The following is a 144179-nucleotide window of genomic DNA, read 5'->3' as shown; positions in this document are numbered from 1 at the left end:
AATGCGAATAACTTTATGAGACAAGTATCCGGGGAGCCCAGAACAATTTTTTCTAGAGGATCTGTGATTAATGATCACTTTACAACTCGGTAGCAGAAGCTTCATTGAGGGAAATACAAAAAATTGAGGATATGTTATTGGCCAACCCAGAGGACGAAAATCTAGAAATCAAACCTATAATTCATCCCAAATAAAGGGGTGAGATGTTGTAAATAATAACAATTAATTTTTTTTTTGATTTTTTTTTTATATAAAGAAATTATTAATATATATTTTATTTATAAAAAAAAGTTTTCGATTTTGTAATTTCATTATATATTTTTTTGTGAGATATTTAAAAATAAAAATTATTTGCGTTATTAGTTGTGTCCAATTCTAGCAAAAATTGCAACAATCAATTCCTAAATATAAAAGTCGCAACACTAATGAAATCAATTCTAGATGCCAAAACAGTTCTTTCATTTTTATAAAGTTGTTTTGCAATTTTATATAGATCTACCCATACCACATCATCAATTTTTCTTGGAAACAGTAATTTTTTTTATATCATTTATAATATTTATTCCTCCATAAGCTATAAATAATTTTTTCAAAGTGGCGTCAGTTTGAGAAATATTTTTAACATTCAGCATATATTTGATGTAGTCTATATAGTCGTCGAGAGAACATTCATCTTTTTTGAAATCATTTAATATAATTTTATCCATAATTTTTAAACAGAACAATTATTTTTTTTCTTATAAACAGAAAAAAAATTTACGAGTCTATAAAATATTTAACTTGACCGAAGAGCGAAAACCGCGACTTTTTTATACCTCGTCGCTAAATATTGTATCAATCACGTTTAAAAACAATAATAAATTTTATTTGTAATTCTTTTGTATATACATACAATTATTAAATTTAACTTCTAATAGTATGCAATTTGATTAACCTAGATAATATAATATTAAATGTAGAAAAGTTATAATATTATATAACAAATATAATATTCAAATGATAACCTTTTAAAATATGTAAGGTATTAAAGATATAACAGTTGTTGTGCCGCACACCAAGGTGTTTGAACTAGTTGAACCTGTTAGTGTTTGATTCCTTTGTTTTTTAGTCATAAGTCACCATTTTTATATAAATACCATTTTATGTATATACAATAATAGAATTAAATATAAAATATATTTAATATAATGTCAACCTCTTATTATATCCTAAAATAATCAGACCAAATAAAAACAATATATCCAAAATATAAAAAAAATTAAAAGAATATTAAAATTTAAAAATATAAATGAATGAATGTTTATGTATGCTTTTTTCTTTCTATTTATCACCTCATATATCTTCATATGACACAAAGTATAACAGTGAGCAAAGAAATTAAGCAGTAAGAACTCAATTGCATATCTACGATACCCAATAGAAACTATTACTGAAAATCAACCTAATAACAACGGATGTAAACGATCGTATAGCGACTAACATCGTATGGCCGATAGCGTAAAAGATAAAGGCACAAGATCAAACAGCGAATATGACTGCTATTATGATACGATAAAGAAAAAAAATGAGAGGAGACGATAGAAGGATAAATATTGTATGACATTCTAATATTTTTATAAATTTATTAAAATATTTTATTTAGAAAAAGACAAAATAAATAGGTTTGCCAAGTTAACTATAGCAATTTTACTAATAACTACCTAATTTGCTAATAACCTATCAAAATTTATTACAATGTTATATAAGACCTACCCATTTTATTTTGATATATAGTCGCCTAAGAATTAGCTTATTTTATAACCACTTTTTGTCAAAAATTACTTTTTTATATAAATCAATTTTTTATAATTATACCATTCTATTTATATTTTAAAATCCGAAATATTTTTAATATAACTCAAATTAAATTCGATACAAGGTTAACAATCCCATTAAAAATAATAGAAACTATTTTTTAAATTGCTCTCCTGTAAAATTACAAAAAGTGTAGATAAAAGATCCTAATTCTCAGACGACCATACATCAATGTAATCTAATGGTTGAGTCCAATCTAGTAAATATCAGCCCCCTCCCGGACAGAACCACAAAGTTGATTTCAGAAAAAAGCATGATCCTTGCACACCAATCCAACATCGGATTGGCAGGCGACACTTGTAATAAATTGTATTAAATATTATTTATATATATTTTATAAAAAAGAATGGAACATTCGAATTAAAAATATGATGTGATAATTTTGAAATAATAAGTAGTCGTAGTCGTTTTATTATAACACTCTTATCGACTAGAACACAGATGCTTTCCCAAAATCACAATTTTTAAAATATATATTATATCCATTACCATACCAGTATATATATATATACATCATTGGCCATAATGGGAAAAACGTAGGCATAATTTTAAAAGTAGCTACTTAAATACCTATGCTACATTTAACAAATACCTATAGTTCGCTTGCGCTAATTTTTTGAAAAAGGCTAATTTTGGAAAGTGTTGTATGATACAACTTATGTATTTAAAGTGGTGTTTTCAATTACATTTACGTTTAATATTAATTTTTGACAAATGTTTCATTTAAGACGAAAAGAAGATATATTTAGATTGTAATATATTTTATGTTGTTAATTATATAAAGTGATTGGAAACAATTGATTTACGAGATATATAAAGAATGATTATTTTTGATATATAACAGATAAAAATTTATTCATTTTATTTTCATTCTTGATAAATACGTCAAATAAAGACAAATTACTACTAATTCCAATCAATCTCTGACTTAACAGGCGAATTAAACTTTTACCCTTGTTCAATAGAAAGTAGTTGTAGCTATAGTACCCTCATATATTAAAGAGTTAACAGCATTGAAACATTATATAATTGATATTTAGTGCATCTTATATCACTTATAACCTCTACTCAGTTGCGTCGCTAGGGGGGGGGGCGCAGGGGCTCGAGCCTCCTGAAAAATTTGAATAGCCTCCTGGCAAATTTTTTTTAATGACTCCTTAATATCCCCTTGAACTAAAATAAATTTTTTTAATTGCTCCCTGAACAATTTCTTTTATAATTATATTGAGTAATATATAGATTTAATTTATTATTTAAAAATTAATAAGAATATCTAAATTTTTATTAAATAATACTATTTTAATTATTAGAATAGATTAATATATATAAATTAAATTTTCAATATGTCAGCTTGCGATCAAATTCTGTGTTAAAAATATATCAATATCACTCACTAAATATTAATTTAGCATTAACAGTTGAATCTTAATTGACTTTTATTATTTAAATTATTATATAATTTTAATTAAATTAATATAATCATTTACTAATTGAAAATTAACAAATTTAATTGTAAAGCCGAGTTTAACATCACTAATCAACTATATTATTGATTTTTAAATTTAATTATCATGTCTCTTTCTAAAATTGTTTTCAAGGTCCAAATCCAAATAAGTAAGATTTATTTATAAAAAGTAAGTAGACATATAGTTTATAATCCTCTATTATATATAATTATTTATAAAATATTAGGTAAAATGCCACTTTTGCAGACGTATTTGACAGTTATATAATATATTACAGTTAATATTTTTATAATTTTACTAATCAATGCTTTTGTTAATAAATATAAGTAACAATTTGCATTCAACTAGTTAACGTCATCTATTTATTTAAAATATTAGTAGAATTAAACATCTTATTATTCATCCCACAATGGATGTAATAAATTAGATATCTCTTCTCTTTTTTTACGTGTTTTTAGGAAAGCTATTTTTTTCTTCTTTGAAAAACAGTTTTGAGTTAAATTTTTAATACGAATATATTTTAGATATTATTACAAACTACTATTATTTTAAATATAATACACCAACTAGAGATGGTGCGACAATATAAAATTTTAATTGCTTTCATGATAACACTCAGGTTCTTATTTTATAGTTACAAAATGTTTCATTTATAATATGTCATCCGTGTAAATAACTCAAGGCTTCAATATATTTGCATAATTTCTTCCAAAGATTTTTAGTGATTTGTTTCATCAATTCTAACATCATAATATGGGTTACCATCGTGAGTTTCATGGTTATGACTGTAAATTAACCAGCATCTATTATTTGTATGGCTATGTAATTTAAGATTATTACTACAGTTGCTGAGAGCATATAATTGCATATTTTAGATATGCAATAATGGTCAACTGTATAGTCGTTTGTATATCATTAAAAATGGAAGATAATCTTTTAGAAATTTAATATCCAATAATTTTCTCGATTACTTATCTAACTTCCATCATGTCATCTAAGAGGAATCTCTAACTACCTTATAGTTTTATGATTTGGATTGGTCGTTTATATTCTCTTCTTCAAGAATTGTTAATTTGGTAAGGCCTATAAATTTTTTCTTATTAGTCCATTCCATAAAACATTGTCTAAAATGGTAACAGAGAGTTATATTAGTTTCATGACCTTTTGTCAATGTAAGTTGCTAATAATTATATAGCCTTATGGGGTTTTTAAAAACCATTATCAATTGAGGCATATGTATGAATTAATTAACCTTTTTTATCCCTTGTAATTCTTTAGATGCAAAATTTTTTTATATCAACCATCGAAAATATTTTATACTGTAATAAATAGATTTTGTATTAAAAAATATTATTCTTAAATATGTCTTGTATTGTTTTAATTATTTATATGTTAGTTTATTTTGTATGCAAAATATAAAAAAATGACAAAATATGAAATTCAGAATAATTGTTTAGAGTTAGAAAATTTTAAAAAAGTATAATATATTAATATAAAACTAAGGCCAGGTAAAAGAGAGCCAAAGGCCCGAAAATTGGGGGTATGGGTGGCTTTTTTTAGTTGAGCCCCCCCCTGATATTGTAAAGGCTAGCGACGCCCCTACCTCTACTGTCTTTTATATCTTATCATTGATATCAATATATAATTTAAGCAATATATATATCCTTTTTATAATTAGTTAGTTAAAATAATTATATATTTAAGATGTTAAGTTTGATATAAAGTGTAAATAATAAACGATTATAATATTATTCAAATATGTAACTAAAATAATTAAGTATGTGGCAATCCAAACAAGAAAATAAGAGATGTAGTGTAGAAGGTAGTGTTGTTAAATTGCTGGGTCGGGTCGGCTTGGCCGAAAACCCAGCAAGGTTTGAGCCGAAAAAACGACATTAAACCCGAGTGAACCCATTTAGTCATAGATCTGACCCGACCCGACCCAATGGGCCTCATGAGCCGACCCATTGGGCCGACCCGATGAGTCGGCTTGCTGGGTCGGCTTGTTGGGTCGGCTTGTTGGGTCGGCTTGCGTAAAAATTTGTCATAATCGTCTTTAAGTTTTTTCGAATTTTTTTGAAGCAAATAGGTAAAATTGTAAACATGTTAAATTAAATTTTCAGTGAATATGTACCTTAGAAAAGTGACAATTATCATAATCGTCATTTTTAAGTTTTTTCAAATATTTTTGAAGCAAATAGGTAAAAATATATATTGTAAACATGTTAAATTAAATTTTCAGTGAATATGTACCTTAGAAAAGTGACAATTGTCATAATCGTCATTGTCGAATTTTTTTGAAGAGAATAGGTAAAAATATATATTGTAAACATGTTAAATTAAATTTTCAGTTAATATGTACCTTAGAAAAGTGACAATTCATAATCGTCATCTTTAAGTTTTTTTAAAACTTTCTTTTAATCTTGGTTTTTAATATTATAAAGTTCTAAATTTTATTTTTATAAAGAAATTTCTATTGCCATTTTTTTTAACACCACGCTTGAAATGTAAAAATTAAAACATTTTATTTATGTTTAAAGTCTTGTAAAAAGTTTTGGATATTTAAAGATTTTCTAAAATCATTGGATCTAGTAATAAGGTCTCATTGCAATTATATTTTATTCCGATGAGGAAAATTTTATTTAAAATTCTTTTAAGCCTATTTAAAAAATTTTGATATTGGAAAGATGTTATAAAATATTTGGATTCAGTAAGAAATTTTTTCTTTCATTACTTTTTGACTCCACCCTTAAAAATCTAGAAATATAAAAAAAATTATACTTATTTTCAGACTAGTAAAAAGTTTTTATAATTGGAAAAATATTTCTAAACCTCTAATATTGATACTGCTATTATATTTTATTCTTTTTTTTTAACTTGAACATCATTTGAAACTTTTTAAAGGGGTAGATAATATAGGAAAATACAGGGCAAATTGAGCAAGGAACTCATTTTTAAATTTAAGACATTCAGATACATGTATTTTTCCTAATCTTATAAAAATATTAAGTAATATGTAACTACTATAAATTTTTTATATCAAATTTGATTTGAAACACAAGATTTTAATTATTATTTGAAGATCATGGATATAATTCTTGACAAATTTTAAATTATTTTTCATAATTTCTGAGTTTTACAAATATTTTGTTTACATATCACGATTGTTAAAGCGAGTGTTAGCGGGCCTTGCTAAACCCCCTAAATACTTTCTACCACTAATGCATCATTATAAATTATAATTTTTAATTGATTTTTTTTCTTTGGTAATTGTGTGGATGACTTATGCAAAATCCAAATATTCATACTTAAGAATGAATATCATAGAAAAAATTAGGAAAACATTTAGATCTACAGAGATACTACTAATTAGGAATTAAAAAATTTTTATCTATAAACTCCCCCCGCCCCTTTCTTTTTAGAAATAATAACTATTTAATTTAAAGATATATTTAAAATTATTCATTTTATAAGTAAAAATTTACAAATGTAAAATATATAAGGCACATTATTATATCTATTATTTTCATAAATAAAAAATAAAAATTATATGCATAAATCAAATAACAAATTATACAAAAAATTCGTCACGCAAATTTAAAACATTAACATCCCATGAATTTATACATAGGCATTGTTTTAAGGTTGTGGCTGACATCCTATTCCTCTTCTTAGTAATGGTTGCGCCGGCTCGAGAAAAAATACGTTCGCTTGCTACGGCCGTAGTTTATTCGCATAAGTAATCCTTGGCCATTGACAGCTTTGGAAAACGATTAGCGTTTCGAGACCACCATTCTATAATATCAACAGAGGTTTGAGCAACCGGATCTGTAATATCTTTTTTTTAAAAAAAATATTATTTGTATGATTTATATGGGTCAGGATTTTATGTATCAGTCACTTTAGCTAACTGAAATATAATTTTACCTGAAAATCTTCACCAAATTGAGAATGACTTGAATTTTCAAATGGGGAATCATCCAAAAAAGATAAACTAGATGAAGTGAAAATATCCTGATCCATAATAAAAAGTAAAATTTTTTTTTTTAATTTATAAGAGTAAGAAAAAAATATTTTATTTTAAAAGTAATAAAAATATTATATTTATATTATATTTTAAGTAAAAAAATTATATATTTTAAGTAAAAAAAATTAAGTAAAAAAAATTTAATATTTTGAAAGTATATAAAACATTCTTTTATTATTCGAAAATTGTAGACTTTTATAAGTAGACTACTTAAGATTATTTTTTCCCTTTTTTTTATTCAAGGGTGTACCGAGAATTTATATGACGGCATCTGGCTTGTTTTTTTAAGAATAGAAAAGATTCGAAAATTTTATTATTTTATTTAATATATTATTAAAACATTTTTATTTTTTGATTTCGACGAAATGGAAAGAAATAAAAATCTTAGAAAAAATTCTATCTGTTAAAATTATAAAAATGATTTTTATAAAATATATGGCCCGGCCCGGGAATTTAAAATTTTTTTTTAGCCCAGCCCATGTATTTTTAAAAAATATAATTTTCGGCCCAGGCATTCGAATCAGGTTTAAGGCCAGGCCTGTAGCTCTCTGATCTGATTTTAGTGATTTTTAATTTCCTTGATAAATTTGATTTTATCAGATCTATTCTGAAGAGAATCTACCCTGGGAATTTCATATGATCGCCAAAAAATTTTTATATTTAATAATTTATAATGAAAATCTATATATATTAAAGGATAAACTTTATAAATTTTAGAAGATTTTATATTGAATTTCTTAAAATTTTAATTTACATAAAAATATTTTGAAAAATTATAAAAAAATTATTATAAATTAAAGTCTCTCCATAAGTTTGTATATAATTGTCCGACATTTATAAGTAGTGTTATTAGCTTAAAAATCTACTATACCTAATTAGGCCTAACCGAAAAATCGCCTAAAACTAATTAGACAAAATGTAGGGATTAAGACGTTACACAACACTAAGCCTAGCCTTAATTATTCTATATTATTTATCAAAATTAAATATATATAATTATTTTATATATATTTATTATGTAACGATATATTCAACACTATTTTGTAAATATTTTTTTTAACTTCTGAGAACTTTTCTATTAAAGATACAATAGATATTTTTTGCTCCTTTCTATCTGATGATAATTTTATTTTTTTTTCTCTATCTAATAATAAAATTTCCAGATCATCAATATTGCTATCATTATCATTGTTATCGCTACAACCAGTAGATATTGTCGTAGCTCCAATATATTGTAAATAATAGAGTTTTGGGTATGCCATAAATCCTCAAGATGGTCTATAGCAATTTATTTTTGCTCAATACTTAATAAAACTTGATATCGAGGGTCTAAATATATTGAAGCATATACAACACTATTTTGTAAATATTGTTGATCTCTAATTTTTATATTTTCTAATATTTCATAAGAAAAAGAACTTGTAAAACTTTCTAACTCTAATCGACATCTTATCCATATGCCATAAAAATCCGATAAACATAACTGTTCTGCTTGCAATCTTAATCTAGTTATTTTTAAAGGAACCAACACACTAGTAAGGTCTTTTATTTGATTCCAATCATCTTCTGACAAAATGGCTTCACATGCTCCTATAATAAAATCATTACAGAATTCTTTCAAACTTATTAATCGCTCTAACATCATACAAATAGAGGACCAACTTGTTGTGCAATCTAATATTGACATTTGCCTTTTCATAGATTTTAATATTCTTACAATTGTGAGTTCTTAAATATTTTACAACATCCCTTGCTTTATCAATTATAGTTTTAAATTTATGGTATCAATCTCAAAATAAAATAAAATTAAGTCCAGGAAGAAAAACGAAAGAAAAACGCTAATATAAAATAAATGATTCTACGAAAAAAATTAATAAAATTTATATTTTTCATTATTTTTTAAAATTAAAATCTTTTTTATAATACCATGAACCTTTGAACCCTTCACTTTTTAAAATGCCGGGTTCAGCCAAAATACGAGGGTTCAGGGTTAGGGTCCGGGTTCACATCCCTGAAATAATCATATTTTGTTAAATATATATTTAGGCTTTTTTGAAAAAAGGTATTATAAGATTCTTTAAAATAAAATTTAATAAAAGCTCTATAATAGTTTATGAGGTAGAAGATGAAGTTTTGTGACAGTGTTTTTCTAGCCAGTCAATACATTGTTAACTGGCCATAAATTATTTAAGAATTATATGAAATGATTGCAAAAAACCTATCTTATATATTTCTTCATTTATTAGTCATATAAAAATTTAATAATGCAATTAGTATTAACATCTAAATTTATCAATATTCATTTAATGATTATACTTTATCAATTTATATCTTAATTATCTTTTTATTAAAAATTCTTATTTCAATTAATCACTTATTTTGAATTTATGAATTATTATCTTAACTGTTTTTAAAATTTTATCATTCATCATGTATTAAATTATTTAGGGAATTATTAACAATAATGAAAACCATTTTATTAATCGGTGGGTCTATTTATCGCTCGGCTGAAAATATCGCTCGGCTAGAAAATATTGCTCGGCTAGCCACATAATAAATCATTTATTACTAAATATCGCTCGGCTAGTAAATGTCGCTCGACAAACCACATGATAAATTATTTATTACTAAATATCGCTCGGCTAACCACATAATAAATCATTTATTACTAAATATCGCTCGGCTAGTAAATGTCGCTCGACAAACCACATGATAAATTATTTATTACTAAATATCGCTTGACTTGGAAATATCGCTCGGCTAACCACATAATAAATCATTTATTACTAAATATCGCTCGGCTAGTAAATGTCCCTCGACAAACCACATGATAAATTATTTATTACTAAATATCGCTCGACTGGGAAATATCGCTCGGCTAACCACATAATAAATCATTTATTACTAAATATCGCTCGGCTAGTAAATGTCGCTCGACAAACCACATGATAAATTATTTATTACTAAATATCGCTCGACTGGGAAATATCGCTCGGCTAACCACATAATAAATCATTTATTACTAAATATCGCTCGGCTAGTAAATATCGCTCGATTGGGAAATGTGGCTCGGTTAACCACATAATAAATCATTTATTATTTAAATTACGCTCGGCTAATTACATGATAAATTATTTATTACTAAATATCGCTCGACTGGGAAATATCGCTCGGCTAACCACATAATAAATCATTTATTACTAAATATCGCTCGGCTAGTAAATGTCGCTCGGCTAGTAAATGTCGCTCGACAAACCACATGATAAATTATTTATTACTAAATATCGCTCGGCTAGTAAATGTCCCTCGACAAACCACATGATAAATTATTTATTACTAAATATCGCTCGACTGGGAAATATCGCTCGGCTAACCACATAATAAATCATTTATTACTAAATATCGCTCGACTGGGAAATATCGCTCAATTGGGAAATGTGGCTCGGTTAACCACATAATAAATCATTTATTATTTAAATTACGCTCGGCTAATTACATGATAAATTATTTATTACTAAATATCGCTCGACTGGGAAATATCGCTCGGCTAACCACATAATAAATCATTTATTACTAAATATCGCTCGGCTAGTAAATGTCGCTCGACAAACCACATGATAAATTATTTATTACTAAATATCGCTCGGCTAGTAAATGTCCCTCGACAAACCACATGATAAATTATTTATTACTAAATATCGCTCGACTGGGAAATATCGCTCGGCTAACCACATAATAAATCATTTATTACTAAATATCGCTCGGCTAGTAAATATCGCTCGATTGGGAAATGTGGCTCGGTTAACCACATAATAAATCATTTATTATTTAAATTACGCTCGGCTAATTACATGATAAATTATTTATTACTAAATATCGCTCGACTGGGAAATATCGCTCGGCTAACCACATAATAAATCATTTATTACTAAATATCGCTCGGCTAGTAAATGTCGCTCGACAAACCACATGATAAATTATTTATTACTAAATATCGCTCGACTGGGAAATATCGCTCGGCTAACCACATAATAAATCATTTATTACTAAATATCGCTCGGCTAGTAAATGTCCCTCGACAAACCACATGATAAATTATTTATTACTAAATATCGCTCGACTGGGAAATATCGCTCGGCTAACCACATAATAAATCATTTATTACTAAATATCGCTCGGCTAGTAAATGTCGCTCGACAAACCACATGATAAATTATTTATTACTAAATATCGCTCGACTGGGAAATATCGCTCGGCTAACCACATAATAAATCATTTATTACTAAATATCGCTCGGCTAGTAAATATCGCTCGATTGGGAAATGTGGCTCGGTTAACCACATAATAAATCATTTATTATTTAAATTACGCTCGGCTAATTACATGATAAATTATTTATTACTAAATATCGCTCGACTGGGAAATATCGCTCGGCTAACCACATAATAAATCATTTATTACTAAATATCGCTCGGCTAGTAAATGTCGCTCGACAAACCACATGATAAATTATTTATTACTAAATATCGCTCGGCTAGTAAATGTCCCTCGACAAACCACATGATAAATTATTTATTACTAAATATCGCTCGACTGGGAAATATCGCTCGGCTAACCACATAATAAATCATTTATTACTAAATATCGCTCGACTGGGAAATATCGCTCAATTGGGAAATGTGGCTCGGTTAACCACATAATAAATCATTTATTATTTAAATTACGCTCGGCTAATTACATGATAAATTATTTATTACTAAATATCGCTCGACTGGGAAATATCGCTCGGCTAACCACATAATAAATCATTTATTACTAAATATCGCTCGGCTAGTAAATGTCGCTCGACAAACCACATGATAAATTATTTATTACTAAATATCGCTCGGCTAGTAAATGTCCCTCGACAAACCACATGATAAATTATTTATTACTAAATATCGCTCGACTGGGAAATATCGCTCAATTGGGAAATGTGGCTCGGTTAACCACATAATAAATCATTTATTATTTAAATTACGCTCGGCTAATTACATGATAAATTATTTATTACTAAATATCGCTCGACTGGGAAATATCGCTCGGCTAACCACATAATAAATCATTTATTACTAAATATCGCTCGGCTAGTAAATGTCGCTCGACAAACCACATGATAAATTATTTATTACTAAATATCGCTCGGCTAGTAAATGTCCCTCGACAAACCACATGATAAATTATTTATTACTAAATATCGCTCGACTGGGAAATATCGCTCGGCTAACCACATAATAAATCATTTATTACTAAATATCGCTCGACTGGGAAATATCGCTCAATTGGGAAATGTGGCTCGGTTAACCACATAATAAATCATTTATTATTTAAATTACGCTCAGCTAATTACATAATAAATTTTTTATTACTAAATATCGCTCGGCTTATATTTATGTATTAAATTTCCAAACATTTTCCAGTGGGTTTTCACTTTCCTAATATTAATTGAGAATTAATTAGTTTATAAATAAGATAAAGGTTTGGACAGGTGTAAAAAATTATCTATTAGATATTTTAGCTTCAATACTTTTATAAAATTAAAATTGCTCATAACATTTTTTATTTATTAAAGTAAAAGAAATAATATTCTATCCGCTAGATGGCGTCTTTAAAATTTTTATTATAAAATTTAAAAATAATATTTTTGAATGTGTTTAATAAATTTCGCCATATTCTATTAAATATTTTTAATTTTTTATTATAAATTATAAAAAATTATTTTTGAATGTGTTTAAATTTCGCCATATTCTATTAAATATTTTTAATTTTTTTATTATAAAATATAAAAATAATATTTTTGAATGCGTTTAATAAATTTTGCCTTATTGTATTAAGAAATTATATAGGATAATCATAATTATCCAATATTTCTAGAATATCGAATATATTTCATCAATATATATCAGAGTTGTAAACCCCCCTTCTAAAAAAATGGGTTCGGGTGAGAGTTCAGTGAAAAATCTCTGAATCCGGTTCAGGGTAGTATAGTTAAATAGTCGAGTTTTATTGACCCTGAACTCGAGCCGCAGTCGTAAAAAACGGCTCAGACTAGTGCGGCTCAATAAGCCGTTTGAGCCGATTCTATATTTAAAAATATTTTATATATTATCAAATTTATAAAGAATTATACAAACTATTATTTTATATATATGATCCCCAGAGTTGTTAAAATACACTTTTTAAATGGATCTAGATGCAAATACACCCATTTTTTAAGTTTTAAATTAAATATAGGGGAAAATAAATCCTTGAAAAAAAACCGGAAATAAATTCCCAAATAATTTTTGTTTAAATTTTCAAAAATAATTCTGCCGCTAAAATAACGGAAATATTTCTAAAAAATTATATTCAGTATTTTCTAAAAGTTGAGTATTTATTCTCGACGTTTGAGGATTTTTTTTAGCATTATTTCTGTTTTAATTCTAAGCGATATAGGGCAATCTCAAAATATGGGAATTGATAAATCGGTTGGTAGCTTTGATACTTTATAATTTAGTAGATAACATAAAAAGTATAGATTTGTGACATCTTGGAAAGAAAACATGATAGATTTTTATAGAAATAGATGAAAATTATGATTTCAACTTTTGAAAAAAAAGATGGAAACAAATAATATTTTTATTATTTAATTTCTTTTGGGGAAAAAAAGGAAAGGGAGGGAAATACAATTGAAAGTTATGCTATTATGAGAAAAAAAAATATGTAAAAAACGGAAGTTATCAATATTAAAAAAAATAAAACTCAAATTTTAAGATGCCAGCCAGGCGGCAAAAGGATTCAAAAAGTATTAATAGTTAAAAATTAAAATAACAATCACAATTCACTTCAAAATAATCATTTATTACACATCATAAATTTTTTTTTCGAATTCATATTCACAATCACAATTCACTTCAAAATATAATCATTTATTTATTACATATCATCAATTTTTTTTCGAATTCATATTCACAATGGAGGATGCTATATTAAGGTTAATATTCATTTACTCTTCATATTTTCTTTACCTATGAAATGATTCACAAAATATAGTCAATTATTTTATTATGGTTTTTACTTTTTATTCAAATAAAGATACATAGGTTGTTACATACTGTGACCCTATTAAAAAAGGGTTCGAGTTTATTTGCAAAAAATATCTGAACCAGGTTGGGATTCAGGTTCGGTGCCCAGAAAAAACTTAATTTAGTTAAAATAACAGATACAAATTTTTTATTAAAATTAATCTTATATTTAGTTTAAGAATTCACCGTAAAAATATTTATCATTTGGAGTTCTGGTGACCATCATTTAAAAAAACAATATGGAACTATATAATATCATTCTAGCTAGGGCCATAATTTAATAAAATTTGACAAATCGCTGTTTTTATTAGGAAATTAGACTGGTAGGGTAGTTTTTGAATTGTTTTAAAAAATATTAATATAAATATTAATTTTACCCAATGTTGTGTGCCGACTCTGAATATTCGCACAAGGGTTCAGACAGCACTCACATTTTCATACATCCAAATTTCAAAGATTTTGGCAATTTTATTTGATATCAAGAAATTTTATTTAGTCAATTTTAATAAAACCTTGATATGGTTACATTTTATAAAAATCTTATTTGATTTAGGGTTATCTTCGTTCTTTTTATTTACTCAAGATTCATCACTTGAAAAAAAATTAATTTTTTCTATTTTTGCAGATTAAAAAGAGATCCAGCTATGGCCTTAATAGAAAAAAATAAATTAAGAGAGCCACAACCAATAATGTTAAAGAAAATATCAAAAGATTCTATAAGTGAAAAAATTATACAAATGGTGCAATCTCCAATCTTAGAAAATTATATTCCGCAGGAAATTGAATCTGATGGTAATTGCTTTTACCGGGCGGTTTCAATGTCGTTATATAAACCACAAACACATCATATTTTTTTAAGACTGATAACGGCAATAGAAATAATTATAAATCCTCAATATTATGATAAAAACCATCCTGATTTTTTCCAAAACTATAAAATTAATCCAAATATATGGGTGAATGAGTATTATGAGATACTCGATTCGGCTCTAAATATAAATGTTTGGGCTGAGCAAATTCATATATGCGCATTAAGTGCTGCTCTTGGCAAACCAATGCCCATCAAATTCATTAAAGGCTTTTACCAATATCCTTTATGCAGGGGCGTAAGCCAGAGTTTAAAGCCTCATATTTTAATCATGTGGACATCTACCATATGTCCAAATGATATATTTAATATTAGAATCAATCACTTTGTATCTCTCATACCAAATAATTATATTAATACATTAACAAAAAAACCCCAACTGTCCAACAATATCATAAAAGATTTATCATTTTCGATAGAAAATATTCTAAAAAAACCATGTAGCGAAGATATCCGATTAAAATCTTTACCTTTTTTTTTAAACAATATTATAGCCGAAGGAGGTCATCCAAACTATGGGTTTTTTTTAAACATTGTAAAATCCATAAAAATTTTGCTTTCTCCCAATAATATATTGCACGAAATACCTTTAGGTATAAAATATAATATGTATTTTTTAATTTCTAATAATAATTTTACAAATTATAAGAATAAAAATTTATATATAGATGATTGTGGGCCATGGACAGGCTCAAAATCAAGCTCAAGAAAATTATATTATAATATATATAATGATATTGTTCAAGGTCCGTATATTTTTAAAGATGGCCTATTTAGGCAGGACACTCATCTAGGTGGTTCTAGAATTTTTAAAAAAATAGAACCTCAACCTTTAACCAAAAGTATAATTGTTCTTTATAAATACTATAGTATTTTAAAGAGAAGTAAAGAGTATAAACGCCGAATTTTAAAAATTAATTTTATTGAAAAGCCTAATTACGATTTCAAAGATATATATTTAGTTGAATATATAGGACAATGGCCAGGTCCCGCTTGCCATGGGAATCCAAAAAGATTGTAAATCCTTATGTACGGACTTCAAATCAGTTATTATCAAACATTAGAAATCAAATAAAGGACAATCAAACATGTCGCAATATTTATAATAATTATATATTTCAAAAAGACCCAATTAAACCAAAAAATTTAAAACAAATTTATAACTTAAATTATAAACTTAAAAAAGATACAAAAGTACCTCTAAATTTTGCGATTAATATTTTACAAATTACTAATGATCTACATATTTCGCCATTTATTCAATCAATAATTCACATCAAAGAGAAAACACCATCGATAATTTGTTATATTCATTTTATTATTAAAACTATTAAGTTTTTGTCAAACCAATCTGACTTCTGTATATTAGGCGTTGATAAAACATTTAATTTGGGTGATATACCTAACTGCTATAGTATTTAAACATATAGCAGTTAAGAGATATAAAACAGATGAATCCCCTATATTTTTAGGACCAATATATTTGCATGGAGATTCTGATATGACCACTTATCATACTTTTTTCTCTCATTTGCATTCTGTATTTTTAAAAAATAAAATAAATATTAAAAATATCATATTTGGTAGTGAACAAGAAAAGGCTATAGTAAAACCTATTCAGGAAATATTTAAATTTAATACTCATTTAATATGCACACGTCATTTAAAGGACAATATAAGAAAATATTTGTCGGAAAAACAAGGTGTAAATGCTGTTATGTCTAAAAAAATTATACAGGATATTTTTTCTTTTAATGGGATTTTATTTTCTCGGAATGACCAAATATATAATGAAAAATTAAACGATTTATACAATTATTGTAATAATGAAAATTTAAATATTTTTTTGCTATATATAAAAAATAAATTTCAAAAAGTAATTTATGAACATGTTTACATTCCCCTAAAAAATAAAATAATAAATTGTTTATGGACAAATAACAACTGCGAATCTATGAACCATGTTTTAAAATCATATATAAACTGGAAACAACGTCCTTTAAAAGAATTAATCGAAAAAATTAAGGATATCACAATGTTACAAGAAAAAGAATTTAAAAGATCCTTCTCAGGAAAAGGAGAATATTTTTTAAATAATGAATCGCAATTATTTAATACCCGAATCGATAGATTGTCATGATACATTAAATAATTTACTTAATAGTCAAAGCAAAGATAAATTACATTCATTAGATAAAACTTTATCTGTTTTAAAACCAAAAGGCTCAAAAAAACCACATCAGCGACGTAGAATTAAAGCAGAAAGGACTCGATAAAATATTTTTTATAAATTTTAATTCCTTATTTTTCCCCAATTTTCCCCTGCTCATAATCTATTTCATCAATATATATAATTTTATTATCCTAAATGTATATTTAAATCTTCTCTGCCGAACAAATTATATTTTATGAACGCAATAATTATATTATAATAACATTATATATCAATTTGGTAAAAATAATTATGATTTATATATGAATGAATAAAATGAATTACCATCGTTATTAATTTATCTGATTAATAAAAATTGCAAAATTTAAAAAAGACTACTAATTTTTTACCAAAATATAGATAATGCTATAAAAAAAATCAAAAATATTTTAGCCATCATGATAGAATATGGCGAAATTTATTAAACACATTCAAAAATATTATTTTTAAATTTTATAATAAAAATTTTAAAGACGCCATCTAGCAGATAGAATATTATTTCTTTTACTTTAATAAATAAAAAATGTTATGAGCAATTTTAATTTTATAAAAGTATTGAAGCTAAAATATCTAATAGATAATTTTTTACACCTGTCCAAACCTTTATCTTATTTATAAACTAATTAATTCTCAATTAATATTAGGAAAGTGAAAACCCACTGGAAAATGTTTGGAAATTTAATACATAAATATAAGCCGAGCGATATTTAGTAATAAAAAATTTATTATGTGGTTAACCGAGCCACATTTCCCAATTGAGCGATATTTAGTAATAAATGATTTATTATGTGGTTAGCCGAGCGATATTTCCCAGTCGAGCTATTTAGTAATAAATAATTTATCATGTGGTTTGTCGAGCGACATTTACTAGCCGAGCGATATTTAGTAATAAATGATTTATTATGTGGTTAGCCGAGCGATATTTTCTAGCCAAGCGATATTTTCAGCCGAGCGATAAATAGACCCACCGCTAATAAACTATATAATTTTTTATAGGCTTAAAAAAACAACAAGGGTTGACAGAGTTAAAAATTGCTCAATATAATTCTGGTGAAACACCCTATACCCCCGAGAAAAAAATATCGAAATCTACATGCGAGAATAGTAACAATTGTTTCTGACTTCGAAAATCGATCAAGATTAGATTATCTTAAAGGAATCGCTATTAATATAACATTGAATGTTTAATTTTTTAAATTCTTATCTACAATAATAAAAATTTTGTTTGTTTTTATATAATAGTCTCAAAATTTTTATATTTTCATTATTTTTTTGTGACAAAAATATAGGATTGGTATAAAATTTAGCTGGTTACATAAGACTCATTCATCAAGATACAGATTTTATGAGGGTATTTACAAATTCTTTTATATGTGTGTGACACAGTTTTTCTCTACCACATCAATCCCACGATTAATATTTCAAAAATAACTACCTTTCGTCATGCATTATAAAATTATTTTAAAATTCATATTCCTAGCCCTTGCGTCATATAGTTGTTTCCCCTTACAAATATGATCATTTTTGATGAGTAACATTATTAGAAAAGTACTATTATAAAATAATACTCAAGTATTACACTAAAGGGCAAAGTTTAAAACGAGGATTACATTTTCCTTTTATTTATTAAAGCATATAAATTTATATCGGGGTGTTTTTGTCAGATTTTTTTCCCATGGTTATTTTTAACCAGTGTTTGTTCAAATCAGTGATTCTTTTAAAAATTTACACTTCAGTTATATATTTAACAAACAAACCTATTGGTTTGTTGGCAATGCTCTACTTTTTCCTTCACATATTCAATAAAAAAAAAATCATTTTTTAAAAAACTTTTTATAATGAAATTTATTTTTTAAGGATATTTATTCTATATGTAAATTAGATATAAAAAAATATGACCTAAAGGGATCTATTAAAATAAGATAATACTTGCTAAACCATTTCCTATTTTAACTTAAGAAAAGGACTGCGGAGAATATAATCAGGGGCTTGTATACATATCTATAAATGATATCAACCCTCTCAAAACTTTTAACCTCCTGCCAAATATAAATAATTTAAAAAAAAAATACCTTTCATCCCTTTCCAATTTTTCAAATAATGATAATTATTTCATAACTAACTATCCCCCCTCTAATTTCAATGATGCCCCTCTAATGAGTTCACAGTTCAAGTAACGATATTGACCTTGCTATAAAAATTTGGAAAAAATTGTTTGTATTAATTTTGTTATATAGCTTTAAAATTCCTTAAGGTTATTAATTATTTAAATATTGGAATTTGGTTAACTTTTTTTTAATATACTATATTCTCATTTGATTTGATAACAATGTAAATGAGCTTGGGTGGCTTCATGTCATGTCATGAATAATAAAATTAAAATACATCATTTTTTTTGGTTATATTTTTTTAAAAATTATTTTCTAAATTTTTTTTATTAAGCAATAGCTCAACCTATTCGCGGCTTGATGAAAATAATTAGCTATCCTAATTGTTTTAAATTTTACCATAACCAATCCATCTCATTTTGATATAACATTTTCCAAAGTTGCCGCAAGTTATTGTCGTATTTGTAAATACGTTTACATTTTATATTTTTTTGTTTTACGCGAAATGCCAATCAACCGATTAAAATAAAGTTGATTGGGTATAAAAATGAGATATAATTGCAGTTATAAATATATATAGTGTATATTATAACGGCTATTGTTACTTGCAACTATTGTTGCATTTAAAAAATTATAAAAAAAGTAAAATTTTCATTTTTTAAAGAACGCATGTTGTTTTTTTTTTTATCATTAACAATATTTATTTATTTCAAAATAATTTTTTTTATATTTATAAATAAATATATTTTTTTTCATAAATAAAAATTATTTTATTAAAAATTAGCTCTCCATTTTTTTTTTATAATTAATTAAAGTCAATATTTTTTTATTAAATTTTCTTTTTTTAAGCTATAATTTCGAATAATAGATAACAGCAGAAGAATTCCATGAAAATGACCAAAAAAACAACTCAAAACTTATCTTAATTCTTTTTATACTATAGGCATTACAATAAACTGGATAAATTGAGACTCTTCATAAGCAAATATTTTTATTAAGCTATAAATATGTTTTTTTCCTAAATTAAAATTTTCATGTTTAATCTAATTTTCACAATATATATTTAGTCTACACTAAAAATAGATAATAGCAGAAGAATTCCATGAAAATGACCAAATAAACAACTCAAAACTTAGATAAATAGATTATATCTTAATTCTTTTTATACTATAGGCATTACAATAAACTGGATAAATTGAGTCTCTTCATAAGAATATTTTTATTAAACTATAAATTATAAATATGTTTTTTTTCTAATTAATTAAATTTTTCATGTTTAATCTAATTTTCACTATATTTAGTCTACACTAAAAATAGATAACAGTATAATAATTCCACGAAAAGGACCAAAAAAACAAAATAGATTATATCTTAATTCTTTTTATACTATAGGCATTACAATAAACTGGATAAATTGAGACTCTTCATAAGCAAATATTTTTATTAAGCTATAAATTATAAATATGTTTTTTTTCCTAATTAATTAAATTTTTCATGTTTAATCTAATTTTCACAATATATATTTAGTCTACACTTAAAATAGATAATAGCAGAAGAATTCCATGAAAATGACCAAAAAAACAACTCAAAACTTAGATAAATAGATTATATCTTATTTCTTTTTATACTATAAGCATTACAATAAACTGGATAAATTGAGACTCTTTTTAAGCAAATATTTATTTCTTTTTCATAACATTTGTATTTTAAATATGATTACACTATTTAAATATATTATTATAATAAAAATAGATACAATTATATTAATTTTGAATGCAATTTGTGTAATGACAAGGTTTTAGGTAATTGTAATTGATCCTGTATGGGTAGTTCTATATTCTCTTTGGATAATTGTAGATTTTCTTTGGGTAGTTCTAGATTCTCTTTGGATAATTGTAGATTTTCTTGATTCGTGATATCCTGCATTATAGAAAGATTTCATTATCTATTTCTTTATTTAAAGCTTTTTTTTTGTTAAAAATAGTGTACTGCATTTTTTTCTTTTTTCTATTTATTTTTTCAGGCATTTTTAAATTTTTAACTAATTCTAAGGAATTAGAAGATGATGGTAAACTATTAATATTCTCTTTGTTTTCCAATGTATTTATTCTTTTTTTGCTTTTAAGATATTCTAGGTTACATACCTTTTCACATGTTTCTTTTAATTCCTGAAAGCATATAATCATCAGGTCATTTGGTAGCTCCTTAATAAAGTTGCCAATATTATTTTGAAAATATTCTTGTGTCATTTTATATATTTCTATATCTGTTAATTCACATTTATTTTTAGTATTTTTTGAAATAATTTCTATATCAATATTATCATCCCTTTTCTCTTCATAATTTATACTATTTTCACTTAAATATGGGTATAAATTGTATTCCTTCCACCACCTTAAAGCACATAAGGAATCATCATAGAGGGAGATATTGTTATCTTCCCTGTATCTGAAAATATGTTTACAAGGTAAAAGATACCTTTGCTGGAAACCACAATTATATAAATTTTCACTAACATTGAAATCTTCATAAGTTATATTAAAAGAATATTTTATTTCAAGGTTAACTCTTTTAAAAGCTTTTAAAGACAATAATTTGGAGAATAAAAATTGTGGGGAAGATGGTGGCAGACTTGTATAATTAAGTCTACTATTTGTAAGGATTATATCTTTATTCTTGTCCTCCAAACAATTTAAATATTCATTTAAATTTTTATAAAAAATATGTAAGGAAGAATTCCTCTGCAAGAGTTGTATCTATCTCATAATTTCCAGTAGGGCTTGATTCGATCATAGGAGGGACTAATACCATAAAAAAATATTTGGCTTAAAAAAATATATTTTTTACCGGCAATAGTATCTATTTCACAATTTCCAGTAGGGTTTAATTCGATCATATTTGACTTTAAATAATTATAAAAAAAAATGGAGAGCTAATTTTTAATAAAATAATTTTTATTTATGAAAAAAAATATATTTATTTATAAATAAAAAAAAAATTATTTTGAAATAAATAAATATTGTTAATGGTAAAAAAAAAACAACATGCGTTCTTTAAAAAAATGAAAATTTTACTTTTTTTATAATTTTTTAAATGCAACAATAGTTGTAAGTAACAATAGTCTATTATAACACATCACTCATAATCACGTGGTATTTGTTTTTTATGTTTTCCACCTCCCACCTTTAAAGTAATTAATTTTAAAAGCAGTTCTTGGGTGTAGGCTATTTTTTGGTCCCTCTCTTTTCCTCTAAGCCTATAAACGTTTTAATAACATTTCTTCAGAAATGTTGTGCGTACAAGTACGTGCGGCTTGCCCAACAAACGTGTGGAGGGCTCCTTATATTTTTTCCCCCCTTAAATTAATAAATTTCAATTAGATGGAAATGAGGAAAACCTAGCGTTGCTCTGTTGTATATTCAACGTTAGAGGGCGAATGCGCTATATATCACGTATCACGTATATTGTAGTTATATAATATAGATTTGATATTATATGTGGATTATTATTTTTTTGTGGAATTAATTTAAAAATATGGAAATTATTAATATTGTCTGAAATAAAAAATTATTATTATTGGCTTTCGAGTTATTTAAAATTTTGGATTTTCATTTAGTTCTTCTTGGTTTCTGATTTGTAATTTCGTGTAATCTTTGATAGTTTTTTTTTAGAAGGGTTGGGTTTAGTTTCAGGTATTTGTTTAGGTAGATTTTGTTTAGTTTGTGTTTTTAGGGTTTTTTTAGTTATGTCATCTGTCGGAAAAGTTTCCAAGCTTAATTTTCTTTTGTATAAAATATCGAGTTAGCCTTTTATCTTTATCCTCATATTTTGAAATAAGGAAAAAAGTTGATTTTATAAATAATGATAATTTAATTTAATTTTTTTATTATAATTGCTTTCTTTAGATTCTTTGTTCAATCTAAATTTGATAATTTTTGAAATTCTAATAACTTTTGATTCATACTCAGGGTTGCCAGGTCAAAATTTTCAAATTGAGGGAGATGTGGGAGAAACTTGAAAATTGCGGTAGAAATATAAAAATTGCTAAAAATAATTTTTTGCGGGCGGCCTTCGGCCGGGATTTTGAATTGATTTAATTATCCGCCTATTATTTTTTATAATTAGTTATATAAATACAAAGTCGGTAACTATTTTTCAAAATACAATAAAATCTTGATTTATTAAATTATATTAATTTATAAAAAAAAACCAACGATCTTTTTTTATAAAAAACGATTTTTATATTTTAAGCGAATGTCCCTCAAAACGACCGCAATTGAAAAAAAAAAATTATGATAAGTCTGATATTTATAGGAATAATAAGTATTTATCTCAACGATAAAAATTTTATTTGGAGTTCCTAGTAGGAAAAAGAGATCAACATACTCCATTAATCATTTGAAATCTAGAAAAAAATTAAAATATGAGTAAATCTGATATTTATGGGAATAATAAGTATAAATCTCTACGATAAAATTTTTATTAATGGAGTTCCTATTAGGAAAAGTTAACATATTCCAGTAATCATTTAAATCCTAAAAAAAATTAAAATATATGAGTAAATCTGATATTTATAGGAATATGAAGTATTTATATTAACGATAAAATTTTATTAATGGAGTTCCTAGTAGGAAATAAGATTAACATATTCCCATTAATCATTAGAAATCTAAAAAATTAAAATATGAGCAAATCTGATATTTATAGGAATAATAAGTTTAAATCTCTCCGATAAAGAAATTTTATTAATACAGGTTCTAGTAGGAAAAAAGAGATTAACATATTCCCATTAATCATTAGAAATCTGTCAAGAAATTAAAATATGAGTAAATCTGATATTTATATAAATAATAAGTATTTATCTCAACGATAAAAATTTTATTAAGGGAGTTCCTAATTAGGAAAAGAGATTAACATATTCCAATCATTAGAAATCTTAAAATAAAATTAAATATGGGTAGAATCTGATATTTTATAGGAATAATAAGTATTTATCTCAACGATAAAAATTTTATTGCATGAGTTCTAGTAGGAAAGAGATTAACATATTGCAATCCATTAGAAATCTTAAAATAAAATTAAAATATGAGCAAGTCTGATATTTATGAAATAATATTATAAATCTTAACGATAGAATTTTTAATGGAGTTCCTACGTAGGAAAGATATGTAACATATTCCATTAATCATTCGAAATCTAGAAAAAAATTAAAATATAGATAAATCTGATATTTATAGGAATAATAAATCCTAAATCTACGATTAATTTATTAATAGGAGTTCCTAGTAGGAAAAGAGATCAACATATTCCCATTAATCATTAGAAATCTAAAAAAAAATTAAAATATGAGTAAATCTGATATTTATGGGAATAATAAATATAAATCTCTATGATAAAAATTTTATTAATGGATTCCCTAGTAGGAAAGGAATTAACATATTCTCAATTAATCATTAGAAATCAAAAAAAATTATATATGGTCTTGATATTTATAGGAATGGCAAATTATTTATCTCAACGATAAAAATTTTATTTGGAGTTTCCTAGTAGGAAAAGAGATTAACATATTCCATTAATCATTTGAAATCTAGAAAAATTAAAATATGAGTAAATCTGATATTTATAGGAATAATAAGTATAAATCTCTCTGATAAAATTTTATTAATAAGGTTCCTAAAAAAAAAAAAAAAAAAAAAAAAACCCATTGATCATAGAAATCTAAAAAGAATATAAAATATGAATAAATCTGATATTTATAGGAATAATAAGTATTTATCTTTACGATAAAAATTTTATTAATGGGTTTCCTAGTAGGAAAAGATTAACATATTCCCATTAATCATTAGAAATCTAAAAAAAATTAAATATGAGTAAATCTGATATTTATAGGAATAATAAGTATAAATCTCTACGATAAAAATTTTATTAATAGAGTTCCTAGTAGGAAAGAGATTAACATATTGCCATTAATCATTAGAAATCTAAAAAAAAAATTATGAGTAAGTCTGATATTTATAGGAATAATAAGTATTTATCTCAACGATAAGAATTTTATTTGGAGTTCCTAGTAGGAAAAGAGATCAACATACTCCCATTAATCATTTGAAATCTAGAAAAAAATTAAAATATGAGTAAATCTGATATTTATAGGAATAATAAGTATAAATCTCTACGATAAAAATTTTATTGAAAATGGAGTTCCTAGTAGGAGAAGAGATCAGCATATTCCCATTAATCATTAGAAATCTAAAAAAAAAATTAAAATATGAGTAAATCTGATATTTATAGGAATAATAAGCATTTATCTTAACGATAAAAATTTTATTAATGGAGTTCCTAGTAGGAAAAGAGATTAACATATTCCCATTAATCATTAGAAATCTAAAAAAAAATTAAAATATTACACATTACTAATGATTTACATATTTCGCCATTTATCCAATCAATCATTCATATCAAAGACAAAACACCATCGTGCTATACTCATTTTATTATTAAAACTATAAAGTTTTTGTCAAACCAAACTAACTTCTGTATATTAGGGGTTGATAAAACATTTAATTTGGGTGATCTATATCTTACTGCTATAGTATTTAAACATATAGCAATTAATAGATATAAAACAGACGAATCCCCAATATTTTTAGGACCAATATATTTGCATAGGGATTCTGATATGACCACATATCATACTCTCATTTACATTCTGTATTTTTAAAAAATAAAATTAATATTAAAAATATCATATTTGGTAGTGACCAAGAAAAGGCTATAGTAAACCCGATTCGGGAAATATTTAAATTTAATACTCATTTAATATGCACGCGTCATTTAAAAGACAATATAAGAAAATATTTGTCGGAAAAACATGGTGTAAATGCTGTTATGTCTAAAAAAATTATACAGGATATTTTTTCTTTTAATGGGCTTGTATTTTCTCGAGACGATCAAATATATAATGAAAAATTAAATGATTTATATAATTATTGTAATAATCAAAATTTAAATATATTTTTTACATATATAAAAAATAAATTTCAAAAAGTAATTTATGAACATGTTTACATTCCCCTAAAAAATAAAATAATAAATTGTTTATGGACAAATAACAACTGTGAATCTATGAATCACGTTTTAAAATCATATATAAACTGGAAATAACGTCCTTTAAAAGAATTAATCGAAAAAATTAAAGATATAACAATGTTACAAGAAAAAGAATTTGAAAGATCCTTCTCAGGAAAAGGAGAATATTTTTTAAATAATGAGTATCATAACTATTTAATTCCCGAATCGATAGATTGTCATGATACATTAAATGATTTACTTAATAGTAAAAACAAAGATAAATAACATTCCTTAGATATAACTTTATCTGTTTTAAAACCAAAAGGCTCAAAAAAATTACATCAGCGACGTAGAATTAAAGGAGAAAGGACTTGAAAAAATAATATCAACTAAATTATATTTATCTAAGGGAATTAATGTTCTAGCTTGTACAATGATAACGTTTTATCTTCATATAATTATTAAGTATCTTAACAATCTACTGATTCGGGTATTAGAAATTAGGATAATATTTATTTAATAAATATCTTCTCACTCTCTGGATTTATCTTTCAAATTCATTCTCTTAGATCATTGTAATATCTTTAATTTTGGGGTTTAATTATTTTAAAGGGTTTTTAGTTAATATATTATATATGGCGAAAAATTTTAATTCATTTTTACAATAGTTGCATAAATCACGTAAATTTTTTATTATGGCCATCCATTAAAATAAAAATGTTGTGTAATCTTTTAGACATAATAGCATTTACAATTTTTTTTATTGGAATATTTCTCGAATCGGGTTTACTCGCTTAGGGGTCCTACATTTATATTTTTAATGCTTTATTTCTTATCGTTAATTTATTTTATTATTTCACTTCATTAATATATTTAGAATGCATTTATGAACTCACTACTTAATATTTTTTAAATTTCGCAATTATAAAAATATTTATTATAAATTTTAATTCCCTATTTTTTCCTGATTTTCGCATGCCCTTCGCCCATTAAAGTAACAGATATATTTCATCAATATACATAATTAGGTTTATAATATAGTGAAGTTAACTTGTCCCGACCTTCGCCTGCCCTTTCTTAAATTTCTAGAATAACTAATATTATTTATTTCGTCAATATATATAATTATATTTTCTTAAATATATATTTTAATCCTCTCTTCGCCGATGCCGAATAAATTATATTTTATATAAATAATCACTTATATTATAACAGCATTATTATTATATATATATATCGTGAAATTATGATTTATAATTATGCATCAATAAAAAGAATTACTCGAAATACTCTGATCAATGGAAATGGTAAAATTTAAAAAAGACTACTAATTAATTTACTAAAATATAGAAAAGAATACAATAATAGTGCATCTTGGTAGAATAAGTTAAAATAGACCAGTCCAAAATTTTTGTTTTCTTAATTTGAATTTTAAAATATTTCATCTTGAGGATAGAAAAATATTTTTTTTACTATCATGAATGTAAAAAAATGAGTAAATTTTATTTTATAAATGTATTGAAGCTATAATATCTGAAACAGAATGTGATTATACTTACTATTTCACTTTTGATAGGGAGGAACAGTCTCAAACTTAGTACAGTGGAAGAAGGTTGCGTACATGACGTGGATTGGGTCAAGATACTAAGTGGGTGTGTTGATTTAGGAGGCTAACTTGGTAGTATTTAGACATTTAAAAAAAATTTATTAAATCCATTCATTATTTTTATTTAGAAAAAATTAGTAATATTGACGCCATCTAGCGAATAGAATATTATTTTTATTACTTTTATAAAAAAAGGATTATGGTTAAATTTAATTTTATAAGAGTATTGATGCTTAAATATCATAGAAATTTTTTTATACCTCCAAACACTTATTTTATATATAAAAATTAATAATACTCAATTAATATTAAGAAAATGAAAGCTCACTTAGAATATGATAGTAAATATAATATATAAATAGAGGATTATTTATAGCCGAACTATATTTATCAGCCGGGCGATATTTAGTAATAAATGATTTATATGTCACTAGTTTAGAATTTGATTTATTATGTGGTTAGCCGAGCAACATTTTCCAGCCGAGCGATATTTAGTAATAAATGATTTATTGTGTGGTTAGCCGAGCGACATTTCTCAGCCGAGCGATAATTAGAAATAAATGATTTATTATGCGGTTAGCCGAGTGATATATCCTAGCCGAGCGATAAATAGACCCACCCTACATTTTCATGAAATTTTAATTTAACATGTTTATGTTTACAATCTATATTTTAGCCCATTTGCCTCAAAAAAATTCAAAAAACTGTAAAAATAACGATTATGACAATTTCCCTTATAGATATCTTAATTAAAATTATAATTTAACATGTCAAAAATACATATTTTTGTCCATTGGCGTCAAAAAAATCTAATATATTTTAAAATAACGATTATGATAATTGTCACTTTTATATGGTACATCTTTATTGAATTTATCATCTTTATTTACAATATAAATTATATTTTTACCCTTTTATGTCCAAAAAATTCAAAAATGTTAAAAATAACGAATATGACAAATGTCACAGTTAAATATTATCCTTAAAAGGATCATATAAAATAACATAAAAAAGTTTAATATAATATTATAAAAAAAATATTTATAAAAATCACGTCTTATATATTTAAAAAAATAGATAAAATACACAAAAAATTTTACCTAAAAGATTATTTGTTTATAATAAAATTCACAAAAGATTTCCTCAAAAAAGATTTATTTACAAAAAAAATTTAAAATTCTTATCAAATCAAAAATATGTCAAAAATCTTTTTGAACTACAAAAATATTTTTTGCTTAAAATTTTGGACGTGAAAATTACTAATAAATTGTAACAAAAATAATATTACAATAGCAGCATATCATCTTTTTTTATTATTAAAAGAACATCAAATAAATAAATTCATTTTCATAATATAATATAATCATATTTCATTTCATTTCATTTCATTTCATATTATTTCATTTCATAATATAATAATATAAATATTAAATTATATCATAGGTTTTTTTGTTGATAATAATAAAATATTTTGATATAAATAAAATTAATTATTATAAAATAAATTATTTTACTAAAAATAAATAAATAATAATTAATGCTAGAAATATCTTACAGAACACTGATGGTCGATTAGCCGATGCAGTTGACTAAATAAGTTGCAAGCAGATTTTTAGGCTTAGCCTTAGTTTTTAGGCGATTACGCAACACTAGATATGACCTTCTTTAGAAACGAGAAAATTCCAAAATACACAATGTTAAATTTTAAATGTTCAAAAAGTAATATTTAAAATCACTATATACATCGTTTAAAAACGTATGTATATACAGATACATCTACAAATGTATTTCGATACAGAAACCGAACTAAGAAAATTTTGAGCTGATATCACATCAATATACAAACATAAATATAAAATAATGATTGTTAGATTTTAATAATTCATATACAAATGATTAATTTTTTTTTTTATCATATGCGGGATCTTATCCAAAAAATTAATTACAGATTCTTAAATTTTCGTTTTTCTAAGAATTATTTTTTGATTTGATAACTAGGAAATATTCGTCCTCTAGATTATATCTCGAGTTCATAACTTAAGTTTACGACTTGAGTTATGAAATAAGTTAGTCGACTAACCCGACTTTGAGTCGGAGTCAAATGAACTCTATTCAACAACACTACTGGCTACTTAAGTGGTTAGACGTTAATAAAGCACAAAATATTGGTAAATTTTAAAATTAGTATTTCCAATTGTTCAACTTCAGCTAACTTCAACAAATAGATATAAAAGATAATTACTGAAAAATTAATATTATATAATATTTTTTAGGGAACCGGTTTTAAGCCCCCACCTCCCATGAATAAATCCTGGCTATGCCACTGTCTACAGGTTTACATAATATCATTTTGGCCAAAATCCTAATGGGCCATTTTTAAAAATCGACTTATATCGGGCCTTTTAACAACACTACAATAAAGCCTTCAAAATGATTTTAAATATCAGGATATAATCGTAGGATGTAATGTGCAAAAGTGTTTTGCTACACCCAGGGGCCCCTATAACGGGGGAGGGTCCGAAGCAACTGCTTCAGTAAATTTGAGTGGGGGTACTTATTTTTTTTTAAATAAATTTTTTTTACATTCATCATGATCATGTGATTTCTGGTTTATAAATGTAATAATAAGACCCCCCCCCACCACTTAATATTTAATTTAATATATTGACGGAAATTTTGGTCGATGTTTAGTAAATTTTATTTAATATATCATAACCAAGCCTTCTGGGGGAACAGGCAACAAGAAGGCAATATGATGGCCTTTATTAAGTTTATTGCTGATTCTGAACCTATACTAAAAATGTATACACAGCAAAATGAAGAAAGTAAAAAGGATTAAAAAAATAAGGGATTAAAAACGAAATTACATTCAAACCTATAATAACATAAACATTCTCATTGAAACCATGAAAAATATGGTTATAAAAAAAATTCAAAATGAGATTACATTTAACAGGTGCTTTTCAATCATAGTTGATGGCACATACGATGTTTCGAAATCAGAAGCAATAGCTTTGATAGTAAGATATGTTAAAAATAGTGAGACGCCGAAGCCTGTTGAAAGACTGATTTACATATATTGTACGGGAAATACCACAGGTCTCGATATAAAGCATAATATAATATCCAAACTTGGCTCGATGAATTTACCCCTTGAATATCTAGTTGGGCAAAGTTATGATGGCGCTTCAAACATGAGTGGAAGAATCAATGGCGTGCAAGCCTTGAATAGAGCTGAGGCGCCAAAGGCAGCTTTTATTTGGTGTTATTGTCATCGATTAAATTTAATCGTTGTTCAATTATGTCAATCAATTAAAGAACTTCGAAATGTTCTAGGAATATTAGATGAGATTAATGTCTATTTTAATGGTGTAAAAAGATATGAGGTACTCAAAAAATTTCAGTGTAATGATCTGAAAAAATCGCAACGATTTCTACTCGTCAAGAATACCACTCGGTAATAGTTCTTTATTTATTTAAATTTTAAATGTTTTTTTTATTTAGAAGCTGGCTATCGTCATATAAAGCTATTGTAAATTTTTTTCAACTTTTATGATGCCTTGAGGGCAGCTTTAACATATTTAAAGGATTCTGAAGATCCTGCCACTTCCACTATGGCTAGTGCTATAGTCTTTAGAATAGAAAAATTTGATTTTATCTTATCACTTTGTGTTTTGGATAAAATATTGTTGATAACAAGTTTGGCTTGTACAAAATTGCAAACCATTTCGAAGGATATATGATATGCAATAAATCAAATTCAATTGGCAAAAGATTGCTTGATTAATTTGAGAAGTATAAAATAAATTATTGTCAATTATTTTTTAATCTAATAGATAATAACACTGAATTTTTGGATGTTTTTTCAAAGGCGCAAGATTTTATGAAGGAGAGAAATCTACCTTTTGATTTTGAAAGTTCTAGACTTCAAACATTACAATCTAAGAAGAAGAGGTATATATACTTTCATCATAAAATATAGAAATTTTTTTAGCTTTAAAATAGGTGTGTTTTATGCTGCACTCGATTTAATTATTATGCAGTTTAACGAAAGATTTAATGATGATTCAATGAAATTTTTACATCAAACATCATTTTTTACGCCAAAGGGTGTTGATTGATTTAAATTTGAATATTATTTATTTTATATGTTGATTGATTTAAATTTGAATATTATTTATTTTTGTATTTAAGTTGTTCAATTAACTTTTAAAATTTATATATATATATAATGTTTTTAGATGAAAAAAAGAATAATAAAATAGTTAAAATAAGTCCTTACAATTTTTTATTATTTACATGGTGCCCCGGTTACGGTGGTACGTTTTTCATTTTAAATTAAATTTAAATGATAAAAGTTTTAAAAGAAAAATTTAAAAAATATCCTTACCTTGAATTCTTTTGTTAAAAATAAAAAGTAAACGAAATACTTATCAAATTCGTCGTTCGATATGGGAGATGTTAAAGGACAAAATAAAAATTTTTTGACTTTTCTTTTCGATAGTCAAAATTTTATCCAAATTTACAAATTTATAAAAAGGTAAAAAAAAAATATATATATATATAAAAAAAATAAAAGAGTATATATATACAAATATAAAAAAATATTTTTCATAAAAATAATGTTTTGTTTTAAAACGTATGATATACCTCAACACGTTATTATTGATGATATGTTAAAAGAAATGGGAATATCTAAAGAATTTTCTTATGTACGTGATAATAGGACAAACGAAATTGTTTTTTATTTTAAATCTTTACGTAAAATGATTAATGCATTTATGTGTCTTAATGGCAAACCATATATTCTAGATGACAATAATTTTATTTTTATATTTTGTAAAATTATTGATTATTAAAATTTAAATATCTTTATGCTTTAGATATTTGACATTATATTTATAGAAAATTTTCTCTATAAATTTACGCAATATTTAACTTATAGAATGTCAATAAATTTTTTCTAAAAACTTAGTCACGAATTAGTATTAAATTTTTCAAAGACAAATTATATTGAAGCTTAGTGGATTAAATCCTCTTTACGAATTCGAATTAGAATTTTTATAGATAAACTATTAAAACTTAGTGGACCATATTCTCTTGATTAAAATTAAAATTTTTAGACAACTTAAATTTGATTTTAATGAACGACAATGTTTTGCTTTTACGATTTTAAATATTGAAAGTTTACTTTACTCAAATAAAATTATATAATGGACGAAAAATTAACTCTTACACACACTCAATATGTTCCTAAATTTCCCAAGTTATCAGGAAAATTATCTGAGACTTACCTTAACTTAATAGAAACATACTTTGAAGGACATATTGAGTCAGACTCATCTAAAATTAGGACACTACTATGCAGCTTACCAATTGAGATTGTAGACCAAGTTACGTCGATATGTTCTAAAGCACAGTTAAAAGACTTTAATATTGTTTTTGGTAAATTAAAACTGTTAATTCCAAGTGAGGACATTAATGTAAATATAAAGAACTTTAACTTAGCGGTACAAGGTGCCGAGGAGTCCTTCCATACTTTTTATTTTAGAATTTCAAAACTTCATAAAAAATGCGATTTTGATAACGATACAAGAATGATTGAGAAATTAATAACTTGTTCTTTAAATGATAATATTAGAAGGAAGTTAAATAAACATAAGCACGAAGGTTTAGATAAGATGATGAAATTAGGAGTGGAGTTAGATGGCAGCAATATTAAACCAGACGTTAGCGATACAAATTATGTAGACAATAATAAAAAATTGGATAAAAATAAAAAGTTTTACAATTTAAACATGGATAAAATACCATGCAAAAGTACTTTTAGTAATAATGAGAATAATTCTAATGATTATGAACGTAATAATTTTAAAGAAAATAATTTTAATTATAATGGACGTAACATTCATAAGGAAAATTTTGATTTTAAGAAGAGGAATTATAATGATTTTAGGCCTAATTATAGTGCTAGCCGAAACTATCAAAACAATATTTTTCGAGACAGTGAGGGTAACTCTAGAAATTTTCGTAATAACCAATCTTCGAATAACAATTCAAACTATTACGGAAGAAACTCCATGTGGCACAACAACAATAATGCAAACAATTATAATAGAAACAATGCCTGGCAATACAATAACAATTCAAACAATTATGGTAGAGGTACTTGGCAAAACAATAATTATAATGGGAGAAACAATTCCTGGTCTTACAACAATCAAAGAAATCAGAGTCAATATAATAATCGATATGGTTATCAATATCAATCCTATAATAACAACAATAATGGAGAAAATAATGCGTGGAAAAATTATAATCAGTATATTAATCAAAGAAAACCATTACAATATAATGACGTGAATCAAAGTAACATCAATTGTAACATGAACATTGAAGAGATTGTTGAAGAAAAATATAACCCTACACAAAATAATAATGGTAGTGATTTTAATATCAACAATTTAACTGAGTTTAAACATAATGATAATGCGTTCATGACCACTTTAAAAGTAAATGATGCTGTTGTTACTATGCAGGTTGATACGGGATCCAAGTTTACAATTATACCTCATGAAATGGCTAAACAAATAGGTATTAAAGATCTTAAAAAGTCCACTCTACAACTTTCAGCTTATGATGGAAACTTAATCAAGATTATTGGCGTCACTCAAGTTAAAGTAACCTACGAAGGTATCACCAAACACTTGCAAGCCGTGATCGTTAAATCTAATAAAAATGCGTTATTGGGACGTATGTGGATTAATGCCTTTAGTAATATTTTGAACAAATTTATAGCAAACATTGATACCAACTATGAAGATGAAATAAAGAAATTAATAAAAGATTGCGAATCTAAACTGACTAAAAAACCGATCAACAAAGGGAATGTCAAGATATATCTACGTAACGATGCCAAACCGAAAATCATACCACCTAGACGGTTACCTTATTCAAAGATAGACGCTGTTACTAGAGAACTTATGAGATGGATAGGAGATGGAGTCATTGAGCCTGTAACAGATGTCCGATGGGCAAGTCCAATAACCGCTGTCTACAAGGATAATGGGAGCGTTAGGGTTTGCGCCGACTTCAAAGACACTGTCAACCCAGCCCTTGAGGACTTCAGATACCCACTTCCAAGAATAAATGACCTTATCGCTAAGCTCAAGGAAGGGAAGAAGTTCACCAAGATAGATTTCAAGGATGCGTTCCTACAAATTCCCATCGATGAAACCTGCAGAGACATATTAACTATATCTACACACAGGGGGTACTACCGGTTTACCAGACTTCCTTTTGGGTTAAAGACTTCATCTGCGATTTTTCAACAAATTATGGATCAAATTTTCAGTGACATGAAAGATGTCATATTTTATATTGATGATCTACTAATTACGGGAAGTAGTGACGAAGTTCATTTCAACAACATAAAGAAGGTTTTTGAAAGAATACTATCTCATGGTTTAGTGCCTAATTTTGCAAAAAGCTTATTTTTCAAAAAAAGTCTAAGGTTCTTAGGACACGACATCGACGCCAAGGGGATCCACGCCAACCATGATAAGATCGAGGCGATCGTTAAAATGCCGGAACCAAAATCAGCCGCGGAATTGTCAACGTTTCTAGGTATGGCCGGGTACTACAGAAAATTTTTGAACAACTTCGCTGAAATAGCTGATCCTTTATACAAGATTGTTAACAAAGAAAAATGGGAGTGGAATTTAGAACACTCCAAAAGTTTTGATGATCTAAAGACATTGATTAGTCTTCCTCCAGCTTTGACGTACTTTAATCCTGAACTACCTATCGGAATTGCGACTGATGCATCTAAAAGAGGTTTAGGAGCTGTTTTGTTTCACACTGAAAAAGATGGCAAAGAAAAACCGATAGCTTTTGCATCAAGAACTTTAGCAAAATCTGAAACAAACTATACCAATATTGAGCGTGAAGCTTTGGCCATTATGTTTGCTATCAAGAGATTTCAAGAATACTTGATAGGGACTAAGTTCACTATTATAACGGATCACAAGCCGCTAATCCATATTTTCACCAAAGGGCTCAAAGATAATAGCACCATGTCATTAAGGTTACAGAAGTGGAGTATAATTTTGGGGGGTTACGACTTTAACATCAGATATAAGGCTGGTAAATACAATGTTGTTCCCGATTGCCTCTCAAGACTACCACAAGTAATTGATGATGACGTTACTGATGATATCGCGATTATAAATGACTTTGGCGATATACCTCTTAGTTTTGACCGAATACGTGATGAAACATCCAAAGATTTTGAATTATCTCAAGTTATGAATGATATAAGAAATAATGTGCCTATCCAAAATAAAATTTATGAAAATATTGAACAAGAACTAAGTATCATTAAAGATTGTCTGTACAAAAGCGACAAAATAATAATTCCGTCAAGTCTGAGAAAGAACATACTGAAGGCGTTACACGAAGGTCATTTGGGAGCAGGTAAAATTAAATCCTTAGCCAAAGATCGTATGTGGTGGTCTGGTATGGTCAACGACATTGATTTGGAAGTCAAAAGTTGCGATGATTGTAATATTTATCATGACAATCCAAAGAAGATACAAAATCCATGGGTAGCAGCGACTAAACCATTTGAAAGGATACACATAGATTATGCGGGTCCGTTTTTTACAAAGAATTGGTTGATAATCGTTGATGCTTATAGTAAATTTCCAGTTATAGTTCCGGTAAAGAGTATTACGACTGAATTCACGTTAAAGGAAATTTATAAAACTATTTCACTATTTGGTATACCTGAAACCATTGTTACAGATAATGGTACCAATTTCACGAGCAAAGATTTTGAAAAATTTTGTAGCAATTATGGTATAAAACATGTACTAACATCGGCCTATCATCAGCAATCTAATGGACAAGCTGAACGTATGGTGAGAACATTTAAAGCTCATATGAAAAGAAACATAAAGATTGGCTTAGAAACTGCGCTGGACAGATTTTTGTTCAACTATAGAAACACGCCGAATGACACTACGGGAGTTACACCGTCCAAAAGAATGTTTAACCGCGACATTAGAATAAAGTGGGATTTATTAAAACCTTTGGAGGATAAAGTTGGTGAAGTCTTCATGTCGTTACCACGAAATCGAACTTTTAATAGAGGAGACTATGTTTGGTATAAGAAACAGGGTGATGATACGTGGTGCAAAGGCAGCATCAAGCTTAAAGAGAGTAACACCATGTTTCAAGTTTATACTGATAAAGGGATAGTAAGTAGGCATATTGATCAGTTAAGGAAAAGAGAATGTTACAATAGTTTAAAATATTATGAAATTGACCCTAAAAATTCCTCTAAAGGGGGAAGTGTGGACACAAAGAATGAGATTAAGATACCAATTACTAGACCAATAAGAATTAAAAATAAACCTGATTACTTAAAAGATTACGTGCTTAAAATTTAAATATAAAATGCTTAAAACGCTAAAAGTATAAAACGCTATAAAAAATAATATAATAATCGTTATGATTTATCATTCCTTATTCTGGATTTTATTCCTTATTCCATAAATTATCATTCCTTATTACATATTTTATTGTTCCGAAATTCAAAATTTTATTTGTGCATATTATTCATACATTTGATTTGATCAACTATTCCAAATTACATATTCCGATTTATTCCAAATTCCAATATTCAACTGGATTAATGATAATAACAATTTTGAGAAATGTGAACAACATACGATAAGGATATCAAACCAACGATAACGTTCAACGATTTTATCAAACCTACGCGATTGATTCAAGCCTACAAAAAACGTACAAACTCACGCAACTCTAATAAACGATTTTATCAAACCTACGTGATAGAATCAAGCCTACGAAAACATTTGAGACTTATGCGCTAACCAAGATAAAACCGAGTACAATCGAAACAGGAAAAACTTCTAGGACAACAAGCTCTCGATGACTGCTGAGAAGAAGCTTCGTTATTTGTAGAAGAGGGGGAATGTTGATTGATTTAAATTTGAATATTATTTATTTTATATGTTGATTGATTTAAATTTGAATATTATTTATTTTGTATTTAAGTTGTTCAATTAACTTGTAAATTTTATATATATATATAATGTTTTTAGATGAAAAATATAGCAATAAAAATATTTAAAATAAGTCCTTACAATTTTTTATTATTTACAAAGGGAATGGCAGAAAAATCAATTATTAAAGAAGATATCGAGGATATCTCTGAATATTACAATTTAAATTCAAGTCAAATTTTCAAAGAAATGTTGAAGTTTAGAAATATTTATAAGATGGCCAAAATGGGGAATGTAATTATTACTCATGACCTAGAGGTTCAAGAATCTAAAGATTTGTCAGATTCTGAGAATTGTAAATTTATTTAATTAAAATATTTTTACCAATACATTATTTAGCTTCTTCTGATGATGATGATAATTCAGGGACTAACGATTCAGATTGGAAAAACTATTCATTTATTTTACCTTATCGTTTACTTTTTAATTTTTCTGCTTTCCCTAATTTAAGAATTTTATATAAATATTTATTAACCATTCCCACAACCTCATGTACTGCCGAAAGAGTCATGAGTAAAATTAAATTAATTACAACAAGACTTTGTAATACCATGAAAGATTCTTTTCTCAATAATTTAACTATATTATCAATGGAAAGTTTTTTATTTAAACAATTAAATACTGATGAAATTATAAATTCTTTCGCTTTCTCTCCCCCTAATTTATCTAAATTATTAATTTAAAAATAATATTTATAAAGTTATATTTTTTGCATTTTATTTATATTATATATTAAAAATTGATACATTAAAAATTATTTTTTAAATTTATAGGTGTCATAATTATCATTTTTTCGAAGGGGGGATGGTATCAAAGGGGGGGGGGAATATCGAAGGGGGGATACTTTTCAAGGGGGTACTTTTAATGGGGGTATTCTGCTTCATTTGCTCAAAATGTGTAGGGGCCACTGGCTACACCATAATTCTTCTAAGTCAAGACATTGGCTCATCGATAACAAAAGAAATACATCTTTGCAATTTTTTTTTTAGAAAACGCAGCGAATTAAAGAGGATTTAGTAAGGTACGAAACTATCCCCTCTGCATCTTTTGATTCCATTTAAATTATTTAGAAATTTAAATAAACGTGACCCCCCCCTCCGTCCGATTACATCCCTGCTTCTAAAAATATCAAAATTTATCAAATATATAGAAATATTTTGCTCAATCCGGTTAACAAAATATTACCAGAGTTCCACATTCTGACAGAGTAACGGGCTGGGCTGGGCATTGGAGATCTCTAATTCATAGCTTATAATTATATTTACAAAAACAGGTAACTTCTTGTTAGGGGGTGAGAATGAGTGGAAAAAGTATAGGGTGAATAATTATTATCTCAAAATGATATATATCTACAATAAAAAGGCAAATTCCAAAGTGGAGGGGGGGGGGATCTCTTCCTTAGCTCCGCCTAGGATGATAGTTAACAAACTGCTAAATAATTGATGATTAGTAACATAACTAATAGTTATTATTAGTAATATCCATAAGATTAATTTATCAAGAATATTTAGTATTTATATATAAAAACATTTCTTATTGAATATAATATGAACTAAGATTTTTTCATTTAAATTTAAAAACAGTAAAAAGAATTGAATGTCAAAAAATTCGCATGCCTTGCTCACTATTTGAAAGATGATATAATATTTCTATTTATATTCCATGTAACAATCAAGTATGATTTTTATGATATATGGTGATTTGAATTTATGCCTAAACATATATGATACATATAGATTTGCAAATAGCTTATCTTGATTTTTTGCTATGGTTTGGTATATTTATAAATCATTTTTTTTATAGATACTAAGATATCATTGTAAATATTTGTATTTAGTTTATCTCAATTATAAAACTTAATTTTATAATAATATTACAGTAGGCAATTATTAATTTATTATATAATAATCAATATATATAGATTACCTAAAATTATAAGTTAATTAATTTTTACTAATCTTATAATAATATAAGTAATAATTTGGATAAATAGATATTTCTATTTCATGAGAGTAAAATATTTCAATGTATTAGAATTTTTATTGATCTTAAGCAGACATATGCTATATGTGGTATTGGTAAACTTATTTTTTTTTTTACTAAACATAATTATTAAATCTGAAAAAGTTTGGTTTACTAAATGCTTTATAGAATAATATTAAAAATGTATTTACTTCTCTCACATTAAATGATTATTGCCTATTTACATGCATTGTAATCAAACTTTATAAAATCTATATTTTTTAAATTTATTTTTTGAAAAATTTTTAACCTTGAACATATTTTTATTAAAAAAACTTCTTTTATATTAACATTTAGAATAATTATTTTATAGGATAGGTATATTTGTTACTTTATATCTTTTTGTCTAGCTAATGTTTGACAATTATGCTAACCTGATTGATTGATATAATATTTGTCACAAACTTTGTTAAATTAATTGCTAAAATGTTACTATTTCAGATTTCAATAATGAATATTTACATTTTATATACATTTATATAAAGGTGCACTGATATCAATACCTTGATAATGGTATTGGCCAATATTTATGGTATTATACTTGATCAGAGATTGACACAGCCTGAAAGCATGGCCTGGATATAATGGGCAAAAATTTTTTAGGCTGGACAACTTGTGCAAAATATTTATACTAGAGGCCTGCAGACGTACCATTTGCACAGCTTGGGAAAAAAATTTGGCCTGGCCTAAATTTTTTTAAAAAACATTATATTTATTTTTAAATTTTTATCAATAATAATGGTGATTTAAAATATTTGGTTTTAAAATATACGCCCCAGGTATTTTTTCGACCCATGTGTATATTTTAAAAAATGGCCCAACAATGCTGGGCCTTCAAATCTCTGATTTATACACACTAGGCTGATCAAAGCTTTTAGTTAGGCAAATTTATGTTTTTTTCTTATAAAAAGAATGATTGATGGGCAACTTATATAATATTATTTTATGAGTGGACAAAAAATCTATGGGCTGGGCCAAATGATTTTTTAAAAATATCATTTGGTCAGTTTTGACAGACTCCTGATTCCACTTTTTTACTGATACCAATATGTTATTGATTGGCTAATACCACTGTTACACCAAGTTTTTTTAAAATGAAATTAATTCATGGGATAGAAAAACAAAATTAAAATAACATTTTATTAGAAAAAAATATTAAAAAAACTACTAAAAAATTGACAAAATTATTGCAAAATACAAAAAAACAATGCTACTAACATTGAGAAGACGATGAATTTTTTAAAAAATCTATCAATTATTTTTAAATTATAAATTTTTTTAAATTAAATTTTATTTTTTAAAACATTCAAAATTTTATAAAATATTTAGGTAAGGGTTGGGTGAAAATGTTCAATAAGGAAATTTTTTTAAAAAAATTAGCAATTATTTTTATAATTAAAATTTTATTAATTTTTTTACTTTTAAAATTATAATATACTAACAAACCTCACCACATATAAACTTTTTTATTGCTTGAGAAAAGGGAAAATATTGGAATTTATAAATGTAAATTTTTCTCAAAACACATTTTTCAAGTAGCAGCAGATTAATGAATCATAATATAAATTGTGTAAGAATAATAAATGCTCAAGCAGAAAAATGACATTTTGCTATTAACATGAACTTCATAAGCATGTGATAACCCTCTACCACCCTGTTCACAAAATTCAATACAACCAATTTATATTCCAATAAAGAATGTTCACGAATGCTTGATTGTCTATATTTGTATTGTAAAATTTATTGTATTTTAAAATTTTTAATGAAATTTCTAAAATATCAATATTGTAGCAGTAAAAAAAAAGGAAAAACGGTTTTTTACATTCCTATTTAAATCCAAAATAATTATTTGTAAAGATATAAGACTTTTCTCAGTATATATTTCCACATAAATATTATTTTTGATGACCATGTTTTTAAATTTTAATGAAGATTATCATCATAATTTATTTTCTTATCATTATGAGCCGATTTTTAAAAAGCGATCTCAATATTTTATTAGAAAAAATATTATGCAAGCCTTAAGATTTTGTTAATAGGTGGCACAAATTGAACATCTATTAGCGAAATCTCAAGGCTTAGACAATATTTTTCTGGCTAAAATTTGAGTTAGCCGTTTTTAAAAATCGGCTTAAATCGAGCCGTTTAACAACACTAATTAGAGTCTAATATTTTATTTTAAATTCTTTCTTTCTTCTATCTGTTTAGAAATTTGTCAATTGATTTTCTTTCTTATCAATACATGGCTTAATATACTAATTTTTAAATATTTTTTTTATAGGGGTTAATTATTATTTTGGGTATTAATAATCTTATATATAAAAATAAATCAATAATTTGCATACAATAAGTGATGAATTGATAAGAAAATAAAATGATTTACAAATTTCAAAACAAGTTATGCTGCATCTTTTTGAAATGGTTTAAATAATCAAAAATTATTTTTAGGGAAATGAACACTGGGAAAAATCTTATGCTTTTTTTCCAAATTAATGTTTTTTTAAAATTATATTTCATCAAAAAAATTTTTTTATATCAACATTGGCAAAAAAGTGGTATCAGTACATTTTTTATTTCTTTACTCCTACTGGAAAACTTCTTGATTTGGAATGAAATTTAAGTTATAGTTCCCTATTTTTAGAAATATAAATTTATTTAGGATAAATAAACAATGCAGAAAAGTGAATATAGAAGATTTATGTGATAAATTTTTTATAGGAAGCTTTAATAAATGAGTTAAGAGTTTAAAATTACTAATAAAAATAAACACGTTAATCTTATTACATAAAATTATATATTTTTCAAGGTAATTTTATTTTCTTTATCTCAGAAATAGATTTAACAATCATTAAAGTTTTGGCTTATCCTTAGAGTTATAACAGTTTATAATTGTAATTTAAAAGGAAATTATTAAATTATTCTATCTGATGAATATTCTCAGCAATATAAGATTTGCAATCTAATTTTTAAATAGTTAAACATTTTAAAAGGGAGGATATCATTAAATTATTATTCTGGCATCCCCTTCCTTTAGAGCCTGCCATAATTTCCTTTTAAAAATTAAAAATTTTTTTTTTAGAGATAAACAAAATTGGACTTTACAATTTTTTTTTTTTTAATTTTCACTATGGAAGATTTTTTATGCATAAAAATCATAAAAGATATTTGGAATTTTGGGCAAAATTTTATGAAAAATCTTGTTTGAGCATTCTCAAAAATTTTTTAATTTTTTTGATCTAGGCTTGGGTTGGTTTACGGATATTAAAAAAATATTTTTCTGGCTTGGGTCGGGTTGTAAGAGCTGTCCGACCCGAAACCCGACCCAACCCGAGAAATAAATATTAATATAAATATCCTAAATAATCATTATAATTCATAATGTCAATTATAAAACCATATCATTTTTTATTTATCACATTTTATTCTTAAAATGTCAATCAGTATAACATGTCATTTTCAATTATTATTTTATAATTTACATAACAACCATATACCAAACTATTTTATGTGATTATATTTTAGTATATTGCATTGCATAGTTAACGATATTATTACATACTTACTTTCATCATATTCTATTAAGTTAAATAAAATATATTTTACTAATATCTATTTAATTAAATAGCCTCATATTTTCATGTTAAAAAATTATTTCAATGGTTGCCAAATTAAAAAAATGGTGAAAAGATTAAACAGGGTTCCTAGGTCAAAATTAAATTGCGGGAGAAATTTGGTATTTTACGGGTTAAATATGAAAATTGCGGTAGAAATATAAAAATTGCTAAAAAAGTGTCGGCCTTCGTCTGGGACTGTAAATTATCTTAGTTTATCCCCTTATTAATTCTTATAATTACTTTATATAAATATTAACAAAGTCGGTTTGTAATTTCAAAATAGGTAATATTTTTTAAAATGTAGTGGAGTTACTTTATTTAAATTATATGTAAAAGAAAATAATTTGAATCTCCTCAAACAAGACATCAATGTCTTTCGGTATTTTTAATATATTTATTAGGGATGCACTGATATTTTTTATCGGATCGGATCGGGCCGATATTTCACCCATTTTAAAATATCGGTTATTATAGGCCAATATTAAAAAAATTTCCGATCCGATTCGATATAAAATGGCCTCTTTAACAAAAATAAAATGAAAAATTTTTAAAAATGTTAATCTAAAATCATTTATTTTTATAAATAAAATCGAAATCCATTTTTATGTATATTTTTTTAATAATAATAATTTATTAATAAACATTCTGCCATATTCTTATTTTTTTGCGCATTCTGTTTATAAAAGTGTGCAATAATCTCTTCAGAATCAGTTTTTAGTGAAGCTGGTGATATTGACAGTTACCATCGCCGCAGGCTGACCTTTGATAAATTGGAAATTTTGGTATTTCTAAAAAGAAATCTTCGATATATTAATGTTAAATATTATATTAAATATTTATTTCAAATTTCATATAAATTTGTTTATTACTTATTATGTATATAGATTAATGTATTATTTGTATATAAAAGTGATTTAACAATAAAAATATTTTTTTATATACTTTTAGAATTACAATTGAATTTAATATAAACTATAACTGATCATTATAATATATTTAAATAACATAAGTTATGGTATAGTTAAATTATAGATGTTATACTAATAAAAAGTATATATTAAAAATTAAAACCATTGATATCTTTACAGAATACAAAATTAGATATGATATCGGATCTGTAATCGTCCGATACCAATTTAATATTGGAAATATCGGATCGGATCCGCCTCCAAAAAGTGGCATCGGTACACCCCTAATATTTATTAAATTACAAAAACCATCAACTGATGGTTCTATCCAAAGGTCATAATATCTATATATTTGTAAATCGAGTTATTGAAATCAAATTTTGATTGCAAATATTCTAAAATTGTCTTAAATATTTGCTTCATTTAAAAATACTTTAATTAGAGTAATATTTGAAAATTTTAATATGATATTATTAGCAATAGCGCAATAAAATTTATTGCCAGTTTTTAACTGTAAAGATGAGCATAACTGCAGCATAATTTTGTGAATCTTTATTAAAAAAGTTTCTTCTGATTGCAACTGCATATTAACAACATGTAGTAGATTTCCTATATGTGAAATTAATCCTTAATATGCCTCTGCCATTTCACTCTCGAAAAAATTTTTCAAAATATTAGGACAGCTTTTATAATGTGTATTTATTAAATATTTTTTTAAAGGTTCGTAAAATTTTAAAATTTTATCGATGGCAGGTATAAATGATAACCACCTGATAGGGACATGTTGCAACAACTCACACCATTCCAAGTCAGACCACACCACCAACTCTTTTGATTCATTAACTCTTTTAGTTGATCAACTAAATTCGTGAAAATATTTCATTACAATTATTTCGACCCACAGATAATACATTCATTGCCTTCTTGCAAGAATTATGTAGTATATGGCATATCAGCCAATTGGTATTAAGTCAACATTTTGCTGCCTCAACTACATTCTGTGTTTTGCCAAAATTCACTGAAGCATTATCAGCGCAGAAAGCTGACATTAGTGATCTGCATCGGGCCTAATTTTTCAAGCCCGGCCCGTCCCGAAATTTTTTTAGAAAAGTTCTGCCGGCCCGGCCAGAACCCGAAATTTTTTAAAAAAAATTTACCGACCCAGCTCGGCCCGAATTTTATTTAAATATAGAAATTAATCTTTATAATTACTCAAAATAAAAGACATATGTTATATGTCGTTTAGTTTCAATAAATAAAATCAAATATTTTTATTTTACATAAAAAATTCAATATAAAATTGATAAATAAAATTTCCAAGTCCGTCCTGACCCGGCCCGATTTTTTTAAATATTAGGCCCGGCCCGAACCCGATTATTTTAAATAGAATTAGGTCGGGTACGGGCCGGGCCTAACTTTGCAGATCTAGCTGACATGCAACTCATTGATAATCTCGAATTTGTTATATTTACCATTATATGGTTAGTATGCTTTGGATTTTTCACTATCTGAGGAAAAAATTTGATAGTTTTATTGAAACGCCCTTATTTTTGTTGAAATAGCGAAGGATCAAGGGAAATGTTTTGACGACCATCTTTAATACGAAAACTTGGTATGCTAGTTATCTATAATGTATTTTAAAAATCAAAATTTTAGAGCGCTAGCTCTATCAGATCCAAGATATACGTCTTTAAAGTCGAAAATCGCTTAATACTTGATTTCATATATCTTATTTTTTATTAATGCTAAAGATAGAGTTACTAATTATATATCATTTAAATTTAACATTTTTGGAAAGGGATTTTTTTGGGTGTTGATATTCCTAGTAATGTATGTTACCTCCATAATTTAACTGTCTAATTAAAAAAATCGATGGCGTTTTTTCTTTTTTAAATTTATTAAAATTTTTAATATTTTTATAAATAAAAAAATATAATATAGATGTCGTTATATTAAAAATCATTATAATTTAATAAAAATATATTTTATTGGTATTAAAATAAAAAAATCCATTGAGTATAACAAATATGATGTCGTGGGACGATATGTAAGCAAGCAGTCCTTTCGGATATGATTATTATTACAATGCTAAAAATTTTTTATATAAGCTATTATCAAAAATACTTCTTATCTTTATCGTATTCCATTTGCACTTATTAATAGAATTTCCGGAGGCCATAATTTATAGGTATATTTTGTATCTGGGATCTACTATCGTTATTATTTGATTTCACTATGGTAAAAGAAAGATGTGAATATATCTCCTCAGTAATTTCATTCTTTTTTAGTACTATGGCTAACCACCAAAAATTGTCATAAACATATCTTTAGAAAAAAGAGCGACCCAGACAATTTTCTTAAATAAAAAGACAGATCACATGTATTTATCACGATGTTTGATGCTTAGTTAAGAAATAAAAAGGTATGAAACTGAGGAGATATATTTCTATTTTACATATTATGGATAAAAGATGGCTGCCCCATAATCTAATAATTATAGTAGACCCTACAACAACCCAGGACGTTCTTACAAATTATCGCCTCAAAAATTCTATTAATATGCACAAAATGGAATACAATAAGTACAATAGACAATTTTTTTATTATAGTTTTTATAAAAAATTTTAAAATATGTTTTTTTTAAATATAGCCTCCTTATAATAATAATATCCTTCTGGGATGCTTGCTTACATACGCCCTAGGATATCATATCGGTTATATTTAATTGATTATTTTATTTTAATATCAATACAATACATATTTTTTAGGGTTGTGTCGATTAACAATTTTTCACCGATCCGATCCAATCCGATCTGATATTTATATTGATTTTTATTTACCATCTATCTTTGTTTCAATGTCATAAAATTATCAAAATTTTATAATTTAAAAAACCAACTAGCTTTCAAGAGTGATTAAGTGTTCTATATTTTTTTTTCCTCCAAAAGTTAATCTCATTTAAACGCAATGTTAGTGAATTAGTGTTAATATTATGTTACAGCTCCATTTAGCCGATTTTTAAAGAGGGCTAGATCAGGATTTTCGCAAAAATATTATCACCTAAACATCGTTTCGCCAATTTCAGTCCTTTCTGCCTTCTGTGGGCAAAATCATTAAGCTTGAGTAATGTACTTACGTTTTTAAAAATTGGCGAAACCGAGCCGTTTAGCAACACAAGTTGAATGTACTCGTTAGACATTTTAAATCCTTTTCTTGTTGCAGATAATATAACAAAATATAGTGTAAAATTTTTAGCTATTTTTTAAACATTACAACAAAAACAGTATTTTAGTTCCTTTCATTGATATATTCTTATGAAATGATTTGTAAAATAAAAAAATTATATGATTATATATAAAATCATAAAATAACCAAAAACGATAAAAATATCGGATAGGATCGTTTTACTGAATATCGGTGCCGGTCCGACCCATCGACACAGCCTAATATTTTTATTAAATTATATTATATTATAATGATTTATAAATATATTAAAAATTTTAATTAAATTTAAGGAAAAAATGCTATCGATTTTTTTGATTATATATTTAAATATAAAGGTAATAAACATTACTAGCTTTATTTCATTCAACACCCAAAATATCCCTTCTCAATAATGTTAATATTTTTATTATAAGAAAACATATGAAATTTTTTTTTGATATTTTCAAATGTAGAACTTTAGGGGCTATAAAATGATATATAATTTGTAACTATCTTAAGTATTTGAAAAAATAAGATTTAATGAAATCAAGCATTGGGCGATTTTCGACTTTGAATTGGATCTGATTGAGCTAGCGCTCTAAAATTTTGATTTTGTACAGCATAGATAACTAACATGCTAAGTTTAATTCATTTTTGAAATGGTCGTCCGAAACGATTTATAATGGAATGATCTTACATGGAAGAATTCTCAAATCAAAATATTTATTTATTCTTTATTTTAATGTTAAGTATATTAATTAAGCAATAACTTTTGATAATTTAAAAGTTTTTATCTATTTTGTGCAATTTATTGCAAAATATGATATTATTAGAATTTTTATTTTTTTAAATTAATTTTATAATTGTGATAATCATTCAGGCAAAAAAAGAATAATAGAAAGGAATTCTAACATTAATATTTTTGAGCCATTTGCCGGGTCTATATTTTATTGATGATGTGAGTAGCCTTGAAAGAATATTAATATAAAAATTATTTAAATGACATGATGAATTTTTAACTCAATATGAATATCATTAGGAAAATAAATTGACCATCCTAATCCCCAACCCAATCTTTATACATAAAGGTTTTATTATTAAAATATCTATTAACTTTTAGTAAACAAATCAGAGACCTGGAGTTAATGCTCCACCAAAAATGGGACTGTTAGATGGTATGTTTAAAAAAAAATACAAACTTGGGCCAACCATAATTTTTTAAAATAAATTTAAATGATATCAATTAACGAGTATAAAATCATATGATGGATCATTTAATATTCATTCGCATCTCACAAATTACCAAAATTTAAAAACCCAGGCTGGGACGTAATTAATATAATATTAACCAAATAATTTTATTAATTATAGACCGGGTTTGAAAATGGAAAATTGATATTGGGTTCAGAAATTTGACCTCTGTTTTAATTCGTTAATATTTTATTTTTTTTACTATAAGGATATCAAAGGTTACATAATTATTTTCCGAATCCTCCCCCTTCAAATTATTAAAAATGTATTTCATAATATAATCCATTTTTTTTGAAAGTATTTTATCAATCGAATAACAAAGCAAATAATCCAATTTTCATATCAAAAACTAAGAAGTCTCTTTATTTTATTATCCCATATTGAAATTAGATATACAGATTTTATTTTTTTTAAGCGGGACACCCATGTGTCCACAAAATAAGCAAAATATTAAAAAAATCTTCAAATAATTTTCTTATTCGTTTTATTTAAAAAAAATATTTATATTATTTTATAAATTATTACGTTTTTCGAATTCATTTATGTCCACAGCAGAATTATATATATGTTATTCATTACACTTCTGATTAAAGTTTTCATTAATATCACAGACCCCCCAGTGTATACTCGTATAATTAAAGATGCCGGTATACCTCTTAGAAAGGTACCCTTGAAACCCAGAGCTAGTATTTGTTTTTAGGTTAGCAGATTATTGTGTTATATTACTTGTTAATCATTAAAGGTAATGAAAAATTCAGTGCTATGCCGGACCCGATCGATGATGACTTTAAAGTGAATCTACGCCGCCATAATTTTTCCATCAGCGCACAGGTCTAACTAGAATTTTATCCAGATTCTCACAATGGAACTGTTTTTGCATGCCTCCCACAGGCAATGACTTCTATACACCACCCAAGTTTCTGAAGCTGCCATCTTAAAAATATACTCCCCTAAAAAGAAGCAGAAACATTTATGAAATTTATTCACCCATCTCGTTACTACTAACATTCCACCCTTATTTGGTTCTTTTTCTTGAACTGAGTTTTAATTCTCTTGTTAAAATTAGTAGTAGAAAACAATATTATGCGATATCTAATTAAAATTTCCTTGGTGTTATTCCAAATAAGTAATTTTGAATGCTATAATTTTATTATTTTCCGTCAAAGTTAAGAGAAAATACTTTTTCTTAACATTATCAGTCCATTATTGAATACTTATATTTATTTTGGTGGTTATATTTTTAGACATTGCTTGAATTTGACATGAAGGTAAATGTCATGTAACATAATGTCTAAAGAGAAAAAACATTTTGATTTTTTTTCTTAAATAACGAGCGAATGAAGTTGAAAGATCTCTAATATTTTCTTTGTAAATTTGAAATACAAAAATTTATTTTATTTCATATTTTTCTCCATAATTTCATAAATTTGTAATAGTAAAAATAAAACCTTCAATCAAAATAATTCTCACGAGGATTTAGGAGAGGGGGGGGGGTACTCTGATATAGTTTGATACAATTACTTCGAATATATGTACCACCTCGTAAATTAAATTGCTTCTTACCCCCTTCTTTGTTGTATCTACTATTTATTGGTCCTAAAAAATACCGATTTTCCTCGGCCCGGCTCGATTATAGTAGAGAAGTGAGGCCCACTCATCGGAGACAAATATGCCCACCGGTTCTATCTCGATAATTATATTTTAATAATCTTAAATATTGGTTGTTTAAATTCTATATAAAAACTATTTAAAATATAAATAAATAAAGTTCAAAGTAAAATATAAGATTGATCAGATGAATTGAAGGATTACATTCACTTTTCAGAGAGTGCCCATTATATTCGACATCTACACTTTCACAAATTGTGCCAATAAATTATGATTTACTACTAAAAATATGTCAGGGTCGGCTCTTCAATTACCCTCTGTGCGCACGGATTTTAAATATTTAGGGGAGGCAATTTTTTTAAAATAAATTTTATGAAAAATGAATTAAATAAAAAATGTATAGATTATGCCTATATATTATTATTCCTGCAGAGATACCATTTGCACGGCCCAGCCCTGCCCGTATTTTTTTAAAATATATTACTTATTTTTAATTTTTATAGCTAATAATGGCGTTTTAAAATATACGGCCCGGCCCGGGTCTTAAAAAAATAATTTTAAGCCCGGTCGCGATATATTTAAAAAATTAAAATTAGCCCGGCCCACAAGTCTGATATATATTTATGCTATAAAACATTTATAATATTTTGAAAATATACATATGGTGATTTTCATGCCGAATCACCAAAAAAACTCGATTCTCAACACTTTTTATTTGAAGTTTGGCCGAGCACGTTTAGGGTAAAATTTTCTAATAATATTTAATACAAATTAGTAATTATATATTAATCAAAATCTATTAAATATTTTATATACAGCTACCGAATATCTATTGCCATTTTTATATTAGATACTATTCAAAAAGAAACCCCCGTGAAAACAATATCTCGCTAAAGAGTTTTTAAAAATTAAATAAAAAATAAGAGATTGAAAATTGCTTTGAAAGATAATTTACTCGGAATGTAATAAAAAGAAAAATTCCCATTATTCAAGTCAGTAAGCAAAATTTTTAAATATTTCTTTCAAAACTTTAAATAACTTAAGCCCTCATTATTTGTATCCTCGCCAATTTTTTATTTTTAAAATATTAAATGAAAGGGAAATCTTACTTATATGCGCGTTTTTGGAAAATTATGCTTTTGTGGCTCAAGATAACTAGGGGTATACCGATACCACTTTTTGGAGACCGATCCGATATTCTTGATATTAAATTGATATCGGCCGATTACCGATCCTATATCACATTTAATTTTGTATTCTGTAAAGATATCAATGGTTTTCATTTTTAATATACTTTTTATTAGTATAACATCTATAATTTAACTATACCATAACATGTCATTTAAATATATTATAATGATCAGTTATAGTTTATACTTAATTCAATTGCAATTCTAATTTATTGATAAATCACTTATATATATAATAAACAAATATATTATGAAATATGAAATAAATATTTAAAATTAATAAATCGAAGGTTTCTTTTTAGAAATATCAAAATTTCCAATTTATCATGGGAACTGTTAATTTCACTAAACACAGATTCTGAAAAGATTATTGCAACGCTGCAAAAAAATATCAATATGGTAGAATGTATATTAATTAATTATTATAATTAAAATATTAAACATAAAAATGAATTTCGATTTTATTTATAAAAATAATTGGTTTTTAGATATATCTTTTTTTTTAAATTTTATATTTTATTTTTGTTAAAAACGCCATTTTTTATCGGATCGGAAAATTTTATAATATTTGCCGATAACCGATATTTTAAAATGGGTGAAATATCGAAAGATAACGTTAATGAATTCCATCTAAATAATAACCAGATCACCCATCATTTTCTAGTATATTATGAAAAAAATGATATTATTATTAATAATGTAACAATATCAATGCTTAAACCACAATGCATGTGCTGTTTATATTTCAAACTTATATGATTAGTTTTCCTAAGAGTTCGAATATAGTATATCAAGACTATTTTATTTTTCCTGAACTATTAGCACAATACAAAATAATCACAAACTCTGGCATCAAGGTCTAATGATATTTTTTTCAATACTGTCCACTACAAAAGTGCTTACGATAGCGTAAAAATAAACCAAAAAGTTAGCATCAAGGGCTACCTAGTTCGATTGGTTAATTATTGCAAAATAAATATTGTTACTAACTATTAATTTGGATTGATGAATATAAAAAAAATTCTCAGAAGCTTGATTCCGAAAAGCTAAGCTTATTAGCGGAGCACAAAAGTTCCATATCTTTATTCTTGGGGCAAGGCGTAGACAGGTTTTCCTAAAGGTTGATTTATGGAAGTTTCTCCCATAAATTTTATTAGTGGACCTTAGATAAATTTTTCTTAATGCCTCCTTGATACATCATCATCGGTTTTAATACGTTTTTACTTTTTACAAAGGGCTTAATTTTTGTTTTTAGAGCACGAGCTCTTTGAAATCTGCTATCGAATAATCTGATAAGTTTAAGCAACTTATTTACTATTTTTCGACCATTATTTAGGTCTACCTTTAGGTCTCTTATTGTATTTTTTAAAGATAAATCACTTCAAGATCCTGTACCGGTTCGGTCCGCGTCTTTGGATTCAGTTATTCTTTTAAAATAGCTGGTTCTTACCCGTTTTTTTAAAAATATATAATAACGTATTTATAATTGAAAAAAATGAAGATCATCTGAAAAAAATATTTAAACATTCTTTTCTATTTGAAATATATTTAATTAATAAACAGATTAATTACAAAACAACATCTCTAGAAGATTAAAATATTGAATACTATCGATTAGTTAGTATATTTACGATATACTAATAAATTTTAATATATTTTCATTGTATTATAATTACATTTATATTTATAAGGGAATTAATAAATATATTTTTTATAAGATCCAATATCTGACCCGGCCGGGTAATTAAAAATTTTTAGGAATTGGTGCCGTCAAGATTTGATCCGGTACATCTCTGTATATTTCCAATATTGTTATTTCTTAATCCAGTCCGCGTCTCTGCGAAGTACAAGATCTGCTCATCTCGATTGATGCCACGGGATGTAAGTAAATTTTTAGACTTGAGATTATAAACACTTGTCTTTCAAGGTGAAACTATGCCTAGGATAACACGTTTTCTCAAAATTAACATTGATGGGCGATTTGAAAATACAAACAAAAATATTTGCAATAATTTTTAGGAACTTAATGCTTTAAATGCACCGTTAATTATTTTTTTGTATATAATCGTTTAAATTATTTTTTAATGCTGTTTTATCTACATATTTTTTTTTCATTTTTTGATTTATTAAAATATTTATATTAAATAATGTCTAATAAAATATTTTAAAAAATTATGAAATGATTATAAACGATTGAAAAATATTAAAATAAAAAGAGAAATTATACAATAGTTAATTGTGTTCCCAAAAAGGAATCATAATTATATCTAAAAATTTCAATGTTTTGTCATTTTATATGAATAAAAATTTTGTTCAAAATATAATTATTCAAATTAAATTGAACTCTTCCTCACCTCCTGAAACATGATAACTCAATTCGCATAACAGGTTTGTGATATGATATAAGGCAGGTAATATTTTTTTATGCATATATACTAATAAAACCATCAAATTTAAAAATTTGCTAATTTACCTCATATTGTCATGCCTTGATGTCGTAATTTTGCAATAGTCATTTTTTTAGAGACTTGAAGAAGTTTTTCCCTTTATATGATGGAAATAAATGACAACGAGTGGACCTCTTAAATGATTATTTTAACGCTTGCTTATACTTCGCCCTAAATTGGTTACATTTATGCCCGAACGTTGCAAGAATAAATGCTACCAACCCTTCGGTAACAACAAATATGAAATAATTATATACAAATTAAAACTTAATTACTTGAGGTTATCTTCATTGATAATAATTTCAATTGAATATGCAATTTTAAAGGATGTAGAAAGTATTTTTTTTACACAATTTTTAAAGCTTAATCTCATCAATTCTAGATCATTTTAGATTACCATCATTCTTCAAACGTCAAGATTAAATCACTTTTGTGCCTTAGAAAATGGTAAGATTCACACATGGAACTTCTCCTATGTGGACCGTATTATTTTTTTCTAGGGCCGATTTTTTTTTATTTAGATTGAGCAGCTAAAAAATTTTCGGACCTGGGTAGGCAATTCATGTGACAAATTTTTTTGCATAATTCAAATTTATAATTTTTTTCTTCGCAAAAAATTATTATGGGCTTATCCATGATAAAATATCTTGATTAGGATCTAATGGGAAATATCTTGAAATTGCTAAAATCATTTGATGTTGCAGTGGATTTTTTTATTTACAAATTATTAGTTTCCTGTTACATTCTAGGTTTGGAAATTTAAAAACCGCAATAGTTATCACGAGAATTATTTCACTCCCGTTCAATTTTTAAGTCATTATGGGACCAAATTATTGCCTTATAAAGATATGAAACAAATGGTAGAATGTGTGAAAAATTTTTATTCTGATGCAAATTATATATAAAAATGATCCAATAAATATTCATCAAATACTAAAATAAAAAACGATATTTAGAATTAGACTTTCTAGATTTTCAATTCTAACGAGAAAAATATTTTGTGTCCCGGTTAACTACAAGCACTCGATTGGCATCTTTTTCAGTTGCTTACCTTAAATTTAAGAAGATCCTCACTATCCCTCTCAAATCTAAACTATAAATATTTGGTAAAAAATGTTTCAAATGAATTTTAAAATTTTATAATTTTTCAAAGTAAGAAATTTCAGTGAGGCTACAACCGATCGCCGATAGTTTCAAGGCAAAAAACGCCCCGCCATGCTTTTTTTTATCAGAACACAGGTTTAATTAAAAATTTTGGAGGTTTCTAAAATCACAATAATTTGGATAAATTAAAAAAAATAAATTAACTATCTTATAGGCAAACCTATTTTCTGAGTTATCTACGAGCGTGACACATTCAATTCCTTTTATTATATTAAAAATCGTTGTTAGCAAATTAATCATCGTGACAAAATATATATTAATGTAATATGGCATTGATTGTTCACGACAACGTGACTCGTCAATTTATTCGCTTTTACATAGATATAGTTGAGATTAAGATGCCCCATAAAATAGGGAATTTCAAGAGTGCGAAAAATTTTTCTTTCTCTGGAAGGCAGAGAATAATTATTATATAATAAAGACAATAGACTTTATATTTGGTAAAATTTTCTTTTGATTATCTCTAAAACAATAATTCTAAAAAATATATTTCATATTTTTTTTTACAATCATGAAATTTTTTTTTCTTTTCGGTCATGGGTTACTCTATTTGAATATTTACTGATTTGTTTAAAAGAAATTTTGGATTCCATCTGGCCTATTTCCGTCTTGATAGGGATAATTTCATATTTATTCATATTTCTTTTTTGATATTAAAATGATTTTGTGGTCGAGTGTCATGTGTTTTGTTCGCAATTTGTGCAATAGAATTGTATATGGTATATAATTTTAAATGCAAGCTTTTTATTTGCAACTATATTTTTCATACTTCCTCTACCTCTAATTTTAGGTTTTATTAAAACCAGAGTATGGAACTTGTTCGAAAAAAGGTGCTCCTAGTTCTGAATATTTTTAAAAAGTGGTTCTGATCCCCCATAAAATTTTGAAAAGTCTTAAATTTTACGCAGTTCCGAGTGTCTCAGGTTCCACACTTTTAAAGCAATCATAAGAATAATAAATAAACTAAAAATAAATTACACAACATTTTAAACAATATAATTTAGAAATTTCTTACACTTTCATTAGAACCGGTTATTTAAAATGAGTTCTGGTTCCTATAAATTTTATAAGAGGTGTTTCAGGTTCCTAGATTTGTCCCCATTCCGAGGGTTCCAGTTTTCCGGTTGCCGTACAGGCTATCCTAGTCAGAAGTTTCCAGACTCTTTGATTTTTAATATATTGTAAACTTTGTAGCTAATAAATTGCTTGGCACATTGGAAGGAATTCATGCAGATTTTATACTTATAATTATTTTTTTATCACTTAATTTCTCTATAAGGACTTCACGAGAAGGTTTCCTATTTATCGAAGTTGTATTTTAACTTATATTTTTAATTACTACTAGACGCTGATTTTAAATAATTTTTTTTTTATATAAAATTTTTTTTGATTGTAGCACAACTTAAGTGTAATAATAACCATATGCTAAAATAATATATTAGGTATTTGTATTTGCATGATGATTATTTGCAAATTTTATTGTGATAATATTTTAAGTATGATAGCTGAAAAAATACAATATATCAATTTTTACGTACCCCCCCCCCTAACTAAAATAGCCAAATCTAATATATCGATTGGTTCTTTAATAAATTACATTTAAGGCCACTTATTTTGACTTAAAATTTATAATCAAACAAAACGTCTATATTTTGTTTATAAAAAAATTTTCCCGCCATTTTATCCATAAAATATACCTTGGCAATCAATTAATGTAAGAAATTGTTCCAAATAGGGATAGTACTTGATTTTAACATTACTCAACGTCTGATATATTTTTTAAGAATATAATTAGTGTTGTTAAGCGGCGAAATCAAGATTTTAACTAAAATATTATTATCTAAGCTTCGAAATTTCGCCAATAGATGTCTAACTTTTTCATCTGTGGGAAAAATCTCTAAGTTGGGTAATTTACTTTTGACCAAAACCTTGATATGGCCGTTTTTTAAAGTGGGCTAAATCGAGTCATTTAACTACATCAAATATAATAAAATGCTTTATAAGCCTTACATATGAAAAAAAACATTATTTAAATGTTTGAATCGGATTATTAGGTATTCCATTTCTAAATCTGTTAATTATGTTATTCGTACGAGTCTCATTTGCTAGTTTATTATTCGTGTATAATCAATATTCGATTCGAAAATTTAAAAAAAGATAATGTTTTCTAAAAGAAAATATTGTTAGTTGGGCTTAGAATAATAAAAATTCTATACATCGAATAAGGGATGGGTAAATTTTTTTAAAGTAGCTTGAAAAGCATTTTTACTTGTGTTTCACGACCAATAATTTCAAATATAATATGAATATTTTCAATAGTTATGCCGATCCACAGAATTTTCACCGATTCGATATTTTACCTATGTTTCTAGAAAACTAATATACGATATTTAAATTCATTCCTATTTATAAAAAAAATGAATATTTTCTTTCAAAAAATTAAAATAATTATGGGCAAAACAAGAAACACTTTAAAATTTTGCTTATGATGTACCAAGACAATATTGGATGCATGATCACGAATGATTAAGTGTATGGTGTTTCATATTTCCCAAAATGTATATGATTGATTATGATTCGCTAAAATATTCTTAAATTTTTTTTGATTTTTTTTAAACATAGACCCTTTACATTTTTTTTACTAGAAAATAATTTATAAAAAAGATTATATAATAATTATAATCATAAAGTAACTAAAAACAATGATAATATTGGATCGGTTTTTTGAATATATTGGCCGGATCCGTTTTTTAAAAACGGTAAATATCGGTTCCGATCCGATATCTAAAATCGGCACAGTTTTAAAGTATTTTTAAGTAGAATAGATTCCCGATACAGATTTTTGACCAGTACCGGGTCTAATCCCAATTTATTGACTACCCTTTTTTTATATCATTAACCGTATCTACTATCTGCAATACTAGAAATTAATTTGAAAAATCAATGTTTGGCTAAGATTAATAATATACACTATAATATGAAAGCAAGTGTTTTTCTTAATGAAGATTATATTTCTAAAGCTCTGACGGAAATAGTTTTTATGATAGCCATTGATTTCAAAACATTGATAAATATAAATTTTAAGATAATATTTATAGGAGAGATGCCCACATATTTCTGGTTATTTCCTACTTTTGAATAAAAGAAAATAAACTATTATTCATTTGCTCTTTTTAATCTCTACTTGAAATTATTTTCAAAATATGGCCAAAATGATTAAAATCGGGACCATAAAATGTGCAAAATTTTAAAAATCTAGGTGAGGCTTAAAAATGAAAACCCGGACCGAGCCAAAACATTTTTAAAAATTCGGATAGGGACTTAAATGGGAATTTTGAAAATCTGAGCTTGGCTAGAATATTTGATCTCTGCAGGCTCCATATATCATGAGAAAAATAATATTTTTTATTTTGACTGCCTAATTTATATTTTATTTCTAACATCTTTTACCAATGAACATTAGACTTAGTGCGAATTATTTACAATTCAATTCGCATTTCACAAATATTATTCTATTTGAATATGAATAATAGGTCGAATAATATCTTTTAAATCCAACCGAATACCTTTTTTTAATTGGTGTTTATTAGATTTTGAACCATGTTTGAGCAATTGGGAAAAAATATTAAGGATACTAAATTTTTTAATAAAATTATCACTTTTTAAGAATTAAATAATAGTTTTTTATTTAAAAGAAAACATTCAATCTTTGCCCTTATAATTTTTTAAATATTTTCAAGCCCGACCTAAAGTATTTTAAAATGTTTAGACCCGGGGACTTCAGACAGGCAAACAATTAATCCGATGGAAAAATATCTGACATATTTAATTACATTCCCTAACACTTTTTTTAATACTTGATAAAATAATTGATTTAGTCTAGGGAATACCCTGTTATAGGTATTTTATTTAGTAATATAATATACATGTTATCTAATAAATATCAAAATTGATCACCATCTTTATTATAACAATGATATTGATTCTTTTGTTTTCACCTTAAAACGTAAACGAAAAGAATACATTATAATAATATGCTATTCTCCCTGATATATAAAAATTTAATATCCACTAACAAAAAAATTGATAAATAATTTATGTTTTCAATGTAGTATATATATGTATTATTTTTATAAAATATTTTTTTTTATGATTATATATAAATTTTTAGTCAGTGAAATAATCATTTTTTTTCTTTACAATATATCATTTTTGTCAAATATACACGCTGTCATAGGATATAATTCAATATTTTATTAAATGTCCTAGTTTGGCATTGATCGAACTTGACCTTTTTTATATGATTTTTTAATTATAATATTTATTTTTATATTACATAACTTATTTATTATATCATTATTAATAATTAACAATTTTATAGGGTTTATTTATCCAAACCAAATAAGAATGCAAAAAACTATTCTTAATACCCAGTGGAGTGAGAAAATAAAATCATATATTATATATAATACACATCTTTTATTGCACTTTAACCTATATCATTATTTTTTTTATTATATTGTATTTTCTGCAATTTATCAATAATTCCTTCCTTTTTTTTGGTGTGTTTGCTTAACTTACTTTTTAAAAAAATATTCCTTAGTAAACCTTATTCATACCAAGCAGGCGCGTACGCAGGAATTCGCCATGGAGGGGGGGGATAATTAAAATTTTAGTGTTGTTAAAAAGCCCGATTCGGGTCGATTTAAAAAACGGCCCAAAAGAAAAATTGTTCTAGGAGTTATTTAAGAATGTCTTAAGTTTTATAAATTTAAGCCTAGTGACTATATAAAACATTGACAATTTCTAATTCATAATTCAAATGTGAATTAATGATAAAATAATGTTAGTGTCAATATGTTTTTTCCGGCTATGTATTATTTTTTTTAACTTTAGATCAATTTCTGAGCGTGTTTTTTTAAATTTTAGTATTCCATCATGTTTATCTAAATTTCAGACAATTTTGCCATAAACTTATTTATATTAGTTTTCCATAAATTTTTTTATATAAATTAAAGGTTGGCAAAATTGTTTACAATTCATAAGATAAGCATTCTAAGCATGTTGGATGATATTTCCGATATAATCAGATTTTTAAATTTAAAAAAACTTGCTCAAAAAAGGATTTAAAGTTAAAAAAATAACATATTGCCAGTTAAATCACATTGGCGCTAACATATATAATCGGGGTATGAATCATTATAAAATAAATGTCTCGAAAAGAAACTTTGAAAAAAGATATAATTATTTTTTGCATTTATAATTTGATATATAAATATAAGTTGTATTTTAAAAAATGTTAAAAATATAAATTAATGCACAAAAATATTCTTTAAAATTATTGCATGTATATAAACTTATAAAGTATTAATGAAGGAAATTGGTATATTATAAAATGGGAAAATATATAATTAAGAAATAGTTCTGTGCTTATAATAAATATAGGATCGGATTTTTTTAAAAACCGATCCGATATTTTTTATTTTTGGTTATTTTATGATTTCCATATATAATCATATAATTTTTTTAATTTTATAAATAATTTCATAATAATAAATTAATGAAAGGAAAACTAAAATATAATTTATTATCAGTAATTGTTTAAAAAAATAGTTTAAAATTTTACATTATTTTTTATATTATCTGCATCAAGAAAAAGATTTTAAAATATCTAAAGAGTCGTATTCAGTTAGTGTTGCCAAACTGCTCGATTTAGTCAATTTAAAAAGAAAGTTAAGTCAAGATTTGGCCATAAGTATATTATTCAAGCTTATTGATTTTGCCCACAAATGACTGAAAGGTTTGGACTTCATCGGCGAAATTTCGAGGCGTAGTTAATAATATTTTGGCTAAATGGAGCTGTTTAACAACACTACATTTACTCATTTCAAATATTTTAAATGAGATTATTAAATATATTTAAATTAGCCTTTTCCTGAGACCTATATTAATATTATGCCTAATATATAATATAAAAAAATTCCCAACAGGTTCATGCTCATAATCATGTTGAGAAAATTTTCTCAAGCCCGCCAAAGACCATAATAATTTTGGTAGTTAAGAACTGAAATAAAATATGTAAAAGTCATAATTCATTTAAAAATACAATCAGAATATGAAAGTTGCATGAGCCTTGGTTTTTTGATCAGGCCTAGCTATGTCTGCAAAAAAAAATTTTCAGGCCAATGTCTAACCCATATTTAATATTCAAAAATCTTCAAGCATCTCTATTTTAAATTTTATCCAATATGATTACCATCACAAATTTAAATTTTGATATTTCTAATACTCTTAATGCTCACTGTATTGCAACAATTTTACCTCTTTTTCTCTTAAATTTTAATATTTTTATAAAATCTATTAATAAAATATATACCATGCACACAAACTAAATAATTACCCTTCAACACCGTCCGCTAGTTATGGTAATAAATGGCAAAATTTTAAAAATATCAGCATATATTAAATTTTATTATATTCAAGGTGCATGCGTAAAGCATACGCCTTTGAAACGGGAGGTTTGTGTTCGACTCTCGTAGACAACCAAAAATTAACATTACATTATATAGTCTCCTTAAATTTTAAATACATTAGGGAGATACGAAAACGATAGTGTTTTGATTATGGAGATTATATATATTAGATATTATACCATCTAATAATATATTAATGCATTCTGTTATTTATGATTCAATATGTTTGATTTCCATATATGTAACTTTATAAATTTAAACATTTTCTAGTGTTTACCAAATTTTAATATATATATTTAAGACTCTTGGAAAATTAAAGTTAGAATTATTTTGAGTTTACTTTATTATTTTTAAACATTAAAAACGTGCAACTGAAAAAAAGCGGATGATGATATTGTAATAATGAATAATGGAATTCCAAATGTACTTTTAAGTTTGATTTTAAATTTGGTTTACTCTTCAAGGTTCCTTAAATTGTAGTAATAAAAATCCATGTTTTCGTTAATATTTTTAGTTCCGGTTCTAACATCATTGTTGATGTTTCAAAATCAAATAATACTAAAACTAAGCCCCTTCCAAATATATAATGAAAACTATTTAAGATATAAGGTATGAGATATATATTATAAACAATGTATGAAATAGATATTTAACAATTTTCTTTTATTACGATGTTAAAATAAACCTAAAAAATTATTGGAGTAAATTTAAATGTTCAGTTAGTTCTTTATAATATAATAACCCAAAATAAATTTTTTTTTAAAATCACCAGAGATAGACTACACCTTACATTTTGTTTTTTGATATCTTAACCCTAAAATAGAAAATTTAAAAAAATGAATTAATAGAATAATGTTAAATAAAACAAACGAGATTATTTGCAACTAGATTTGATCAGTGTTGTTAAACGCTACTTTTAAAAGTAGCGCGCTACCGCTATCGTTTTCAAATGAGTAGCGCGCTATTAGCTACACGCTATTTTGATTTTTTTTTAAAATATTTTTTACGTAACTTTATTTCCACAAATAAAATATTGTTATAAGAACATGACTATAATTTGTTACTTATTTATTGTTGCACTTTAATAATAATAACATTTCGGTACTGTCATCCCCAAGTCTAGAGCGATCAGAAAGTATAAGCTCTGCCATACTAATTAATTGTTCAGCACTAGTACTTGAGCGCAACGAGGTATTAATTTAATAAACACACTTTTTATATGAAAAAAATCATCAAAAATATTTAAATGAGTATTTTTAGATTTAAAAAAAGCATCTAAAGGTTCAGTAATATTATTTATTTCAAAAAAATCATCTATGGAAGGCCGCGGTTTCGATCTTGCTATATTATTAGTATCGTGGTTAGGCATGGCATTTTTTAACGTTACCATCAGCATATCAAGTTGCCCTTTAGATTCAGTCAAATTAAGGTATGGCCAATTTAACTTAAAACTAGGATGAAGGATAGCGGCTATTACATTATCATCATCATACAGATCTGGAAATCTAATTTATATAAAGCGATTGTATTTATTATAAAAAAAGAAGAATACCTTTTTAATTTTCAAAATTTAAATTTATCTGAGATTTAGATTCATTTATAAAAAAATATTAAAATAGCATTAAATTATGGTAAATAAAGATTTTAAAAATATAATTATTATAAACAAATTAATAATATATTAGTTTTGAATTTTATATTAATACTATATATTAATATTATAGAAAGGATAATCTATATTTTTCTCATTTTCTAAAGAAATTTCGCTATCTTCAACAATCTCACACATTTTTAATAACTAGATTTATAATGTATATTTTTAAATTTAAATTTCAAAATTAAATTAAATAAATGGATTATAATTTTAGATTTAATAAAAAATATATTTTAATAATTTTTAGATGTATTTATTATGTAAAATTGAATCTAAATTAGTAGCGAGCTACCGCTATCGCTATTATCTAAAAAAAATAGCCCGCTAAAGCTACCGCTACTGAAAAAAGTAGCGCGCTATTTTAACAACACTGGATTTGATTCAACTTGTAAGGCATTATGATTACTAACTTAGGAAGCACGGGTTCATGCCTATTCATTCAATTTTGGAAAATTTTTAAAATTACAGGTCAAGATATCTCTTAGACCTGACCCCGACTAATGATATTCGACGACTAAACAATTTGATACTGACTACCACTACCAATTTAAAATTCCCAGGAATTTTAAGGAATTATATGGAATTTGGGAATTTTGAAAAACTTTTCCCAATCAAAAAATCTTTTTAGTCTAAAATGAATCATGCTTGACTTCAATGAATTAGATATACTAAATAGACATTAAGAAGAAGTTAAACTAGAATATATTAATTTTTGATATATAAACTTTATTTAATACTTGAAATTATAATGATCGAATATCAACTCATACTCCTTTTCTATAATAATATCACAATCTGTGGAGAAGTGAAGGTCATGGGCCGGTTTTTGGTTCTGATCTAACCATGATCTTTTAAAATAAAATCAATCCAGACCGTGATCCTAAATAATCCAGGACCGGTATTTATTTTTTATGTATTTTAAAAATGTTTTTGTTTTTACCTAAATAATTTCTTGCTTATTGGGACTATAAGTAAAATGCTTCTTTAAAAACCTATGGTTTTCATATTGTAAAATAAAATGAACTAAAAATTCACAAAAACTAAAATAACTCCTCTAGAAAAATAAAATATGTAAAAGTAGGTAAAAAAAAATAATAATAATAATGAAGCAAACTTAAATATTAATAAAAAACCAGTCATAACTGGCCCTCAAAAAAGATCGGCCCAATCCGATCCCGGTCTATGAACGATAGGGCTGGACCTTGACTTTCACCACTGCGGATGATATATTTTTATTTTCTAAATGGAAATTAACTTCTCCACGCTTTTATTGATAAGTCTATTAGGATTTTGGGAATGGGTTCTTCCAAAATAAGACCAAATTCTCCCCGTAGCAGCAATTGTCAAAGGAATCTTATAGCGATCATACTTATAGGTTGATATAGGCAAGACCTTTCCACCATATCATGGTTGAACATGCTTTAGACTTCCCAAAAACAACTCTGATATTAAAATTGAATTCTGCAATTAGGGCATTGACTACAGCCATGCCAGATGATATCTCTGCATTGGCTAGATCAAAATTATTGAAACGACGATCAAATGTAATTGCCGTGAAATGAATATTCTGACAACAAAACAATGCTATTTGTCACTCACTGTAATATATATTTTTGATCACTTTCTCGAAAAATATCAATTTGTTTTATTGATGTTGAATTTTTTCCCGGTAACGTTTCCGGATTTTACATTAGTAATACCCCACACTGCGCGATAAACAGCAATGAAATAAATTAAGCGGTTTTCTTCTATACCGTAAAAAAATTTTGCTCAACTAATAGTTTATAAATTTATATATGACCTAGAGGTCATGCTGGAATTCGATTCCGGCAAAATCATGTCTTTAAAAAATTTAGGAAACCCCTACCTAGATATATATTTGGTATCCCATTATTATTTTCGGCCTTGGACTCACCTATGGTCGTTCATCATTCCATAAGCTATTATTTATAGCTGGTATACATATTTTATTTATGCATGGGTTATTGGATATGCGTAATGACTCACCAATCCAGCTTGAATATTGTCTTTTGGGTCTACCACATTGTGGCCATGTATTCGATTGTTCATTATAATTTATTATTTACTGGCCGACGACGAGATCCGATGCCGCTTTGATACTAGGACAAATATCCGATAAAGATATATTTCTAATATATAAATCATGCAGCCTATTTTAAGTTAGTATTTTTTTTCTCTTTTAAATCGAACGAAACTTTACACGATGATTATATAAGTTGTGAGGACTTATGCAACCTAATTTTTTAAGCTCTAACTCAATTAGTTCTGAAGATATAGCGGGATCATAACTAAAAATGGCGTCCTATCTATTTTAGATAACTAAATAAAAATAAAGATTATTAAAAATTTAAATGATAGAGAAACCTATAATTGGTATCATTAGATAGTCCTTGAATTTCTTTCTTAATAATTTTTAAAAAAATCAATTGTTTTCATTTCCGGAAAAGGTAAAGGTTGATTTTTAATATATGAGCATATCTAAGAATTATTGTAAAGGCTAATGAGTGACCAAAATTTATCGTAAAACAAGCTATATTTATAGATTTTTGCTGTTATAGTTTTCAGATCGAGTGGAATAACCTTTTATATCTTTTATGTGCCAATTATTGTATGTGCTTTACTAAATCTTTTAAGCAATTTAATATCTTCTTCATCACGAAGAAGAAATTAAATTGCGTAAAATATTAATAAAACGTGGTGCAATAACTGGAACACAAAAGATAAAAGCGGTTATTCTATAAAAATTTATTCAAATATTCATTTAGATAAAGTGAAAAATGATACTTATCCGGATACGAGATATAAAATGAATGATATTAATGGCTATGTAACTTGTTTCTACGATAATTTTTGGTGGGTGGCGGTTGTTGTAGATAATTGGCATATCCTTCATTTTTCTACCTAACGAAGAAAATCATATATCAATAACATTATAGGAATTTTAAATCCCATAACAACAACAGGGCGTATTTACATGCTTACATCCATAAATGTTTAAAAATCACAACAAAATGGAAATCACTAAATAATGTTATTTCAAAATTAAGTAAATGTTGTTTTTTAAAATTCTATATTATAAAAAAATTAGATTTATTAGAACATCGCCATCTATAATGACTATTTATTGATAAAAAATTTAATATATAAATGAGAAATGGTTATCCCAAGCTATTTTTTTCAATATAAATTTATAAATATTACTTTTTAACAGAGTTGTTAACGCTCCTTTTTAAAAGTAGCTAGCTCCCGCTCCTACCTTCTCAAGAGCAGCTAGCTCCCGCTCCTACCTTCTCAAGAGGAGCTAGCTCCCGCTACATTTTTAAAAGGAGCTAGCTCCCGCTCCAAGTAATAGAGTGCCACTCCATAACCGCTCTTTTGATTTTCATTTTTTTAGAAGGTATACAAAACAGCTTTATTTATATTAAATGATCTATCAAAATATTTATAACCTTTTATTAGCATTTAAAAGTAATAAATTTTCTAAATTAGAATCTAACAAACATCCACGCCTCTCCCCTAACACCTCTTTTGCAATACTAAATAGGCGCTCCTCAGGAGCACTAGAGGGAAGCGAGGTATTGTATTTTATAAAGATATTTTTTAATTAAGGGAATTTCTCAAAGTAATTTTGGTATCATTATTTAAAAAATATTTGTCCAATATATTATCTTCCTGATGATCAATTTCATGGAATCCAAAAAAAATATTCCAAATCATTTTGTATTTAAAAGAAAGATTTTTTACTTTAGATGCTTTTTTAGATTGAAGCTGCTCACTTTTGAAAATTAATTAGTTTTATTTAAACACAAAAGGCATTTTGCCCTTAAATTTGTTTGATCATTTGGATTAACATCTTTTAGAAGTTTAAAATATTTTTTGTATGATGGAAATAGAAATTCGATTTCTTCATCTATGATCTCTAAATCCATAATATCGAAAACTATTTTTTGTTATATATCTATAAAATGAATATTAATAGATTTTCCAAAAAATTTTCAAATTAATATTTAAAATGATTAGATGAAAACCCAATATAAAACTCGGCTAAACATTTAATAATGGATAAATAGAAATAAAATAAAATTTCATTTTATTGAATTTTAAAAATATTTAATTTATACATTAAATTTAAAGAAGCGGTGGAGCGGCGCTCCTTCACTCCAGCCCGGAGCTAGCTCCTGCTCCCACTTCTCAATTTTAAAAAGGAGGGGCGCTCCAGGTGTTTTTGAAAAAATGTAGCGCCGCTCCTTAACAACTGCCTTTTAAACTCCCAACCCACTAAATTCTGTAAAATCTAACTAAAACTGAAGAATAATCTTAATTGAACCTGTGAAAACATGAATACAAATTAATTTAAAAACTAATATTAATTATTATAAAATTGTGAAACTAATTATTTAAAACAGTAAATTTCGATTATTCTACTTCAAATGATACCCTCTTATGATTTTGAATATAATTGCATTAAAAGATTTAAACGATTTAATATTAGATTAAATAAAATATGATTATTTAATTTATATGACTTTATTATTAAATCGGCGATTAATTATTAGAATAATAATTTATACCTGCAGTATTTACAACTGGCATTTGCGGTTTACTTAGGTATATTTGCAGTTTAGTCAACGCATATGATGTTCGTTTTATTTAAATATAAAAATATTAAAGAATTTAGCCTTATTCTCTAATCACTTGCGTTTAAAGTATTTTTTGAAAGGTTATATTTATAAGATGGTGAAACTTAAAAGAAGAAATTGACTTATTCTTTTCTTTGGGTCCGTTATATAAAAAGAGTTTACATGACAGTTCATTGACCAGCGCTATTTATATCATGGAAGTAAAAATATTTTATCTTAAGTTCAAAGTAGGTCAAATTTTGTGTTTTTATATGTTGAACCTTAATAGGGGGAAAATATTTATTGCTCTCATTCACTTATCTGTCCATAGCAAGTTAGGAATCTATGACTTACAATTTGCAAATAATAAATCTATTTTGCATCTCTTGAGTTTATTAATAGGTGGTAAATTTTTTAAGAAGGATATAGTTTGGTGTTTTACTTAGGTTTAGTTTTAAAAGAAATGGTAGACATTGGCAATATTTGAATTTTTTTAACCTTTATTCGGAATAAAAAAAATTAGCACGATTAAGCTGATTTAAGCTTTCACTGGATGACTAACAATTTTTTAATGTTAAGTTTGAATGAAGGACAATTGAAAAAAATATATAAATAAACAAAAACGCATTTTTCCATTCCAAGGCCAATGCCTTATTTTTTTTATACTTCATTTAAATATATTTTATTTTTCCTTATTATTTTGCTCTTTTAATGTTAAATTATTGATTTAAAAAAATGAAGACTAAAAATTGTCTTTAAATTTAAAATTTCGGCATAAGTCTTGAAAGATTACTGCGAAATTCGTTCAATATCGATCATTTTTTCATGTTTGTAAATATTGTTAAAAAAATTAGCCTATACGACTACGAATATTGCGATATACTTTTTATCAATGTTTTCAATTAAAAAGGTCTTTAAAATAAAATGGAAAAAAAATAAAAATAGATTTTGTTGGTTCTTTATTTTTACAAATTCAACATTGCTAAAATATAAAAGGATTTAATAATTAAATTTAGTCTTCCGCTCATGTTTAAATATCAAGTTTTTCCTTTTTTTAAGAAAATAAAATTGATTAACCTTTTTTTAAAAATATAAAATTTTCTTTTAATATAATATAATTTTCATTATTTATATACTTAGATAGTACGAGGTAGAATTTGCATAGATATGCTGTTTTCTTTTGGTTTTTTTTTCTACTTATATTCGTAATTTTTTGAAAAATATTATTTGTTTTATCTATAAAATTTTTTTTTTAATTATCTTGAAATTTTATTAATTTTATTTAAGCGATGGGCTGGATTGGGGGGGGGGGAACTTAAAGGATATTTTTATAAAGTAAAGTATGGTATGATTATGAGGTTGATGAACGTGTGGTCTTCCCTTCATTATTTATCTAATATTTATTTTTTTCTGTTTTCTTTTGTTATCTTGAAAAAAATATATAAAATTTTATTTATTTTTACTATTATTATTTCGTTTTTTTTAACTTTGAAATAATTTGCAAATTTTGATATTTAAAAATTTAAAATAATACAGGATTAACAAATATTTTATTTTTAATAATATAATTAATACATATATGATGTTTGCTTATTCGCGTCTGTATTTTATGGTCGAATTTGATAAATAAACCACCTTATAAACCTGTCACGCCTGACCATATTCCGCTCTTAATCCAGATGAGGGTTAAGTTATGCGATGATCATTGTAAAGAGAGCACGGCTATATTATTTATTTTATAGTGCATCGCGATGTGATTTCGCGAGCGAGACCTTCGGCAAGAATTAGTGTGTTAAACAAATGATCATGGTTGACCGATTTTTAAGATTTTAATCCGAAATAATATTACTCAAACCTCGAGATTTCATTAATATGTCTAAACTTGCCTTCTATGAGCAAAAGTTCCAGGCTTATTTTTGGCTAAAATATTGGGCTAGCCATTTAACAACACTAGAAAAAGCTGGGCGAATTTTTTAAATTACTATTACAATCTACAATGAGAAAAAATAACTAACTAGTTACGCTTACTTAAAAATAATACATATGTTAGCGGCAATGTATTATTTTTTCAACTTTCAATCATTTTTTGAGCGCGTTTTTTTAAATTTAAAAATTTGATTTTACCGGAAATATGCTCCATTATGTTTAGAATACCTATCCTAGGAATTTCAAACAATTTTGCCATGAACTTTTGAACTCAATATAATTTTAATTAGTTTTTCCATAGATTTTTCACATAAATTATAAATGACTCGTAGGTTAACAAAAAAATTATCTACAATTTCTAATATATGTATTCAAACATGCTGGAATACATTTTCAGTATAATTATATTTTTAAATTTAAAAAAACACGTTCAAAAAAATGATTTAAAGTTGAAAAAATAACACATTGTGGCTAACATATAAAAAGTATATCATTCATTATCTTTATTTCATGACTTCCCGATTTTGAAATTTCTGTTTATTAAATATATGTCTCACTTACATCAAGCATGGCCTGTAGAACGTTTATTTAGCCTAGGGAAACGTATTTTTGGCAAAAAATAAACATGTGTTTTAGACACCAATTTTGGAAATGGTTTAATTTTTTGACGAAATTCCGAGGCTTAGATATTATTATCTTGGCAAAAATCTTGATTTGGCCTTTTTTTAAAAAAAATATCGAGTTTTTTAACAACGCTAAAGTCAAATAAAAATTTATTAAACCTGAATTCTTATAAAAAATTAACACGGTTAATTATTTCTTTATTTAATTGTTTTTTCTTTAAAATTTCTCTGATTAAAATGTGTAAATCTCAGAATTATTTTGTATAATAAAAAAAGGGTATTAAAAAGATGGGTTATATAAAAGTAATTTGTAATGTAACAAGTTACATTTTGAATATAATAAGGAAATTAATTTTTGGATGATTCGTAATATTATTTTTGGGATTTAATTTAAAATACTAAAATCCCATGCAATCTTTCATTAGTTATGATTCGATCTCAATTTGCTTATATTAGTGTTAACTAAAAAACTAATTTCAGTGCTTTGCTTCAACAATCATTGGTATCCTTAGCATAATTCGTAAAGTTATTGTCATGTTTTGTTAAATTTCTACTTTTCTATGGTATATATTTTATCACAGCTTGTGGGTTCGTTATGGTTATCATTCCATAATATAATTTCAAAATCTTTACATCAGTTTTGACTTTCACTGTTCAGTTAATTTAATGAAGGTCATAGGGGCAGCCTATTCATTTTAGACAGGGGCCGGACCGAATGACGGGTCGGCATTTTGAAACCGGTTTAATTATTTTCAGTTCGGACTGGTCTTTTATTAATATTTATGTTATCCTTACTAAATTTTTACACTCACTGTCTGTTAGAGATTCAAGAGGTACACTTCTCTACTCCTTGTTTATAATGTTAATGATTAATATGTTTGAAAATTAAAAAATATATTATACATACTGCTTAATATTATTTTTAAAAAAATATTTATTCTACTTAGTAAAAAAGGTGAGCCTTTATTTTAATAATGTCAATTCATATACAATTAAACAAAAATATGTCAGGGTTTAATAAAGATTTGTAATAAAAAATTTATTCATGTTATATGATTTAGGCTGTGTCCTAAATTAAAAAAAAAATTTCTCAAAAGTTTTGAGAGATACGAAACATGTCCCGGAATCATACATTTATTTTCAAATTTATAAAATGTTTGATGTGAATGATTTACTAATTCTATATTTTATATTATTTGAAGATAATCATGTTCATGAGTTCCAAATTTAAACACTTATATACCTTAGAAACTAATATTACTAATACTATATAAATTGTTAAGGCTGACTGCTTATTACAAAATATTATTATTGATATTGAGGGCAATCATTGTACACAAATTAATTAGAAACTCTTATTCCAAAATTTTTATATACATTTATTTTCTAATTACCATTACCTTATATTTCTTATGAATGTTTAAATTTGTCAAAGTTATAGCATTTATTTATAAATATTCAATAAAAAGTGCAAAAAAAAGTGTTGTTTTGATTTGTATTTAAACTGCTAAAATGACTCAAATTACATTTTATAAAAATTCATTAAACATAATAATTTTTATTATAAAAATATACAAAATCATAAATATGAAGATAATACAAAAAATAATAAATATGAAAATAATATAGAAAATTATAAATATAAAGGGAAAATTTCATTTTAAATTCAAAAATTTGTTTCTGATTGACTATATCATTTAATATATCTTGTGTGTTTGGCTCTAAATCCTAAGATATAGATTATTATATAGTTCTAATTTAATGTTATAATACTAGTGATGATATTTGTACATTTAACATATCTTGTGTGTTTGGCTCTAAATCCTAAGATATAGATTATTATATAGTTCTAATTTAATGTTATAATACTTGTGATGATATTTGTACATTTAACATATCTTGGATGTTTGGCTCATAATCCTAAGATGTAGATTATTATATAGTTCTAATTTAATGTTATATACTTGTGATAATATTTGTACATTTAACATATCTTGGATGTTTGGCTCATAATCCTAAAATATAGATTATTATATAGTTCTAATTTCATGTTATAATACATGTGGAGATATTTGTACATTAATTGCATCCTTAGATTGTTTTAAACTAAAACTTGCGTCAGTGTGCTTACATATATCATCCACATTTTCTTTTAGCCAATAAAAATCTTCAACAAATTTAAATCATAGCAGCACCTGAACCTAAAATATAAAATAATATTTATATAATCTCTTCCCATTTGATTTTACTTGCAGCTGTATCTCTCACAAATGTCTATAAGGTCTTATATTTTTTATTAATTGAAATTCGTTCGCCATTTTATTCCCTCAATTCGCCAAAGTTTAAGGAAAAAATAATTAAAGTTTTACGAATCGTGAAACTTTTAAGAATTACTTAATTTGCGCAAAATCGAAAAAATCATTTAGGCCAACATTTTAATTCTCCATTAAAAATGTCTTATATTATTTTTTTCGATAAACTCGCGCAAATTGCGCGAGATAATTTTTATGCAATTTTTGATATTTAGGACACAGCCTTAGTTAAAAGTATAAGATTTTTCTAAATATGTAATAAACTATCTTAGTGATTCTAACCAATTATGAATATAAATACTATCAAGTCTCCTTTTTTCCTCCTTATCGCATTCCATAAATTTATAAAATGTGAAATTAATTTTTTCCTCAATATTACATTCCTTTTTATTAAACTATAAAAATGTAATATTTCTAAATTTGTTATTGGCCTTTAGAACTTTATCATCCCCTAGGTTATTATAACGAGGACAAGAGTTCATTTAAAGTGATATACACATAGGCGCCGACTTCATGGGAGAAGCGGGGCTCGCGTCCCCATTGAAATATTCTACAAATTATTTTAAATATCAAATTATCTTTAAAAAATTTAAACCCCAAGAAATTTTTTATAAGCTATGGATAACCGTAAATTTTATTGAGAGCTTGTTGCTCTCATTTTGGCCTGGTTGCAAATTTCTAAAAGTAATTTTGATTTACCCTTTTTTAAAGTTTTTTTTCTAAAAATTTTAATTATGTCATTATTTAAATAAAAATTTTAAAAATTTATTGTTTTATAATGACATCATATATGTTTTTTTTCGAGAAGAATAATGCGATGGGGGGAAGGGAATTTTTAATTATTTAAATTTTATATACAAAAACTCAAATTTACTAAGGAGATTTAGATTTCCTGCCCCACTGAGCTACGTTTAGGAAGTTATTTCAAATTTTACTATATATTTTAGGTCATGGTATAAAACCTATTATTCAACAATAATTTATACTAGCCCTTTATAAAGGATGAAGGGCTAACAAGGGTATGAAAATTTTTTTAAAATAATTTTATATTTTATTTTTTACAAAATATAATGTCAAAAAATATTTGCGGAGTTTAAAACATGATTAGTTCACTCTTATTCAACATATCATTTTATCACCCATCTAACGATCAATCAAAAATTTTAAATTGATTATTATTTATTTAAAAGATTAAACTTCTCAAAAGCGTTTTGAAAATTTTAACAATAATCATATCATAACTCCATCAAATGGCTCTTCATTGGCAAATGATATACCCTCACCTCACCCTTAAATTTTACTCATTCGTCTCGATATGCTAAAAAATAGCGAGAGCCCGGGTCAACCTCCGATACGAGTTGCCAAAAACGATTTGATGTCTCCCATACCGGGTACAAAGAGCAACACTGGGACAGCGCGTTTGGATCATCGAGGCTTCCCCAACGAATATGAATCCTTCGGGTTCAGCCTGTTCGACTCCTCTGCCTTTTTGGCCCCTCCGCCTGCTCTCCTTTACGAGGGTACCGATGTAATGGCCGACGCTGCCACAGTTGCCTATAAAAATTGTTACCCCCGCGGCGTTTTATCTTTCACTTCCTCTCATCTCGCGACTTCAGAAACTGACGATGCTGCTTGCTCCTCCACTACTGGGGACTCTGCTGATACTCGTAGACGCTTTTATCATCTGCCCATCCGCGGCCCAGACAAATCGTTATCGCTTGCGGCCTCTGAACGCCGCAAAGATCGAACTGGAAAGGCAAATAACATCTCTGACCTAACCCCAGATAGCACGGGTATAGGCGCTGTCGGGGATCTTAATTCCGACAGCCCTGCAGGCCTAAGGCACGCAAATCGTGACGACGGTCGTCTTGCTCATCATTTTCTCTCCTCATTTATGTCGACTTCTAACGCCGCTCGATACCCTTTGATGGCATACACCTCACCTCTCGAATTTAATAACGTGGAGTCGTCCCCCGCATCGGCATCGGCTTTACCCTTGTTAAACAATGATAACCGAGGTATGGTGCTATCTCCTCTCACTTCGACAGCAGCCTTGATTAATTATCACCATTTTCAGAAGAATCAAAGCCGGTCTTTCGTTCTGCACCATCATTTCGGAGATCAACGAGACCAGGCTCATAATAAAAAAAACTCTCCTCTGGACGCTCGGTGGGATGTAATCGTAAAAAGCGAATCTGAGGAACAGGAATTTTCCGAGGATAGATTGCCTTGTTTCCTCAAATCTAGCAAAAAATTATCAAACCAAAACGTTTATACGAATTATTCGTCTATTAAAAAGGAAGAAACTACTTCTAACGGCATTCACATTACCGGTAATAAGATAGAACATAATGTTCAAAATAAAAAGCGATCGAGACTTCACGAACCTGACCATTTCGAACCTTTGGGTGGAGACGGGGATCTCGATTTGGATTCTGAACATCTAAACTTTTCACGTCACGTCTCTCACCAACGCGACAACGATATCAGAAGCGTAGGGGCGAGTATTGGCAATAATTTAGACCCCAACAACTCCTTCCCATTTTTCATGAAAAATTCCTCCTTCTTTCCTTGTTCCGCTCAAAATTCTTTCTCCAACGACGTCAACGATAAATACAATGGCGTTGACTCTCGCAACCAAGAGACTCTCTCCAAAAGAACGGGCGAAACTACATCTAATGGATCTAACCCTTCCTGGTCAATTCGCGTCCCTCGATCTAGCCCCGTAACCTCTTATGATGCATATGATTACTCGCCTTTAAGTCACCTGTCTGGCACAAATGTCAATCTACCTACCGATCACGTCACTCTGACAGCAGATACTGAAGAAATTCCCGCTTCCTCCTTCAAACACGGTATCAGCCGAGGTCCTTCCTCGATAAGTAAAAAGCCGACTACTCAAAACGTGTGTGGCAACCATCCACGTCATAAACTGGCACCTACCCCTTCTTCCGGAAGTGGCCTCGGATCGACTACTTGCCTTACGCTCCACGATGACTACAACGCTATATCTCCTGTCTCACCCTATTCCTCTCACGCTTCGATCGCTCCTTCCATTCTCGCCGATAATGAGGCGCCACCACTCAAAACACCCCACCCTGCTAACCCTACCCCCTCCCCTCCATACCCGCCTTTTCACCCCCTTAGTAACTCCAAGCACTTATGTGCCATTTGCGGTGACAAGGCCTCCGGCAAACATTATGGTGTTTATAGGTATATTTCTTGTTTTCGCTAATTTAGAAAATCTATAATATTACGGAAATAAGTTACGATCATATAATTCTGAACCATATTGACTAAATACCTGTTTTTGAACCGTAATTATGAAATCTATAAGATATTAATTATTAGTTACTTCACTTATTAAAGGGGATAGATGCGATTTATTTAAAAATCAATTTAAAGCAGCCCAACTCTTCCGAAGTCGTCCTAGACAGACTTCCAGATTTGTGAAAAAATGGAAAGATTGACAAAATTTTCTAAAGAAATATATTGAAAACTTATAAAATGTTTTTTAGAGAAGAATTTATTCCATGCTAAAGCCCTCGTTTAGTAACCGCGAATATGGTTTACCGAGGATATATCCATGTCTGAAGCTTAACTCTTGCCTGAAAAATATTATTAAATGTGTAATCTTCCATTTTTTTAAGCTTTCTCAATATGATTTTTTATATTTGGAAATATTAAACCCACCAAATTCAAGTAAGCCCATTCCGAAGTTGTGAGCTACAAGGACTCAAACATAATTTTTAAAAAAATTTTCACTGAGGATTCCGACCTAATATTTTAAAATTAAGGGTGGACTAAAAAAAATTATGACTTGCTTGATGGGCAAAAATAAATCCAACATTATATATTTTGAAAATTGAGCATCGAGGCCTAAGGGATAACATATAATCTATTGAGGCAAAAATCACTTTATTTGAACACAAAATAAATATGTTATATTTAAGTTTTTATATTTTAAAAGACCAATACCGACACCGTTCTGATAATATCGAAGCAACCTTAGGAAAAATAATTTTACCCCTAATTTCAATAGGATAAATAATAACTAAACATTTAAAATTCTAAAAATCAATAATTTTGTTAATATACAAGGCATATTTTTCCTAATGGCATAAATTCAATTTTTTTAAAATATAAAAACATAAAATATGTACCGTTGTAGCCCATTACCCTTAAGTTAAATTATTTTATATAATAATTTTAATTCTTTTAAAAAAAAGAAGATATTTATTAGATTAAGACTCTAAGCGATTTAGTTTAATATATTTCATCTGTCTGCAAAAAACATTTACTATACATGTATACATGATTTAATCGATAATCAATTTATGTTATATCATCGTTACTAATGTATAATTTTAAAATTTACATAGAGAAAGAGACACATAAGAATCTCCACCAAATTAATTTTTTAGATAATTTCAATAACAACTATCTATCTATTCATCTTTATTTTTTTTATATAAATCGGCTACATTTTGAAATGTTCATAACAAGAAGAAAAAACACCAGATTCATATTGATCGTTATATTTTTAAACTAGCAAAGGTTATCCGCCACTATTAACGATGAATAAAAGACCCCCATTTATCTATAAATAATTTGGGTATAAAATATATGCTTTTTAATAATCAAGAAATTGAAACTTGTTATCATATTTTAATAATATTTGCTCGTTTAAAATAATTCCTATTTGAATTTATCGACTTAATTGATGAAATTGAAGTATAATAACTTATAATAATAATACGCTCATTAATAATAAAAGATAACGGTGTTTATCCTGGATAAGGTTATTGTTAATTTTTCACCAATTAGGATTAAATCTCTTATACCAAATTTAAATTAGGGCTGTGGCGATATTAAATATTGTATCGGATCGGCACCGATATTTAGCGTTTTCCAAAAATATCCGATCGGGCCAATACCTGTAAAAACTCGATCCTATTTTTTAACTTTTCTTTTTTTTGTTATTTTATGTATATTTATTTTATATTAATAATATTTTCTAAATAATTTTTTTTAAAACAATGCCAATGCACAACACTTCTTAAATTTTATTAATTTTTTAAATAGATTTATAGTATTTTAAAAGTTTTCTTATAAAAATAGAAAGGAATACCCAAAGTTTTATTTATTTTAAATCTTTTTAAATAATAACGCCAATTTTATTATTTATTCTTTAAATAAAAGAATTTTTTTAAATATGGTATCTGAATTATGGAAATATTAAAGACAAAGATAATTTTGCAAAATGCGTTATCTGCTGAATTCTAATTTCACGGGGAGGGATAATGAAAAATTCATTTAATACTACCAATTAGAGGTGGGCGCGGGCCGTGAAATTAGGCGTGACCCATCGTGTCACGGCGTGAGTGTGAATAAATTTTAAATACCAAGGCGTGACGAACCTTCCCAAAATTTTCCCCGGGCGTGATCGGGCGTGAACATAAATTTCCCGTGAATCATGGAAATTTTAATTTTTTAAATTGTTTTTTTATAAATATAAATTAGCAATTTTATAATTATATTATATATTTTCTTATTTAATTTAGTTCTTTTTTAAAAACGAATAATTTATGAAAGCTAAAAATCTTCCGCATTTTATAAACAACATCCGGTATCATTTAGTTAGTTCTATTTTCTTTTTATGTTTAGGTGTTTTTTGTCGCGAGACTTTATGCTAAATTTTGCTTAAACTTTTTACAGAAAAGTCAGTTATATTTTATTTATAAAGATCTTCAATCTTTAAATGCAACAGAAGGTGAAGGATTTTACAAGCTAGGCCAAGTGATAAATGTTGGTGTTACATATGGATAACAAAATATAAAAGTTGTGAACCGGAAAACTCTCATGTATCTATAGGTTTAAAAATATACCATGAAATAAAATTTAAGATAAGCATGATCAATAATAGTTACTTGTCCAATAATCACTGTTGGACGGATGACTATAAAAATCTAAGTTTTTAACCATTATAGGACATATTCATTAAGGATTTTAAATTAAAAACATTTATTTGGCCACAAGGGCAATGGATGAAAAAAACGTCAAAATTAAAAGTGTAATCAATTCAATTTTAGGAGAATATACAGAAGTAGAAAATACTTATATAAATGTGTTGTGAGTGATAACAGAGCAAATCTTATAAGTGCATTCAAAGATGAAGAAACGCTTACATGTATATGCCATATACTAAATAATATTATGCATTATATTTTTGACAATTGTTTAACTGAAATAGCCATAAATATAAATGGTGTAAAAAAAATAGTACAATATTTCAAACAATCTACAGCTAATAGCAAACAAGCCACACCCTTAAACAAGTTGTAATATCGAGAATAACTAGATGAAACTCTGTATATATCATGATACAGAGTTTCTTAAAATCATATTCTGAAATACAGGTGTACTTGTTTAGCAAGCAAGAATTAAATAGATTAGCCACAATTGATATCAGCATCATACGCGAGTTAGATAAATTTTTATCAATATTTAAAGAATGCTCGGATAATCTGAGAGCAGATTCTCGTCCCATAATAAATGAAGTTTGTTTATGGAAACAAAAATTAATAAAATTTTGTTAACCTTCTGAACGTGATACAATAAATCAAAACCTTAAAATACAGAACAAGATTTCTTTTAAAAATTATTATTTAGCCACTACATAAGGTAGGCTTAATTCTAGATCCGAATTTCAAAAGACTTAAGTTTTTAATAAATGAAGAAAATGATATATATAAAACAATCTTAAAAATGCTAAATGATATAAAATTAGATGATATGCTTAAGTCAATACCAACTATCATTTATAACTTTCCTAACATATCCTAAACTCATAAAAAACCGTATATTCTAAATGGTCAATACCAACTATCACTTTCCTAATTCATACTACACTCATAAAAGACCGTATATTCTAAATAAAAAATTTAGAAAATTTTTAGATGATTCTGACGAAGCATCAACATCACTGATGAAAGCTGTGAGGGTGAACTTAAAAGATTCATATAAGATAAATAACAAGACAATATTTTGAAGTTTGGAAGCAGGAATATTCATTTCCTTTTTTGAGAAAATTATCGAGTAAAATTTTGTCAGCTGCAACGGCTTCTAGTGAAAGGTTATTTTTTGTAGCCAATCTCTTATTAGAGGAAAGGCGTACACAATTGAAATAAAAAAAAGATGGACATTCTTCTTTTTCTAAATAAATTTCGATTTATAGATTGTATTTATTTTTGTTATTAATATGGATTATGAAATTAGAGAAATAGATAGAATGAATTCAAAAAAGTGTGAAATTATAGCAATAGTTTTGAAAAATTTAAAAACACCGTGAATTTTCGGGCGTGACGGGCGTGAATTAAAATATTGTTTGTCGTGAGCGGGCGGGTCGGGTCTACCAATATCCATAGACTTAGTTTTTTTAATTATTGTAGAAATAAAAAAAATTAAATTGTATAATTCTATTTTTTGCATAAAAAATATTGATTTCTTAATTACATTTGGTTCAGGGGGAGGGGATCAATATAAATATCGGATCGGTTTTGAACCAATATCTAAAAATATCGGATCGGATCTGTGTAAAATATGTGGATCGGCACAGCCCTAATTTAAACAAAACACAGATTCATCATACCGCTCAAATTTTTGCATGTTTTTAAACAATTCCTGAATAGGTGAAGGTATATATATATATATATGTATATAAACTTTGCCAATAGGCATATGATTTTTTCGAACCAGAGTTTCCAAGTAATATATCGAACTAGAATACTCCCCAACTCGGAACGTTGAATGACTGTTCCTAATTAAATATAAATTATTAACCTCAAATAATAGGGGGTTAAAAATAAAAATTAATCATTTTAAATCACAATTTTATTCGCGAATTAAATCAAGTTATTTTTTTTAAAAAATTATTGATTTAAATCAATTTTGAGTTCAAGTATATTCTAATAGCGATGTATCCATTAATTATTTTTAGCTTACTCCAACAATTTTTTCTGTTTATTTTAACATTGTAATAAGGGAAGATTTTCAATGTCTATCATCCAGTGTTTCTTTATTAATTTTTATAATCAGGGTTGGCAAATCGTTCAATTAATCTATCAAACACGCGATCATTCCTTATTAAATGAGCAAGAAAATTGAAATCAAACCTCTTTCAATTCCGATAAAAAAAATTTGATGCGCCATTTATGTTCTAGTTAGATTAAAAAGGAAATAACTAGAGCTGTGCCGATCCACATATTTTTCACCGATCCGATCTGATATTTATACTGATTTCCCCCCCCCCTGAACCAAATGTAATTAAGAAATCAATAATTTTTATGCAAAAAATCGAATTATGCATTTAATTTATTTTTTTTATTTCTACAATTAAGACTAATTAAAAAAATACATATTTAATAATATATCCATTTTATCTTGGTATGAATAGTAAAATTGTAATATTTAATATATAAAATTAAAATATATTAGATTTTTTAAAATAAATATGAGAGCCTCTAGATTTTCTGGCAATATGCTTCTACGATATGGACTACCATATTTAAAAAAATACTTTAATTTAATGTATAAATAATAAAATCGTTATTATTTAAAATAAATAAAACTTTGGGTGTTCCTTTCTATTTTTATAAAAAATTTAAAATGCTATAAATCTATTTAAAAAAAGAAATAAAATTTAGAGGGTGTTGTGTAGTGATCTGCATCGGGCCTAATTTTTCAAGCCCGGCCCAGCTCGAAATTTTTTTAAAGAAAGTTATGCCTGCCCGGCCCGATTATTTAAATATAGAAATTAATTTTTATGATTACTCAAAATAAAAGACATATGTTATATGGCGTTTAGTTTTAAAATCAAAATTTTTTATTTTACATAAAAAATTGATAAAATTATAAAAAATTTCTAAGGTCCGACGCCTGAAGATTATTTTAAATAGAATTAGGCTCGAGTCCGGCCCAAAGCCCGTTCCGGCCGAGCCTAACTTTGCAGATCTCTAGTGTTGTGTATTTGCATTGCATTATTTAAAAAAAATTATATAGAAAATATTATAATAATATAAAATAAATATACATAACATAAAATAAAATAACAACAAAAAGAAAAGTAAAAAGATCGGATTGTGTTTTTACAGGTAGCGGCCCGATCCGATATTTTTGGAAAACGCTAAATATCGGTGCCAATCCTATATTTAATATCGATACAGCCCTAGAAATAATAGCTCCCTAGTAATTATATTATTAAAGATATAGGGATTTAGGTAAAAATCGACAGTTTTTACCCTTTTTCGCTGTTGTTATTAAGAAACTAAATCAATTTGAATATTATATTTTATAATTCATAACTAAGTTAATAATATAATTATGGAATTCAATGAAACTTATGATACAATAAAGGAGTTAAGATTTTAGCAGGGTAGTGGTAATTAAATTTTTTAGCTAATATAATAAATTTTTGATATAAACGCTGTATCTTTCATTAGGCAAAATATGTAATCTATAAACATTAATCTGATTCGACATTAAGTTGGTGGAAGTGCCCACGCTGTCTTGCTCGTTTAAAAATAAATTCGCTTGGGGTAATATTCATACAAAGGACTAAAATCGATTTGAAACTTTGACTATAGAAAAATTAGCTACAACTTACGATCAATCAAGAGAAATGATAATAAATCAGCTAAATCGGAAAAAAATTGCCAAAGCATTATTTCAACATTGAATTAATTTTATTATATACACATAAAAACATATAATTGAATCTGACCATATTTGGCAGGTCAAATACTCAGCCCTGTTTTTTATTATATATTTGCATATGGTCTCAGTTTTAGTAATATTTGATTTTAAAACTGCGGTTAAATAACTGGGCTGACGCACCAGTTAGAGGATGTAAGAAAAAGGCCTGCAGCATATAGGTTTTTAAAGAATTTTGACATTCGGTAGGCGAGCGGTGGATTAAAAATAAAACGATGGTACGGGAGGAGAGAATGTAAATTTAAAAACATTTCTTGAGCTAAATAAGCAGCATGGTCTTAATTTATTTTAAAATTTATTTTTTTAAATAATATTGAAAAGTTTAGTAAAAAATTAAAATAAATAAAAACAAATGAACCAATCTATTTTTTAAACAGTGGACTGGTTAAACAAAGATTTTAGATAAATGGTCGGGCCAATTTTTTTTAAAAACTGTAGACGGGTGGGCGTGTTAAAAAATTTCAAACAATGTCCCGGTAGGCTTTCGGATTAAAATCCCGCCCATTGCAGACATCTAATCTAAGATCCAATTTTTTCAAATAATTTATACCAGGGATGTGAACCGGACCCTGAACCCTCATATTTTGGCTGTACCCGAACCCAGACCCTTTTTAAAAGTAGAGGGTTCAAGGTGTCATAAAAAATTTTCTTTTTTTTGTGGAATCATTTATTTTATCTTCTCGTTTTTCTTTCCATTTTCTTCCTGGACTTCCATTTTATTTAGAGATTGATATCATAAACCATTTTCTAGTGTAGGTAATAATATTTTATTATGTAAATTTATTAATATGCTATGTTATAGAAATACGTTGATTATTTTGTAGTGCAAGTAATAATATTTTAATTTAAATGATAATGCACAACACATTGGTCCTCAATTTGTATGATGCTAGAACGATTATTAAGTTTGAAAGATTTCTGTAATGATTTTATTATAGGAGCATGTGAAGCATTTTGTCGGAAGATGATTGGTGGAAAATAAAGGACCGTATTAGTTCCTTTAAAAATAACAATATTAAGATTACAATCAGAACAATTATGTTTATTTGATTTATGGCATATGGATTAGATGCCAATATCTAAATTTTTCTTTATGTATTGCTGTTTAATATGAATAATTTCATAATTTCCTTTTAAAAATTTAAAATACTAGAAAAATATACAGTCCTTTTTATATGAAATATTAGAAAACATGAAAATTCGAGCAACAATATTTGCAAAATAATGTTGTATACGCTTCTATATATTTAGACCCTCGATATTAAGTTTTATTGAGTATTGAGCAAAAACAAATGGCTAAAGACCATCTTAAGGATTTATGGCATATGCAAAACTATTATTTATTGGAGGTACGACAATACCTACTGGTTATAGTGTAATAATAATTATGTTACAGCATTGATGATTGAAATTTTACTTTTAGATAGAGAAAAAAAAATCAAATTATCAGATAGAAAGGAGGATCAAAAAATGCCTATTGCATCTTTAATAGAAAAGTTCACAGAAGTTAAGAGAATAAATAAGGATGCAAATATTTTAAAATTCTGGAAGAAAATTCTTCAATATATCCAGAATTATATAATTTATCTAGAATCTTTATGGCTGTACCGGCGACAAAAATACAATAATTATAAAGATACTATTTATTTTAGGTAAGGGTAGAACGTAAATTTTCATCTTTGAAATATTGTCTAATTTACGTGGAAATCTCAAGGATGATATTTTAGAAGATGCGATTGAATAAAACATTTAAGATATAAATTACATTTATAAATTATGAATATGTATATATTGAAGTATAATAATAAATGAATGAAAGAAATCTTATTTTGAGTCATTATTTTTATGTTTCCTGAACCCGGACTCAAACCCTGGACCCGAGTCTTTTTTAAAAAATTTTCCTGTACCCGGACTTGGACCTTTTTTTTTGTCGAAGGGTTCACATCCCTGATTTATACATTAATCAGCTTAAATTCAAAATATATATAGATACCTTTTTTTATTTTTATGTGTTTATACGCTAGAGAAAATTCTACGATAAATGTTCATTTGCCCATAATTTGATTGAGGATTTTTATAGAAATATTTTATTTTAAATTTAATTTTCATATGTGCCAAAATAAATAAACATTCCTATTATATTCTTGTCATTTTAAGTTGACTTATCAATCAAACGATCTTATTCGACATAAGTATTCTTTTTTATATCAATTTATTTTAGCAAAATTAGCGATTATTCATAATTCTTATTCAAAAAATATAATATATTAACACTTTTTGTGTAAATTTAAATTTATGATAGGAAACCACATATTCACTTAAAAACATAATAGCAGTGGGCCAATTACTGGTCATTTTTTAGGGGGGGGGGGGGGGGTTATGTAGGGAAGTCTAAATTACATAATGGAAATTAATAAATAATACGAAAATATAATATTTTTTAAATATATTATCCCCAGGTTTTTTCAACCCTATTAAAAAATAAAATATAATATAATATGATGTAATAATAATAAAAGGTAATACCTTTTCGTATATCTTTTTCTTATTTTATGCAGGTAAGAATTTTTTTTTTGTCTCTGTATGTGTAAGATTGACAATAAATTTGAAAATTGGTTGGTATTTAAAATAAAATTGATGCTGTAATGAATTATTTACTTTTCACTATTATTTATATCCCTTTTTTTTAAAATTTAATTTTAAAAAAAGTTGGATAAACTCGATTTCCCCCATTTTATTTGACAATTTTACCGCTTGCATTTATTTTTGTTACCCATTTCTGCATTTAATATTTTTATGGCTATAACCCATTCGTAATTATAATCTAATTTAACGCAGTAGCGCCATGTAATGTTAAGAAAAATTGATAATATTATTGTGAGCAGTGTAGTTAAGTCATTCAACTCAATGCATTCTCCAGCTCAATCATTTAGGCCTTCTATAGTTAATTATTTAGTGTGCTCAAATAAACATTTTATTCGAATATATTATATGCTGTTTGCAAATTAAATTTAGGCGTCCTTAGGGGCTAGGACGCTTTTGTACCTTCCTAGTCACGCCATATATGTTATATCCAAAATATTTAGCCCATTAATTCAATATAAAGAAGGCCTATTCAAGAACGAATATAAATGGAAAAGTGCATTATTCAATTCGTTTAAAGGAATTAATATTTGCAATCGTACGAATACTAAAATTTACTATACATATTCGATTTTAATAATTCTCTTTTTTTTAAAATATAAAATAATTCATATGAAAATATTTTGACAACCTTTTTAAAAAATACGGGGAACCTGAGTTATAGTACGCATAAATTGAACTTTTTATTTTATAAAAGGGGGATATTTTTTAACAACTAACTAAAAGGCAGAATTTATCCAGTGGGGGGGGAGTTACTAAAAAAAGTGAAGGTTTCGGCTTTAAAATCTCACATGTAGAGCTTTCTACTTAGTTCCGCCTATGAAAAATCAGGTCAATTATATTTGATTTTCTCATAGTTATTTTATTTTGCTTTTTTATAGATATTCTAATATATCCATTAAAGTCGATTGAACAATTGGAAGCACTAATTCTAAAATCTTTGCTATTTTCGTGCTTTATTAGTGCATATGAATAAGTCCTTTGCTAGTATAGTGGCCAATAAACAGGAAAAGGCTAATCGAAACTAAATTTTGGCCAACCTTACCAGGAAAAAGCGACTTAGCATTTATTCTAAAAATTTTGAATATTTTTTTTAATCCGTTTGATAGACAGTTTAAAGAAAAAAAATTTGATATTAGTAAAAATAAATTAAAAAATGCCAAAATTGATATAATGTCAAAATAGAAAATAGAGATTACTAAATATCTAGTAACTGAATAGTTCTTATTAATTTCTAAATTATGTTTTATGAAAAAGTAATTTATTAACAAAATGCAAACCATGACATCACCCTTTAAGCCTGAAGTGAATCAAACTCTTGGAAACACTAATTCTGAAATTATACTATAGCTATTAAGTAGTGATTAATAGTACATTTTATTGCTTTAATCTGTTAGTTGCATTTAAAGGGGAAAAAAGTTATTTATAAAATAGAAAAAATTGGCATCATGCTAGAACGACTAATATAGAAGATCTAATCTAAATATCTTTACTTTAACGTTTTTCAATTTTTATATGATTTATAACAAAATATATTTATGTGAAAATTTTATTAAAAAATTACATATAGTATTGTTTTTCCATAGATATTTAGGATTTTCTCACCCATTTTTTAAATTAGAGATAAAATTTCTGAGAATGATTTTATAGAAATTGAAAGCAAATTTTCGTCTAGATTTCATTATAAACTATGAAAACCGAAAATTTACCTTATTATATTTTCCATGATGCGTGGGGGGGGGGGGGGGAGGGTTCAACCCCAAAACTCTGTCTTCGCCATTGTATAGTTGCAATCGTAAAATTATTTAAATTTATTGTTATTAGGGCTGTGCCGATATTTCAAAAATATCGGATCGGGCCGTTACCTGTAAAAACCCAATCCGATCTTTTTACTTTTCTTTTTTTTTACTATTTTATGTATATCTATTTTACATTAATAATATTTTCTAAATAATTTTTTTTAAAACAATGCAAATGCACAACACCCCTTAAATTTTACCAAAGTTTTATTTATTTTAAATCTTTAAATAATAACGCCAATTTTATTATTTATACTTTAAATAAAATAATTTTTTTAAATATGGTATCTGAATTATAGAAATATTAAAAAAAAATTTTTTTGCAAAATGTGTTATCTGCTGAATTCTAATTTCACGGAGAGGGATAATGAATTTAGTACTACCAATATCCTTAAACTTTTTTTAATTATTGTAGAAATAAAAATATTTATAATTAAATGCATATTTCGATTTTTTGCATAAAAAATATTGATTTCTTAATTACATTTTGTTCAAGGGGGGGGGGAGGGTGAAAAATCATATAAATCGGTGAAAAATATCTGGATCAGCACAGCCCTAATTGTTATTAAAGGTGATATCAAATTCTCTGTATGTAAAATATATATGTCCTGTTTAAGAAATTTTTATTCTATATATTTTATTAATACTAAAATTAATTTAGATACAATTTATAAACATTATTTCTAATATATGTGAATTAATTTTATTAAAATAATCTGAAAGAATCTTTCTTTCTTTTTTGATGTAATAAATTCGCTGGATTATAAAATTTGATTTAAATAAAATTTAAAAAATCGCGATTTATTCAATTCGATTTAAAATATTTTTAAAAAAATCATGATTTTTGCAAGGCCAATTTATTTGCATGTAATACCATAAATCTCACTGCACTCATATACATCTTTAAATGGAAGTATGTGAATAAAATTCTAATATGTTTAACGAATAAAATTTTAGAGGTCTGCAAGATCAACCCAAAAAGTCCGCAATTTTTTTAATAATATTTTTTCTTATGCCACAAAAATGTTACGTTAAGCTTTTCATTAATTTCATCGAATGTTTTATTAGTTGCGAAGGCTGCAAAGGTTTTTTCAAGAGAACGGTTAGGAAGGAATTAACATACGCATGTCGTGAAAACCAAAGTTGCGTAATCGACAAAAGACAAAGAAATCGATGCCAATTTTGTCGTTATCAAAAATGCTTAGTAATGGGAATGAAAAGAGAAGGTAACCTAATTTGATAAAAATCATGATTTAACCTTTAGTTTTTAAATAAATAAACAGAATCAATTAGAAATGAGAATTTTGAAAATTATATTATCACTTATCAAAAATTTTAAACTTTTCTATAAAATATATTAATTATTGACATCCTATATAAACCAATTTCATAAGCGGTTCAAGAAGAACGAAAGAAAAACGACAGCGAAGTTGAGCCTAGTAGCTCAGCCCACAACGATATGCCTATTGAGCAGATTTTGGAAGCCGAACTTAGGGTTGACAATTGTGGCGATTCGTTTGTTGATGCTCAAGTATGCTTTATTTAAAAGAATTAATTAATGTATAGAGTTGTCTACGTTACTCAAACGGTAACGTTACTACATTTCACGTTACTCTCTAACAATAATAACGTCTTAATCTTACATTACTTTTTTTTTAAAGTAACGTGGTACTTTACTTTTTTTTAACAACTCCCGAAGCCATTACTATGAAATAAGATTACAATTTCTTTTTATTTCATCAATCAATATGTATTTACCAAAAATTCAAATAAATAAATAATGGCACATAATTTTTTATTATAATATGATTATAAATTAAATATATTGATATTTATTTTTTATATATATGGTAATTGCTTTTCGAAGTTTTTATTGAATAAACATGATTGTTTATCACGAAGCATCGCTTTTGCCGAACTGAACACCCCTTCAATAGGTTCTGAGAATAGCAGGGGTATGTTATATTTTATAAACATGGTTTTAATAGTTAGAAATTGTTTAAGGTTTTCTTAAGAATTATTCTTGAAGAAATTTAACATTTCATCCACCAGTCACATCGTCAGACATATCTTCATTAAAAGACATTTTTTCTTATCATGAAAATGAGTCAAATACTTTCATACAAATGGGAAAGTAAAATGAACCGGGTTTAGCACAAATTTATATCATATGTGTCTTATTTTTATCAACATCTTTCCTCAAAAAAGAAAGCAAATAATGTTTCTTTTCTTCATTTAGCTTTTAAGATAATGATAAAGATAGTTCACAATTAATATTATCCCCACTAACTCTACTCTGATATAAATGAAGATATCCAACAAAAAAAATAACCTCTGAAAAAGAATGAAATGGAATACGCATTGTATTTATTTTAAAATTTTTATTATATTTGTTGTTTTATTTATGTAATTTTTAAAATATTAAACTTAAACAATAATAAAAAATATTATAAATTATTAAGTAAAGAAAGAACAACGTATAAAAGTAATGCGTTACTTGAATACGTTACTTTCACTAATGGTGATGCTATTATCAGATTTTTGAGAAAAATAAACTTCGTTAATAAGTAAGTTACAAGTTTTTATCCAGCACCAATAAGCAATCTTGATTGCCATATATAATTGTAATTTGTGATAAGTATAAACTTGAGTGTGGAGAACACATTTGGAATTCACTTGTCTTCATGGAATTCCTAATATGACATGAGTTTTGAACGAATCAAATTTGAGTTCTATTTACTACGAATTATTTTAACATCTATGTGCGTCTGCCTAAAATAGAACAGCTAATCACCCTCAAGTTTTACTTTTACATACAAATATAAAGTATAGACTTGTGTGTAATGTAATAATTTAAATTAAATATAACATCATGAAAATATTTGTAGATATAGCTTGCGTCTTAATATATTTTTTCCAGAACGTTCCGGAAGTAATCATCCCGTTCTCTTTGCTCCAAGTTCTACATATGGCTAGGAATTTAATATATTTGTAGTTTACAATATCAAATTAACAAAAAATCGTATTATATTTTAAAAACTAAATTAAGATCAATAGTATATGATATTTTTTAAATATTGATTCCCATCGTCATAATCATTTCACATGACCAATATATTATTGATTTTATAATCAATGCCAAAAGCAATCCAATATTTAGTTTTTAATATTGGTTCCCAGTAGGAAAGGTCGACCAAACCACGCAAAATGGATATTATAGTAATACATTATAAATATGTGATTGTCTTTATTTTTTGAACTACGGGAAAGTATCGGAAGGGCTTACTATACTCTGTGTGTCTCCTCAAGACTAGGCCTAAAACGAATTATTTGCTATTCGATTTAATTCCTATTATTCGAAATTATTTATTTATAAATATTCTATATTTTTCGTAAATATTTTATTGTAAGTATAATAAAAATGAAGTAATTAAATTTTCCTAGTGGATATCATTTCGTTTTATTTTATTTCTTATTATCAAATCATATATAATTTATATCTTCGTATAAAGTTATGGAAAGGGAAACACCCCATCCTAAAATATAATTATTTTATTTTATAATTTCTTTTTAATCATTTTTGGTGTTATGAACACGTCGTTAATCGAACATTTGAATTCATTTGATCTCAATTTTATAAACGCTATCAGTGCGTGAGAAATTAGAAAATTATTATAACTTAACAAATATTCATACTATAATATCAACAATATTAGATCCTAAACTAAAAATGGAATTTTTTGAACAACTACCAACATCATATGAAATAGATACAACAACTCTAGGATGTATATAATGAATACAAAGTGAAATATAATATCAATACAACATTAGTTAGCGCAATAGTACAGTCGAACATGGATAGAATTTCCATACAAAATAACATCGTAGTTCTAATAAAAGTCCGCTAGAGTGGTGGAGATTGCATGGGATCATTTTCCTGTGTTATCTAAAATGGCAACTGATATATTGTATTTTTAGGGATCTTCGGCTTCATGTGAGCGGTTGTTCTCAATAGGAACAATTATGAAAAATAGAATGTCTTTGAAGGAGGAAACTATTAGAAAGTCTTTATGCTTAAAAAACTGGTTATTATCAAATTCGGATCTAGCATAATTATATTTTTTGTGTATTATATATTAATGTTTATAAAATGAGATTATTGTACATTTTTAGAAAATTTTAATAAATATATTAGATTGAAGAAATAATTTAAATATATTTTATAAGCGATTCTAATTATAAAAATCTGACATTTTTGGCCAATTTGTTTAGATAACGTTATGAAATCATTGGGTTTTATTTCGTTTATTTTCTGTAAATTTTATATGCTAATGACAATTAGTTTAGAGAATCCCTAAAAGTGTCATCTTAAAACATTACATATGTTTATAAATTTTTTGCAACAAATTATATATTTTTTATAAACTTTAGAAAAATTTTCGAATCAAATCGAACATTCGACTAATCGAATAATGATTTTATTGTATGAATACGAATAATAAATTATTTGATTCGTTTTTTTCCTACTCAAAACTATAGTTTCACATTAATTTTCTTTTTTTTGTACTAATGTCATTTATTTTTAAATTAAAAATATATATAGAAATAAAATTAATATTAAAATTAACATATAAATAATAAAATAAAACAATATTATATAAAAACGGAGGTGAGACTACAAGTTCCCAAAAAACATGAGTAATTATATTTTAAAATAGTGATTTGTAGGTTTTGTTTTAAAAAATAGAATTCTTTTGGTTCTGATGTAAGGGCTCTTGTCTTATTCCCTATATTTTTTAAGAACTTTAAAGTTCCGCTTGGCATATGTCCAAGGGAAGAGATAACGATCGGTGTAAAAATATAATTTGTGAATTTGGAATATTTAATTTTTTTTTTTTCTCGGCTATATCAACCGGATTAGAATTTAAATTTTTTGGAAAAGAAGATACGCATGTGAAGTCCCAAATTAAGGATTTCCCTAAAGACCAAGGCACGGAAGTTAAGCCATCATCTAATGATAAATTTGTAGGCTCCAGGATGTTTGGTGTTCGGGCCCTGGTAAGAGAACGGCTAATAACTAAATCTTGACCATATATACAATTTAGACCATGTCTCCCTTTGGAATCAACTAATATTTTACATTTGATGCATGTATGTGGTTGAACAATGTTACATCCAAGTCGATGGCCTATGGCAACTCTTAATTGTTCATCTGGTAAGAGGTTACCTAGGTTACGACTTGGTAATGCTTCCAACCATTCATAACCACTAGTACAGTCAGCATTCTATATAAAAAATTATAATTAAAGGTTCGAAAATAGATTGGTGTGTTAAGATTGTGGGTAAGACAGCTTCAGGTAGAGCCAAAGATACCCAGGCTGTCAAGGCTGACTTTAAAAGGTTATCTTTAGGAAAGATAAAAGAAGATATCATGGCGTTATTCATCAAACGTGATGTCAAAAATGAGGAAAGAGAAATAAGATTTATAGGATATAAATCTAAACCACCCATTTTCGAGGGTAATTGTGAGAAACCCCAATTAAAATCTTCCAATTTAATATTTAAAATATTTTCTAATAAACTTCTAAAAAATTCATGAACACGATTAATAATTTCATTATTTAAAAAAAAGGAAGAAGATCTAAAAATATGTAAAATCTTTGGTAAAAATAAATATTTTTTTAAAAGAAAAAAGCTCTGGTGTGAAGCAATTTCGTTTAAAATAGTTTCAAGTCCTAATAAGCCTTCGAAAAATTTTTCCACGAACACCTCACAGTTGGAAAAACTGCTTAAAGGTGAACCTAGAACCTAGAAGATTAATTTCACTATTTTTAATAATTTTAAACCCTTGGACTTTGGAATTTAAAAAGCATATTTCAGATTTAGCTTTATTTAGAGTAAGGCCTATGTTTAGAGAATTCTTCTCTATATATTCTATCGCTGCAAGAATATTTTTAGAAGGTCCGCAAATGGTACCATCATCTAGATACCATATGTTTAAATCTAAATTAAAAAAGGATTTTAGACAATGAACTAGGTTATGTATACCGGGCCCAAAAGGTCTCCTTGTTGAATACCTTCGTCAGATGGAATTGTATATTCCCCGAATTTGAGGGGGGTTCTACAGCCATAAGACTGTTCAATAAATCTTGCATAAACTGGGAATTTTTCATAAAAAATATTCAAAAATGCTTTTCTGGATAAAGAATTAAAAGCATTTTTAAAATCAAGCTTACAGACTACGGCGTCTGGAGGAGGATCTTCGATATATATGCGAAGAGAGTGAGCGGCTATTTCGCATCCCCCTTTAGTACCAAAGCCTAATTGATATGTTTGAACATTTTTGAAGCATCAGGTCTGATGCGCTCAACGATTATCTTAGCTAATAGTCTCCTAAAAAAAGACCCTATTGCAATTGGTCGAACTCCACCATCAGGCTTAGAAAAAGCAATTAATCTTGAGCCAAAAAAGAATTTGGTGAACTTGACTAGGTAAATCATTGTTTAATATATTTCCACTAAGTATTACCAATGAATTTACAAATGAATCTTGATAAGGATTTTTAGGGTTAATTATAAATTGGAAATAAGAGGCGCAAAATCGTCAATTACCCATGCAGAGTTTTTATTAAAAGATAAAACTGTTTTAATTAATTTTTCCTTACCTATTTCGATTAAATTAGATTTTATAGGGATGGGAAAATCTTCAGGAAAAGCCTGAGGGTGCAATTCTTTTAATAAAGTAAAAGTATGTTCATCAAATGGAGCCAATTTATCATTAGATGAAGCTAATTTAAGAGCTCCACATACGTCCCCTTGGTCTATTTTTTTTGATATAATTTTGCATTTATGGGCAAAATCAGATGTAGCCCTTACACCAGGAACGTAATTTTCCATTTCTAAGTCATAAAAATGGTCTATTTTATATTTTATACATTCATGCAAAATAGTTTTTTTATTTTTATCTGTAGGTTTAATTAAGACTTTAAAAGGAAAGGTTAAAAGATTCTCCCAAGCTTTAAGGGAATTTAAATTTGAATTAACTTCCATAATAAGTGTTGTCAAAAAATTAGAAATTAAATACCTTGATTTAAGGGGTAGGTGGATTAAGGTTGGTGGCTTTTCCCACTTTAAAAAATTATCATAAAAATCAGGATAAAAATTTTGAGTTACAATGGGGGTTGTTTCAATTTTGTTGTACAAAATTTCATTTGAAGGGGGTTTACCAGTTTATACATGGTTTTGACCTGGGCCCATGTTTATAAAAACAAATAGCTTGGGTCAAAATTTATGGCAGGCATTACAAATGCTTGACATACCCATTTTAGAAGAAAAAAAAGGAGGAGGGGGTATATATGAATGAATGACTTATTTCTGAAATTCCAAAAATGTTATTTTAAAAAAATAAAAATTATAAAATTAAATTAAAAATTTAAATTTTGTTGTATCAAGATTCATGAATATTAGGGTTTAAATAATTGAGTAATGTTTAAATAAAAATTTATATTTTAAAAAATATAATACAAACTAACTTAAAATCTATATTTTTTGAAAAATATGTATTAAAATTTGAGAGATGGTTGTGGAATTTTAGAATGTTAAAAAAAAAAAATTTTTTTTAAAATTAAATATAATGATCAAGTAGATAAATTAACCTAAATCTATATATGATTGAGATAAGTATTTTCATCATTGATTGAATCAAAGAAATCTTGGTGGTAAGTTAGTGTTGAGCAAGCCGCAATAATGTTCTTGTATTAATGATTGTTGTGCAGGAATATCATTGATTGAATCAAAGAAATTTTGGTGGTAAGTTGAGCAAGCCGCAATAATTTTCTTGGTAAGTTGTTAAATAAAAATGAAAAATATCACAAAAAATTATAGTAATAACTAAAGAACCGGATGGTCTCTTTTTAAAAGTCTGAATTAAAAATGTAACTTTACACATTATCATCTCATTTAATAAATTCATAATTAATGCATTTCTCTATATTTTTTTAGAATCCCTTATCTATTATAACTATTTTATTTATTTATTCAGAAAGATGCAGTGACAAATATATGCCAAGCTGCTGATAAACAATTGTTCTGTTTAGTCGAATGGGCCAAATATATACCGCATTTTATGGAGTTACCCATCGAAGACCAAGTCAAATTATTGAGAGTTGGTAAGCCATCTTTTTTTGTCAGCAATGCACCCCCTCCCCCCAGCTTAATAAAATTTTAACACCTTGAGGTAGCTAAATATTAATGCCAGAAAATATTTGTATATCTAATTTATACCCAAATAGACCCCCATATATATTTAAATTGATGCCCAAGAAAATTAGATTAACCAGCTGATTATGACACTTATATTTCAATATTATGTGTTCAAATCTAAATTTTATAATTAATATCTGTCCCCATTTGAATTTTTGAATCCCACTTGTCCAAGTATAATTGGCTACTTACGATTTTTTTATTTGATGCATTTTAAAATTTTAAAAATAAAATAATTTAATATATTATTTCCAAAATATAAAAATTTTTCATAAAAGAATAGTAATTAATTAAATATTTTAAAGTTATTAACTGAATTAAAAATTTTAATAAATATAAATTTTGCTCCATATTTAATAGACATGAAGCCCTTAAAAATATATTCATTATTTTTAGGATTATTCTAACTATACCAATTAGCATCACATCGGCTGAACCCAACTTCTCAGAATTCAAAGTAAATTAAGACTTACTTAAGATCCGGCATAGCGCAATTCTCAATCGAAAATGACATTTCATTGTTAGATTGTATTAACATGATATCCTCTTTTGCAAATAAAAAGGCGAGGAGGATAATATTTAAACTACTCTTGGGGGGTTCACTTAATTTTTCTGTAAAAATAAAGTCCAAAAATATTTTAAAAATTTAAGGGCTTTAACCCCCATGTATAACATTATAGGGATAGGCGCTTAATTATCAAGTATCACGTTTAAATACATAATAAGGTACTCCAAAATAAGATATAATACAGATGCAACTACAGTTGCGGCAATTGTACTTATCTTGTAGTACAACATTCACAGAGATACTTATCATCACAATGTTTGTAGATTCTTTTTTCCATAATATTTAACGACTCTAATATAAATGAAAATTATACTTGTAGAACAAATGAGCAAGGCTATCATTAATGTTTTAAGACCTAAATCCAGCTATTTCAACAAAATTAAGGTCATTTCAATAAAACTATCAACCCTGTTCATACTTAAAGGTTGCTATTGTCTATTTCTCTTATTAAAACTAGTTTTTGTTTATTGACTAGAAAAACTGATTGATGGAATAAAAGATACTTTTTAAATGGATCTAGATACAGATACAGATACATAGTCTCAAAAGTTATCTAGATACAGATACAGCGTCTAAAAAGTTATCAAGATACAGATACAATTTTTATTATGCTCTTATAGGTTTGCATAAACTTAACTTAATATTATATTGTGAAAATTCATGAAATGAGCTAAAAAATTTATTGACGCAATATAACATTTATCAGAATATAACTAAAATAATGATTTTAATATAATATATGAAAATATATGATTAAATAATTATAAATAATTATTAGATTTCAGTAATAAAATATTTCAAAATTTTGATCATTTAGGCATCCTCGTTTATCTGTAAAGACATTTTTAGCAACACTAAATAGTCTTTTCACAGGGGCGCTTGAAGGAATTGTAGTGTTATATTTAATAAATAACAATTTTATATCAGGGTATTCTTTAAAAATGCTAAAATCTCTACATTCATTTTTGAAAAAATTATTTAAAATTTGTTGATTATCAAAATTTAAATCATTATTAGAAATTATATCTGCTGTAGGGTACTGAAAAAAATCTGAAATTAAATTATTTGTTTTTTTGGCAGGTTATTTGCTTGCAGTCAGTTGATGACTTTGATAATTCACCAGCTAATCTTTGTATCAATTGTTTTCTTTATTAAGATTTTCTTCCATTTGCAACCATGTCCAATCAAGTTTAAAAAAAGGGTGGAGCATGGTTGCTATAATATTATCATCTTCAGATAAGGTCACAATAAACCTAGAATTATTAAATATTTTTAATTTATTATATTAATTTACCTATCCTCAACCCCTTTAAGTAAGGCATCTAAGAGTGGTAAACAGAATCTCAGGTTCATTCCTTTAAAATTCTTTAATTTGATAATAAGTTGTGAAATAGTTGCACAGTAATAAGCTGTGTACATATACTTATCTCCCTGCAAAATATCAAGGGAATTAGCTATTGGTTTCATTAGCCAATTTAAAATAATGCTATATATATATAAATATTATTTATAACTTACTAAATAATATTCATGATTAAAATCACATTTATTAGGTAAAAACCTAGGTAGTTTTATTCCATCATATATCTTGTCCACTTTGTCAGATTTAGCTTTTATAATTTCTGACATTAATTGTAAGTCATTATAGGTGGAGTTTCATCTAGTTATATTAAGACATATAAAATAACGACCATTATATTCCTTAATAATCTCAGATGAAATAGGAGACTTATTTTGCCTATTCCATATATTTTGGCATTTATGTAGTGTTGTGCTATATATCTAATGAAGAAAATATTACTTATTTAATTAAAATTAGTTTTACCCTCTGATATTGTTTACACTGCATTGCTCTATTGGCATCCACAGTGGCTATAAGATTCAATGTGTGACTGGCACAACATTGGTGATGAGGTAAACTAAATGATTCTGATAATTCAGAATCCTGTGCAGTATTATAAAGATTTGATATAAAAATTGGCACAACTGCTTCATCTTCCAGATCATCAATTGATTCACATGTATTATTTTCAATTGGCTTGAAAACTCTTTAATAAATTAAGTAATCAATCATATATTATGTTTATATTTATTTATAATAAAATAAACCTAAAACATTTTATAAAATTTTTGGCATTATCTGTAATGGTCTTTGAAATTTTATTTTGAATGCAATAATCCTTAGCTATATCTTGTAAATTTTTTGCTATTTTATCATATGTATGACTACCAGTCATTCTTTTACAAGTCAACGCTATATTTTTTCTTTCCAAACTTATTGGATTTATATAGTGAGCGGTTACTCCTATGTATGAACTAAAAATTAAAATTTCTTATAATTGCTGAAATATTTTATTCTTAATTAATTATTATACAAATTTAAATGTTAGCTATACCTACGATAGGCACTTCAACAATTGTTGTGCATATTAATGATGGTTCTATAAGGCTTTTAATTATTTCTTTCTTTTCATTTTCCCATCTTTGGGAAATTCTACCAACAATTGTCTGTCGGCAAATTATATTTTTGTGTGGAGTCAAAGTGTTGATCATTTTTTTAAAAGAAGGATTTTCAACAATTGAAAATGGCTGCATGCCATATATAATAAAAGCAATAATTAAATCATCTAAAGTGCCTTGAGTTAAAATCAAAGGTCTTTTAGCAAAAATATTATTGGAGGATGAGCCTTGTAAAATATTTTCTTTAGTAGTTTTATTTTCCTTCCCCTTTTTTATTTTTGTTAACAAGGTTGGATGTTTTCTCTTAAAATTTAAATTAGAATTTTAAATATATAATATCTATACCCTTATGTGCTTCACGATATTGCACGTTGAAGTCATACTGACGGATATTTTTGTATTTTTAGGTAGACACGGCAAACATTTTACCATCAGAGAATTGTTTTCTTTGTTTTGAGATATTATTTTAAAATATGCTCTATAAATTGGCCATGGTAAAGCAATAGAACTTGTTGTTGCTTCCTCTTCTTCATCGATATAGATCTAAATAAATATATAAACTTAAAAATTTAGTTATAAAATAAAATTTACCATTTCCATATTGTAATATTAAAATTTCTATGGTTTATTGATAAACTCGGACATAATATTTAAATTAATGAATATTTATATATATTTTTTATATATAAGTTTTAATATTTTATGTATATATAATTCTTTATTATAGTATTAATAAATATTAATATATAATATATATATATATTTATTTATTTCATAAGCTCATATGAAATAAAATAAATTTTACAGTCAAATATTTTTATTTATAATAAAAAAGGGGTATATAAAATGTATCTTAAAAAGTATCTAAAAACAGATACAGATACCTCTAAAAAAATATCTAGATACAGATACCTTTCTAAAAAATCTATCTAGATACAGATACAGATGCTACATTTTTATATCTAGATACAGTATCTAAATACTTGTATCTAGATACTTTAACAACGTACTAATCTGGCATTTCTATGGTATGAGCTCACCCAAAAATATTTGTTTTTTTCGCATGTTGTCAATCGTGGCAATTTTATCTTATTTTGTCGAAAAACTATCTACCAAATGAATTGAAGAATCAATGTAATAAATTTCAATTATTGATTTAAGTTCCAGATTAAATGCTTCCAGAAATTTGGTTGGTTTTACGCTTTAATGGGAGATATAGATTTTATTTCTCTTATAGTACGATTACCTTTTTGTGTGTGAAAAAAATGACTGAATAATTAATAAATATTAGCGCAGACCAGCTATTTTCCATTCTATCAATAATGCTAAATTAAGCAATTTTTCTTATTTTGCTAATAAACTTTTTCTTTATACTGTCTATTAAACGAATTAAATTATAATTAATACGGAACATCGATAAAATTTTCTGAATAAATTATTTCCGTCGCTTAAATCATAGATTTGCCAAAATTTTGTTACTAATAGTTTTTTCCTTTTACGAGCTACTATACTCGTTTAAATACTCAATTGGTACAAATAAAGCAAGAAATAATGATATAATTTACAATTAGTTCGTAGAACTATTCAGTCGCCAAATTTAACGGCGCTGATATTAAAATATATAAATCTTGTCTATTCCTCTGTGATACACAAGTTGAAGCGTATAAAGAAGTTACTCAGAATTATCAAACTATTATGGTAATTATAGATATAAATAGCTTAAACCTTTGATTTTGAATGATACGATCAAGTTAGAATATTTAGAAAGAATTAAATAAAATGTAAATATAAGCCTAAAAAATATCTAAAAATTTATTTTTAATTCTACATTCAAATGCTGGCTCAGAAATGAATGAATATGATTAGGCGAAAAAATTTTTCTTCGGTCTCATTTGATTTATTAGAGGCCGAATTAATGGTAAAGCAGAATTTTGACATGAATTGCGAAGAGTTAAAATTTATTTCATATATAATAAACTTTTAAATAAAATAAATTCCTTCCGATAAATATGTAGATTTGGATCTAATTTTTATATATTTTGACTTTATATTCAAATTTAAATTTGTAAATTATAATTTAAAAAAAATTATTCACCAATATTTATATATAAAAGGATTGCAGTTGTGGCGCTTTCCCGCTTTTTATCCTTTAGTCATAAAAAATCCCACCTCACTCTTAGAATATGGGAGGTATGGCTGGGCCTAAAAGTTTTTGCAATTTACAAAATGAGAAAATTGAATAAGACACCTATTTAATATAATTAAAATATAGCCACTTTTTATAATTATTTTTTATTATCCTTCATTTATATACTCCTCTCAAAATTTAGAAAATGTTTTTAACAACCCCCCCCCCCCTTCCCCACACCCTTGTCATGGTAAAATATGTAAAAGTAAATAAATAAACACTTAACCCATTTTGCCCTGATTTCCCGATATTGTAATATCTTTATTTTCTTGATTTGGAACATTTTCTATATATTTTCAAAAAATCCTGATTTTTTTAATTCCATTTTATTCGAAAAAATGAGTAAAAGTGCTTACAAATTGAGTAGAAGCGTTTAGCGATGTTTTCACAAATACGCTATGATTTAAATTGAACTGGTATTATTTTAATGATGAAAACTATTTTATGTTTTTTAATTTTTTTTTTATATTGTTTAGTTTGACTTGTGAAATCAGCAAAAATAGAAAACTAAAATAATTGAAGATCTAATGATTTATTTCCATAATTTATTCTTCATAAATATTACAAATTTATGTAATTTAAAATATTTTGAATTTTTTTTTGATTAATCATAACTTTGCAGTTATTTCTATTTATTAAAATGATAGAAGAAAAAGGAAAGGTCATAATATTCAAATGAATTAGTTATTATTATATCAAAGTTATATCGATGTGCATTATCTCAAAATTGTAATTAGGAGGCATTAATTATCAGTAAAATTTTCTATAATTAAAATAATCTGAGAAAATCAATAAAAAATTCTTAGTCTTCAGTATATTTTTTTTATCTAGATTAGAAATAAAGTATTACTTTAAATGACATAAAGCACACTTTTAAATTTTATGTTGGGGGGGGAGGGTTAACTAATTCTGCTAAAAACTTAACCCAAAATGTTCGCTCCACACTTACAACCATGAGTGAGTGAGACCAGGAAGACTAATATATTTTCTATCACATCAGATAGAGGTTACATGCTTATTAAATAAACAATACGTAATAAAATATTCTTAAAACATTCGCGTTTATGATTTAAGAAACTTCGGTTGGTAAATTTATATTGAATATATCAATTTCACTTAAAATGAATTCACAATTTTCGCGGTCATGCGCTCGCTATAATAATTTCGCACAAATACATTCGCGGTAGAAAATTCGCTATAAATGGTTCGCGATTAAAGTTTCGCTAAAACGAGTTCGCGATCAAAGTTTTGCTAAAGTGTATTCGCTCTAAAGTATTCGCGGTTTAGGTTTCGCGGAAATAAATTCGCGATAATGAGTTCGCGATCAAAGTTTCGCCAAAATGTATTCGCTATAAAGTATTCGCGGTTAAAGTTTCGCGAAAATAAATTCGCTATAAAGAGTTCGCGATAAAAGTTTCGCTAAAATGTATTCGCTATAAAGTATTCGCGGTTAAGGTTTCGCGGAAATAAATTCGCTTTCGCGATCAAAGTTTCGCTAAAATGTATTCGCTATAAAGTATTCGCGGTTAAGGTTTCGCGGAAATAAATTCGCGATATTGCCTTCGCTATAAATGTTTCGCGGAAAAAAATTCGCGGAATTGGTTTCACTATATTACCTTCGCTATAAAATTCCTTCGCGATAAACGACATTCGCGATAAAAGTTTCGCAAAAGTGTTTCGCGATAAAAGTTTCGCTGAATTGACCTGATACGATTCCATCACGTAACCAATTATTTAATTCATTTTCCATTTCAGCCCTCCATTCGAAATACCCTGCGAACTGCACAATACTGTGGTATATCTACTTCATAATCCACCAAACATTCTAATTTTTCCTCAAAAATTTCTTCATATTTAACCCCTAAATCTATCACCGTATTTCGTAACTTTTCCAAATTTCATGTGACTCTTTTTCTTTTAACAAATCTTCGTTTTCCATCTTTTTTCTTACAAATTTCGCCGGGAATTTTAGCGATACAGGCAATTTTTCTTGCTCTAAATTTGATTCTTTATATATTTTATCACATTTTATATAACTATTCTTTAACTCGGATTCTTCTTCAAATACCTTATAATCAATTTCCAACTTAAAATCCGCAACATTAGCTTCCAAAACATTATCGATTTTCAAATCCAAAATTTTATCCATTTCAATATAATTTTCGTCACATTTAATATTTACAATTTCAGGAAAACCCTGATCAGTTTCCCCACTTATTGCTTTTACATTTTCCGTAATTTCCAAAATATTATCTAATAAATTTTCAATTTTTTCAATACCCTTAACTTTATTTTCCACACAAACAATTTCTCCATTCTTTATACTTCTCTCATTACATTCTAATTTGATTTCTTCTTTCATTATTTCATTTTTAATTTCCAAATTTTTAAAATCATCACATCAGTTTTTGAAACAATATCTACTTCCAAATTATGAATTTCTTGATTATTATTCATCAAACTTTTAATTTTAATATTTTCTGACATCATATTTTTTACCAATTTATTTTCTACGTTTTTAATATTCAACTCCTCTACGGTCATCTTTGGTATTTCAATATTTTCATTAACTCTATTTTTGACCTGAAAAATATCCCAAAAATTATTTTCCAACCCAAATTTTGATATACAAGCCCACCCCATATTCCCACCGATTTCTTCCTTAAGTATCCAAAGATCCAAAAAATACATTGTCTCTTTAATTAATAAGGGTAAATTTACCCTTCCCAAAACTACAATTTCAGTTCCATTTAATTGTTTTCCTATCATTTTATCATTTGCTTATTGGGCCATAATTTATAAAATTCTCTACATCCCATGACCGATATAGTAGCTCCTGTATCCAATAACATTGTAATTTCTTTATTGCCCACATTAATTTTCACTCGCGGACAATCATCATAATTACTATTATTTTTTCCCACTAAAATTGGCATATTACAAATTTGAACGTTTGACTTGGGCTGCTCATTTTCCTTATTTTTGATAACCAAATCATTATAACTTATTTCTTCTTCTATTTTGATTCCCAATTTATTTTTAAAACTTAATGTATTTTTCGGTATTAATTCGCTCTTTTGATTTAATGAGTTTTTCGATTAATAACCCTAAATGTTGTTTTTTCACTATCATACAGTCATACTATAGGACAATCCCTCGCATAATGTCCAATATTTCTACACCAAAAACAAGTTATTACCTGAGCATTATTCCCTTCATTTTTCGATTTTTCGTTTCTTTAGGTATTACATTATTATATTCATTTTTAATATTCGTTCCTGGTAATCCGTTTTTAACAAATGGAAACGCATTTATACCTGTTTGTTCCCTTCTGAAACATTTATCCAAAGTATGACCTGTTCTTCCACAATTTGAACATGACATTACCCTTCGTTCGTTTTCCTGTATTTTAAAAGTTGACAACATTTTTTCGGCATTGTGACCATATTTCCACAAACAATTGGTAGAGTTTTCTGCACAATTCTTTCGTTACAATCTCGGCTTATATGTCCATATTTTCCGCAAATAAAACATGTCCATTTGGCCCCCTTATTATCTGTCGATTCCTGCCATCTTCTTTATGATAAATATTCTCTCTTTTATTATCTTCATAAAATGTTCAGATTCATTTTTCTTCTTTTTAATTTGTTCCTCTATTTCTTTTATTTTTATTCTCATTTTTTCTACTTCCAATTTAAAAACAGAGTTGTTAAAGTAGCGCGCTATCTTTTTTGGTAGCTATAGCTAATAGCCGCTACTTTTTTTAAAATTATTTAATTTTTTAGCGCGCTACTTTTTTTAAAAGTAGCTAAGTAGCGCGCTACTTCGCTACTTTTAAAAAATATAATGAATGTAAGTATAAACATGAAAATTTAAATATAATATCATAATTAATTATAATTTTTATAATTTATTATTTAATTTTGAAATTTAAATATATTTTCAATTTTTAATTTATATTTTCAATCTGTGTTAATAATCTAAAATGGCATCGCCCATGGATATCCAAATCCTTGAAAGTGATTCAGACATGGAAGATTCAATGGAAGAAAATGTACTTAATAGCTCTAATAACGATTTCCCATTCCCTAGATTTGAAAAATTTTTAAAATAAATATTAAAACAAAATCTGGATTCAATTTCCTGTGCTTAAAATTTAAAAAAAATATATCATCAAATCAATCGAGTAGCTATAACTAGGGATGTAAATTTCCCGGGAAACTATATTTCGGGGAAATTTCCCGGGAAATTTGGGGAAAAAACGGGAAATAATGAGAATATAGGGAAATAACGGGAAAAAATGGGAAACTATCTTTTTTATAATACTTTACAGGTCAATATTGATTTTTTTTTATGTTTTATTGAAAATATATAGATTATAAACATTATAATTAAACAAATATAAATTATTTTCAACTAATTTGCAATTACTTTACATGTTTTATTTGAAATATTATATATAGACTAAATAATATTTAAACAATTAATTTTGAATAGTTAATTATCTTCGTTTATGAAAATGATTCCAGATCAGAGCTTGAAATTCTGGAATCCAGCAATTTGTCATTTTCTGAAATTTCCTTTTCCATAAAATGTAGATTGGCTCTTATATAAACTAATTTGCGAACTTTGTCATTTTTTAATCTATTTCTAGATTTAGAATGAATATTTCCAAAGGAGGACCATATTCTTTCGGATGCTGCACTTGTTGATGGTATTGATAAAATTTGTATGGCTAGGGTCGATATGTATTGATTGCAACATAGACCTAATAAAATATTGAATAACACAATTTTAAGATTAGAAAAAGAGTTAAGTTATTGTTTACAGAAATATAAAAGTATTTAACCTTTCCACCAACTCACTGGATCTGTAAATGATGCGCCTTGCCAAAGACTTGCTATATTAAAAAAATCTTCCCTTGCACGATATTTGTATAGGTTACTATTACTCTTGCAATATCTAAATCTAGATATCCAGAAAATCGGTTAATAATATCCAACCCCTTTGCAATTTCATTGTCTCTTAAATTAAATCCACAAAACCTAGGGTCAAATATATGAGCAGCATAATGAATGTCCCGACAACAAAAAATTTTTCCGCTTTTGATAAACTGCTCTATTTCTAAAATCTCGCTCTGCGACAATATATTTGATATTGTTTTATAAGCGTTAAATGTCTCCCTAATATGAATAAACGCTTGAGGGACATCAGATAAATTGGCTTTATCTCCTTCCACTATCTCTATTTGCGTAAATATGACTTTAATAAAATTATATAGTTGCATTAGATCATTTAAAAACCCATCGTTATCAAGAAGAATAAGTCTCTTATCTCGATCAGTAAATATATCAAGAATAGCCATTTCCTGTAAAATATCTTTATTTTTTAACAAGCTATTTATCATTAAAACTATACCTGCCCAACGAGTTGACTTTAGGGAAACAATTTTATTATTATTTCTTAGGAGTTGTTTTTCTTTTAACGTTGATAAAAGAATATTGTTAGATTTTAAATATTTTTAGCTTTTGTGACTAAAATTTGAATGGATAATATCTTGCTATGTCCTTTACAAGTAGATTTAATCCATGAGCGGCACATCCAATGCATTCAATAGTTGGGTATTTCAGTTTTACAAGGGCCCATGCTTTTTTCATATTACTTGCATTGTCAGTTATTATGGTGTTGATTTTTAAAATTCCTACTTCTTCAATTACTTTAATAAATTTGTTTGATATATATTCACCTGTGTGCATGTTAGATCCTGTGTGAATCGATTTATAAAAAATTGAACAGGGGGTTGCTAGAATAAAGTTGATAATGGATTCCCCTCTTATATTTGTCCATCCATCACTAATTAGAGTCAAATTTTTACTTTTGCTTAATTTTTCATTGATTATATGTTCAATCCTCTTAAACTCACTGTCAAGATGACTGTAAATACATTAATTAATACTAAAAATTTTCAACTAAATTTAAAACTGTGAAATAAATTACTATAAATATTCTCTATTAACATAACTTAAAATTTCATATATTATTTATAAATTTCATTGGTATTTATTTATAATATAATTATACTTTTCAGACTAGCTATTTAATTTTAACAAGTATCTTATAAAATTTTGCAAATGTAAATAGGGAAATTGACATAATTCAAAAACAAAACACAATTATAATTTATGATATGAACCACGAGGAAAAAATGATTTTATAAAATCTAATAAAAATCGTATTTATATTATCATAAGATCATTTTCAAAATTGGGAAACTGTTAATATTATAAAAATCATGTTGATTTAGGCAAAAAAACCTATTATAAAAATTGGGGAAACTATAGGGGAAATATGGGAAATTTCCCCTGTCTTACATCCCTAGCTATAACCTGAAGAAATACCTAAAGGTAAATTGTTATTTTTACATTATAATATTATTTATTTTATTAGACTGTTCACGCCAATTGCTAAAAGGAAATAGAAAAACATATAAAAAATTTTGGTATAAGAGAATCTTCATTCAAAAAGACAAATACTATCCAAACCAAATTAACTGATAATAAACATGCCAATATTTCACAAAAATTGGCTGATAAAGTAATTGTTGATTTTATTATTGACACAGTTCAGCCATTTTTGGTTGATAATCCATCATTTACTATGATGATTAAAACTTTATCCCCTGGCACAACAGTTTTATGTCGCCAGACACTTATGAATAAAATAGCCGACAACTTCAAAGTGATGAAAGATGTTCTAATAGTAGAGTTATCAGATATATCTTATGTATGTACACCGGCAGATAGTTGGACACATAACAGAAGGTAAAAACTTATTTATATTTATAAATTGATCTGATTAAATATTTTTAGAGCTTCCTTGCCCTCAAGTGCTAGTGTCGAGAGATTATTTAGCAAAGTAAAGCTTATACTTTCTGATCGTCGCTCTAGACTTGGGGATGATAATATTGAAATGATATTATTATTAAAATGCAACAAATTAAAATAAATATTTATTTATATTGCTTAATTTTTTATAATCTAAACTAACTAATTTTTATATTTATAAATGTTGATTTTTATATATTATTTATTATACATTTACATTATAAGCAAAAAAAATTTGTTTCTAAAAATTTTTTTATAAAAAGTAGCTTAAAAGTAGCTAAAGCTACTTTGTAGCTAATAGCGCGCTACTTTTTTTGAAAAATAGCTATAGCGGTAGCGCGCTACTTTTAAAAATAGCGTTTAACAACTCTGTTTAAAAATTTTCTTCTCCATTTTTTTTACCTCAACTTTTTCCATTTCTTCTTTCTTTTTATTTTCTATTTCTTCCCTTTTTTCACGTTTACTATCTTCCTTATTCCCTCAATTTCCTTTTTTTTATTTTTTCCTTTTCTTTTTCATTTCTTACTATTTCTAATTTTAATTTTCCTTCTTTAATTCCCCTTTCTTCTATTTTAAAATTTTCTATTTCATTATTTTTTATTTCCATTTTACTTTTTCCGATCCCTTTATTTTTTTCTTCTTCTATTTTTCTTTTAATTTTATCTATTTACAACATTAATTTTTCAAATTACCCTTCGTTCGTTTTCCTGTATTTTAAAAGTTGACAACATTTTTTCGGCATTGTGACCATATTTCCACAAACAATTGGTAGAGTTTTCTGCACAATTCTTTCGTTACAATCTCGGCTTATATGTCCATATTTTCCGCAAATAAAACATGTCCATTTGGCCCCCTTATTATCTGTCGATTCCTGCCATCTTCTTTATGATAAATATTCTCTCTTTTATTATCTTCATAAAATGTTCAGATTCATTTTTCTTCTTTTTAATTTGTTCCTCTATTTCTTTTATTTTTATTCTCATTTTTTCTACTTCCAATTTAAAAATTTTCTTCTCCATTTTTTTTTACCTCAACTTTTTCCATTTCTTCTTTCTTTTTATTTTCTATTTCTTCCCTTTTTTCACGTTCACTATCTTCCTTATTCCCTCAATTTCCTTTTTTTTATTTTTTCCTTTTCTTTTTCATTTCTTACTATTTCTAATTTTAATTTTTCTAATTCATATATTATTGTTTCTTTAATTCCCCTTTCTTCTATTTTAAAATTTTCTATTTCCATTTTACTTTTTCCGATCCCTTTATTTTTTTCTTCTTCTATTTTTCTTTTAATTTTATCTATTTACAACATTAATTTTTCAAATTTATTTTCTTCTACAGTATCTCTAACGATATTAATTTCTTTTATAATATCGCTAATGATATTTCCTTTCCATTATTTCATCTTTAAATTTAGATATATCATCAATAATTTTTTCCCTTTCATCAATTTTTTCATTCATTATAACTTTTTTCTTTAATATATTCTTTGATTTATTTCTTCTCCATACATAGGTTAATCCCATTAGTACAATTACAATTACATAAAAATTACTACATTCTACATATTTAAACGTTTTTATATTTGTTTACGATTAAACATGGTTATTTTTATATATTTTATTAGTGTCCTTCGTAATTGGTTTTATATAATTTTTATATTTCAATTTTTATATAATAATCTATGATTTTTGAACAGATAAAATTATAAAAAATTAATTAAAACCTTTATTAAAAATATTTTTACTTTAGTTAACGATAACAAATATATAAGAGTGATTATGGTCATAATTACAGTTATACAAAAATACATTTTAAAATATAATTAAAAATATATTTTACCTTTACCTTTAAATTTTTACTTTATTGTAATTTACGTATAGTGATTAATACTTGCTTTATGCCGAATAACTTTGTAGGTATCTTTCATTTTATTTTTTTTTAAAAAAAACGGCACCAAATTATTGCGACTGCTAAACTGAGCTAAATTAAAAAGATACTGAAGTAAAAACTAACAAATTGTTGCGACTGCTAAACTGAGATAACTTAAAAACTGATAATGAGGTAAATTAACACACACAATAATTTTTATTGTATATTTTTTAAAACAAAACGAATATTTATAATTTTCTTTATATAATAATAAAATCGAATATTGATTATTTTTTTATTATTTTTACAACACAAAAAAAAAATATTATTTCATATTTTCAATAACTTTTTAAAATTAAATCAATAATCCCAATAAAAAAAATATACAAGGTTATAACAATTATATACTACTGGTGCTACATTTAGGGCTTCTTTTAATAATATAAAAGTATCTTTTTTATCATCCGACAATTCAGAAGTTCTTAAGATATAGATGTGATAATAATTAAAATTTTCCCAAATATTTTGCCCATACCATCTTGTACAACTTTTAATAAAGATGGACAATATTGCAACTTAAATTTTTAAGTTTACCTTGTCCCTTTTAACCACAACTAGATGGACACTAATTCTATAGAACTCTGCCCTTATCGTTTGTCTTAACAATATTCCTCAATATAAACAATATCCGCTTCATTAATAATGGGACAATCAATTGTTTCAAATAATAAATTAAAGTGTAATTTATATTTTAACAGTGAAGTCATACTATAGTATAGGCTATTCCATCTGATTATGCATGGGAATTTTAGCTGATTACCACCTGTTATCTCTTTTATCTTTTCAGAAGATTTGAGCCTTCCACAATTTTATACATTTTCCCATTACTCCATATCAATTTTATTTTGTATTTATTGGTTTTATTTTAAGAGACTGCTGATTTTCTTCTTTGCTCTTTTAAATACAACTTATATTGGGTGTAAATGTCTAAATGGTACTCTAATTTAAAAAAATATTAATATATAATTAGATGTAACATAAAATTATCATAAAAATAATATACTAATATGTTTAACAAAAATTGAATAGGAGTTTGTTGAACCCTTTATCATTTTGTTGTTTATACAAGTTTGAATTCAGCCGTATATTATCCTTTTTGACTTATATTTAATCTAAAATTTTAAGATTGGGATTTGATTCAGGGAAACTTATTTTTATCCTGTCACTACCGTCTGCTCTGCACTACCACGAGAGTTAATCCTACAAATTAAAAAATATTATATAAAATTGGTAATTTTATTCTTTTGAGTTACATTTAATTTATATATAAAATATATTCTTTACTTATTTCGTTTTGATGTTGTTAATTTTTATCTATCTTAATGAGAGTTGTAAATTTTCCAGCTAATTTTGATTATAGAAAAGGTTATAATCCGTGATATCTAAATTTATTAAACATAAATATTAAAACAAAAGATACAAGATTCTTTTCAGAATAAAGATCTTAAATACAGATACTATTATCTTATTAAAAATGTCAAAAGATACTGAGTACTAGATACAAAAGGATCTTGTATCTTAGATTCAAGTATTCGCAGTCACTAATAAAGCAAAAAACATGGGCATAAATTTTAGAATTAGTGCTTCCAATTGTTCGGACAACTTCATGGATTTCATATTTAAAGCAAAATTAAAATAATCCTGGGTAAATAAAAATATTTTTTAACAAAAATACCTAATCGATGGGACCCGGATGAAGGCGGATAATTGAATTAATGCATATCAAATAAAATTGGTTTTCATGAAAGTACATCTAGCATTGGATTAGATATATTTCCAGACTGTCTATCGTGGGAGTTAAACTGCAAAATTTGGGACTAACCAGGCCCGTAAAATTTCTTGCATAACTTTACATTCCAATTTAATAACAAGATGTGGATCGCACCGATATCACTTTTTAGAAGTTGACATAAAATTATTTAATATCGACCAATTATCCATCCAATATCACTAATCTATACATTCAATATTTTTTAAAAATACTCATCTACATTTTTTATAACATACAAACAAATCATATAAAATATACAAAGCTAAATTTTGAGACTTATTTATTCAGTTATAGTTCATAAATCTAAAAAAAATATAAATATTATCGTATTATTTTTTTGTTCCAAAAGTCTTCCTATCTCTTATAGAAAGTAACTAGTCTATTTATATCATGATCAATGTAAATTGTTACAACTTTTTTAAAATTATTTATTTAGTTAAATCATATTATAAAAATAAATTATCTACTTTATTATTTCTTAACATATTTTTACATAAAAATTAACAATGCTTTAAAATTTATAAATTAAGACGTAATCTTATCGATCGAAAAATTTAATAATATCGCCCGATAACTGATATTAAAAAAAGAGGAAAATCAGCCTGATCAGATAAAAAATATTTGTACATCCCTATTAAATACCATCCAAATAATAAATCATAAATAAGCCTTCTTATATATAAATGTGCCCTCATTAATATCTTTCATATTGGATAGACTTGAGGCAAATAATCTAAAATTAAAACTTCCCCCCGTTTTTTTTAAAATGAGAATGATTCTTTGAGTCAAATAACCCGCATCAAAAAACTATAGAGACGTCATCTCAGGATGGTCAGTAAAAATTTAATGGAGTTGAAAATCTCACAGATTTTAACACCCTTGAATCTAGCAACGATAAAATGCAGTATTTGAAATTAGAGAAACAAAAATTAATTAACTTTTACAATATATTTAAGATTTATCAATGTTTGTGTAAGTTTTACTATTTCTACCATTTCATTTAATGAATTACTTAACAAAAAAAAATTTAGTGGTTGTTTCATTTTTATATCTTCTAAATTATTTTCCTAATTATTTTGTGATATGGTAAAGTATTAGAGATAAATTTACAAAAATGCAATTTTATCAATTTATTGTCAACAATTAAATAATATTTGAATTTGTTAAAAATATATTTATATAAAATATAATTTATTTTTCAATATAAAAAGTATATCAAAAAACATTTTGTATAAAGAAATAAAAAATATATTTCAAATAACAAAATAAAAAATTGTTTGGATGTGCACAAAAGTTTAGAAGAGAAGTTAGATCATATAAAACGTTTAACATATTTTTGATAAAAATATCTCCTCAACAATATAATAAATACTTAATAAATCTAAAAATTAATCATTGAGTTCAAATATAAATAGGTTAAAACCCAGTATTATTGTTTGCAAAATTCAAAATAAATTGAATCTTATGCATTTTAATTACAAAATTTTTTTTTTATTATGTTAACAGTCTTAAATTAATTTTTGCTCATCGAAAATATCACATATCAATAATCATCAGATAGTAATAAATAAATATTGAGTTTTATAAAAATAGCTAGTAATAAGGTGTATAAAAGAGAGTAAAAAGAAAAATAATAACTAGAAAACCTTTCATTTCTTTAGTTATATCCTCTTCACATAACATTGGCGTGTAACATGAACGATAAAAAATAATCTAATGGTATTATATATCAAGTTGTTATACTCGGACCGGTAAATAATATAATTTTGTAATAAAGAAATAGGGAAGATCATATTATATATCCTGAATTCATTTATCATTAGTTAATCGTAAGGCTGAAGTTTTGTGGCATGAACAGTATTTTAGCAAAGATAAAAGAAACTAATCTATGATATAAAAAAACTTGTTCGTAATATAATCATTCCAAGTTACCATTTATGAGAATTCGTCGATATTAATAATAAGTTTAAAAATAAAGAATAATTGAAAATAAAGAATAGTCAATTCACTTAAAGTATGTCAATAGACCAGGGAGGTTATGTAATTATAAATTAAAAAATATATAAAATGGTTAATATTAAGGTATTCATTTTTTTGCATAATATTCCATACATATTTATTTTAAAAAATCAGATATCTCTTAATTATTTTAACCCATAAAATAACGATTTATAATTTAATTTTAATAAATTGTATAATATATACCTAAATTTTTAATTATGTTATTCATAAAATATTTTAAAAACATTTAAGCAAATGAATTTAAAAAATCATTTCATGAGAAATTAGTTCATTTATAAATTATAATATATCATAACAATATAAAAACAACATTAAAAAAAATTAAAAATATACTATTTTCTTAAAAATTTAATCAATTATTTTAAATCACCTAATTAATATATATATATATATCTTAAATAATACAAAAGATATAGATAAATTTAAAAAAGCATAAATCTAGTTTCTATTCTCAGATAAAAAAAAAATTACAAGCCAAATTGTCTATTATGAGAGCTAAAAGGGGAGACTAAATGTGTATTTAACTAGGTGAGGTCGATCCTAGTTCATAAGAAGCTCCGAATGCCGAGGTTTTTAAAAAATGAGTCACTATAGTTCAGCTGTTGTATGGGAGACCAAGGGCGGAGAGGGAGTGTTAGGAAATATGGATGGGGCCTCGAGTAATTGAGTGAGAAATGTGTCTATAGGCGTATCACCAATGAGTTTGAAAAAGAAAAGATGCTCGAGACATTTGAGCCCTATGCTGCGAAGAGAGGGAAGCCTGAGTAATAGCTTAGCGAACCGGCCTGGTTCATCCGGGTATGTCTGTTTGCAATATTCTTCCAATGTGGCGTAAACCCGTTCTCTCAGCTGTTCTACCTGGTTCACGTTTTTGAGGCTTTTGGCGTCTAATGATTTATTTTATATTAAAAACATTATGGGTTAGAAATTAGGGTAATTTGCGGCCTTAGAATTGGAGCCATGCTACAAGATATTCTTGATGTTTTTTAAGTTTTAAAAAATTATATGCAAAATATAATCTTGAACTGTGGTAATTCAAGCCCCATAAATGTCGCAAATATATATATTCGTCTTTATAAGATTATTTAAAAAATAACATTTATTATTGTTTTATAACCACATATCAAATATTTCATAAGGGTTAGGTCGATTAATTTTAAACACCACTTTTATACAATTCAATAAATTTAAATGTATACAATTAGTATTTCCTTCTTTTTTTTTCTTTTCTGTTTATGATCTCTTTCTTTATTTATATAAAAAATAGCATGATAAATAAATATATTAAAATAACAAATTTTTAAAAAAATCAAGCAAACAATTTAAAAAAGACAAAAATTCTTTAAAAAAAACATGGGGGGGGGGGGCAAAAATGGTTATCATTGAGATCCGAGGAAACTAAGATAGTTGCCTCGAAACACAGCGAATTGAGTTGATTGTATATTTTAAAAGAGGAATGATCCTCATTAAATTTTTTAACTAAAATCTTAGAAAAATAATAGCCTAAGGAGCCTAGGGACAATTGGCAGAAATAACTATTGGGATAAAAGAAAATTAGAAAAGTCGTGCTTCTTAGTGGAGTTAAATATTATATGCTTGATAAAAAATATCTTATAATTTTTTGGATGTAACTAAAATTTACTACATTGTGTCATAGTCGATTAAAGGTAAGTCCTAAGTAATTTTTTTTAATATAGATTAAATTTCAGTTATTTTAAAATATAATTCGAAAATATTAGCAGCTGAACAATAAAGTATCTTAACATTTAAAAAAATGCGATATATTTAAAGCACTTCAATTCAAAAATTAAAACAATACATATATATGTTGCATGAAAAGTGCACGGTACCTGGATTGAAAAGTATTATGGCCCGAAGACATCCCAACTCGGTGCGGTTGATCTTCATTTCACGCATCTTAGCTACCAGTTCGGTTAGAACGCGGTCAAAGATGGCGCCAACACCAGCTTGGTGTGCCGCAGATCGGTGGATATGAACCCCACTAGAAAGCTGAATTTCTTCTGTAATGGGAATAGACCGGTGGGAAAACGACGCGATCAACAGCTCGTTCCAGCCTTCATTCATTTATAATAAATTATTGTCATTAATAATTAAAATTTTTGGTAAAAAAACTCAAATAATATAATAAATAATTGTTAGTTTTTTCTTTTTAATTATTTTTTTTTAATATCATTAACAGAGACTTACGGACCTAACCGTATTTTAACTTTTTTAAATGTAACCGGGCCGGGCCTGAAAAGATTTTTTTAAAAAATAGCCGGTCCAAGCCGTATATTATAATATCAAATATTTTAAATCGCCATTAGCAATAAAAATTAAAAATATTTTTAAAAAATCCGGGCCATGCAAATGGTACATCAGCAGTCTCTGTTATATAAAAAACTTATATATTGGCTAATATGTTTAATTTATGATATCTATATAAAGATTCAGGCCAACTTAAGAGAGAATTTATTTAAATTTCTATAAGTTTATTATGACTTGTTAGATTTGACAGGTAATAATGAATAAAAAAGGATTAAATTTTATTAAAAACCATTTTTAATATTAACCCTAACCCATATCTGTTTCCTTTAATCCTTCCTACTCCTTCAGTTATCTTCCTCATTTTAAATAGATTTCAGCTAATTAAAAAAATTCCTTGAGTTGAGCTATTAGCATATTTAAAGCCTACTACCTTCTAGTTAGGAGAAAGTAAACAATATAAGTTAAAACTGTAAAAAAAAATTTCTAAAATACTATTGGATTGTAATCTAAGAAAATATTAAATGCATACAGGGTTGGCAAGTCGGTCAATTGACCGGTCAAATTCAATTGACCGGGGGAATATTTGACCTGGTCAAATACTCTAAAAAAATTAAAAATATGTTTAAAAAAGGGAAAAACGATATTAATACATATGATCACAATGTTACTTATTTTTTTGGGTCCTCAATATCAAGAGGAGCAACTCACTAGTAGTAAATTCAATGAAGTATGTGATATAATTCAAGAATTAGCCATTTTACAAGGTGGTGATGACCAAAATAAAATTATATAATTAATTTCAGAAGCAAAAAAGGCATGTTTAATAGTAAATTATGTGGAAAGCAGTATTTTTCAAAGAAACAATAAATTCCGACCTCAAGTATGGATTTAAACATTGCCCACCATGTCCATTAAGAGACTAACCATTCCTAGTTCTACTTCTTCTTTAGAAAAAATAGGTCGATTTAGGTTAATATTCTTATGAAAATAGAAATCGATTGAAGATCTCGACATCAGGAAGATGGATTAAAAAATACTAAAGAAAATGATAATATTGAATAGAATCAGAACAAGACTCTGCTAAAGAGAGCTAAACGTTAGTTATTGAATGACAATGAATTTAAAAAATCAATATTATAGATTCATTTTCTATTATATTCAAAATAAAGTTAATATTTACATAACATATATTTGAATTTGACTGAATCGTATTTGACCGGTCAAATACCCAACCCTGAATGCATATAATGAAAAATGGTACCAAATATTTTTATTAGTTTAAAAAAAGAGAAAATAAACCAAATAAATATTGACAATTTATAAATAGATAGTAATAAAGTTTTAAAGCTGTAAAATGACAACTTTCACTCGAAAACTTTGGTTGTAAAAAAGAGAATTTAAGTTTTGAAGTAGTGGCGCCGTTAAGGGGAAACATAAGAAATAATACAGATGCAACTACAGTTGCCGCAATTTTAATCACTTATCTTGTAGTACAACATTCACAGAGATTATCATCACAATGTTGGTAGAATCTTTTCCCCATAGACTCTAATATAAATGAAAACTATACTTGTAGAACAAAAATGAGCAAGGCTATCATCAATGTTTTTGGACCTAAATCCAGGAGGTCAATTCTTGACGATTTGAAAGATGGGCATACATATGCAATTTTAACAGATACATCTAATAAGGGAAATATTAAAATATTTCCCTTGATCCTCAGCTATTTCAACAAAATTAAGGTCGTTTCAATAAAACTATTAAATTCTTTCCCCTCAAATAAAAATCCAAAGACATAGCTAACCATATAATGGTAAATATAGTAGATTCGAGATTATCTATAAATTACATGACAGCTTTCTGATCTGATAATGCCAGTGAATTTGGTAAAATCAGAGTGTATTTACAGAATTGAGTCATCACAATGTTGGTCGCGATATGTTCCTAATACCCGCCATCAATAGAATTTTAAAATTTTATAAGCCTTTAAAAAAATATTTCTTAAATAAAGATTATAAAAACTGTTCAAACATTTAAAAAAAAAAATTCATTAATGAATGGCAGAGGTATATTTAGGAATGATTTCACATATCAAAAATCTACTACATGCTGTTAATATGTGGTTGCAATAAGAAGAATCTTAACAAAGATTCACACAATTATGCTTCAGATGTGTTCATCTTTACAATTAAAAATTGACAATAAATTTTATGGCGCCATTGCTAAAACTTATTTATATATTATTTGAGATTTAAATAATAAAACTAAATGTTTACCGTCGTTATTGAGATATTTATAAAATACCTGGCATGACATATTATATATTTGTTTAACCATTAGCTCGGCCTCTAATGTTGAAGAAATCCGATTTCTCTCCTTTTTCCAGGCAGTCCTAATCTGGCTAAAAATGCACTCGGATATGGCATTAGAATGAGGTAAGGAGAAGACATACTCGCATATTTTTTCCAAGCATGGGGATTTATCGCTATTACGAAAAAATTCTACCCATTTCTCCTTTGCTTTTAGACCATCTAACTTTAAGTATTTTGGCGAATCATAAAAAATAAAGAGAATTACAATCTCCTCAAACAAGGAATCAATGTCTTTCGGTATTTTTAATATATTTATTAAATTATAAAAACCATCAATTGATGGTTTCTGTTCCAAGGTCATAATATTTATACATTTGTAATTAGAGTTATTAAAATCAAATTTTGATTTGTAGATATTCTAAAAGTGTCTTAATAAACTGCTTCATTTTAAAATGTATAATTAGAGTATTATTTGAACATTTTAATATAATATTTTTAGCAATAGCGCCATAAAATTTATTATCAATTTTTAACTGTAGAGATGAACAGAGCTGTAGCACTAGCATGATTTGTGAATCTTTTTTTAATAAAGAATATTCTGATTGCAATGAATATTAACTGCATGAAATAGATTTCTTACACGTGAAACGAATCCCAAATATGCTTTTGCCATTTCATGCTCGAAAAAATATTTCAAAATTTTAGGACAGTTTTTAAAATCTTTATTTAAAAAGTATTTTTTTAAGGGTTTGTAAAATTTTAAAATTCTAACGATGGCAGGTATTAATGACAACCACCTGATAGGTATATATCGCAACAACTCACATCATTCCAAGCCAGACCACTTCACCAACTCTTTTAATTCATTAACTCTTTTATTTAATTAACTAAATTCATTAAAACATTTCATCACAATTATTTCGACATCCACAGATAGTACATTCATTGCCTTCTTGCAAGAATTATGTAGTATATGGCATATACAGCCAATCATACTGAAAAAGATGGTAAAGAAAAACCTATAGCTTTCGCGTCAAGAACTTTATTAAAATCCGAAATGAACTATACCAATATTGAGCGTGAGGCTCTCGCTATTATGTTCGCTATAAGGAGGTTCCAGGAATACTTAATCGGCACAAAATTACAATTATTACTGACCATAAACCTATAGCTTTCGCGTCAAGAACTTTATTAAAATCCGAAATGAACTATACCAATATTGAGCGTGAGGCTCTCGCTATTATGTTCGCTATAAGGAGGTTCCAGGAATACTTAATCGGCACAAAATTACAATTATTACTGACCATAAACCTCTAGTTCACATGTTTACCAAGGGTCTTAAGGATAATAGCACTAAGTCCTTAAGATTCCAGAAGTGGAATATAACATTAGGAGGATAAGATTTTAATATAAAGTATAAAACCGGTAAATATAATGTGGTTCCTGATTGTCTCTCGAGATTACCACAAGAATGTCATGATGCAGCTGTTGAAGATATTACTGTAATAAATGAATATGGGGATTTACCTATTAACTTTAATCAAATTCGTGATGAAACTTTGAAAGATATTGAATTAAAACAAGTCATAAATGATATTAAGAACAACAGGCTTATAATGAATAATCTATATTATAATTTTCCGATGTCCTCACTACGTCATAGCTACGCCATGTCATCGTTACGTCATGTCATCGGTAGGTACTTATTTTTATTTTTTTATTGATTTTATTTTATTTTTTTTATAGAAAATATTTTTCGACATGAAACCCAATAAAATCTACCAAATGCAAAATAAATTATTCATCTATATATACTAAAAAGGCTTATACTTTTCATTTTAGAATACTTAGCTTATGATGGATGATATTCCCACTATTTCTAGAGAGGTTAACCTAATATTGACTCCTCTTCAGGTTTAATACATTAATCTATTTTTTATTTATTCTTTGGTTTTTATTTTAGATAACAAGCCATGTCCCAACCTCACTTAATGATTGTACAGGTGGTATATTGACTCCTCATCAGGTTCAATGCATTTATTTTTTTTATTTATTCTTCTGTTTTTATTTTAGGTAACAAGCCATGTCCTAACCTCAGTTAATGATTGTACAGGTGGTGATTTATCCATCATTAATAAAAGAAAAAGATGGCAGATCAATCAAAAAAAGAAACGCACTAGGGATAGCGAGGCCCTACAAAATCTAACAACTCAAAATAAAGTTAGCCTTATATTTATATTTTTTTATACTCTTTTATATTATAGAATACATCTATTTTAGCTTCTGATAATGTCCCAACTATTTCTAGGGAGTTGAACCTAATATTGACTCCTCTTCAGGTTCATTGCATTTATATTCTTTATATTATTCTTTGTTTTTATTTTAGATAACAAGCCCTGTCTTACCCATATTTAATGATTGTACAAGTGGTATATTGACTCCTCATCAAGTTCAATGCATTTATTTTTTTTATTTATTCTTTTGTTTCTATTTTAGATAACAAGCCATGTCCTAACCTCAGTTAGGCTTGAACCTATATTGGGATTTTTTAATGTTAAATGTTAGTCTTATTTAATATCTCTGGGCTTGGTTTCAAAATTATTAGGGAAGGTGGGTTAGAGAAATTCTTTTTAAATATTAAGATCTTGGATGCTTTTTTCTTGAACCTATATTGGGAATTTCTAAATTATTAGGGAAGGTGGGCTTGAGAAAATCTTTTTAAATATTAATATCTTGGATGCTTGGATATTTTATCCAGATATTGTAGGCTTGAACCTATATTGGGATTTTTTAATGTTAAAGGTTAGTTTGGATGCTTGGATATTTTTTCCAGATATTGTAGGCTTGAACCTATATTGGGATTTTTTAATGTTAAATGTTAGTCTTATTTAATATCTCTGGGCTTGGTTTCAAAATTATTAGGGAAGGTGGGTTAGAGAAATTCTTTTTAAATATTAAGATCTTGGATGCTTTTATCTTGAACCTTTATTGGGATTTTTTAATGTTAAATGTTAGTCTTGGATGCTTGGATATTTTTCCCATGTTAAATGTTAGTCTTATGTTATTCTTTTTATAAAGTAATATATTTTACCTGTTTACTAATTGGTAAATCAGATATTTCCTCTTCATTATTTATAATATTAATATCTCTGGGCTTGATTTCAAAATTATTAGGGAAGGTTGGCTTGAGAAAATTTTTTTAAATATTAAGATCTTGGATGCTTGGATATTTTATCCAGTTTAACCTATATTGGGATTTTTATTATTAAATGTTCGTCTTGGATGCTTGGATATTTTTTCCAGATATTGTAGGGTAGAACCTATATTAGGATTTTTTTTAATGTTAAATGTTAGTCTTATGTTATAAATTTAATATCTCTGGGCTTGATTTCAAAATTATTAGGGAAGGTGGGCTTGATATATTCTTTTTAAATATTATATTGGATGCTTGGATATTTTATCCAGATATTGTAGGCTTAATCCTATATTGGAATTTTTTAATGTTAAAGGTTAGTCTTGGATGCTTGGATATATTTTTTCGAGATATTGTAGGCTTGAACCTATATTGGGATTTCTTAATGTTAAATGTTAGTCTTATTTAATATCTCTGGGCTTGATTTCAAAATTATTAGGGAAGGTGGGCTGAGAAAATCTTTTTAAATATTAAGATCTTGGATGCTTGGATATTTTATCCAGTTTAACCTATATTGGGATTTTTATTATTAAATGTTCGTCTTGGATGCTTGGATATTTTTTCCAGATATTGTAGGGTAGAACCTATATTAGGATTTTTTAATGTTAAATGTTAGTCTTATGTTATAAATTTAATATCTCTGGGCTTGATTTCAAAATTATTAGGGAAGGTGGGCTTGAGAAAATCTTTTTAAATATTAAGATCTTGGATGCTTGGATCATTACATTTATCATGTTATTTTTTTTAACTTTTAGAATATCATAATAGACTTGATTAGTCCCCCAAAAATTTTATTTGATGATAGCCCTCCAACTTATTAGAAATATGCATCTAATATTGACCCTTCTACCGGTTTTACATTATTTTAATGTTTGTTTAATTTCAACAATAGTATATTTATACTTTCGCCAGATTTCTTTATTTGTCTAGGCTAACCCTAATCCCTCACATTGCTACCAAACATGATGAATCTTTTATTAAAGATAAGAAAAGAAAAAAATGGCGATTCAACAACCGCCTTACCCGTTCTAGAGTTACTGGTGGCCAAGATAATAAGGCACTGTGAACTCCTCTGGAGGTTTATTTTGTTTTTTATCTTATGTTTTATATCTATATGTTTATTTTATACACCCAGTTGCCTCCAAATGATATTTCTATCACCACTACCACAATCCCTATGCCACCTCTGCCTAATTTTTAACAAATAAAAGCATTTAATTCCACTATCATTTACCTCATTAGGAGTTATTATAAATAATACTTTATCCGATTCCCTGAGGAACTTTCATGAATATTTAGAGAGATGTTCAAACGTGAATGTGTAGTGCGGCCAATTTCATTAACATTATTAATGGGAAAATATGCGGTAGTTTTGTCATGGCCTTTATAACAATACTTACGACCGTTTTATGGTTGAGTTGACAATGTCGTTCATGATTCTATTTTAGAGGGGGATACCAAAACTGACACTTTGGCAGAAATATCATTTTGCGTTCTTTTTTTACCAGTAGCCCAGGGCCTCAGCTTTATCAGGACGCAATGGGTGTTGTACACTGCTTTGGTAATCCGTCATTATTCATTACTTTCACCTACAACCCTAAATGGGATGATATTATACATTAATTTTTCCTTCTGCAGACGACTGAAAGGATTTGCTCTTAATTTTACCAGACACACAGAGTAATAATTATTCCTCATCATTTTTTAAAAAAATTACCTAAATTTATATGGCAAGAAAAACAAATTTCTTAAAAAATATATAAATAAATTGCATATAAGTTTCATTAGTATTGAATGGCATTTTTGTAATTTAAATAAATAGCATTTTTTTGTACTTAACAAAAGATATAGATAACCCTTATCAAATTTTTTGATAAAAGGAGTTAACCCACTAATTGGTAAATCCGAGATTTCCCCTTCATGTGTTGATAAATTATTTAGAAATTTAACTATCTCCGGGTTTGGGAAATAGTTTTGAAACTTAATATGGGATGGACTGGGCTTGAAAAATATTCCTCAAGATTAATATTTGATTGCACCTGACTTGGGAATATCTTATACAAATTATTATGGGCCTGGCTAGGAAAAAATTTTCAAAATTATTATGGGTTGAGCTAGGCTTGAGAAATTTTTTTATAAATTATAAGGTCTTGAACGCGTGGAAATTTTTTCCAAATATTATGAGCTTGGACCTGGCTTGAAATTTTTAATGTTAAATGTTAGCCTTATGTAACCAGTAATATATTTACAAAGAATTTTGGTATTGGGTACAAGCTCATTTAAATATATTTTGACTCAAATAATAGTTTCCACTCTTAATCCTAATGGGTTGGACTCAATGACATTGCTTGGACTTAACATAAATGGGGAGGGGGGGGGGGTTTAAAAATTATATAAATTGGATATGATTTTTAAATAAAAGGTAACATCTTTCTTAAAAAAACGAATAAAATTCTCATTCTCCGTCATTTTTGACGGGCTATCTACTAGTATTTATAAAAACATTGATTTGGAATTGAGTATAATTAAGGATTGTCTTTAAAAAAGCAACAGAATCATAATTCCGTCTTCTATGAGGAAAAATGTACTGCAGTCATTACATGAAGGTCACTTGGGAGCAGGAAAAATCAAATCCTTAGCCAAAGATTACATGTGGTGGCCTGGTATAAACAATGACATAGTAATGGAAGTGAAAAGTTGTGACGATTGTAACATATATCATGATAATCCTATAAAGATGCAAAAACCATGAGTTTCGGCAACCAAACCGTTTGAAAGGATACACATAGATATGCGGGTCCGTTTTTCACACAAAATTGGTTGATAATAGTCGATGCCTACAGCAAATTTCCAATTATTATTCCTGTTAAAAATATTACGACTGATGTTACTTTAAAAGAAATTTTTAAAACTATTTCGCTATATGGAATATATGAAACTATAGTTACTGATAACGGCACTAACTTTACGAGTAACGATTTTGAAAAATTTTGCAACAATTATGGTATCAAACATGTGCTCACATCTGCTTATCACCAGCAATCCAATGGCCAGGTAGAACGCATGATGAGAACGTTTAAAACACATATGAAAAGGAATTTTAAAATTGAACTAGACATCGCACTTGGAAAATTTTTATTTAATTACAGAAATACGCGTAATGATACTACAGGAGTTACACCATTTCAGAGAATGTTTAATCGAGATATTAGAATTAAATGGGACTTATTAAAACCATTGGAGGAGAAGGAGAATAAAATAAACGTTACTTTACCACGAAATAGAACCATTAACGTAGGAAATTTTGTTTGGTACAAAGTACAAGGTGATGATAAATGGTGCAAAGGCATGGTCAAACATAAAGAAAGTGACATGATGTTCCAAATTAAGACAGAGAAAGGTATTTTGAGGAGACATTTAGATCAAATATGAATTAGAAACTGTTCTAACACACTTATTAATTATGACTCTAAGGATTCTTTTAAGAAGGGAAGTGTGGACAAAAATATAAAAATTACTGATAATAACGATATAACACCTATTTCTAGACCTGTGCGAATTAAACAAAAACCTGTTTATATAAAAGACTACATAACTTAAAATATTAAATAAATATTAAAACGCTTACACTAAAACGCAAAAAAATGAAAACGTTGAAAATATTATATAACAATCTTATTGATTTATCATTCTTCGTTTATTCTTATATCCAATTTGATGAACTATTATTTCTCATTAATCACAACTTACTGATGATAATAACAATTTTGAAAAATGATAATAATAACAACTGAGCATTACAAGCAAGCTATATGACAAAATCTTGATTTATAAAGACAACTTACGATAAGGACATCAAGCTTACGATTTAAACACACCAACGATTGGGACAAGCCAACGATATGATGACTTGTGAAACAACTTGATGAACAAACTAACTACGATAACACAATTAAACTTATGTTAAGGCTTTTTAGAAGAAGGAGAATGTTATATATTCTAATTTGTACTGTTATTTCATTTTTACTTTTTGACTTACAATTCAATTTTGTATAATCTAATTTTTATAACCTTACCTATTATTACTTTTGTTTTTCGTTTTGATTATATGTATTCTAAATTGTTCTTATATTCGTACACACACTATATATATATTTTTAAAATATTTTTTGGGATAATGATTTGCACGTATTTACAGATAAATTAACCAAGAATGAAAAATAATATTACTACCAAATTTGTTAGCTCGAATATTTAGTAAGTGGTCGGTTTTGAGCTCGCCATTCGATCAAATTATAATATTTTCAAAAAAATAATTAGAATAATGCTTAACACATTATTGTTCACGTATAAACCAAAAATGAAGAATTTTCCATGTATAACGCCAGCAAGGCAGTATTTAGTCATTGGGCCGGTTTCAAATCTGTTTTCTGTCAAATCACGATATTTTTAAGATATTTTTTGGGATAATGATTTACACATATATATAGATATTTAAACCAAAAATGAACATTTTCCAAATAATATTACTACCAAATTTGGTAGATCGAATATTAAGTAAGTGATCGGTTTTGAGCTCGCCATTCGGTCATAACTTAATATTTTCAAAATTTTATTTAGGATAATGCTTAACACCTTATTGTTCACTATTAAACCAAAAATGAAAAATTTTCCATGGATAGCGCCAGCAACGCAGTATTTCGGTTTCAAATCGGTTATCGGTCAAATAACGATATTTTTTAAATATTTTTTGGGATAATGATTTGCACGTATTTACAGATAAATTAACTAAAAATGAACATTTTCCAAATAATATTACTACCAAATTTGGTAGATCGAATATTTAGTAAGTGGTCGGTTTTGAGCTCACCATTCGGTCAAATCATAATATTTTCAAAATATTAATTAGGATAATGCTTAACACGTTATTGTTCACGTATAAACTAAAAATGAAGAATTTTCCTTGTATAATGCCAGCAAGGCAGTACTTAGTCATTAGGCCGGTTTCAAATCGGTTATCTGTCAAATCACGATATTTTTAAAATATTTTTTGCGATGATTTACACGTATATATAGATAAATAAATCAAAAATGATTATTTTCCATATAATATTAACACCAAATTTGGTCGATCGAATATTTAGTAATTGGTCGGTTTTAAGCTCGGCATTCGGTCAAATCATAATATTTTCAAAATATTTTTTTAGGATAATGTTTAACACCTAAATATACACGTATAAACCAAAAATGAAGAGATTTTGATCAATAACGCCAGCAATATGTTCCTAACAAACTTTCTACTATTTTTCGATTCTAAACCTACTCATTATGTCAAAGAAACCTCTATTTTTTAATTTTTTTTAGGTTTTTCACATGTATTTACACATTTATACAACATGTGTTGAAAACTTTAATGATTAGATTTCATTTATTATTCAAAAACGTGGGAGTGAGTACGGTGGTTGTTCAACAAAGTAGGTGTGAAAACCATGATGATAGAGTTCAGTGGTTGTTCAACAAACATATATATGAAAAATATAATGATTAGACTTCATTAGTTTTTCAACAACGAGTGTGCGAAAAGAGATCATATATTTCAGCAGTTTTTTATCAAAGGATATAAACAATATAGAGAAGAAAATAAATAAAAGACTTGAGCGCCAAATAAAGTAGGAGGAAATAAAGTTGCAATTTTTTTTTTTTTTAAAAAAAAAGATATATTTATATTTTGGAAAAATATTTAGAATTTTTTTTAGATTCAAGACTATCAAGAGAAATTTAAATTTAAAGGACTACTACCGCAAATGACTCAATGAAATGGGTCTGAACTTCATTGAGGGTAAAGGGGTTGTAGAATTTAATATAAATATATAATTATTTGGCATATTTTGACTATATTATTATTTTAAGATCTAATTTAGAGGAAAAAATGAGCAAATATTTCGAAGTTAAGAAATTGATTATGTAAGGAAGAATTAGATTAGAGGTGATAACCTTAAGAAGGAGGGAACAGATGATATATTCTAGGTAGTTCAAATTTAAGAATAAATGTGTAAGAAAAAGGGATAAATTATTTCAGAAGTTATAAAGGGTTAAATAGATTATTTTAGGTCGAAGTAGATTAGATGCGATCTGAAACGGTGAGACCAAGATCAAGTGAGAATAAAGACAAAGTCGATATCTATGAACTGTCGTAAGATCTATACGGTTACAAGAATTAGATGCCTAGAACTTCAAAGACAAGCCACTAGATAGAACAAAGGGTCAAGACGTTCGAGCTGCAATCGTTAATCGCTGACCAATATGGCCAAGTGTCGACGGAAACTTTAGTCTAAGATATGAAAGTTGATGATCATAGAGACAGGAATTCGTGGAAACAATCGTTAATCGCAGACAAATTATCGTCAGTCGTTTACCGTCATTAGTTACCAGAAACCGTTAGGAACAAGCAAAGACTAGGATAATTTACCAAAGGGATTAAAACGAAATATAATTAAAAGAGCTAGAAGAATGTATCGGGAATCATGATAACAGAAGTGAATCGAGTCAACGGCCTATAGAGATCAAGAGATAATCGTTAAGGGGTTGACAAGAAACAGAAGGATTCAAGAATTTCAGATTGTAATCGGATACAAACAGTCCTTAGAAGTGAAGAATATTAGACAATAGACCGCCGTCGTTAGAAACTAGAAGACATTAAAGATTAAGACGAATAGATTCGGTGGAGAAACAAGATCAGTAAATTCAAAATCGGAAGAAAGGAGATCACTCGCAGAATGGTGGGACTAATCTAAGTGGAAGGGTGTTGTAATTGTGGTAATATTCAAATTTACTAGATTAAGAAAAACGCCAGACAGGCAAATTACTTTTAAGCAAAATTACGAAGCCGAAAGATATTCAAATCTACTCAAGAAAAAAGAATTAAATCTCGGTACAAATTGAGACTATACAAATGTTGATTAAAGAAAAAGGATATATAATGGAGAAATTATGATGCGAAAAAGGATGATTAAATTATTATTTTTAACTTAAATTTAATTTTCTTTTTTTATATTAATTTTAATTTTTCTTTTATTTTGATTATGTTTTTCACTTTGTATTTAATTATGTTTATTATTATATAATAAAGGATTCAACTATAATTTTAGTATATATTTCTTTTTATATTTAGGTTTTGATTTCCAATGTCAAATCTCGCTTTCTTGACACTAATAACAAATCTTTTTTTTTTCATTTTGATCAACAATATTTTTTACTTTGAAAATGAGTTCTATATTATATATATAGTCCTGAATATTCACTATTTCTTTGACGAATTCTGGGATATGGAATTGAGTAGAAGTTGATGTTTCTTCGATATTCTTAAGAAATATTTTCTTCGAGTTTTTGTTAGGCATAATATAATTTTAACCTTTTTATTTAATACGTCTCTTTTTTTAAAAAATAAAAATAAGAAAATATATCCATATATACTTTTACAAAATCGTATATCTATTTAATCTAATACAATAAATTGTAGCTTAAGACCAAATTAACAAAATAAAATTTATATTTATATTAATACATTACAATACTCCCTTCATAAATTTTAAAAAAAAACTGAAATTATTAATGCTTTACTACCAACTTTCAAAATATTAATCTAAAATAATTCTTTTTAGAATATGAATTCAATTAAAACCCCTTTCATTTACGAATGCATTATTATAAATTGATTGGAATGAATATTTTAAATTACATTTAAAATAGCAGAAAATTATCCAGAAAAGGTTATATTGGAAAATAATATCTATGATTGCAGTGTCTACATGACAGAAAAATTTTCTTTCCATTAATTACACATTTTAAATTTATAATGTACTCCTTTCATATATTTCAAAAAGAATAATAAATTATTTTAGCTCTATTACCAACTATCAAAATATTGTGAGTATAAAAGAGTTATTTTTTAAAACATGAATTCAATTAAAACTTCCTCATTTACAATGAATGCATTTTTGTAGAATATTGTTTATACGTTTGCTGATGTCTAACCTTTTATATCGTTACGACTTAACTCTCTTTTATTGTTAATACTTACTCCCAATTATTTATTTTAATTAATTTTTACTTGACCCCATAATTTCCAGAGTTGTTAAAGTAGCGCGCTACTTAGCGCGCTATCTTTTTTGGTAGCTATAGCTAATAGCCGCTACTTTTTTTAAGTTATTTAATTTTTTAGCGCGCTACTTAGCTACTTTTAAAAAATATAATGAATGTAAGTATAAACATGAAAATTTAAATATAATATCATAATTAATTATAATTTTTATAATTTATTATTTAATTTTGAAATTTAAATATATTTTCAATTTTTAATTTATATTTTCAATCTGTGTTAATAATCTAAAATGGCATCGTCCATGGATATCCAAATCCTTGAAAGTGATTCAGATATGGAAGATTTAATGGAAGAAAATGTACTTAATAGCTCTAATAACGTTTTTCCATTCCCTAAATTTGAAAAATTTTTTAAAATAAATATTAAAACAAAATCTGGATTCAAATTCATGTGCTTAAAATGTAAAAAAAATATATCATCAAATCAATCAAGTAGCTATAACCTGAAGAAACACCTAAAGGTAAATTGTTATTTTTACATTATAATATTATTTATTTTATTAGACTGTTCACGCCAATTGCTATAAGGAAATAGAGAAACATATAAAAAATTTTGGTATAGGAGAATCTTCATTCAAAAAGACAAATACTATCCAAACCAAATTAACTGATAATAAACATGCCAATATTTCACAAAAATTGGCTGATAAAGTTATTGTTGATTTTATTATTGACACAGTTCAGCCAGTGTCTTTGGTTGATAATCCATCATTTACTCTGATGATTAAAACTTTATCCCCTGGCACAACAGTTTTATGTCGCCAGACACTTATGAATAAAATAGCCGACAACTTCAAAGTGATGAAAGATGCTCTAATAGTAGAGTTATCAGATATATCTTATGTATGTACCACGGCAGATAGTTGGACACATAACAGAAGGTAAAAACTTATTTATATTTATAAATTGATCTGATTAAATATTTTTAGAGCTTATTTGGGAATCACAGGCCATTGGTTAGACCCTAGGACTTTAAAAAGAAGATCTACTCCAACAAACATAGATTGCCGAGTATCTACCACGAAGACAACCTCAAATAATTTTTTTGAAATTAAAGATGATTTAATAGAAAATCCAATTGATCTTTTTTTTCAATCAAAAAATATTGAAATGAATATTTTTGATAATTTTTCATATATTAAAAATTTATATATAAAATTTAATACCCCCTTGCCCTCAAGTGCTAGTGTCGAGAGATTATTTAGTAAAGCAAAGCTTATACTTTCTGATCGTCGCTCTAGACTTGGGGATGATAATATTAAAATGATATTATTATTAAAATGCAACAAATTAAAATAAATATTTATTTATATTGCTTATTTTTTTATAATCTAAACTAACTATATTTTTATATTTATAAATGTTGATTTTTATATATCATTTATTATACATTTACATTATAAGCAAAAAAAAAATAAAAAAAATTTGTTTCATTTGTTTCTAAATTTTTTTTTATAAAAAGTAGTTTAAAAGTAGCTAATAGCGCGCTACTTTTTTTGACAAATAGCGAAAGCGGTAGCGCGCTACTTTTTTTGACAAATAGCTATTACGGTAGCGCGCTACTTTTAAAAATAGCGTTTAACAACTCTGATAATTTCTTCTTCCTTTTTTTTCTTATCAAATCAACAATTTTATTTTTTTCGAGAAATCTTTTTCAATACACAATTTTATTTTTTGAGGAAAAAAAACGAAAAAATCTATTTCTATATCGCAATAATAATAATCATAATAATAAAAAACAATAACAATAATCCTTATATTATAAAATTTATACAAAGCTAATATGTTTTTTTTAAAAAATCGATACAACTATTATTTTTCTACGATGGTTAACATATGAGGAAAAAGAAAAAATTAATATTATTTATCCCCGCTTACCACACGTCCACCCACGAGTTCTTCCTTTCATCCCCCCTCCTCTGGCCCCAACACAACTTCTAACTTCGAATCCGACATTCCGAACTCCAGCCAATCCAGAAATTCAGGTGAAAGATATTCCGCATCCCATAGATCCATCGTATTTATTCCTCCGGACTCGTCATGCGGGTTATCGCCGAATCTTCAGTGGTTGCTGTCTCCCCCGAGCTCCTCCTTCCGGTCCCTGAATCCTCCCTAACACCATAATTGCCACCCAACGCCTCCTCTTGTCTCCAATTAATATGGTTCCCCTCACCTTCATCACTAGCCCATATTGGTGCACTCTCAGGCACCTCCACCGCTACCCTTTCATCACTCATTGGCCCTTGAACCCATACGTCTCTCCTCGCGGAGCCACTATCCATTCCAATTCTGCTACACCGGAAGTACCGGCGTCTCTTCACCGCTGGTTGGTGGCTACCAGATTCCCTACCACTTCTTCTCATCCAGGAGTCCGGGATCTGTTGGGGTCTTATAACCTATCTCGAAATCTTCAAATATCCATATCTGCTGCATATTTATTCTAAAACATAGGTAACGCACTCTAATTAATTCTACTTCTCAAAAAAAATTCTCTCTTTATTTACCTAAAACAACAATTATGTTGATTTAATACTATTCAAACATTGTATAACTTACAAAACTTACCTCCTTTTAATTTAATAATATTCAAAAATTTCATATCTTACAAAACTTACCCCCCTTTTAATTCAATAATATTCAAAAAAAAATTTATATTTTACAAAACTTATCTCCTTTTAATTTAATAATATTCAAAAAAAAATTTATATTTTACAAAACTTATCTCCTTTTAATTTAATAATATTCAAAAAAAAATTTATAATTTACAAAACTTATCTCCTTTTAATTCAATAATATTCAAAAAAATATTATACTAAAAAATTTTTTTATATTTTACAAAACTGACACTACTGTCCTAGCGACCCCAAATTTAGCACATAAATTTCTTAATACTTTTATCACTTGAGGGGTTAATCCTTTCACTTCCTCAGACTCTACCCATTTCGGAAAAGCATCTACCACCAATATATATATTTTTTATTTTCAAAGTCAAAGAAATCCAATTGTATGCGGTCCCAAGGCTGGGTTGCTTTCGGCCACACACTTTCTCTGTCCCTTCGAGGCATCGGAGCCCATGAATTACATCTAACACAAGCTCGACTGATATTTTCAATGTCTTTGTTCATTCCTGGCCACCAAACATATTCCCGTCCCCACTGTTTCATTCTTTCCATTCCTTGATGTCCCGCATGAATCATCGCCATTACTGCCTCACTTAATTTGGACGGTATAACACTCCGACTTCCTCGCACCAAACATTCATCTATTATGGCCTTCCCTTTGTATATATTTATAGGTCTTGTCTCCATCCTGCCACGGTTTCCGTCCCTTAAGGCACTCTTTGATCTGTCTCAGTTCCCTATCTTTCAAAGTAACCCTTTTAATCTCTTCCAATGTTACTGGCCCGCCTCTAGATACTCCAGTGATAGTCCGAATCAGTCTTTGCTCATTTTCTTCTTCCCGTTCCTCTTGTTCTCCGGAAATCTTCCCCCGCTCCGCATCTGGACAAAATGTCCGATAAATAATTTTCTCTCCCTCGTCGATATTTCACTTGGACGTTAAAACTGCCTACGAGCAATAACCATCTCTGCAGCCTAGGCGACAGCATTAGTTCTTTGTTGTCCTTCATGAATAGATGCACCAACGGCTTATAATCCGTGTAAACAACAAACCGGCGTCCAATCAGATATTCACGGCACTTTGTTAACCTGAAAATAACGGTCAATGCTTCTTACTCAATCACTGAATACCTGGTCTCTGCTGCCCTAAATATTCTTGAGAAAAAAAACACAGGCCTTTCCATTTCTTCAATATAATGCAACAACTCTCCTCCTACTCCTTTATTAGAGGCATCGACCGCTAATATGACCTTCGATTCATTATTAAAACATACCAACACAGCTTCTTTTCCTATTCTACATTTCAATTCTTTGAAGGACTCCTCTTGCTCATCTGTCCAATCAAATTTTCCCTCTTTCTTTAGCAATTGATATAAGGGCGCGGCTATTTGCGCAAAGCCTTCCACGAACTGATAATAATAATTTACCATCCCCAAAAAGGCCTGTACCTCTGTTTTATTATTAGGTCTGGTTATATTATTAATTCCTGTCATATTTCTGTTCACAGGTCGCACTTCCTTCCTCGTGATCTTATGCCCCAGATAAGTCACTTCGGTAACACCCAACACACTTTTCTCCGCGCTGGCTCTCAATCCTTTCTCCTTGATTCTTCTAAACACTTCTTCCAATCTCCATTCATGTTGTTCGGGATTTCTTCCTGTCACCCTAACATCACCCATATAGCAGAAAACTCCCTCCATTCCCTGGAAAACAGCAGCCATTGTAAGCTGAAAAATAGGAGCTGAAATATAAGTCCGAATGGTAATCTACAGAATGCGAACAATCCCTTAGTCGTAGTGATAGTTAATAATTTCTTCCGGTTGGACACGCAATTGCAGATATGCATTAGAAAATCCACTTTTGAGAAATAAACGCTTCCCTTTAAATTGGCTAGTATTTTTTCAATTCTTGGCAACGGATATTTGACCTCCACAACCCATGGATTTAACGTTAATCAAAAATCTGCACATAAACGGAGTTTTCCATTAGCTTTCTTCACAGGCACCAGTGGAGTTGCCCATACACTGTATTCCACAGGACAAACAATTCCTCTTTGTACACATTGATTCAATTCTAGTTCCACTTCCTTTCTCCATTCAAACGGTATCCGTCTTAACGCACAGAACTTTGGAACCTTAATGTCTACTTCATAATCTCTGAGGCATCCTAAGTCTTCGTTGAATTTCCTGATAACTTTGTACAAATCTCCAAACTCCTTCTTGCACTTGAATCATAGCCAATTTTCTTCCCTCTTTCTCATTAGTTATCAACTCTTCTTTACTGGGCAGTGTCCTTTCCTTCATTACTTTCCGATTTTCTATCATCTTCTCATTCAACTTTCTGCTTTTCGTGCTGACGTACTACCTCCCTTTTCCCAGTTCCTCCTCCCTTCTCCTAATATCACGATCCTCCTTAAAAGGTCCAACGTGCCCCGGGTAATTTTTATCTACTTTCTCTTTAACTTCATTTTCCTTTATTTCTCTCCTAGAATTCCTTTCCTCTACTTCGTTCCTATAATTGCCTCTCCCTGTTTTATTTCTCGAATTATCTCCCCTGGTTTCACTCCTCGAATTATATTCCCTTGGTTCGCTTCTCAAATTATCGCTCCTTGTTTCGCTCCTAGAATTGTTTTTCCTTATTTCGCTTTAAATTATCGCTCCTTGAATTGTTTTTATTTATTTCGCTCCTTAAATTATCGCTCCTTGATGCGCTCCTTGAATTATTTTTCCTTGTTTCACTCCTTGAATTATCGCTCCTTGTTTTGCTCCTAGAATTATTTTCTCTGGTTCCTTCATTAAACATGGTCTCCATTCCCGAAAACACATTTTCTCTCAAGGTCATAACGGTATATTCCTCGCTCGTTATTGGTACGAATATACCCCACCATGAAAATACCCCCCAAAAACTATACCATGGACCAATCCTAGTTATCCAATCCCATCCCAACACCGCTTCTATATTCCGATTGATAACCCATAAATCTAATATTTAAACCCTTTCCTCCAATGTTGCTACAATCTCCACCCTACCCATCGCAGCCAACAGGGTTCTATCGAATTGTCTTATTCTTAACCCCTCATTCTCTCTCATTTCATCGGGCCAAATACTCTGATATCCATTATATCCAATTACTGAAATGGCTGCTCTCGTATCAAACAACATGGGAACCATTCTCCCACCTAAATTTATCATCGCTCTCGGACAAGGATCATGTACTGGACCCTCTTGTAGCATATTTAAACATCCTCTTTATTTGTTTTTCTCTGATTAAACTCCTCCTTTGTCCCTCTTCCACCGGGCCCTGACCCGTCTTGCAGATATTTCGCCATCATATAGTCACAAATTTTTACAGTCCATCGCCACATGTCCCTCCTTTCGGCATCAAAAACATTCCATATTTTCTCCTCCCCTTTCTTGATATTTACTGCCCGAACTCCTTCCACTTCCTCCCGCTCAATCGTCCTCACATTCGAAGCACTGGGACCCATTTCTCTCTGGGGAAAACCGCTTTTTTTTGTTGTAATTGCTCGTATTGCACTCCTCTTTATTATGCCCAAACCGACCACAACCCGCACATCTTAATCTTTCTTGGACAATAAGGAGCTATATGTCCCAACTTCATACAACCAAAACATTTTGCCTCGCGACAATCTCCTGGCATATGACCTGGTTTACCATTATAACAACTCATTGCTCCTCTTACTCGCAGTACAAAATTTTGTCTTATCTCCAATCTTCTTCCCCGAGAATTTTCTCTGGGCTCTTTATACGGTCGCAACTCTTGATTATTCTCGAAATTTTTTTTTATCAGAACCATATAAATTTCTACTTACATCACTATCCGTCTACCCCTTAATTAACTCCTGAACAGTAACCAGGTTACTTTACCCATCATATCCTTCTCCCCATTATATCCCTCAATGGTCAACGTTTGTCCTTTTATTCTTACGCTGCGACTCCTCCTCATTCTCCTCCCAAACTAGACTACATACCCATATTAATAGTATAACCAGCGCTTCAAAAATATTATATTGTATCTCTATATCACAAATTTTAAACTTTTCACTCCGGCGATATAAAAAATTTATGATTAATTTCAAAATATTGGTTATTTGCAGTGTCAACAAGTAAGATATTATAAGTAACGTAAATAAGCCAATGATGCATATACACATGCACACTTACTAGGTTAATATTTGACAAAATCCGTGTAAATCTTTTGTAACAGGTTTATAATTGCAAAAATTTGGGAGCACTTCCGTGTAATTGGCTTATTTAGTTAATTTTTGAGCGAATTTCTAACAGACTTATATTTCCAAAAATTTGGGCAGCACTTCCGTGTAACTGGCTTATTTAGTAAAAATTTGAGCGAATTTCTAACAGGCTTATATTCGTAAAAATGTGGGCAGAACTTCAGTGTACTTGACCTTTGTGAAACACTGTAACAACCACTTAAACTTCCGAAACACTCAGGTATCCTAATGTTACCACTCAAACTTCCGATACACTTGGGAGTCCTAATGTAATCACTTAAACTTTCGAAACACTCAGGTAACCTAATGTAATCTGATAACTTCCGAAACACTCGGGTAACCTAATCTGATAACTTCCGAAACACTCGGGTGACCTAATGTAATATGATAAGTTCTGAAACACTCGGGTAACCTAATATAATCTGATGACGCGAAGGTCGGGAGTTTTTGGCCACCACACTTTTATATTGTTACAACTTAACTCTCTTTTATTGTTAATACTTACTCCCAATTATTTATTTTAATTAATTTTTACTTGACCCCAAAATTTCTTCTTCCTTTTTTTTCTTATCAAATCAACAATTTTATTTTTTTTGAGAAATCTTTTTCAATACACAATTTTATTTTTTGAGGAAAAAAACGAATAATAATCTTTTATCACAAAATCTATTTCTATATATCGCAATAATAATAATCATAATAATAATATGTAAAAACAATAACAATAATCCTTATATTATAAAATTTCTACAAAGCTAATATGTTTTTTAAAAAATCGATACAACTATTATTTTTCTACGATGGTTAACATAATGAGGAAAAATAAAAAATTAATATTATTTATCCCCGCTTACCACATAACCCTTTTATAATATGTATTTAAAAGGATAGCAGAAAGTTTTATTTAGAGAATAATCTCTATGATTGTATGCAATATACATTGTTATAATAGGTCTATAATAAAAGTTTAAATTTCTATAGCAATATATTTTGCCCTATTTCATCTAAAAATTTAATAGATAATCCCCTAATATATTTCCCTACCCCCTCCCACCCCATAAAGACGTCTATCCCCTATCCCCCTAATAAAAATTGGATGCAAACTATTCCAACCTCCTATCCCCGCTGAACATTATAAAAATTATTCTAAAAAATCAACATCTAGAAATTACACAAATATTAATTTTTATACCAAGCATACTATGATCAGTCCAAAGACATAGTCAGGATTTTGTTAAGAATGAATGAGGTACTATTAGGTGGGATTTTCCCCTTTTAACTTTATTGAAGATTTTTAGGTCCACTAGGCCTTTGGTATTCAATGTTAATAAAAATAATTTTATTATTTCACTTTATGTTAATATAAAAACTTATTATCTAAAAAAAAAATAAACTTTTTTTTGTAAAAAAATTCAATTATACTCATTATCTTAAAAGGATATCAACTTTTACCAATTTATCTTTTTTTATTAGCGGTAGCGTACGCCCTTTAAAAGTAAAGTTTTGCAACACTGGTATTTAGCACATAATTTTCGGTATGACTAAATACTGAATTGCTAAAATGAATTGCTAAAAAGCAATTAATCATAATCAATCAAAATTTTATTATGTATATTTTATTTAATGAAAATTTTTAAAACTTTTTTTAAAATATACTTAAATTATTTTTTTATTAAATGAAGGATACAGATTAAATATCATATAATATATAATTTTATTTTGAGTTAATATTATTATAAAAGAAATATTTTCATAGCTTATTAAAACATAAATAAATTTTTTTCAATTTTAAAAATTAACAAATATATATCCGTAAGAGGGCGTTATATGCGTAAATATGTAAGTATCATTTTAGGAAACCGGAATGATGATTGGATAGCGATTTGGGTATATATACATATGAAAAACCTAAAAATTAAAAAAAAAATTTAGGTTTCTTTGATGTTTAATTTATGAGTAGGTTTAGAATAGTAAAATAATGGAAATTTTCTAAGGTAAATATTGCTGGCGTTATTTATCAAAATCTCTTAATTTTTGTTTTATATGTGTATATTTACGTGCTAAGCATTATCCTAAAAAATTTTTTGAAAATATTATGATTTGACCGAATGCCGAGCTTAAAACCGACCACTTACTAAATATTCGATTGACCAAATTTACTAGTAATACAATTTGAAAAATGTTGATTTTCGTTTTATATATCTATAAATACGTATAAAACATAATCCCAAAAAATATTTTAAAAATATCGCTATTTGGCGGATAACCGACTCGTAACCGACCCAATGACTAAATACTGAATTGCTGGCGTTTTAAATCAAAATATCTTAATTTTTGTTTTATATGTGTATATTTACGTGCTAAGCATTATCCTAAAAAAATTTGAAAATAATTTGATTTGACCGATTGCCGAGCTCAAAACCGACCACTTACTAAATATTCGATTGACCAAATTTATTAGTAATATAATTTGAAAAATGTTGATTTTCGTATTATATGTCTATAAATACGTGTAAAACGTAATTCTAAAAAATATTTTAAAAATGTCGTGATTTGACGGATAACCGACTCGTAGCCCACCCAATGACTAAATAATGAATTGCTGGCGTTTTAAATCAAAATATCTTAATTTTTGTTTTATACGTGTATATTTACGTGCTAAGCATTATCCTAAAAAATCTTTTGAAAATAATTTGATTTGACCGATTGCCGAGCTTAAAACCGACGATTTACTAAATATTCGATTGACCAAATTTACTAGTAATACAATTTGAAAAATGTTGATTTTCGTTTTATATATCTATAAATACGTTTAAAACATAATCCCAAAAAATATTTTTAAAATATCGCTATTTGGCGGATAACCGACTCGTAGCCCACCCAATGACTAAATACTGAATTGCTGGCGTTATTTATCAAAATCTCTTAATTTTTGTTTTATATGTGTATATTTACGTGCTAAGCATTATCCTAAAAAAATTTTTTAAAATAATTTGATTTGACCGATTGCCAAGCTCAAAACCGACCACTTACTAAATATTCGATTGACCAAATTTACTAGTAATACAATTTGAAAAATGTTGATTTTCGTTTTATATATCTATAAATACGTTTAAAACATAATCCCAAAAAATATTTTTAAAATATCGCTATTTGGCGGATAACCGACTCGTAGCCCACCCAATGACTAAATAATGAATTGCTGGCGTTATTTATCAAAATCTCTTAATTTTTGTTTTATATGTGTATATTTACGTGCTAAGCATTATCCTAAAAAATTTTTTGAAAATAATTTGATTTGACCGATTGCCCAGCTTAAAACCGACCATTTACTAAATATTCGATTGACCAAATTTACTAGTAATACAATTTGAAAAATGTTGATTTTCGTTTTATGTATCTATAAATACGTATAAAACATAATTTAAGATGCATAAATTTTAAGTGTTAATACAAAAATTATATAAATGTTATAACTAAGAATTTATAGTAAATTTGGTCAATCGAATATTTAGTAAATGGTCGGTTTTAAGCTCGGCAATCGGTCAAATCAAATTATTTTCAAAAAATTTTTTAGGATAATGCTTAGCACGTAAATATACACGTATAAAACAAAAATTAAGATATTTTGATTTAAAACGCCAGCAATTCATTATTTAGTCATTGGGTGGGCTACGAGTCGGTTATCCGCCAAATAGCGATATTTTAAAAATATTTTTTGGGATTATGTTTTACACGTATTTATAGATATATAAAACGAAAATCAACATTTTTCAAATTGTATTACTAGTAAATTTGGTCAATCGAATATTTAGTAAATGGTCGGTTTTAAGCTCGGCAATCGGTCAAATCAAATTATTTTCAAAAAATTTTTTAGGATAATGCTTAGCACGTAAATATACACGTATAAAACAAAAATTAAGATATTTTGATTTAAAACGCCAGCAATTCATTATTTAGTCATTGGGTGGGCTACGAGTCGGTTATCCGCCAAATAGCGATATTTTAAAAATATTTTTTGGGATTATGTTTTACACGTATTTATAGATATATAAAACGAAAATCAACATTTTTCAAATTGTATTACTAGTAAATTTGGTCAATCGAATATTTAGTAAATGGTCGGTTTTAAGCTCGGCAATCGGTCAAATCAAATTATTTTCAAAAAATTTTTTAGGATAATGCTTAGCACGTAAATATACACGTATAAAACAAAAATTAAGATATTTTGATTTAAAACGCCAGCAATTCATTATTTAGTCATTGGGTGGGCTACGAGTCGGTTATCCGCCAAATAGCGATATTTTAAAAATATTTTTTAGAATTATGTTTTACACGTATTTATAGATATATAATACGAAAATCAACATTTTTCAAATTATATTACTAGTAAATTTGGTCAATCGAATATTTAGTAAGTGGTCGGTTTTGAGCTCGGCAATCGGTCAAATCAAAATATTTTCAAAAAATTTTTTAGGATAATGCTTAGCACGTAAATATACACATATAAAACAAAAATTAAGAGATTTTGATAAATAACGCCAGCAATATTTACCTTAGAAAATTTCCATTATTTTACTATTCTAAACCTACTCATAAATTAAACATCAGAGAAACCTAAATTTTTTTTTTAATTTTTAGGTTTTTCATATGTATATATACCCAAATCGCTATCCAATCATCATTCCGGTTTCCTAAAATGATACTTACATATTTACGCATATAACGCCCTCTTACGGATATATATTTGTTAATTTTTAAAATTGAAAAAAATTTATTTATGTTTTAATAAGCTATGAAAATATTTCTTTTATAATAATATTAACTCAAAATAAAATTATATATTATATGATATTTAATCTGTATCCTTCATTTAATAAAAAAATAATTTAAGTATATTTTAAAATAAGTTTTAAAAATTTTCATTAAATAAAATATACATAATAAAATTTTGATTGATTATGATTAATTGCTTTTTAGCAATTCATTTTAGCAATTCATTTTAGCAATTCAGTATTTAGTCATACCCCATAATTTTAGCTATTTATTTTACAAAAATAATTGTATAAATATTTATAATCTTATTTACAAATTGTTTATATACCTATATCCATATTATAATATCATATATCATACATTAAAATATCTAATACATTTGAATATAATTTGACTTTCATTTTTTTATATGAAATTTTTGTGCTCCGGGAAATCGTTTTGCTGTTTCCCAGTAATCCCTAATGTTTGATTTTTGAACATGAACTTTGGCGTTAGATAATTATTTTGTTTTATAATCTATTAATTAAAAAAAGGCTGTGGCCCCACTGAGAATTGGTGAAAAGTCCCAAGAAAATTAACAGGTATTATTTCTAGTATTCATGAACAGGAAATGATGGACTTACGCCAAATGGGCCTATTAGCAAGAAATAAAGGCTATATTTTTCCTTATTTATACGCATATACCGAGTTGATAAAAAGTTTGCGAAGATATCGTAACGAAGTTAAATAATATAGATATTTAAACATTTGTTTTCCATTATAATTTACTTGTATAAAAGCAACATTCAACTAATCCTAGTACATATAGTGCTATATTGGTAATATTTAATGAATTATATTTTAGCAAAAATAAATACGTAGACCATAAAACCTGGAATAAATTAATATACCGAAAATTTATGGGAAATAAATTATCAATTTCATATTTAGAATCTTATTGCAAGGCTTATATTAATAAAATATCTTCATACTTTTGGGTTAAAGAGATTAAATTGATTTGAAAATTATATAGATATTAAAATCTACAATGTAATAATGATAGTAATAATATATTCAACAGATTTAATCAAGTATTATGAATATTAATGTTTTGTTAACAAGATGCCCTTAACCATATCTTGTATATTAATTTATTATTTTTTTATATTAACATTATTTAAATCAGATTATTCTAAGGTATAATGATATCTATTGCCAGCTTTTCAGTAGTATGTTATATATCTTTTTTTAAATTTTGGTCACTCCAGATAATAATAGTTTTTTTGATATAAATTAAAATAAGATGGCAGTAAATTAAGAAATTTAGAATGATTGATAAAAGATTAAATATAATGAAATACATTTTAAATTATAATGTATATCTTATTATAAAGGTAGTGTTGTTAAACGGCTCATTTTGAGCCGATTTTTTAAAACGGCTAACTCAATATTTTAGCCAGAAAAATATTGCCTAAGTCTCGAGATTTCGAAAATATATGCCTAGACCTTTGTTCCTTCTATGAGCAAAATTTTGAGGCTTGCGTAATATTTTTCTGGACGAAATATTGAGCTAGCCGTTTTTAAAAATCGGCTCAAAACGAGCCATTTAACAACACTATATAAAGGTTACTTTAAAGCTTTTACCTTGTAAATTCTATAAAATTGAAACACAACAATCCCTAGCAAGCTTCAAATTTACAAACAATTGCTCATTTTATATTGAATATTATGTTAAAATTTATAAATTATCTTTTTGAATAAGTTTGAAAAAATAAATTACTTTTAATGAGGTAAGTCCAAATCTCAACTACTTTGGGCCCCATAATGTTCTTAAATAATTTACCAAAATTATTTTAATTTTAAAAACTTATGAACTATTAAAATATTTATACCAATTTCTAACAGACTTCTTGAGATTCTTATGGTTCTTCAGGGTTTCTAGTTAGGTGATCTTCTTTTGTTTGAATTTGTCATAGTAGATTTGGCTATATTTATAGATAAAAAACTGATCTATACTTATCCCTAACTTTTTTTTAAATTACTTCAAACTGGTAAAATTTATATATTTTGGCAAAAATTTTTGCCTTTAAAAAATTCATTACGAATTTTAACATTTTATTAAATCTTATTTGGTGGCAATTTTTTTATTAAAAAAAAGGATAATCGTATTATATACTAAATTTTTAATATTTTTGAGTTAATGATTTTAAAAAAATCTCCAAATTTATTTTTAAAATATGGAGAAATTTATATAAGCAATAGAAATTAATCTAAAGTAAACACAATAAATTGTAATATGCTGTTGTAATGAAATGTATATAAAAAATGGGCATGATTAAAAATTATATCTTTATGTGTACTCTAATATATTTATTGATTAAAATATGCTTATCTAATATATATAATCTCCATAATCACGTGATGATCGTTTTCGTATCTCCGTAATGTATTTAAAATTTAAGGAGACTATATAGTGTAATGTTAATTTAATCTCCATAAATACGTGATGATCGTTTTCGTATCTCCTTAATGTATTTAAAATTTAAGGAGACTATATAGTGTAATGTTAATTTAATCTCCATAAATACGTGATGATCGTTTTCGTATCTCCTTAATGTATTTAAAATTTAAGGAGACTATATAGTGTAATGTTAATTTTTGCAAACGTTCTTTCAATGCAGCCCCCCTCAACTTTTTATTTTACGATAATAATAAATATATATTTTTTAAATTTTTTTTTGCCATCCCCGGGATTCGAACTCGCGACTTCACGACTGGAAGGTAAACGTTCTTTCAACGCAGCCCCCTTCAACTTTTTATTTTACGATAATAATAAATATATATTTAATTTAAATTAACAATCAGTTTTTATTTTTTAAATTTTG

General features: G+C 26.8%; 2 protein-coding genes across 2 annotated transcripts; one reads left to right on the top strand and one right to left on the bottom strand.

Annotated features, from left to right (window-relative positions):
- The first annotated feature begins 39970 nt into the window (after window positions 1–39970).
- LOC135922388 (glucocorticoid receptor-like) lies at window positions 39971–95934 on the top strand. The gene is made up of 5 exons (XM_065456775.1): window positions 39971–40078; window positions 74630–76652; window positions 88721–88878; window positions 89047–89183; window positions 95696–95934. Exons 2-5 carry the CDS (start codon window positions 74755–74757, stop codon window positions 95879–95881), a joined length of 2379 nt encoding a protein of 792 aa, XP_065312847.1. The 5' UTR covers window positions 39971–40078; window positions 74630–74754; the 3' UTR covers window positions 95882–95934.
- A 17205-nt stretch (window positions 95935–113139) lies between these two features.
- On the bottom strand, window positions 113140–115851 carry LOC135931271 (retinoic acid receptor RXR-alpha-B-like). Its single transcript, XM_065468267.1, has 2 exons — window positions 115586–115851; window positions 113140–114622 (listed from the first exon to the last, which is right to left on the bottom strand). Exons 1-2 carry the CDS (start codon window positions 115818–115820, stop codon window positions 114324–114326), a joined length of 534 nt encoding a protein of 177 aa, XP_065324339.1. The 5' UTR covers window positions 115821–115851; the 3' UTR covers window positions 113140–114323.
- Between the last annotated feature and the right edge of the window lie 28328 nt (window positions 115852–144179).

This window comes from Gordionus sp. m RMFG-2023, chromosome 1 (assembly GCF_954871325.1).
Source record: "Gordionus sp. m RMFG-2023 chromosome 1, tfGorSpeb1-WG-v2, whole genome shotgun sequence".
NCBI classification, from domain to species: Eukaryota; Metazoa; Nematomorpha; class Gordioida; order Chordodea; family Parachordodidae; genus Gordionus; species Gordionus sp. m RMFG-2023.
The sequence above is the reverse complement of the archived record's forward strand: the minus strand, read 5'-3'. Positions and strand labels throughout refer to the sequence as shown.

Bases quoted from the DNA above. Each gene is read 5' to 3' on its own strand.
- LOC135922388 (XM_065456775.1), top strand. From the start codon at position 74,755: ATGCTAAAAAATAGCGAGAGCCCGGGTCAACCTCCGATACGAGTTGCC. The intron at 88,879-89,046 runs GTAACCTAATTT...CAATTTCATAAG, and splicing joins AATGGGAATGAAAAGAGAAG to CGGTTCAAGAAGAACGAAAG. The intron at 89,184-95,695 runs GTATGCTTTATT...TTATTTATTCAG, and splicing joins ATTCGTTTGTTGATGCTCAA to AAAGATGCAGTGACAAATAT.
- LOC135931271 (XM_065468267.1), bottom strand. From the start codon at position 115,820: ATGAATGAAGGCTGGAACGAGCTGTTGATCGCGTCGTTTTCCCACCGG. The intron at 114,623-115,585 runs GTACCGTGCACT...ATAAATCATTAG, and splicing joins CATAATACTTTTCAATCCAG to ACGCCAAAAGCCTCAAAAAC.